This window comes from Eumetopias jubatus, unplaced genomic scaffold (assembly GCF_037043125.1).
Source record: "Eumetopias jubatus isolate StellerSeaLion01/CBP00866 unplaced genomic scaffold, mEumJub1_p1.0 scaffold_3, whole genome shotgun sequence".
In the NCBI taxonomy this organism is placed as follows: Eukaryota; Metazoa; Chordata; class Mammalia; order Carnivora; family Otariidae; genus Eumetopias; species Eumetopias jubatus.
Genome location: NW_028274809.1, coordinates 4,303,607 through 4,447,785, shown reverse-complemented (window position 1 = coordinate 4,447,785; position 144,179 = coordinate 4,303,607). Strand labels below are relative to the sequence as shown.

The window sequence follows — 144,179 nt, the reverse complement described above, 5'->3', positions numbered from 1 at the left end:
AAAATACAGCCATGTGTCTGAGAGGTGAGGAAGTCCTTACCTTTTCCCCAAGATGAGGAGACATAGCGCTCCACCAGCTGCATGGGTTGTTGGCTGGATTAATCATTCTTTACAGTCAGTCACTGTCTCACTGGGGCTTCTTGCATAGATTACGAAATTAATTTCCAACAAATTATACATAAAAGAAACATGGGGAAGACAGTGCAGAACAGTTAGCATACAGAAAAATTATGTACATATAAGCAAATAAAAATATGCTAAATGTACACAAAGTGCCTACAATCCTTATTTCTGTAATTTGTCATGAAGTCATGATGGTCTTTATGGCTTCTTTCTTCCACTGTTTCATGTTTCCCTTGTCCTCAGCCAGAACCTGGGTACTCTGTGTTCTCTATATAGTGGAGGAGCCCATGCCTTCATTCCCAAAGGATCTGAGTTCTTTGTCATCCTGCTTTTTTGGGGGCAGGGGGTGCATTTCTTTAGTTTTCCATTAAACTCTACTATTAGTTAGTTCTTCCATAGAAGTGCTAAGAGGCACTCAGAGAATGCCCTGGGTCCCGGCCCCACAGTCCTCTGTGCCCCCAATGTTTAGCAGCAACCCCATATCCTCTCAGTCATCAGAGGCAATAACGCAGCCAATAGACTTCCTTGATTTTTTGCCTGTGGGTCCAGTGGTGTCAGGCCCTCACAGTGTCCATATGGAAGTGGACATCTCCTCCAGTTTAGTGAAGTCATAGTAATGTTGCTTGATGGAACCATTCTCACCTGGGAATCTAAGACCTCCAAGCCAGGAGGACCCCAAGTGCCAGGATGGCAATGTGATCTTGGACCATGCATTCTGGCTATAAGGTCTCTGATTCAAAGTGTGTGGTGCATCCCGTAAGAAAGAGCCCCGCCTTTAAACAATATTTTATGGAGCTCTTTCAGGATTGCAAGCAGAACAAGATGCCCAGGAACTGAATATAAACCAGCCAAGAATGATTCCAATTCATAACATTGTTTACTCACTGTTGCTTTATTTTCAAACATGCCCCCCTCCCCAAGCACTACTGCCTATAAAAGGAAAATTTGAAAGAAACTCTGTGCCAGGCTACGTTTATTGTCCGTTTTTATCATCACAATCCCACCTGGCAGGTAAGTGTTAACATCCATAGTTTGCAGAAATCCCAAAGGCTTTGAAATTAACTTACTATTTCTGCAAGCATAATTTATGTTACAACCTGAAAAAAATAAGCAAAGGAAAAATGAGGTCAAATTTTAGTATGCAGTTTAACAAGTCCAGACTTCAGGAAGCTTTTTTTTTTTTTTTTTTTAATGATTCATGCAAGTGCTCCTGACAACCACGTCTCTGAGCTGCCTTCCACGGGAGTGGTTTTTCTGGCAAGAATTAGGGTAAAACATATGTGGGCCAGTCTCCCACAGCCACCATGGGCCCTTGAGACATCTGATCTCCAAAGCCTGATAATTCCCTCAGAGAAAAGTGTTTTTCATTCTATTTTCTCCAAGAGGTGAAGGAGGAGGAAGTTGTGAGGGGGGAAGAGAGGAAGAAGGAAGGCGTGTTTGCTCTGTCAGATACATCTGCTCACAGGCCGTTGATACTCTCCTCTCCAGGACACTGGATCACTTCCTAAGAACCGTGGGGCTGTAGAGTCCTAGCCTCGGGCCCGCTGGAGCCCAGAGCCTGCGTGAGTCTGCTGGTCGCTTGCTTGCTTGGTGCTTCCGCTCCACACTCAGCTGTCCGCACCGTACTTTCCATGGACGTGGTATAGAGCTCTGCATGGCTGGGTCTTCCAGGAGGACTTGAAATAAAATGATTAAAAGTGAACATAAGGTGAAGCTGGGGGCCAAGAGAAGTGGCTTACAGGTTAACACGTTAAAAAAAAAATGTGTGGTTTGAGGCGCTGTAGAATTTGAAAGCAAGAAAAAAGGAAAACCACCAATAGTTTGTTCCAAAACCATGTTTGGGGAGACTCAACAGCAGAGGGACAGAGGATAGAACAGATGCAAACCCAACCTGTTAACGGAGCCCACCTTCCTGACAAGCACCCTCCCCATTCTGTCCCACAGTGATAAACTGAGCCCTTATTTTTCACACAATGACCAAATGGGGCACCTGCTCCTACTCTGGGTAAGCATCCTTTGAAGCTGTGGCCACCTGGCGGAGGCAGGGAGAATTCAGGATTGACTTATTGCCCATTGAGTGAACACAGATATATACCACGTGAGGACAGGAAGAGCAGAGGCAGGGGGCACCTTGTGTGGCTGCAGACCACAGAAGTTCAACCGCCTGGGCACAATCTCCCTCCAACCCCGGAAGGGTGAGTAGTGCTGGTGCGAGCAGTGGAACAGGAGGAGCTGCGGAACTCTTCCATGGCCAACAGATTCGATGCCCACCTGCACACACCTGTGTTTCTAAGATGGAAGGTGACAGAGCAACTCATTTTAGAGGTTATTATTATGAAATAAAGGATTGAAGAGAGTTCTTCTTAAATTCCTCCATTACACATGCTTATGGGATTCACTGAACATAGTTTATAACAGTGAAAAATGGAGAAGACTCAACATGTTTAAATGAATTATCATCTCTAGAGTAGAATATTGGACAGAAATTTTAAACCACAGTTTAAAAGCATAACCTTTACACCTGGTACCCAAATCTTGGTTTTTAATATATCTTTCAATAAAAGGAACCAGTGTTCCTTGGAGAAATGGGAGATTCTAGGTCTGGGGCAGGAAATATACAAAATGAGCCTAGATCATCTTGTAGTGACAGGAAATAAAGAAATGCCCAAAAAATAAAAAAGGGGAAAACAAACAAATGAGCAAGAGTCACTTCCTTCCAAAGAGGGTAGTATGCCAGGGGCAGGGGGGGAGTGGGAAAGAGTAACTTTACAGTTACTGACACACACGACCTCGGCCATGTGATCAAGGTCAACTTCAACAATAATCAGTCGTGTTCAGGGTGCACACCCTTGACGTGATACGATGAGACCACACTGTTCCTCTGTCCGCTTCTTCTCAAAAACACAGAACCCCAGTCAAATGAAGAGAAAACATCAGACAAACTCCAAACAAGGGACATCCTACAAAGTACCTGATCAATACTCCTCAAAACTGACAAGGCCCTCAAAAAGAATCAAAAGAAAACAGACAAAGAAAGTCTGAGAACCTACCATAGCTAAGAGGAGCCTAGGGAGACCCGAAGAGCCCATGTTCTGTGGGAACCTGGCAGGGAAAAGGGGCTTTAGGGTGAGACGGAGGAGATCTGAATCAAGTGTGGACCTCCGTTAATACCTGGGTAGTAATATTAGCTCATCAACTATAACAAGTGTCCCAGACTAATGGAAGAGGCCAACCTGAGGAGGAACAGGGCACAGGGTACACAGGACTTAATGTGCTGTCGCCGTGAACTGATCTCCTTAAAATCCTTATGTCAGAGCCCTAACCCCAATGAGACTGTATCACTGTATCTGTAAGAGGTAATAATTAAAGTTAAATGAGGTCACAGAGCTGGGGCCCAAATCCAAAAGGACTGTGGACTTAGAAGAAGAGGGTAAACTCCTGCTCTCTCCCTCTCTGCTACACAACGACACAGCAAGAAGGTGGCCATCTCAAATGCACTTTCTCAAAGTTAGAGAAAGAACTCTCACTAGATCCAACCATGGCACCTTGATCTCAGGCTACAGCCTCCAAAATCGTGAGGAGATCAATGTTTATCATTTAAGACCCCTGGTCTGTGGTGTTTGTTATGGTAGCCTGAACTGACTTATACAACTATCTTCACAACTTCTCTATAAATCTAAGACTGTTCTAAAAATCGAAGTTTATCTTTTAAAAAGTATAAACTAATCAACGCTATTTTTTATATCTGACAGGAGTCCAAGGATGGTCATAATCTTATCTTTCCAATTAGCTGTTTGCCAAACCTTTACCCCTAGTGTCAGAAAATCAGTGATTACCCTTATGAGCCCCACCTCCAAACTGACCAAGATTCTGGAGGTCAGCTCTGTCCTAGCCCTGCTTCCAAACCCCAGGTGGAAAGAGCTGGAAAGTGTGTGAGTATCTGGAATGCACTCACTGTCCTAGGTTTTGCTGTTGGATGTTGGCAGGCATCACTCAATGATGCTTGTCGCTGGTCGGGATGTTCTTGCCCATCCATATCCCTTCCCAGGCCCCTGTGGGTATGCTCACTTGGGCCCTCGGTTTAAACGTGGTTCACACTCATTCCTTCCGCCATGGTTTCCCGAGGCACCACACCAGCCCAGAGCAGCATAGTGGGCTCCTGAGTACACAGCCTGTCTGCTCAGGACCAACCCCTGCCCCCCAACCCCGCCGCCCCGCCACTCCTCCAGGAACTTTCGTACCAGCAGCCACAACCCGCAGTGTCAGGGGCCAGGTGGGAACATAAATAAATAAAGGGACCTGAGAAGAAGGAAGGCCAACTGCAGAGCAAATTGAAACTTTAATGTTACTGCACGACCTCATATAGTAAGGACTTTATTCTAAAGTCGAAACTGACAAAATCCAAATTAAAGAGAGGAACATTCTTTGATCCGATTGTTTATTAGAAATGTATTCCTTTCTTGATTTGGGATAAAAATCTTGAATTTCTTTTGTACTAAAGTGTCTATAACAGTCTTGTGTTTAGCATTGCTTCTGAGCATGGGAGTAACCTATACAGGGTGGTTTTTCTACCAGTATAATGACAGAATTCTGGTACTCCAAAGTTATCCTTTGGGATCTTAGATTTGGTTAGGTTTTCTATGATTTTCTATGCTAAACGGGATGGCAATTCAATAACTTGTATTAACAGCGCTTTCTCCCATGGCCATATAAATGAGCAAGGCAAAACGAGGAAGGGCAGGTCATATTCATAAAGCTTGACAACAGAAAATCTTCTTTTAAATATCAGCTTTCAGCTCTGCAATTTGAGGGCTGTCATTCAGGCTGAGCTAAGGAAAATGGGCCATATCATGCCGAGTTTCCCCAAAGACAATTTTGGACATGAGCTGAATCATGAACTAATGTACCAGCTTGGCAGAGAAAGAAAAAAAAAAAAAAAAAAAAAAACCCAAGCCTGAGAAAGATTGTTGAATTTTTGAGAAAGCTGTCTTGGTTCCAAGTTTGTTACTGGGGAGGGATTTTTCCATGTAAGACCTTTACCTTTTTGGTTTAAAACACCTTTTTTGGCACCACACCCAGGCCAGAGCACCTGACCTTCTCACAGCACAGCCAATAATGACACTTCACATCCAAGTGCACGGGCCCCGGGGGAGCTGCGAGCAGGCTCAGCAAAGGAGAATGGGAGTTTTGCTGAGTTAGCTCTTCATTCACAACACGTCCTGCTTCAGCACAGTACATCCCGCAGAGCGACGCAATGGATAACCCACGTCCTGTGTTGGAGATGTGCTGCCATTTTGGAGCGGACATCTTGGATTGGATAACAGGCCCAGCATTTGAAGCAACTGTCGAAGGAACCTAGCTTGTGGTCACATGTTATTTTGACTAGTCTATGTCAGACCTGATGACTTCACTATTTCAGACCAAGTCACTTCTCAGATACCTGGGCTTTCTTGCACAATAGGGACAGAAGTGTTGTCCTCCCAAAGAGTCTCTCAGACACCTGGAGCATTATTTCTCCCTGGACTCTCATCATTTACAAGGAGATAATGCTGCATACGATTAACTGGTTTTACTTTTCCTTAGAACTTGGCCTGTAAGTTCTTGGCTATGAGAGTTATAGGCTGAAGAACAGTAAGTCCAGTTTGACGTACATTTTTAAAGACCCTTCTCCGTCAGAGCGTATCATTCTCTATGGCTCACAAGCGACGAGCTGTCATGTCTCGTCAATTTTGTCACTTAACTCGTAGATGCATTCTTCACCCACATCAGTTACTGAATTAAAATTTAAAAAGCCTACGGGTATGCTTCTTTTTTATAATTTACTAAACTTCCACCATGCCTCTCTTCCTTATATTGCTCATAGATCTTATTACTCTGTATATTTATGTTTCATAATAATGTCTTAGTTTGAATTCATTTGGAACAGATGTGCTTTGTTTGCGAAGTAACCATATAGCATTTTTTTTCCACCTTTGCGCATCCATCGGTTTGCTGTAATTTTTCCTCTTGGAAACTACAGTCTTGTTTTTATTTTTGCATTTTCAATAGGGCACAGGAAGGATATAAGAAATACCTCACTCCCCCTTTTACTACAAGAGAAGCGGCATATGAATGACAATCAGTGATAGCTGAACACTTTGGGAAGCCGTAGAGCATGGTGGGGACTGTGGCGAAAGAACACCCGTGTCCCACTGACCAAACCCTTGGGGATGTGCTGGAACCTTGGCTCAGTGTCTGTAGGACTTTGCGAGTTTTTAAAGAGAAACATGACATCAAGATTTTTGTGATTTTTAAACCTTGGCAACTAATTTAATGATAAACCAAACCAACAAAACTCCCCATCATGTAGACCAAGTCTAGGCAGAATAAATACAACTTAGATGCAAGATAGGACCTGCAGGCCCCTGTGTGAGACCCTTTCCTGGAAGAATAAGGCCTGGGGTCAAGCAAAGGCTCGGGTCCCTGGAGCGGGGTGGCGCTCCCCTGCAGGACCCACCCAGCTGTCAGCGCATCCTCTGAGCAGACTTTCACACCAGCCTTTTGCAGCTACTGGTTTTGGCGTCCACACCACAGAGCTGACTCACAGGGCAGAGGATCCACCAACTCACTCCTTGGGGCCTGGCACATGCGCAGCCAAGCCCCACCCACCCACACCAGCAGCGCCGCTGTGTCCAGTGCCCAGGGTCTGTAGGGCCCCGGGGAACCTAAGAACTTCGTGGTCTGCGCCTCGCCTTTGTCCATGAGACTGGACTTGAGAAAAGTAGGCAGCTTGCCCAAAGCCACACAGCTTGTCAGAGGTGCAGTGAGAGTCGAATCTCTGCCAGGGTTGGCACGGGCCCCGAATCGGCCTCTGCCTCCCTGCCCTGCACCCCAGAAGAGGTACGTGCAGGGTTGCGGGGACCGTACGTGCAGGGTTGCGGGGACCTCTTGGTTCACACGGGCTCCGTGATTTGGGAGTGAATTCTTTTCCCATATAAACAGAAAAGAGAGAAATGTGGTCCTTGGAACTGACAAGTAAAGGACACTACCAGGAAAACTGTTTGCCAAAAGAAGTGCCACAGTCACACTAGACCTACAAATTAGGTCCTTGCTTCTCTATCCGCCTTAAAATAAATTAAATTAAGTGGATTAAAATACAACCATAAATCACCAAGGAAGAAGAACTCGTTGACTTATAATATGCGAGGGTAGCAAAGACTTTTCTAAGCAAAAACCATCAAGGGAATAATCTGCTACATCAAGTAAAAACGCTTAGTATATCTAGAAACACCATAATCAAGTTTAAAGACAAATAACAAGTGGGAAGAAATTGTCCAAAGTACACCGCAAAGGTTTGATATTCTTAATGTTTTGAAACATTCACAAATCACTAAGAAAATGATAAATATAAAGAAAAGGGGAAATATTTAAGGAATTACAAAGAAGAAATTCAAGGGGCCAGTAAGTATATTAAGAAGTGTTTGAACTTAACTTACCAAAGACTAAATTTAAAATAATTAAGATTAGAATTTCCAAACTACTAGGTGAAACATGAAAAGAAGATTCATGAACCCCCTGGTGGGCAGAGATGTAGAGGAGAAGTATCTCTGTTACTGGGAGAAAGTAACAAGGTTTCAATCTGTAGAAAATCTGATCACATGCCCGCTGGCCTCTCTGAAGGCTTCCAGGAAATTATGGGAAGGGGCAGTCATCACACAGATGAAGTTCTTAATCACCTCCCTGTTATAATAATGAGAAGTTGGAATGCCCCCCAAAGTAAATATATAACTGCAGAGCCAAGCAATGAAAGTGCATGCAACCATTGTATGAGTCATGTTGCAGTGTGCTTCCCACACATCCTTACATGGACACACGCTAGAAGATCTTACACCACATATGGATGCTGGCTGTGGTTGGGTGTTTTGTTTAAACACAGAATGAAGAGTAGTCATAATATTAATATCCAGGGTATCATCCTAAGAGAAGAAAAATGAAGAATAATACAAATAACTACACTTTTTCAAGAACACAGAATGCAGAATGAACGGAGGGATATCACGATGACACCTGGAGTTGAGGATCAGCCGTGGAGTCTGGGCCAGAGTTTATTTTCTCTTTATGCTCCCCTCTATTCTTCCAGAGTTCCTCAGAGAATATTCATTCTTTGTATAGTAAAAACATTGTTAAAAATAGTCTTTGCCTCCACTGTTTTATAAAAGGAATGACTAGCTTGGGCAGGACAGACAGCATTTGCATAATTACGGCAAACAAATTATGCTGTTATCAGATTTGCAGATTTTATTTCCATCAATTATATTGTTTTTCAGCTGATAGATCAGAAATCCTGTTTTTCTTTGATGCTCAGTCGTTGTGCTTCCTCTCCAATAAACAATTAACTTTCTCTGGAAAGGCGTTCAGCTACGTAAGTGCAGTAAGAATTTTACATAATTATCCTCATTCATAAATGCAGAGAGTCTTTCTTATTTTTCTGTCGACTGACAGAAACACCAAGCCCCTTTATCCTGGAGCAAAGAAGGTGAAAACGGTTCTATTTCTGTCCCAAGTGACCTCACACCGTTTCTTTGGTAAAGGGTCTGTTGCCATGGAAACGGCTTTTCCGTGGAAGCCTTGGGCTGCCCAGGTGCAGCGTCATTCCTCCACTGGGTCTGGGCTCTGGTTGGCGCCGTTAGGGCTGGGTGGTGGCGAGTCTGGATCAACTACAGAGGATCGGCTGCCAAAGAAAATAACTCAGAAGCTGTCACACTGGGCAAGACGTTTGCCTCTTCTAGAAGTTTCCAGACCTCAGCTCTTATATATCAAAGACAATTCCTGAAATAGCTTCAACTCTGACCCGGCCATCCAGCTTTGGCCCGACAGCCTGTTGCGTGTGCAGGGAGCACGCGGGCCTTGCATACTACGCAGTTGGCTCCCAGAAGCTCCTGCAGCCGAGCATGGGGGATGCTGTGGACGCCCCAGACTCTTGGGCGCACCTCCCCACCCCTCTCCCCATGCTCCTCAGCCCCTCTGGGACCACGCCACCCCCGGCACCCTCACAGGCAGGCCTGCCTCCCTTTCCGGGCACGGTCTCTAGCCCCACCCTGTCCGTTGCACTTGGCACACTGCGCCCCCCCTCCCCCAGCAGACTGTAGGGGAGAGTCCACAACTCACCAAGACCCCTTGTTTGCATGGGCTCCTCAAGAAGCAAAGAACTCAGATTCTGGGTCCACAGTGCAGGGTCCACGGAGCCCAGCTCAGGCCCCAGTCCCTCCCTGGCCATGGAGTCTTGGGGAAGTCCCGCCACTTCCCTGGATAAGGGGACACTGAGCACAGAGTCTGCACCCATTGAAAGGAACGAAGATGTTGTCATCCACTGAGCACCTACTCACAGACGTTTCACAGACTCCTTCTTAGTTCTCACAAAAATCCTCTGAAATGTGCACGACCGGCATATTACTCACAAGACAAGGCTCAGAGAAGTTGGGCAACATGTCTACGCTTCTGATGATGACAACCAGTGGTGTCCCAGGTAGTCGGCTCCAAAACCACACTCTTCCCTGCTTCTCCCTGCCCCTCAGGTCAAACAATAAAGCCAGCTTCCTGGACTGAGCAGCTGACCCAAGCAGCTGGATATAAATACACAAAAAACCACCAATTGGTTGGGCACAATTACTGTGTGATGAGGTGCTTTGAACTCTAGCATTTATCCACGTGGCTAATAAATATCACATCTATGTAGAAAGAATCCTAGTTAATGCATCTGCACATGCAACCACTGAGGAAACATGGCGTGAGATTATGTTTGAAAGGATTAAGTAAATATTAGTATTTCTCTCTTATGAGCAGAGGCAAAGGGGGCTACTGAGTTCCCAGTGGCTTGTGCATCACCCTTTTGTTTGTAAAAGGCTGGTTGCAAAACTCTAAATTACAGTTTGAATTCTTTTTCCATACTGGGCCCTTGGCTTCCAAGTGGGGGAAGGACTTAGCCTCCTAATGCCAACAAAAGACTCCCCAGAGGCCACAGTGCTGTCTGGGGAGAGCAGAGAGCACTCTCAGCCCTCTACCGGGGCTCTGGCAAGCCTGGGCTTGCGACCCCTGCTTCGCCCGTGTCCGGGAGGAGATGGAGAGGATATGGAAGGCTCCGTGGGAGTAACAGGCTCAGAAAAGAGTGTTCCTTTTTCCTGCAGATTTTACTGCCTGTGAGAGCCAGGGAGACTCTTTTTATCCCTCACAATGTGCGGGGGGAGCGCTGAGCTCACCTCAGAGGCCTGGTGACACACTTGCCGTGATACGGTGAGCTCCAACACAGATTGTGTGGATTTGGGCGAGATGGGACATTTGTTGGACAGGGACCTTTCTCTCACCCTGTCATTTCCTTGGCCCGGTGGTCTAGCCCACCTGCCGCCTGCACCTCCCAACTCCATCCCCCTTTTTAAAAACATAGGTCATAAAGATAAACACCAGACTAAATTAAAAGAAAAACAATAAAATAAGGGGATCCAGGACTGAAGTCAGCACCCGAGACGCAGCCTATGAGGATCCTTATACCTGCCGGAGAAGAGATTCGATGTGGTTCTGGGCTTTCCGGCAGCAGGAGGGGAGACTTGATCAGGTGCATGAGTCCGAAGGCCCCCGAGGAGGCAGGCTAGGGACAAGTCATTTTCACAGAAGTGCAATGACACCTGGCTTTCCTCCTGCAATTGACCCCGGGCTGTCGGTCAATCATCTGCCTGTCTATCATCTATCCATCTGCCTATTATCTTCTATCATCTACTTAGATCTCTTGTTACCTATTCACCACGCTTCCCACTTTCACAGAGAATGTTTGGCTCTGCTCAGTATACAGAAACTCCTCTATTTACATCCTTTCACCTTGGGAACTCTAACATCCCCAGCAGAGCTGTGACCTGAGCAGAAACACCAGCTCCACCTGCACCCGCAATGGTAATGACAGTGACCTGTATTGTGAGGCTCGGGACTGGAATACAGTAGGACTTGGGGAACTGCTCCGGTTTCAAAGACAGGACTCTGCACATTTGCTTCCCTAAGTCACAGCGCAGAATGGGATGACCTAAAAATTGTTCAGAACTTACCTGGCTGTTTCTGGGAGCTGGAATGTTGACCTCCACAAGGTGATTGGGGCATGGTTATAAACACTTATACTTAAATTCAGCTGGATGCATGGAATAAATGTCTATTTTTTTCAGGAACTTATAGTGGAACATGAAAATTCTATAGGTTAAATAGATATCTGAAAATGTACACCTTTGACTCACCCTTCATTTCCTGCAACTATAAAATACAATAAAAAATAGGAAAACTGCCACGTTGTTGCTCCGTATTTAGGGAAACAGTAGCTTGCTACCCGTATTATTTTAATAACTGACTGATGCTATGCGTCTCACCCTCATCAGCCTTAACACTGATTGGAATCTAGAATCTCTTCTCCATGCATTTTTAGTAAGAAGTAGAAGATAATTGTTGCTAAAGGTGATGTTGGGATACTAATACAAATTTGACAAATTCATCATCTCTGCTGAAATGGATTCACTCCCCGCCCCCCCCCCCGCCAGCTTATTCACTGAACTAAATTACAAAGCTTTGCCTTTGATTTTTGATTCCTTCATTTTGTTCTCACAGCTCCTGCTTGACCACCAGGCTCTCTGAGCAACGAGCTGATGGATAGGAGATGGATCTTTTGGCGCTGCATCGCACCTGCTAGCAGGCCCCCCAGTTGTAGCCAAGTTGCCTCTGGTCTCCACAGGAAGCTGCTGCTCCCTGCTGCCCAGCAGTGCGGCTCCTGGTGACCACCCAAATGCTGACCATGATTGATTTTGTCCCCTGCCCTCAAGAGCACAAGTTAAAGGAACAGGAATTGCTGTTGCACCATCTCTTTGACTATAACCTAGTGACATTGCTTTCCGATTGCTTTGCAGTGTATTTAAATACTGAAGGGACCTTTCCTCATAGCATATACTGCATTTGTAATCTGTCTCTGCATACTGAGTCCTGTCCCTCTGCCAGGGCATTTTTTGCTTTGGAGAGACCCCTCTCGTTTTACCTCTTACTGCCTCTCAGCTCTGAAGGCTGGTTCCAGCTCCTCCGTCACTCCTCCCAAGACCCCCCGCACCACAGCAACACTGTGCATGCTGCACCCACGTGTGGGGGTGAGAAGCACAATGGGGACGGCGAGACCGGGCCAGGGACACAGACTCAGGCTGGGTCCGGCAGAAAAAAACCAGGAGGAGTCACGGCAGTGGAAGGAAGAAACGTTTTCAGTGAGGTCAAGGGTATTTAAAACCCGGGACACCTGGGTGGCTCCATCAGTTAAGCTTCTGCCTTCAGCTCAGGTCATGATCTCAGGGTCCTGGGATGGAGCCCCACATCGGGCTCCCTGCTCGGCGGGGAGTCTGCTTCTCCCTCTGCCCCCCCGCCCGGTCCTGCTCTGGCTCTCAGTTTCTCTCTCTCAAATAAATAAATAAAATCTATTCAAAAAAAGGGTATCAAAACCCACCAGCAGTTTAGGTAGGATGACAACAGTCATATCCATGGAATTTGGCAACAGGGCAGGCATTGATGATCTGCGGAAACGCCACTTCAGTGCGTAGAGAAGGCTGGTTAGAGCGGTTCTGAATAGAAGGCAAAGCTTCACCATAACCTAGAGCTGAGAAGTGAGGGGTAGCCGGAGAAGTTCCCGGAATTAAGGGAATTTGTCGCTGTGCCTTTTGTTTTGTTGGTTTGTTTTAGGACAGGAGATATTAGAATTAACATTGCCAAATGGAATGATAGAGAAGAAGAATCTAGTGATACCCGTGAGAGAGACCTGTCAGTTGGAGAGTTTTGAAGGAAGAGAGGAGGGGATTCAGAACCCAGGTGGAGGGTCTGCACCTTTTGGGAGCAGGGGGCTCCTGCCGGGGGGAAGGGGAGCGATGACAAGAGGTCACAGGTCTGTGGGTGGTGGGGTAGCTCACAGCACGGAGGCCAGGGCATCATGGGCCAGCCCCTCTGGGATGGCCTCTTCCTTCAGACACCAGCTTTAGATGCACGGAACTGGCTGTGCCCACACTCATTGTTCTGAGCCAAAAGCTTCACCACATGCTGAAGAAAAAACAAGTGGTTCTTATCCCTGACATTTCTTTGGTCATCACTCACTGGAGGTTCCAGAGGAAGGTCTTTTCCGCATGCTGGTCTGCACTTACATTGCAGCTCATGAGGGGGTAGGACCCCACCACCACGGGACTGGAGACAGTTGGAGCGTGAATGGCTTTTCACCTCCACTCTGACCCTCTCATTTCAGAGTAGGAAACAGGAAGAGTGAGTCCAGACTACTTGGATGGAATTTCAAAGGGATGATACAAATTTCTGCACCTGGAGCGCTGTGAATTGCACAAATAATGCAATATATGTTAAGAAAAAAAAAAGAAGAAGAAGATAGCAGGAGGGGAAGAATGAAGAGGGGGAAATCGGAGGGGGAGACGAACCATGAGAGACGATGGACTCTAAAAAACAAACTGAGGGTTCTAGAGGGGAGGGGGGTGGGGGGATGGGTTAGCCTGGTGATGGGTATTAAAGAGGGCATGTTGTGCATGGAGCACTGGGTGTTTTGCACAATGAATCATGGAACACTATATCAAAAACTAATGATGTAATGTACGGTGATTAACATAACAATAAAAAAATTTAAAGAAAAAAAAATTCTGCACCTGGGTTAAAAAAAAATTTCTGTGCATGTTTGGAATTAGAGCAAACTTGACAACTAGTATTGTATATGTGGGGGCTAATCTAGTTGGGAAGATCCAGTAAATGAAAATTCCAGAAGCCACCCCCACACCCTGTGTCATATTACATCCTCCCAAAGAACTACCCAGAAGGGAAATATCTTCAGTAGCACCCAGTCCACACCATGAGAATCATCCACATCTGTATCTTTCAGGAATTCCTGTGGTCACCCACACCAGTGGTTTGAGATGAAAAATTGGCCACAATGAGCCAGTTGACCTGTAGTCTCTGGATGAGGTCACTCATGCCCTAGTTAAGAAAAACTCCCTCTGGACAATCCACATCCTGTGCACTTGAATTTACTGAGATTTCCTTATTTTAGCAACATAATCTAGGTCACTCTTTCAATAACTAGTCCTCTTAATTTGATTTTTAAGCCAGGAGAACAGGGCTCTACTGCACAGTACATATTCAAACCCATGCTCCTACTCAACTGTAAAATAAGTCCAATACTTTGTATTGTCAACCTCACCAGATAATCAGGAGGACAGAGGAAATACTGCTGAGGATATTTGCAAACATGGAAGTTCTCCAAAAGGTATAGTTAGCCCTTTCTGACTGTCTGTATCACACCTCAATTAACTAGAATAAATTGGGGCTAGGTTTCTGGTTAATTGAATTGGAGGGTTAATCAAATAATCTTTTTGTTTCAACCTATGTTAGTTAAAAAGTTCCTGAATGGTTTGTCCACTTCCAATCTTTAGCTACAGCATCTAGGGGGCAACTCGCAGCCCCCCTTGACTGAGGGGAGGGACACAGGAGTGCAGGGTCAGGCATGAATGCTTGGGGCTGAACAAGAGGGATGTTGGCCCCATTAATAAACGTGTTAGTTTCTGATCCATTTCCCCGCTGAGACAGGCCCCGCGGAGACAGCTGGCATGTCCGTCTGTCCACAGTGGGACCCTGAGGGCAAACAACATCTTACCTTCAGCAGGTGTTCAATTAATACTTGTTCCATGAAGAAGTTTCTGATATTAATCTTGTTTTTACTTCTTTTTCTTCCAAAATAGAGAACAATTCATAATATTGATATTCTAATTGGCTGAAATAATTGAGGGTCTTACCATCTTCAGAAAATCATAATTATTTTCAAATGGAAAATCAGAATATTCCAAGAATGACCGTTGATTGCTCTGTCTACATGAAATCGGCACATAAATTAAGAACTTTTTTAAAGCAACAGTTCCTAACGTCTGGCATCACGGTGGCAAAGCCCAGAGGCTGCTGCTGGCTTGGGACAGGACTCCGCGCGTTGTGGGAAAAAGTTTAAGCAGAGAGATGGACGTCAAAGTTCAGCCAGATGAGACCTGGGTCGGGTTAATGATGAAGAGCAGAAAAGTCCGGGACAAAGAGAGGTTTCTAGGCAAGCAAATGCTAGAGGCCTGAAGAAAATTGTCCACCTCTTCTATTATCGTAAAGTCAAAATCAGAATGAAATTACTATACATTTGAAACAACTCGAAGCAAACAACACAAGTTTTGCCCTACCTTGCCATGTAATAGGGGTCCTGCCTTGGCTTCGGAGTTAAATTTCCTTTTACTAATGAAGGTTCAGTGTAAAATGTAACGTTGTTTCACTTCCAAAATGATCTGACTTGTTGAGAGCATGAGCAATGTTGGAAATCATGAGGCTTTTAGCTGAATCCTTGGCACGTTCCCCAAGGGAGTGGAAGAAATAGAACTGGAGGTCCCTGTGACCACAGCTCAAGCAGAAATTCCATGTCTTGATGGAAGGCTTTCTCAAAGACAGGCTGGTTTGGGGGTGATCCCAAGAAATTCATCTGTAAGTTCTTTGACCTCAATTTGGAAATCACTCCCATCTCATCTCAAAGACAAAGGAGCCCACACACAGGGTACTGGATTATAGGATTTAGGAATCCAACCGCCATTTAAATGCCATGAAGCTTACTAGATCTGCAGTTTTCAGTTATATGTCCATGGATAATAATATATTAACTTGTGGAGCAGTGCATATTTTGTGAGAAAACACTTAATCCTCCCAGGCATTTTGTAAATTGAAGCTCAGAGATGCTAAGTGTCTTAAATCATATAGAAAGTGAACAGAGTAAAGATTCAAACACAGGTCCTCAGGTTCCACTACAAGGCAAAAGACAGCTAAATTTAATCCACTCAGCGGTCATATTGAATTACCTCCCATACTGGAATGCAAATTCCATGAGGACACGAATTTGTGTCTGTTTTTTATACTGGTGTGTCCCTAGTACTGGGGACATAGCCTAGATATTTTGGGGAGGGTGGAAGGGAGGGAGGGAGGGAAGGAAGGAAGGAAGGAAGGAAGGAAGGAAGGAAGGAAGGAGGAAGGAAGGAAGGAAGGAAGGAAGGAAGGAGGGAAGGAAGGATGGATCCCACTTAATCATGAACATCTAAATGGAGGAGCAGAAATACCAGGAGTTGGGGACAGAGAGGGACCACTGGCTGATGAAAGCCGGTGTTATTCAATCAGGAAGCATAGCCTTAAGTCTGAAGCTGTCATGAGTTGTGTAGGTGGAGGGGACAGGGTCCATCTACCCTTGATCAGATTTGGGACAAGCAGTGGAGCCTCTGATGATAACCAGATATTTCCAAGTTTTTCATTTCATCTCAAAGCCCATCCTGTGTGTCTGGATCCAAGATGGAGGGTGCACAAGGGAGGTCCTTCCCTTCACCCCCCCCCCCTTTATAACCATCCTGGTGGAAATGAGAATGATGATCATCGACCCATCCCCCACCCCTTCATGTCACCTCCGTCTTACTCAGTCTTATTGAAACTGGTGTTTACTGTTTGAAGTAATCCAGCAATATTTGTTGTTATGTTAGGAAATTTCACAGAGATCTCAGCAGGAAGTTCGGACAGGTGATCATGCATGTGCCACGCTGTCTTGGCAAGTTCCATCATGAGCCATAATAACTTCATTATGGCCATATTTTGTGCTTCTAGTGAAATCAGACTGCACTTTCATAATTTTCAAATTGAATTGGGTTGTGTAGGATGACTTGTCTGGGGAGACCTGGATGGCTCAGTCGGTAGAGCGTGCAACTCTTTTTTTTTTTTTCTCACCATATATTGCATTATTTGTTTCAGAGGTACAGATCTGTGATTCAACAGTCTTGCACAATTCACAGCGCTCACCATAGCACATACCCTCCCCAATGTCTATCACCCAGCCACCCCCTCCCTCCCACCCCCCACCACTCCAGCAACCCTCAGTTTGTTCCCTGAGATTTAGAATTCCTCATATCAGTGAGGTCCTATGATACATGTCTTTCTCTGATTGACTTATTTCACTCAGTATAACACCCTCCAGTTCCATCCATGTCGTTGCAAATGGCAAGATCTCATTCCTTTTGATGGTTGCATAATATTCCATTGTGTATATATACCACCTCTTCTTTATCCATTCATCTGTCAATGGACATCTTGGTAGAGTATGCGACTCTTGATCTCGGAGTTGTGAGTTTGAGCCCCATGTTGGATATAGAGATTATTTAAAAATAAAATCTTCAAAAAAGAAGATTGTCTGGAAGCATTAATGGCTAGTGCTTTAGCAATTCTGACTGGGGCTTTTACTTGGGAAGACAGAATTTTATAGTAAATCTGCATATCACCAAAGAACTTGCATTCAGTGACAACCCACTTATAATGGTATTAAGATAGCTAATGTTGGGCCCCAGTGGCTGAGGAAAAACATTTAATAATTTTGGATAGCTTTTTATGTGAAATGCATGTAATAGGGATAGATGCAAGATAGTTTTCCAAAAAAGACTTACAGTAGCACCAACTTGTCACATCTGTTACTCAACATCCTTAAAGGAATGACATTTCTACTTTGATGAATTATATCTGGACTGTCACCAATGAGTTGTAATTAATAACCTGTTTCTCTAAGAATAATGCTTACAAGATGGAAATTGAAAATTCTGAACTTCTTGAGGTGTTAGACATCTAACTGCAAGTCTCTCACATGGCCCTGGACGTCACTGCCCACCCTCCCCACGGCCACTGCATCAGCCCCATGCCCTCGCTGCCCGCCTGGATCCACAGCCTCGCCTCCTTTTGCCAGCTGGTCTCTCTATCTCCCATAGCTCACCACAGGGCTGCTCCCATGAGCTACCTAACACGCAAATCGGAACATGCTGCATCCCGGCTTAAAATACTCAAATGAGCACTCAGGTTTCAGAACAGAGTCCACACGGCTGTCAGATGGAACAGAGCACCCTTTAGGGTCTGCCCCCCATCTTGACCTCAGCTTCTGCCCTCATTATCCAGCACTCCATTACCCTATCATCCCTACAATTTGCATTTTCCCATGGAGATTTGCGCTCACTCCTGTCTCTGCTTCCTACCTGCTGCTGTCCCTGCCTAAATCAGGCTTCTTCACTGGGGTAATGTTCTCACTTCCTTAAAAACTCGGGCAATTTTTCCCACACAGCCCCCAGGGGGGGATTAGGGGTCCCCATCACACTGTCTTCTCAGCTTCCTGGCAAGCTCCTTCTCCAGCTCATCTTTTTCTACCCTTAAATGCCAAAGTCCCTCAGGATGGCAGGAGCCCATTCTTCTCAGGTTAAACTCTGCCTGCCATCCCATCTGTGCTGGGATTTCAAGCACCATCTATGGACTGAATACTCTGCAATCTCCAGCAGCAGTCCACTCTGAGCTGCAGACCCACAAACTCTCACCATGTCCTTGACAGCTCCGTGTAGGTGTCTAGCTGGATCCCCAAACTCAACATGCTTGAAACTCCTCCATGCCCACTCCCCAAAAGAACCCTGCTTCTACCCTGTGGTGGCATGTCAGTGGGTGAGGTCATCATTCAGCTTCTTGCTCAAGACTAAAATCTGAAGATGTATTTGACTTCTCTTCACATTGAGTATGGTCAGTTTCATGTACTTCCCCAATGTCGCACATTCTGTCTCTCCCATTACCCATTGTTGTCTCTGCCAAGAAACTTCTATTATTTCTTCCCTACTGGTCTCCATGCAACCACCCCCTTGTCCCCTTATCAATCTGTTCTAACCATCATGTCTATAAAGGTCATTTAAACATGAAAATCGATCCATGGACTCTTTTGTGGGTTACCACCATATCTGATAGAAACCAAAATCCTTAGGAGAAGGCATCAGCTCCTGCCCTAGGCTCATCTTTCTCCACAGCTCCCCCTCGTGGCTGCAAACACTCTAGATGGTTCTCAGTATTTCTTTTGATAGATTTATTTTTTAGAGCAGTTTTAGGTTCACAGCAAAATTGAGAGGAAGGAACAGAGATTTCCCATGTACCCCTTGCCCCCACACCTGTGCAACCTCCTCCCATTGTCAACATCCCTGCCCAGGGTGGTACACTTGTTACGACTGATGTACCCTACACTGACACGTCTTCACCACCCAAAGTCCATAGTGTACATTAGGGTTCACTTGGCGCCATGCATTCCGTGGCTTTGGACAAATGTATAATGACATATATCTACCGTTACGGTGTCATACAGAATGGTCTCACCACCTTAAAAATCCTCCATGCTCTGTTTACTCATCCCTCCCTCCCCCCTAATCTCTGGCAACTACAGATATTTTTCCTGTCTCTATAGTTTTGCCTTTTCCAGAATGTCATAGACTTAGAATCACGTGGTATGTAGCCTTTTCAGATTGGCTTCTTTCACTTAGGAATCTGCATTTAAATTTTTCCACGTCTTCTCATGGCATTTCATAGCTCATTTCTTTTTAGCGCTAAATAATATTCCACTGTTGGATGTTACATGAGTTATTCAATCATTTACCTACTGAGAAACATGCCAGTTACTCCCAAGTCTTGGCAATTATGAATAAAGCTGCTATAAGGATGCACATGCTGGTTTTTGTGTAGATGTAAGTTTTCAACTCCATTGGGTCAATGCCAAGAGTGCGATTGTTGGGTTGTATGGTAAAAGTGTGTTTAGTTCTATAAGAAATGGTAAACTGTCTTTCAACGTGGCTGTACCACTTGTTATTCCCACCAGAAACAAATAAGAGCTCCTACTGCTCCACGTCCTCATCAGCAGAGCTGTTGCCAGTGTTTTGGATTTCGGCCATTCTAACAGATGTCTAGTAGCAGTTAGTCCTTTGAAAGGCCAGTGAGCATTGTCCCACATGACCTTTGAACCGGCTATTCCGGTTATCTTCCCCATTCCCCAACCCCCTCCTATTCACCTGGCTCACCTTTGCCCCCACTTTCAGGTGTTGGCCTTTGTGTTGGTCCATGTCCTCTAAGAAGCAGATGCCAAGCTGGGATTGGATATACACGAGATTTATTAGGGAACTGCCTATGAGGAGGAAAGGGGGAGGGGGCCAGAGGAGGCTGGAGAGCCATCAGACCATGAAGCAGGTCTGACTCTTTGTCAAAGAAACAGGGAAGGATGGGAGGCTGGTGAAAGAGGTTGTAGACTACAGTGCAGCTCAAGAAAATTTAGTAAATCCAAAGTCAATTATCAGAAGAGTCAGACATCTCCCAGAACAGTGAGCCTTAGTGTCCCTGCTGTGCCAGTTATGGGGAAGCAGGGTTCCAGGGTCCACAGAGTGTAGATTTCAGAGCACAACAGCTAGGACATCAGTCCATTAGTGTCCCTGTAGTCGGAGATCTAAGAGGGACATTTTCAGTCTCCACAGCCTCCAGATCCTGGGAGAGACTTCCATGCTAGCTCAGCACCCTACATTAGGATTCACATAGCACCCAACAGTCTTCCTTGATGATGCTTATTAGATGTTTAATTTTTTACTTGTTTTAATATCCATTTGCTCAGTTAGACTAAAAGCTCCATGAAGGTAAGAATGATGTCTGCTTGTTCCCTGGTGAATTCTCAGTGCCCAGTAGAGAACCTGGATCAAGATGCTCTTATTAAGGATGTCCCAAATGAATGAGCAAATGAATGGGTGAACAAAAGTACAAATATGTATGATGATTAACATAACAATAAAAAAGTAAAAAAAAAAGTACAAATATGGTCATAAGAATGCAAGCCAGAACCCTGATGTCCAGGCAGGACTTATAAGTGCCAAGACAGAATTCAGGACCTGGCTGGTTCAGAGGAATTCTAGGGACCAGATCAAGCTGTTCTCTGGCCTCTAATCTGTTTTTTCTTCTCTTTTGTGTGTCTTTTCTTCTCACTGCTAACTTGCCAGTTACAAAAATTTCCCAATTTAAATTCTGACAGAGCTGGGGTGCTGCTTCTTTCTAGGATATAGAAAAGGGGAAAGAATATCAATCTGCCCTAACAGTAAGGAAAAGCCAGATACATGATAGAATCATAACTTTTCTTCAACCAAGCAGGGTGCTGAGGTTGCAAGGCCTCTAGGTAGCCTGAAATCCAAGGACAAACTGGTCCTTGCAAAAGAGAAACAGAACAGGAGCAAGATGGCGGAGGAGTAGGAGACCTGGGTTTTGTCCGGTCTCAGGAATTCAGCTGAATAGGGATCAAACCATTCTGAACACCTACGAACTCAACAGGAGATCGAACAGTAGAGTAGCAACAACTCTCTGAACAGAGAAGCGACCACTTACTGGAAGGTAGGACGTGCGGAGAAGTGAATCCGAGGCGATATTCGGGAGGATAGACGGCGGGGGAGGGGGCCCCCGTCAGCCGCTTCTGGCAAGTGCTAGAGCCGCGGAGCACAAAATCAGAACTTTTAGAAGTCGGCTCCGCTGAGGGACGTCGTTCCAGTGGCTAAGCGGGGGGTGGAACCCTCGCGGGACAGTGTGGTCTCAGGACCTAAGGGGTCACAGAAAGACCGGGGGAGCCTGAGTGCAGCAGAGCTCCCAGGTATCGGAGCAGGGAAGCCGGCTGCAGAGACGGAGCCGAGGCGCGGGCTCTCAGCTCGGGGTGGCCATAAACTGTGATCTGCAGCCCAGTCCGGCCACTGCTCCTCCAGCAGGGACCCAACAAGCGGCAGAGCCGGGGAGACTCCCCTTCCTCCCCCGGGAGGAGCGGCGCGGGAGCGCACGGCAGGGATCTGCTGGGTTTGCAGACTCCACACGGGGTCGGGTGCCAGAGATAGAAACGCTCGGTCACAGGCCAGGTGAGCACGGAGTGCGGCTGGAGACCGGGGACACGGGAGGGACTGCTTTTCTCTGGGGGCGCACTGAGGGGCGAGGCCCCGAGTTCTCAGCTCCTCCGGATGGAGATTGGGAGGCCACCATTTTCACCCTGGTCCGCCAAAGCTGTACCAGAGCTTGCAGGGAACAAAAGCTCCTGAGAGCAAACCCGAGCAGCTTGCTTAGCCGGGACCGACAAGGGCGGGGCAATTCCGCCTCCGGCAAAGACATTTGGGAACCACGGCAACAGGCCCCTCCCCCAGAAGATCGGCGGAACAGCCAGCAAGCCAAGACCAAGTTTACCGATCAAGGAGAACGGGAGAACTCCAGCGCTAGGGGAATACTGCACATAGAATTCATGGCTTTTTTTTACCATGATTCATTAGTTTTTCAAAGTTAATTTTTTAAACTATTTTTTATTTAATTTTTCTTCTTCCCTTTTTCAACCAACATCTTATCAATCCCTTTTAAAAAAAACATTTTTTATTTTTCATTTTTAGAGTCATATTTTATCCCTTCATAGTAGTTACCCTTATTTTTGGCATATATATATGTAAGTTGTTCTCTATTTAAAATTTTGAGATACAGTTTCTCCAAACAGATCAAAATATACCCTAAATCACTAGTGTATGGCTTTGTTCTAGTCTCCTGCCTGATCACATTCTCTCCCTTTTCTTTTTTCATCTTTTTTTAAAAAATCTTCTTTCTTTTTTCAAACAACTTCTTATCTTATCAATTCCTTTTATACAATCTTTTATAATTTTCATCTTTACAATTATCTGCCATCCCTTCATTGTATCAACCCTTATTTTGTACATATATAAGTCTTTCTTTCTTTAAAATTTTAGGAGGCACTTTTTTCTAACAGACCAAAATACGTCCAAAATCTAGTGTGTGGCACTGATCTATGCACTAGCCTGATCATATTTGATCATATTATGTTTTTTTTTTTTTTGGTATTGTTCTGTTTTTGTTTTTATCTTTTTCTTTTTGTTTTTTTTCTCTTTCTTTTTTCTTTCTTTCCCTTTCTTTTCCCCTGGTTTCAGGTCTTTTCTGATTTGTGTAGAGTATATTTCCTGGGGACGTTGTTAACCTGTTAGCATTTTGTTCTTTCATTCATCTGTTCTCCTCTGGACAAAATGACAAGATGAAAAAAATCACCTCAGCAAAAAGAACAAGAGGTAGTACCGTCACCCAGGGACCTACTCAATACAGACATCAGTACGATGTCGGACCTAGAGTTCAGAATCATGACTTTAAAGATACTAGCTGGGCTTGAAAAAAGTGTGGAAGTTATTAGAGAAACCCTTTCTGGAGAACTAAAAGAACTAAAATCTAACCAAGTCGAAATCAAAAAGGCTATTAATAAGGTGCAATCAAAAATGGGGGCACTAACTGCTAGGATAAATGAGGCAGAAGAGAGAATCAGTGATATAGAAGACCAAATGATGGAAAATAAAGAGGCTGAGAAAAAGAGAGAGAAACAACTACAGCACCACGAGGGCAGAATTCGAGAGATAAGCGATATGATAAGACAAAACAATATTAGAATAATTGGGATCCCAGAAGAAAGAGAAAGAGAGAGGGGGCAGAAGGTATATTGGAGCAAATTATAGCAGAGAACTTCCCTAATGTGGGGAAGGAAACAGGCATCAAAATCCAGGAGGCACAGAGAAACCCTCTCAAAATCAATAAAAATAGGTCAACACCCCGACATCTAATAGTAAAACTTACGAGTCCCAGAGACAAAGAGAAAATCCTGAAAGCAGCTCGGGAGAAGAGATATGTAACCTACAATGGTAGAAATATTAGACTGGCAACAGACCTATCCACAGAGACTGGCAGGCCAGAAAGGACTGGCAAGATATCTTCAGAGCACTAACCGAGAAAAATATGCAGCCAAGAATACTATATCCAGCTAGGCTGTCATTGAAAATGGAAGGAGAGATAAAAAGCTTCCAGGACAAACAAAAACTAAAGGAATTTGCAAACCCAAAACCAGCCCTACAAGAAATATTGAAAGGGGTCCTCTAAGCAAAGAGACATCCTAAAAGCAGCATAGATCAGAAAGGAACACAGACAATATACAGTAACAGTCACCTACAGGCAATACAATGGCACTAAATTCATATCTTTCAATAGTTACCCTGAATGTAAATGGACTAAATACCCCAATCAAAAGACACAGGCTATCAGATTGGATTAAAAAACAAGACCCATCGATATGCTGTCTGCAAGAGACTCAATTTAGACCCAAAGACACCCCCACATTGAAAGTGAGGGGGTGGAAAACCATTTACCATGCTAATGGACACCAAAAGAAAGCTGGGGTGGCAATCCTTATATCAGACAAATTAGATTTTAAAACAAAGACTGTAATAAGAGATGAAGAAGGACACTATATCCTACTTAAAGGGTCTATCCAACAAGAAGATCTAACAATTGTAAATATCTATACCCCTAATGTGGGAGCAGCCAATTATATAAGGCAATTAATAACAAAAGCAAAGAAACACATTGACAACAATACAATAATAGCGGGGGACTTTAACACCCCCCTGACTGAAATGGACAGATCATCTAAGCAAAAGATCAACAAGGAAATAAAGACTTTAAATGAAACACTGGACCAAATGGACTTTACAGACATATTCAGAACATTCCATCCCAGAGCAACGGAATACACATTCTTCTCTAGTGCCCATGGAACATTCTCCAGAAGAGATCACATCCTAGGTCACAAATCAGGTCTCAACCGGTACCAAAAGATTGGGATCATTCCCTGCATTTTTTCAGACCACGGTGCTTTGAAACTAGAACTCAACCACAAGAGGAAAGTCGGAAAGAACTCAAATACATGGAGGCTAAAGAGCATCCTACTAAAGAATGAATGGGTCAACCAGGAAATTAAAGAAGAATTAAAAAAATTATTGGAAACCAATGAAAATGAAAACACAACTGTTCAAAATCTTTGGGATGCAGCAAAGGCAGTCCTGAGAGTAAAATATATAGCAATACAAGCCTTTCTCAAGAAACAAGGAATGTCTCAAGTACACAACCTAACCCTACACCTAAAGGAGCTGGAGAAAGAACAGCAAATAAAGCCTGAACCCAGCAGGAGAAGAGAAATAATAAAGATCAGAGCAGAAATCAATGAAATAGAAACCAAAAGAATAGTAGAACAGATCAACGAAACTAGGAGCTTCTTCTTTGAAAGAATTAACAAGATTGATAAACCCCTGGGCAGACTTATCAAAAAGAAAAGAGAAATGACCCAAATCAACAAAATCATGAATGAAAGAGGAGAGATCACAACCAACACCAAGAAATACAAACAATTGTAAGAACGTATTATGAGCAACTCTATTCCAGCAAATTAGATAACCTGGAAGAAATGGGTGCATTCCTAGAGATGTATCAACTACCAAAATTGAACCAGAAAGACATAGAAAACCTGAACAGACCTATAACCACGAAGGAAATTGAAGCAGTCATCAAAAATCTCCCAACAAACAAAAGCCCAGGGCCAGATGGCTTCCCAGGGGAATTCTACCAAACATTTCAAGAAGAATTAATACCCATTCTCCTGAAACTGTTCCAAAAATAGAAATGGGAGGAAAACTTCCAAACTCGTTTTATGAGGCCACCATTACCTTGATCCCCAAACCAGACAAAGACCCCATCCAAAAGGAGAATTACAGACCAATCTCCTTGATGAACATGGATGCAAAAATTCTCACCAAAATACTAGCCAATAGGATCCAACAGTACATTAAAAGGATTATTCACCATGACCAAGTGGGATTTATCCCTGGGCTGCAAGGCTGGTTCAACATCCACAAATCAATCAACGTGATACAATACATTAACAAAAGAAAGAACAAGAATCATATGATCCTCTCAATAGATGCAGAAAAAGCATTTGACAAAGTACAGCATCCTTTCTTGATCAAAACTCTTCAGAGTATAGGGATAGAGGGTACATACCTCAATATCATAAAAACCATCTATGAAAAACCTACAGCGAATATCATTCTCAATGGGGAAAGGCTGAGAGCTTTTCCCCTAAGGTCAGGAACGCGGCAGGGATGTCCACTCTCACCACTGCTATTCAACATAGTATTAGAAGTCCTAGCCACAGCAATCAGACAACAAAAAGAAATCAAAGGCATCCAAATCGGCAAAGAGGAAGTCAAACTCTCCCTCTTTGCAGATGATATGATACTTTATGTGGAAAACCCAAAAGACTCCACCCCAAAACTGCTAGACCTCATACAGGAATTCAGTAAAGTAACAGGATATAAAATCAATGCACAGAAATCAGTGGCATTCCTATAAACCAACAAGACAGAAGAGAGACAAATCAAGGAGTCGATCCCATTTATAATTGCACCCAAAACAATAAGATACCTAGGAATAAATTTAACCAAAGAGGCAAAGGATCTGTACTCAGAAAACTATAAAATACTCATGAAAGAAATTGAAGAAGACACAAAGAAATGGAAAAACGTTCCATGCTCATGGATTGGAAGAACAAACATTGTGAAGATGTCAATGCTACCTAGAGCAATCTACACATTCAATGCATTTCCCATCAAAATACCATCCACTTTTTTCAAAGAAATGGAGCAAATAATCCTAAAATTTGTATGGAACCAGAAGAGACCCCGAATAGCCAGAGGAATGTTGAAAAAGAAAAACAAAACTGGCGGCATCACAATTCCAGACTTCCAGCTCTATTACAAAGCTGTCATCATCAAGACAGTATGGTACTGGCACAAAAACAGACACATAGATCAATGGAACAGAATAGAGAGCCCAGAAATGGACCCTGAACTCTATGGTCAACTCATCTTTGACAAAGCAGGAAAAAATGTCCAATGGAAAAAAGACAGTCTCTTTGGCAAATGGTGTTGGGAAAATTGGACAGCCCCATGCAGAAGAATGAAACTGGACCATTTCCTTACACCACACACAAAAATAGACTCCAAATGATTGAAAGATCTAAACATGAGACAGGAGTCCATTAAAATCCTAAAGGAGAACACAGGCAGCAACCTCTTCGACCTCAGCCGCAGCAACTTCTTCCTAGAAACATCGCCAAAGGCAAGGGAAGCAAGGGTAAAAATGAACTATTGGGATTTCATCAAGATAAAAAGCTTTTGCACAGCCAAAGAAACAGTCCACAAAACCAAAGGACAACTGACAGAATGGGAGAAGATATTTGCAAATGACATATCAGATAAAGGGCTAGTATCCAAAATCTATAAAGAACTTATCAAACTCAACACCCAAAGAACAAATAATCCAATCAAGAAAGGGGAAGAATACATGAGCAGTCATTTTTCCAAAGAAGACATCCACATGGCCAACAGACACATGAAAAAGTGCTCAACATCGCTCGGCATCAGGGAAATCCAAATCAAAACCTCAATGAGATACCACCTCACACCCGTCAGAATGGCTAGAATTAACAAGTCAGGAAACGACAGATGTTGGTGGGGATGCGGAGAAAGGGGAACCCTCCTACACTGTTGGTGGGAATGCAAGCTGGTGCAACCACTCTGGAAAACAGTATGGAGGTTCCTCCAACAGTTGAAAATAGAGCTACCCTACGATCCAGCAATTGCACTACTGGGTATTTACCCCAAAGATACAAATGTAGGGATCCAAAGGGGTACGTGCACCCTGATGTTTATAGCAGCAATGTCCACAATAGCCAAACTGTGGAAAGAGCCAAGATGTCCATCGACAGATGAATGGATAAAGAAGATGTTGTATATATACACAATGGAATAGTATGCAGCCATCGAAAGGAATGAGATCTTGCCATTTGCAACGACATGGATGGAACTGGAGGGTGTTATGCTGAGTGAAATAAGTCAATCAGAGAAAGACATGTATCATAGGACCTCACTGATATGAGGAATTCTTAATCTCAGGAAACAAACTGAGGGTTGCTGGAGTTGAGGGTGGATGGGAGGGATTGGGTGGCTGGGTGATAGACATTGGGGAGGGTGTGTGCTATGGTGAGTACTGTGAATTGTGCAAGACTGTTGAATCACAGATCTGTACCTCTGAAACAAATAATGCAACATATGTTAAGAGAAAAGAAAAAGAAGATAGCAGGAGGGGAAGAATGAAGGGGAGTAAGTCAGAGTGGGAGATGAACCATGAGAGATGATGGACTCTGAGAAACAAACTGAGGGTTCTAGAGGGGAGGGAGGTGGGGGATGGGTTAGCCTAGTGATGGGTATTAAAGAGGGCACATTCTGCGTGGGGCACTGGGTGTTATGCACAAACAATGAATCATGGAACACTACATCAAAAACTAATGATGTAATATATGGTGATTAACATAACAATAAAAAAATTAAAAAAAAAGAAACAGAACACAAACACATGAGGAAGACATTCCAAACACCATACAAACAGATAAGAGGAATTCAGCAGATAAGAGGGATTTTGTAATAACTTTGTAAAGTCAAGTGTGCGGTGTGAAAGTATGGAGGCTCCTGGGATTCCCAGATAGGTTGCAACTATCAAGGGCTTCTCCCCGGGCCCCTGCCAGGTGCTCTCTAGTGAGGCTGGGGGTGGGGTAAGAGTTGAGAGAGTGTCTCCCCAGCTGGTGCATAACTGAGGGAAGGAACTGGCATATGGAACAAAGCTCAAACCACTGTGGAAAAGGCAAAAACCTCTGTCACCTTTGGGGCTTAAGTGAAGACTCATTGCATCTCTGGAAAAAGTGAAAGAAAAATCCCTCTGTCCATGGGATCAAAGATCAAGAAGGAGTCCTGGGTCTAGGATTCTATGCCAATGCCATTAGATAGCTCCTGCCATCGGGGAAGGACTGGGTGCAAGATAATTTGGTTGCCATGAAGAAGAGGGGAAGGACTACTGAGAAAGACTCATCCCTGAGACCCAGACATACAAAGTGTGCCTAAGACAGAAGTTGGACCAGGGCAACAAAGAACCCCCATCATCTTCCCCACTGAGGAACCATAGTCTACAGCTTAGAGAAGGGCAAGACCATGGACAGAGAGCCTGTCTGAGGACTAGTCTCACAGAGAAGGCTGAAAACAGAGTGGGAATATTGAGAAACCCCTCTCGAGCCCACTCTAAGCACAAGGGATCACTGAAGCTGGTGGTGCACTAAAGGTAACTCAGCAACACCAAAATCAAGCTGTAATTCACCTCCTCATACAACTGACTTAACCTCCACAGAGCAATCTATCAAAAGGAAAGGTGTGCCCATTTACCAAGAATGAATATTGTTGACCCCAGGCTTTTCTGTTCCATGCACAATGTCTGGCATTTGATAAAAAATTATGAGATACAGGGGGGAAAAAATACAAGACAAAAGCAATCTACCACCAACAGACAAAATAATCAATGGGTCCAGACTCAGAGATAACTCAAATTTAAACTATCTGAGAATTTAAAATAACTATGATTAATATATTAAAGACTCTAGTGGAAAAGGTGAACAACATGCATGAGCAGATGAACAATCTCAGGGGAGAGAAGCTACTAAAAAGATTCAAATGGAAATGCTGGAAATCAAATTAGTATGGAGAAAGCTTCCACAGGCTCAATCCTAGACTCAACACAGCCAGTTAATTACTGAACATAAAGGTAGCCCAATGGAAATGACCAAACTAAAGCATAAAGAAAAAAAGGAGTGGAAAAAATAGAGCAGAGAACGCAAAGGCTATGAGACAACATCAAAAAGTCTAGCATAATTAATTGGCATCCCAGAAGGAGGGGTTGGAAGAGGGGAGTGGGGACCAGAAGAAATATTTGAAGTGATATCAGTCAAGGATTTATCAAAACAGTCAAAAACATCAGACCACAGACACAAGAAGGTCAGAGAATCTCCAAAACAGGACAAACACTAAAGAAGAATAAACACACCAAGACACATCATATCCTAACTACATAAAAACAAAGATAAAGGAAAAGTCTTGCAAACATCATATTACCAACGTAAGACCAAAGGGAAGAATTTGTAGGAGACTTCTTGTTAAAAACTTCGCTAGCTAGCTGTGAATTGTGCAAGACTGTTGAATCACAGATCTGTACCTCTGAAACAAATAACGCAACATATTTTAAGAAAAAAGAAAAAGAAGAAGATAACAGGAGAGGAAGAAAAGGGGAGTATGTCAGAGGAGGAGACGAACCATGAGAGACGATGGACTCTGAAAAACAAACTGAGGGTTCTAGAGGGGAGGGGGGGAGGGGGATGGGTTAGCCTGGTGATGGGTATTGAGGAGGGCACGTTCTGCATGGAGCACTGGGTGTTATGAACAAACAATGAATCATGGAACACTGCACCAAAAACTAATGATGTAATATATGGTGATTAACATAACAATAAAAAAATTAAAAAAAAAAAAAAAACACTTCGCTAGCTAAATTCTAGAGAGAGATTGATCCTGACCGGCCCCGCTAACCGCTATTTTCCCTATTTGAGCAAAGCTGTGTGTCCCTCTGACTTATGGCTGTGGCCAAGTGACCACATTCACCTCTCCTTGAGCACAGTCTGAATTTCCCATGCCATGCCTCTGCACACTTTTTAGATAAGACACCATCTGGAACCAGTTATGGAAGAAAATGCATATGTTGACAAATGGATTTTATTTTCAAGTACTGTCAAAATAAGATATATCGTATAGTCAGTGAACCTGGGCACCAAGGAACAGACTTTTCAGCAAGAAAAATGGAGCATCAGAGTCTCCTGGAAGGAGAGTATTTGGGTATAGAGTGCTGAGGATGGCCTGACACAGCACATTTCAGACTACGTGGAAAATAAAATCTAGAATGAAACTTTGGGACACCTCAATGCTTATCCGAGGTGTTTTATTACCATGGTTTTTAAAAGAAAATGGGAGAGAAAATATGGATAATAAAGATTTATTTTCAATTCCATTTGCACCCTGCATATTTTTATTTGAACACTTTATATTGAGCCTTTCTATATTTGAGAAGCAATAAAGGTGGGGGTTAAGAATCTGTTCTGCATATTTTTATTTGAACACTTTATATTGAGCCTTTCTATATTTGAGAAGCAATAAAGGTGGGGGTTAAGAATCTGTTCTCAGGCTACGACTTGCCTCTTAACACTATTTGACTTTGGAAATGTTAAGTTACCTCTGAGGCTGTTCCTTCGTCCTCAGAAGGTCATTATGAGAGTTAAATAGAATTCAGGGCAAGTGCTAAGCACAATGCCTGACACGCTATAAACACCCAATAAATTTTAGTTGCTGTGAACTTAATTACTACTGTTCTTCTTCATTCCATTATTTGGTCAGTGTCACTTTTATCTTCGCAAGGACACAATCTGCTAACTGTCTCTCTTTGTGTGCCTTACTCTTTGGACCCCTCCAAAGCCCAAGATACATTTTTCTGTGACTTTTCACACTCGTTGCTCATTTTTCTTTATGAGGTTTAAAAGGTGAGTGCCAGCTCTGAGCTTGGACGCTGACACAACTCTGCACAGACCCAGAACATCATGTGCTTTCCCTATGATGCAGCCAGAGAACCTTTCCATCCCTGCCTGGGCCCAGTGTGCTCTGTTTGATGGCTCCGCTCATCTTGGAGGATGAGGCACAGTGGATTAGCATGACTTGATCAAATGAACTTTAACCCAACCAGCACTCTGTGGGTCTGTAAAAATATTTTTTTTAAGATTTCATTTATTTATTTGACAGAGAGAGACACAGCGAGAGAGGGAACACAAGCAGGGGGAGTGGGGGAAGGAGAAGCAGGCTTCCCGCGGAGCAGGGAGCCCGATGTGGGACTCGATCCCAGGACCCTGGGGTCATGACCTGAACCGAAGGCAGATGCTTAACGACTGAGCCACCCAGGCGCCCCTGTAAAAATATTTCTAAGAATTGTTCCATTTGCAGCGATTGTCATCCAATGGACCTGTGTTGTACACACAGGCATCACTTGCAGTAGGATTGTGTTCTGGATCAGAAGCTAGCAAACTTTTCTGGAAAGGACCAGATAGTAAATATCTGGGGCTTTGTGGGCTACACACAATCCCCTTTCGTCTTCGTATTCTCTTTCTTTTTTTTCCTCCACAACCCTATAAAGATGTAAAAAGTTCTTAGCCTGTAAACTCTATGAAAACAGACTATGGGCAAAAATTGGTCCACAGGCTCTAGTTTGCTGACCCCTCTTAGAGATCTCTGATTTCCTCTCTATTAGACAGTTTGGCAATCAGGAAGAATACACCCTTAAATTTTCTTCTCTTCGCTAGAATCACACTAAAATCTTTTTTTCAGCTTTTAGGGAATTGGACTCTTTCAGAGGTTTACTTGGAAAAAAAGAGGTATTTTGTTGAAATACATTTTGAAATGCATCGTGTATATTCACATACACTCACATGTGGTCTCTGTATCCCAAGTAGTTGAAGTTAATAAAAATGTCTGAACTTTTTCATCTGGCTGCCATGGGAACATAGGTTAAGACAAAATGTATATCCTACACAAGCACCAGGTTTTCTGGCTGATGAAGTATTTCATGTGTTGACTTTGGAAGGGCGTTCTCTTTCCACTAGAGCCTGCCCAGATGGCTCTGCTCTCTGTCCCCTCCTCCTGCTCGCCTCTGTGTCCCTGTGACACACGTCCTCCTCCGTTGTCTCCTTGTCTGCTGGCCTCTCCCCTCCCCCCGCCCCGCCTCTTCACACCGCTTGCTCTGTGGGCCTCCAAGATGAAGGTCAAACATCTGGTTTCCATCTACCCACACTGTTTAACTGAAGCCCAGCCGACCAGATTTCCTGTTCATAAATCATTACTCATCTGGAACACACTCAGGACCACTTTGGGGACTGTTTACTCAGAGTATCTCCTTTTTTAGAAGAACTGCCTCCCTTCCATGTTGTTTCAAGTTGGCCGGCATCTTCCAGGTTGATAATTTACTCAATTTTTATATTTGAAAAGGAGACAACAGGGAAGTGATGAGGCATTTCAACAAATTATGTCAAAATTAGAGTTTGGTAAAACATAAGAGTTTACAATAATAAAAGTAGTGAAAACACTGGAAGTACATACCTGTGATATTAAGGAGGTATGGTGATTGATACTTTAAATAAACTTTTCAGCAGCAGAGGCTGTTAACATACACTCACAGCCATGTGCCAGGCAGCACTGGAAATCCTAACTCACCTAATTCACAACAACCCTGCGAAATAAGGACTTTTAGCTTTATGTTACAGACGAGGAAACCAAGGCACAGAAAAGATAAGTAATGGGCCCATGCAGGTAGAAAGCAGCCGCTCTGTCCTGTGATGGGAACCGAACAGTCTGGCACCAAGTCTATGCCTTTTAGCACCTGATTTGACTGTTTCCAAGCTTCTTCAAATGTACAATCATCCTAGCTTCACAGCTGGAGAAACTGAGGACCAGAGAATAAAGTAAATGAAACCATCATAGCTGTTTTTAAATTTCTCCAAATGCAGTCTCTTTTCTTAGGACTTCTGGTAGGTTTCAGTGCCGCATTTTATGAGTTTATTGTAAGCTTCCAAGAAGCGTTTTAATTCCCCTATGTGGAATCAAAGTTAAAAACCCAATTTCAGGGCACCTGGGTGGCTCAGTTGGTTAAGCGACTGCCTTCGGCTCGGGTCGTAATCCTGGAGTCCTGGGATCGAGTCCCACATCGGGCTCCCTGCTTAGCAGGCAGTCTGCTTCTCCCTCTGACCCTCTTCCCTGTCTCATGCTCTCTCTCTCTCTCAAATAAATGAATAAAATCTTTTTTAAAAAAACCAATTTCGTTTTTACATTTTTCATAGAAGCACATGATGTGTGATATTTCTCTTAACTCAGTTATGTCATAGGAGAAATAAAATGAATATGTCAAAATATCTTAACCTAAAAATTGACCAAATCAATCAGACGTTTTTCCTATGGTCATAATGTCAATGACTTCAGAGGAATTAAGTAAGAAAATGAAAATGTGAATTAAGGTAAATGCCACCGAGTTCTGTTCTAGTTCTTGGGTCCTACTGGGCAATGACCAACATAAAGAACAGGTGATGACCGTTTGTGGTTTAGTAGATGATAAACACGGTGCTAGGTGCTGGGGGAAAAGAGATGGAGTTGATCATTTCTCTCCCTGAAAAGAATGACACTGTCATGGCAGACATAGTATCTGTAGTGAGATTCTTGTCAACTACAGCAATTTGCAGAAATGTAGGTTCTCTAAATGTGAGACATCAGCTAGTCCTTCTCCAGCATTTCTCAAATGGCGCGTTAGTAGGATGGTGCTGGTTGTGGAGGGCAGATCATGTGTAGTAACCAACAACACCAAAATCTCAAGAGCTTCATACAGCAGAAAGTTAGTTTTGACTCACATTACCTGTCCTATATGGTGCAGCAGTGGCCCCCAGCCCACACAGTCACTCAACTTCCCAAGCTAATGATGCCTCCACAAATTTGTAGCTACATCACCAAAAACATGGGGCCAAGTTCATCATGGAGAGATTGAAGAGTGTGGTGTTTTTACTATCTTAACAGGATAGAACACATATCCCTTCTCCTTGGCCAGACTCATTGTCTGGACCCACTACCTGCAAGACAGACGGGATATAAGTGGGAGCTGGTGAGTCCCAATGTGTACTCAGGCCCAGAACAAAGAAAGTGACAAATCTGTTCCCTGGTCTCATTATCTCTTCATACCTTAGGCTCCCAAGAAATAACTTTAGGAATATGGACAGATACCCTATGTTAAGAGACAGATACCCTGTGAGGGATAATTGAATGGAGATATTGATTCTAAGATATATTGCAGCTAAATATATTAATTACTGAACCTTACAAATTCCAAGAACTTGGGCACATATTTTATAATCATTATATTTTTGAATCCTGAAACAACTCTATAAAACTAAACAATTTACCCGAGGATGCACAGGTCATAAGTGGTAAATCTCGTATTGGAACACTAGTCAATTAGACTCAAAAGTCAAATGGCACTCGTGTGCCATTATCCCACATGCAATGCTGTTAATAATCATCTTGTGAAATGCAAAGAAAGTGGTATGCAAGGTTTTGTGCATTTTTTAATTTGATTGGCATAAATATTTCCACTTTCTTCTCTTCTATGTATGCCTTGTAACTTGGTTGTTGCCTCTACCTTGTTCTTTCTTTAGTCTCTCTTATTTTGCAAATATCTTTTTCATGGGTTTGGCTTCTTTAATACAATGTGTGCCACTTCTACTGTGTCCCAAGTGGATGCACACATCATGGCCAAATAAGTACATACAGAAAAAAGCAGAAAAATATTTATTTTTAAAATTTATTTTTATAAAAAGATGGTATCCAGATAGTGCTTAATATATGATTCAAGTCTTCAAATTCCATAAGCCAACTCAATAATCATTAAAATTTCCCCTATTGCTTAGTGGTTTTTGCTATTTATAAGCAAAATATTTATACTAAGAAAAATTGGAAATTGATTTGGGGAACTGATACTGACATATGGAATTGGCTGCTAAACAGAGATGAGGTGATAGTCTTCAAAATCTCTCCAACCTGAGAAGGAAAGCTGACAATTCCTGTTAATCTCCTTGGTTTCAGATCACCTACTGAGACTAGTGCTTTAGAATACTTGATAACAAATATCATGGTACCAAGATGTCTTGACTCCCCCTTACTGCCTTAGTAAGGAGCTGAATGAGAATGCAAACTCCAGTCCAAGGTGATTGCCCAAAAGCAGAAAAATAATAGCAAAAGTTTATCATTTGTTAAGGAAAGTTCTTTCTCCCTGTTCCTGGCAATATAGTGATGCTAAGTTTTAGATAAACATTTCATTTGTGAAACTGCATCATTTCCAAATCTAAAGTTAATGTATCAGTAAGAAAAATGAGAACTCCTCACAACTGGAATGAGGCTATCTGTGAAGAGGCAGAGGAGTTCAAGATGCTAGCTCTTAATATCATTCTCAATGGGGAAAAACTGACAGCTTTCCCCCTGAGGTGAGGAACGCGGCAGGGATGTCCACTCTCACCACTGCTATTCAACATAGTATTAGAAGTCCTAGCCACAGCAATCAGACAACAAAAAGAAATCAAAGGCATCCAAATCGTCAAAGAAGAAGTCAAACTCTCACTCTTTGCAGATGATATGATACTTTATGTGGAAAACCCAAAAGACTCCACCCCAAAACTGCTAGAACTCATACAGGAATTCAGTAAAGTGGCAGGACATAAAATCAATGCACAGAAATCAGTGGCATTCCTATACACCAACAACAAGACAGAAGAGAGAGAAATTAAGGAGTCGACCCCATTTACAATTGCATCCAAAACCATAAGATACCTAGGAATAAATCTAACCAAAGAGGCAAAGGATCTGCACTCAGAAAACTATAAAATACTCATGAAAGAAATTGAGGAAGACACAAAGAAATGGAAAAACGTTCCATGCTCATGGATTGGAAGATCAAATATTGTGAAGATGTCAATGCTACCTAGAGCAATCTAGACATTCAATGCAAATCCCATCAAAATACCATCCACTTTTTTCAAAGAAATGGAACAAATAATCCTAAAATTTGTATGGAACCAGAAAAGACCCCGAATAGCTAGAGGAATGTTGAAAAAGAAAAGCAAAGCTGGCGGCATCACAATTCCAGACTTCCAGCTCTATTACAAAGCTGTCATCATCAAGACAGTATGGTACTGGCACAAAAACTGACACATAGATCAGTGGAACAGAATAGAGAGCCCAGAAATGGACCCTCAACTTTATGGTCAACTCATCTTGGACAAAGCAGGAAAGAATGTCCAATGGAAAAAAGACAGTCTCTTCAACAAATGGTGTTGGGAAAATTGGACAGCCCCATGCAGAAGAATGAAACTGGACCATTTCCTTACACCACACACAAAAATAGACTCCAAATGGTTGAAAGACCTAAACGTGAGACAGGAATCCATCAAAATCCTAAAGGAGAACACAGGCAGCAACCTCTTCGATCTCAGCCGCAGCAACTTCTTCCTAGAAACATCGCCAAAGGCAAAGGAAGCAAGGGCAAAATGAACTATTGGGGTTTCATCAAGATAAAAAGCTTTTGCACAGCCAAAGAAACAGTCCACAAAACTAAAAGATAACCAACAGAATGGGAGAAGATATTTGCAAATGACATATCAGATAAAAGGCTAGTATCCAAAATCTATAAAGAACTTATCAAACTCAACACCCAAAGAACAAATAATCCAATCAAGAAAGGGGAAGAGGGCGCCTGGGTGGCTCAGTTGGTTAAGCGACTGCCTTCAGCTCAGGTCATGATCCCGGAGTCCCGGGATCGAGTCCCACATTGGGCTCCCCGCTGAGCGGGGAGTCTGCTTCTCTCTCTGACCCTCCCCCCTCTCATGCTCTCTCTCTCATTCTCTCTCTCAAATAAATAAATAAAATCTTAGAAAAAAAAAAAGAAAGGGGAAGAATACATGAACAGACATGTTTCCAAAGAAGACATCCACATGGCCAACAGACACATGAAAAAGTGCTCAACATCGCTCGGCATCAGGGAAATCCAAATCAAAACCTCAATGAGATACCACCTCACACTAGTCAGAATGGCTAAAATTAACAAGTCAGGAAACGACAGATGTTGGCGGGGATGCGGAGAAAGGGGAACCCTCCTACACTGTTGGTGGGAATGCAAGCTGGTGCAACCACTGTGGAAAACAGTATGGAGGTTCCTCCAACAGTTGAAAATAGAGCTACCCTACGATCCAGCAATTGCACTACTGGGTATTTACCCCAAAGATACAAATGTAGGGAGCCGAAGGGGTACGTGCACCCCGATGTTTATAGCAACAATGTCCACAATAGCCAAACTGTGGAAAGAGCCAAGATGTCCATCGACAGATGAATGGATAAAGAAGATGTTGTATATATACACAATGGAATAGTATGCAGCCATCGAAAGGAATGAGATCTTGCCATTTGCAACGACATGGATGGAACTGGAGGGTGTTATGCTGAGTGAAATAAGTCAATCAGAGAAAGACATGTATCATAGGACCTCACTGATATGAGGAATTCTTAATCTCAGGAAACAAACTGAGGGTTGCTGGAGTGGGGGTGGGGTGGGAGGGATGGGGTAGCTGAGTGATAGACATTGGGGAGGGTATGTGCTATGGTGAGCGCTCTGAAGTGTGCAAGACTGTTGAATCACAGATCTGTACTTCTGAAACAAATAATGCAATATATGTTAAGAAAAAAAGAAGAAGATAGCAGGAGGGGAAGAATGAAGAGGGGGAAATCAGAGGGGGAGATGAACCATGAGAGATGGTGGACTCTGAAAAACAAACTGAGGGTTCTAGAGGGGAGGGGGGTGGGGGGATGGGTTAGCCTGGTGATGGGTATTAAAGAGGACACGTTCTGCGTGGAGCACTGGGTGTTATGCACAAACAATGAATCATGGAACACTACATCCAAAACTAATGATGTAGTGTATGGTGATTAACATAACAATAAAAAATTTAAAGGGGAAAAAAAAGATGCTAGCTCTTTTGGGCCCCAACCAAACACAGGCCTAGCTCAGAGACTTTGTATTTATGGTTGCTCCTTCCAGGAATGCTCCCTCATTACCACACCCCTGCCTTTCATCATATATTTTCATGGCTGGCTCAAATCTTCACTTCCTTCAGATGTCTGCTCAAATGTGTTCTTTCCAGAAAGGTCTTCCCTCAGCATCATTTATAAAGCATACACACACATCACTCTCAATTCTCCTACTCTGCTATATTTTTTTTGCTCAGCACTTATCATCACCAAACATGCTATGTATTTATTTGCCTATCTTTGTATATTATTTAGTATAGGCTAAACTGATCAACTGATCTAATAACAAATAGACTTGAATATGCAGTGTCTCAATATAATACAAGTTTTATTTCTTGCTAAAGTTGGCAGTTCATCCCTATTCCACAGAGTCACTCAGGCATACATACTCCTTCCATTTTGTGGCTCTGTCAATCATTCCCCAAATCCAGAAAAGAGAAGATAATAAAATATGGGGAGATGTGCATTAGGAGATTTTCATTGTCCTCCAATCAGAATATATCACTTTTACTCATTTGATTGGAAAAGATCCTGTTATATGGCTATACACAGCTTTAAAGGACATTGAGAAATGGAGTTTTGGTGTGCATGCCAAGAAGAGACTGGATTTTGCTGAACAGCTTACAGTTTTGATCTAGTGTTCTTCCACTAAAATGTAAGCTACTTGAAAACGGCAACTTTGTTTTGTTCACGGTTATATTCACAGTTCCTAGAACAATGCCTAGAATATAAACACTATCAGCAAATTCATATTAAATGAAGGAAAAAATGAGCATAAGCAAATTTGGTTTGAAGATTTGAATGTAACCTGAGAAGTCTGAGGCTACAGTCTGTATACAGATGTACACCTCAAAAATAAGAGAAAGGAATCTAAGCAATATTTTAGGTAGTTAGGGCACTAGAAAACTCCCAAGTGGAGCTAAGAGAGTCTTAGATTTTGCCTTCAATCTCCAAGATGCACCTCAGGAACGGGTTAGACTGATGAGTAGCCCACACACTCATCCACACCACAAGAGACTATGTCCTTTTACTCTCTTAAGCTGGTCCAGAAGGGCACTAGAACAAGGAAACATTCAACAGTAGAAGGTGTGGCCTCCAAACAGACTTACCAAGGGCTTCCATCCACATTCAGAGCAACATGTCAACAAAGAGACATACATTACTTTTTCTAGCCAGAAGAAAACAATAGGTGCTCTGAACCTTTGACTAGTAGATGGTGTTTTGCATTTTTCATCTTGTTTTGTCTCCACCGTTCACATCAGATGTGACAGACATTTAGTCATTTAGTGCCTAAATGTTGCAGGTTATCTGCACCATTTCAAGACCATGTATGGGAAGAAATGGTTTTGACCAGAGATCCTATACTTAGCAAGCAGCAACAGCTCTGTGTTATTACCTCTGGATGCACCAACTGTGTGTGTGTGTGTGTGTGTGTGTGTGTGTGTGTGTGTATCTGTGTTCTAGGTAGCCAACCACTGTTCTGCAGACTACACTAGACAATTTGCTTTGTACTTCCTTTCCGGAGATTAGACTTTCCTGTTATCCATATAGGCAACCGTATTAGGAGTGGGTAAGCAGGTACTTGGTCAGTTGGGCCAATTAACCTTTCTCCAAAAGTTGGAATGAGGAAGACAGGTGGCTCTGGATCTAATTTTAGTGATGATGTTTTCTGATACAGGGAAGCAGGGGATGTATTAGGAGGTCCTGCAAAGTGGAGAAGTATATTGATTATTTGGGTTTTTGTGACAGCTAAATGATGTTGGGGGAAAACTCACACATAAAAATGTCTTTCATAATAATGATGATGATGATCTTTTTACTGAACATACACAATATGTCAAGTAGGGTACTAGATACTTTACTTGCAAGAACTCTAAGATTAATTATACCATTAGTTATTAATATCTCTATTTTACACATTAAATAAAACTATCTCAGAGAGCTCAAACTAACCCAAATGTGCTAGTTTTCTATTTCTGCTATAACAAACACCACAAACATAGTAGCTTAAAACAACCCAAATTTATTATTTCCATTTTGGAAATTCTGACTTCCAAAATGGACCTCACTGGGTAAAAATCATGGTGGGCAGGGCTGAATTCCTTCCTGAGGGCTCTGGGAGAGAATCTGTTTCCCTGCCCTTCCCTCCTTTAAAAATGGCCAACATTCCCTGGTTCATGGCTCCTTCCCCCACCTGGAAAGCCAGCCACAAAGCATCTCTCTGGCCTTGAATCCATGATCACGCCTCTCTGACATAGAGTGTATTATTAACTTCAGGAGTAGAGGTCAGTGATTCATCAGTTGCATATAACACCCAGTGCTCATTCCATCATGTTCCCTCCTTAATGCCCATCACCCAGTTGCCCCATCCCCCCACCCACCCCCAGCAACCCTCGGTTTGTTCCCTAGAGTTCTGAGTCTCTTTTGGTTTGCTTCCCTCTGTGATTTTTCTCATTTTATTTTTCCTTCTCTTCCCCTATGTTCATCTGTTTTGTTTCTTAAATTCCACCTATGAGTGAAATCAGGTAGTATATTTCTTTCTCTGCCTGACTTATTTCGCTTAGCATCATACCCTCTAGTTCCATCCACATCGTTGCAAATGGCAAGATCTCATTCTTTTTGATGGCTGAGTAATATTCCATTATATATATACATGCACATTCCATTATACACACACACACACACACACACACACACACACACACACACACACAGCACCTCTTCTTTATCCATTCATCTGTTGATAGACATCTGGGCTTTTTCCATAGTTTAGCTACTGTGGACATTGCTGCTATAAACATTGGGATGCAGGTGCCCCTTCGAATCACTCTGTTTGTATCCTTTGGATAAACTGTTGGTGGGAATGCAAACTGGTGTAGCCACTCTGGAAAACAGTATGGAAGTTCCTCAAAAAGTTAAAAGTAGAGCTACCCTATGACGCAGCAATTGCACTACTAGGTATTTTCCCATTTGGTTTTAAACCTTAGAGCTAAAAAGAACAAGAATAATTTTTCTCTTATAGAAAGCTTTTCATATATATGCAGGAAATGACCGATGACCTCTTACCTCCACATCTTCTCTTTGCCACAGGAAGAGCTCTGGTTCTCTCAACCACCCTCCCAGGCCAGGGACTGACACCACCTCCACACTCTGACCACACTGTCCTGCACATACTACGGTTTACCAGTGTTACTTTTTACCGATGTAATAGTTTACCAATACCAACTTTTCCAGAGTGGCAATTCCTTGAATGTGGCCTAATCAGACCTCCACCTAGATACCATATTTCTATAAATCCTGAGATCAAACTAGCTCTTCAGTGAGTATATCAGTGTCTATTCATATTTAACTGATACTAACACTGACTAGAATTGTTAAGATCTTTGCAATGTGCTACTACTAAATACTACTTCTTTATCTCATGTTGGAAAGTAGTTTATCTGTGGGACTTAAGTAAGCAGACCAAAACAAAAGTATTTCTATTTATGCCGATTGAAGTGGATTTTACAAATCCAGTCCCTTCCATCAAGGGCTCACCTCCCTGGTTTGCGCCACCTATAAGTGTGAAAATAGTGTCTTCTGTGTGTCTGTCCACGGCATGGATAAAAATGCTCAACAGTGTGGAACTGGGGACAGAGTTCTGCAATTCAAAGGCCAAAAATCTTTGGGCTATTGAGTCAACGGTTCCTTGAGACACCATTAGCCACTTAGCAATTCACCTTATTATACCAGCCCCCACCCCACAGGTGTCCAGCATGTCCACAAGCAGATCATAAAAGGCTCATCAAATGACTTGATGAGGAACAGATGATGCGTGAAGTCAACCACATTTCCCAGCTAAACTCCTACAAAAGAAGGAAATGATGTCTGTGGGTAGTGGCAGCTATGAGAGTAGTTCTTAGATCTTAGTTCCTAGATCTTCCACTGAGTGAAATGCAGTGATAGGGAAGATTTCATACTAGCCACCTTGCAAAACATTATAATTATCTTCTTTACTATGGTGAAAACATATACAATCAAAAAGCAGAGTCATATAACCAGGTATGACTTCGTAACTTTGGACATATCCCTGAGTGTCCTCAGTGTCCTATCAATGAAATGAATGCAATATCTATTCTGCCTGTCTCTCTGGGTTGCGATGAGTATCAATTTAGCTGAGATCATGAGCATATGCTGTGAAAACTACAGACACGCCCTCTATCCCTGTGTACTTGAGGCAATCTTAACATCATCTGAGCACACCTTTCATGGCCCCACCTCAATATCAACCAGCTAAGGAATGCCATACGTCTGGGTGCAAACCTCAGGAAAGTTCTAGTTGTAATAACTTCCTTAAAAATGCAGCTACTACATACAGACAGTTTGGAAGTTAAGAACAATTCATACAGCTGAAAACGTTAATAGTACTAATCCCCAAAACAAAGTTAATCATCCTTTGTTTTAATAGAACAAGTTTCATACTTGACAACCCAATTCGTATTTATGAAATGACTCTGGCACCCTTGTGATGGCTCATCCAAAGAAAAGAGTGAGCCAATCTCATTGAAAGGATACCTCTCATGTATGGACAGTCACACCTGCTAGTTGGTACCATTAAAACACCAAAGAAATGATCGACACAGAGAATAAGGGCTCATTTTCTGCACCTCTCATCCAACACATAGAGCACCTGGTCAGAGGTGTGAGAAATGTGGTGAAACAAGGATCACAGGCAAAAAGCCAGTACTCCTGCCAAGTGTGTGATCTTGACTTAGCCACTCCAAGCCTCAGAGCTTAATTTCCTCATCTGTGAAATAGGTTCATTGTACCGTCTTCTTCTCAGTACCTTATTCATCATGGTACCTTCTCCACCATTGTACCTTCTGTTGTGAGGGTTAATTGAAATAATGTATGTGAAATTGCCAACTCCAAAGCCAAGCTAGACCATAGGCTTTTCCATGACTAACGCAGTAACAAATGTTTTCCTTGATATGAATCATGGCTAATTCATACAAGACCAACCTCCACACATGCCTGAGCATCGCCTTTGATCTCAAGTTTAACATTTGTCATGGAGTCAGAGCTTCCATCATTATATCACAATCCCCAACTGATCTTGTAGTTACAAAAAAAAAAAAAAAAAACTTACCTAATGTGTAAGCGCTTCAGAATAACCTTAACTTGATTGTACTTCCAATAATAAAATGATCAAACTTAAGATAAAAAGTAATTTAAAAGTAGAGAGCAGTGAGACCATGCTGAACTAAGATTAAATCGCAGAAATGCAAAGTAGCTTCCAGCTTTAACGGTAATATTTATAATACCTTTTGATAGTGAGGGAAAATCATGTTCTATCATAGCAAAAGGAAATATTCACTGAAGACTTAAAATAAAAAACCTATATTGAACAGTGCAGTTTATGAAGAACATTCCACATACATTAGCTCAGGGAACGCCTTTTGCAGATGTAAAAACTGAAGCTTAGAGAAGCGAAAGAGCTTCCTCACTGCCACACAGATATTCAGCGCCCACGCTGAGGTCCTGTTCTACCCCACACCCCAGAGGCCGTGCCTTTTCCCTCTAACCCCAGGCTCTTCATGGTATAACTACTTGCTTCCAACCTCTACCTCACCACTCTTAGTGAAAATACAAAGAGTGAGCCTGAGCCTGCACCACACTGTCTCCCTTCCTGGTTACTATCCAGAGGACTTGGGCGCAAGGCATGCTGGAGATTAGGATATTAGCCACACAGGTTGTAGAGTCAGGGAAGAATGAGACACGGCTGGAGGAAGTCAGGAAGACCCATGCCTTGTGTCCAAATGGGAGAAGCACATTTAGACATATCCAAGCAGATGAGGCTACCCAAGGAAAAACCACAGGTGGATTCACAAGTGGATCAGCTTGCCTCCCAAACAGAGGAAGCTGGTGCTCCTTGTCCACCTGGCTCAGGTAATCTGCAGACAGGGGTGGGAGCAGAGGAACCAATATCCTGTGCTCCTGGAGGCTGCAGAAGTCAAGCAGGAAGCCAAACTTCAGCCAGAAGACACAGGGTGAATAGCAGCATCAGGCAGGGCATGGGGAGGGGCTTAGTCACACCACTTGGGGCTCACTAGAGGTTAAGGAAGCAGGAATTGGATATCAGACAGAAGAATAATTCAGGACCCTGCCAGGTGATGAGCCAAGGATGCTGACATATCTCCTGCCCTGGTGAAACTGGTCCAGGAAGGATGGGAATGGACTTTCCCAAGTCTAGATAAACATAGCTAGAAAAGGTCGAGGAAGAAGGGGCCCAGTGCTCATTCTGCCCCCATTACCCTCTTCATCTCCACCCTGTGAACACTGTGCTGCTTTATTGTTATTATTATTATTATTATTATTATCATTAAATTATATGTTCATTTATCAACAAAGAGTCATTGAGTTCCTACAATGACGAGGGGTTGTGCCAGGTGGTGTTTATCTGATGGTAAGTGAAGCAGTCTTGGACTCTGCCACCAAGGACAGACAGGCTAAGAGAGCACACTGGTGATGGGCAGAGGGGGAGTGGGACCAGGGTGAGACAGGGTAGTCACTCCCTTTGGTCACAAAATTTAAGGGAGCACCAAAAGCCTCAGCAATCAGGTAAATAAGACAATATTTCAATGCAATATTTTAAAAAGTTGAAATAAATGCAACACAACCCATGATGAATAAAATACAAAAATATCAAAATAAAAAGAGAATCTGGTGACAGAAACATACGGAGAAGAAGCCAAAATCACTCACTCTGCCATAGCTGGGGGTACTACTGTGGTGAGTCCTGCCTGCCTGCCTTTAAATATATATATATTTGCACACATCTGAATGTATGATGGGAGTGATGGTTCTCCCCTTGGTTGGATCCTTCAGGGTTATGTTTCAATCCTTTATCACTCAGAGGTGTTCTCAGGTTTGTATTGTCCTAGGAGGGGTTAAGTAGCAGCTGATGCTTCCAGCAGAGCATATTTACTGCCACCCCTAGTGTGTTCCTCACTTTTGCTGTGTGTCCCCTCCAGGGAGCCTTGCTTGCCCTCGTCCTCAGGAGCTAAGTGATGGAGACCCACAGTGTTATTCACTTCCTGGATTGTAGAGGCAGGAAAGGGGAGTGCGGGCCATGATATCATCTTCAAACTTCTCCCCTCAATACGTGGCGTGCCAATTCCACCCACACTACTGTTGGCCAAAGCAAGTCATGTGGCCGCACCTACCCTACAGGGGAGAGAGGGGGGCAGCTCTGCCATGGCTTGTGATCAGATCATGGCCATCCTTTGGCCAAACCATGACAGTGAGGCATTCTTGCCCCTTTGGCTACTGTGGAGGGAGATGGGCACCAGATCTGCCATCCCAACAGCAAAGAGAGAGGCATGCTGTGTAGAAGAGCAGAGAAGGCTGGGCAGCCAAAAGATGGCAATGGTCCAGGTCACAAACACCTTCAGCTACCCAAGGTTCCCATGCCTTTTACATGGGCGTTCTCTAAATAGCACACTCCCTGTTAATCTTTTCCTATTTGTTTTTTTTAATTTGTTTTTTTATTTTTTTTAATTAGTAAACTTTCTTTTTAGAGCACTTTTAGGTTTGTGGGAATGCCGAGCAGAAAGTACTGAATAGAGCTCCCTTATATCCCCTTTGGACACACACAGAGCTTCCCTACTATAAACATCTTGCATTCATGTGGTACATTTGTGAAAACTGAACTGAATTGGTTGAGGTTCTTAGCCAGGGAGGAGCCCAACCCTTTGTGGCAAAGAATCTGAGTCCTTGGTGGTCCTGCCTCTATGGAATGGCAACCATTTTCAATTAACGTTGCCAGTGTGCTCAGTGGTCCATGGAGGCACAGCAGGGAAACCTGGGGGCTGCATCCCTATTCCCCTCCACCCAATTCGTAGCAAATAGCTTTTTTACCCTGGAGGGTCAGGATCGATCATGCAGGCACTATAATCCACTTCTCTGCCAGTTAGCTCTATAGCATGAGGAACTCTGAATGGCCAAGTAGCAGCATTATTTCCACGGGGTGGATAGAGGAAATAGTCCTTTCTAGGGCACTACAATCTCTAATGCAGAAGATCCCAGCATCGTGGCAACATGAAGAAAAAAAATGCAATCAGTTTATCAGGGATACTTGTGGAAAATTATAAATTCCCTTCCCTTTTATTATTCTTACACCCGTATATATTAGTTATGAAAGAAACAGCACCATACCTTGACCTCTGGCTAAGAGTATATAGGACAGCCTGTAGGACAACACCATAACATCTCATGGTGTTATTCCCTGGCTGGCACAGATCTATGTTTTCAGTAAACCATTTTTATTAGTCATTAGGATGATCACATACATTCTGATTCTCCTCTCCTTCCAGCAAGCTAGTAGGAAAGTCCTTCCTCCTTCCCTGGAATTTAAGTTTGCCTTGTACCTCGATGTGACCAATGACACATGAGTGGAAGTGATAATGCCCATCAGGGTACACATTACCTTATTTTTTTTTCTACCTCAGGAACTGTGGAAACATTAGTGAGGATGAAGCCTTCATCAGCCTGAGTTCAGGCTGGATTGGACCTGAAATGTGAATGAAAAATAACCCATTGTTGTGCTAGGGTTTGTTTATTACTTCACCATAACCTAACCTATCCTAACTGATTCACCTTTCCTTCTACAAAGTCAGTTGCTTTTGGGCCATGGGGTACATGATAACGCCAGCGAAATTCATTTGTTGTGAAGTGATTCCCTTTGGAGACAATGCTGTGGCAGTGAATAAGGCATTCTGTAAGTCCATGGATGGTAGTGCTGGCAGAGCACAGTCCCCAGGAAAAGCAAACCCAAATTCAGAGTGTCTGTTCCAAGTAGGACAGACCACTGCTCCCTCTTGGTGGAATGGGTCCAATGTTATCAACCCACCACATGGAGTTTTTGGTTGGTCCCTCAAGATACCATATTGGGAGATAAAGTTTGCATAATTTGCTGGCGAGTAAACCACACAACAGAGACAGTGACCAGGCTCACCTTGATAAAACAGAGTCCATATCATGGATCTCATACATAGGCTTGATCATCAGATCCAGGGCCCCTTGGGTGTTTTTAGACGTTGATCATTGGAGAAAAGATGCTAACAAAGATCCCCAGGGTGAGTCATCCCATCTGCCTGATGACCGAGAGCATCCCCTGCAGTGGGGATCTTTGGGCAGACTTTCAGGTGAGATGAATATTTTGGGCTCATTTCAAAAGGACCAGGCTTTTATCCCGAATCTCTTTGTCTCTAATCCTCCAGCCTGCTCATTTTGGGTCCTTGACTTTCATGCCATGGTCCATTCATCAGTATGGCTCCTCATCTCTCACTGTTTCTTCACCCCTGGTTGCTACAAAAGCAGTGTGAGGACATGTGCTATTGGTTGTTATTTTCCTCCCAATTAAGGTTACTTCACACCAAGTGATTGTCAAAGATCTGCCTGTAGAAGGTTTTCCCTTCTCTGCTTTCCTTCAGGGTACCCTGAATAAGAGCTTAGCACACCATCAGTCCACATCACATGGCACCAAGGCATTTTGCAATATATGTGTGTGTATATATATATATATGACATTTGTGATAACGGAACTGAGTTGGTTGGGGTTACATATATACATATATATATACATATATGATATATATATCATATAATGTATACGTTAGATATATTATGTATGTTGTGCTCCATCTTTCTTCTCCTCTGTTACTGTCACAGATGTGGGTTGAAGAAGGAATGGCATTGTGAGGGAAGTAGGAACGTCAGCTACTAGCTCACGCCAAGCTCCTGTGTCTACAGACCCTGCTTGTACCAGCCCGGATCTTCCACTAACTGATGGAGTGATGCTGGGTGCACCTGCCTCCATGGCAGTTTGGCAGGGTGTATCTGGCTCATGGCTGGCAACCTCGGTGGCATGACCACCTCATGCTCACTGGCATGACAGAAGCTATCTCCAGAAGAAGAGTCCTTATGTGCTCAAGGGGATGTGGATAAGGTCCAAAATCCACAGGAACTCTGCTGTGACGGTGTCCAGTCAAGGCTCATCACTGGCCTCTCAAAGAGTTTCAGAATGGCTGTCCGTGCTGGATCAAAGGGACACGTAGGGGCCTCACAGCTGGCCCCCATGTGCTGTTCCAAGTGTCTGTCTTATGATAAACTAAAGTCTTTAAAGAAAATAAGCTAATAACAATAAAAATAAATTTAAAAGATGTAAGTCCTGAAGTTTACAAAATTAATTCTCAAAGCAATGAAAAAATAAAAAACTCAAAACGTTTTTAAATTTAGAAAGGCAAAATGAAGTAGCATCCCCTGAGGTTATGAACAATGAAGATGCCGTTAAAAAAGATTAAAGGATATATAAATGAAGGTTTAAAATGATTCAAGAGGAATAAAATAAAAATAATTTAATGATTATGGAAGAAAGCTGGAAATAACAGAGAGACAGTAACGCAACAAGATAGCCATTCTAATTCTAATACTTTTCTAGACGAAGACGCAAAGAATCCTCCAAATGGTCTACACAATCCCTCTGATCTCCAGCTTGGTGGGGAGACCAGGCCATGTTCTCAAGATGGCTTCAAATCAGATAATTGGCTTCCTGCCTTACCCCAGCAAGGATGTGGAAACTGGCAGCCTTCGTAGCTGAGATAAATTGGCCCCCAGCAGGACTTTGGCATGTAACCCCAATGTCCCCAGAGATGTGCCCACACCCTGGTCTGGGCATCCTGCCAAGAGCAAGGCAAGGCCATATGCCAGGGTGTTACTGCTACTGGTCCCCCATCTTCAGAGGCCTTGCTTTTTCTCCACTAGCAGGTAATGGAGAGCTCAGGTCAGCCCACCGGCTCTTGGGCCCAAGGATGACCTAAGATGCTAAGAAACCCGAGGCCTCTGTTCACAACACCTGGGGTTTCTCTGGGCACTGAACCTTGGTGAGCTCCCTCTCCATTTCAGCTGTGGTACCCATGGTGTCTGAGCCACAGCCTGAGGCCTCCAAGCCAACCGCTATTAAACGCTTGCCTGCCTGACGTGACAATTGAAACTCACCTTGCTTCTGTGATTAATAGCTGACCCCGGGGACTCTGCCCCTTGCTGCCGTTCCTTGAGTAAGACATGGCTTCTGATGCGAGGAGGTGGGGCCATGGGGCACTTGCCAGAGAAGGGCCCGGGGCCTGGGCAGATGCCCAGACAACATCTGCTACACGGTGTTCTAAGCTGCAGGTAGAGATGACACTTACACATGGGGGTAGCAGAGATGAGATTTGTAAGGGGAAGAAAAAAAAAAACAATAGATGTGAGTTCATAAAAATTTAAAGCCACAAAATGTAAGGAAATGATGAATACTTTAAAAATGTGCAATTAGTTAAAGTCATTCAATAAGTGAAGAAAGCTTTAAAACAGAACAATAAATAAGCCAAAAGACAAATAGCACAGCTAGCAAGATGGACTCTCAGACTGTGTTGAATCCAAAAGCCAGTTTGCGTCCATTTAGCAGCTGTGTGACTCAGGGCAATTACAAAACCTCTCTGAGCCTCCGTCACCCTGTCTACAAAATGAAGAACTTGCACCTTTGTGGGGAGAACGTGATGTGCTGGGCGCCAGTTACAGAGTACAGTCTTGGGCCTGAAAAAGCCTTCATGTCTGTTACTGTTAGACTTTCTACAACAGTTTAGGATGAATTCTGTTGGTTTAAAATGTTAACTTCCCTGATAATTTAAAAAGTAAAATAATGCCACATAAATTCTCATATATCGAAGGAGCAAAGATTTAAGAAAATCAACATCTTTCCTATCAGACAGATGGGACATTCTAAAGCCCATTAGTAGGAGTAGGAATTGGTGTCACTTTTCTGGTGGGCAACCCGGTGACACACACCAAACACAAGAAGGAGAACAGTCCTGACTATATACTTCCCTTTCTTACTATTTATTCTGCAGGAACAAAAATGTAACCGTGTTAAGGTCTATGCACGAAGTTACCTATCACCACGTTATTCATAATAGTAAAAAAGTGGAAACAATGTGGGTGTTTGAAAAATGAGCTGGTGTGATCGTGGGTCATGCACAAGCGTGAAAGATCTCAAGTGCGTGAAAATGATACTGCAGAAGCATTATCAGTAAGGAGGAGCACCGTGGTGAGATGTTCAGCATTCAACAATTAATATGCTTTCCCCTTGACCTTCTCTCCTCCTTCACCCTTTGTTTGCAGAAGCAGCTCCCCTGTCTCCGGCTTCCCACCTCCCATTCCCTGTGAGCCCCAGCGAAGGTTCCACCTCCAGGTCTATCCTTACCTGCCGAGATCCCCAGCTCCTGCCTTGCTTCCCTTTGCTCTCTACACGTCTCTCTGGACAAGAGCATTGGCATTCAAGGCTTCAACGGTGCAGAGATTCTCCTGAATCTGTCATCCGATTGACTTCCACCTCTGCTTCACTTGTGCAGCTAACTGCTTGCTTGTTAGCTTACACACCGGAAGACCCTCAAAACCAGGATTGGTCATTTTCCTGACCGGTCCATAACTCATCACATGTTCCCCATCTCAAGGAATGGCTCTACCTCGAGCTCCGTTCTATAACCCAGAGCTGGAAGCCGCCAGGGGCTCACCCCTGTCCTCACCAGCCCAGCCAGCCAGCCCCCCAGTCCTCTCATTCTGGCCCTGCACCTCCTCCATCCCTCCGTGGCACACAGCCCTGATGAGGGTCTTTGTCCTCTCCAGCTAGACCACTAATAGCCTCCTTTCCTGCCTCCCTGCTCCCCTTGATGGAAACCAAACAGTTCGTGGGGACCGCAAATGGGGAGTAGACTGTCCTGCTATAATGATGTGTAATCGTGCCATTTGCCCACTTAAATTTTTACTTGCTGTCCCTCCAAAACCTGCAAGCATTGGCTGGTGCCCAGGTGCACACGGAGCAGGGACGCTGCAACCCTCATGGCCACGCGGAGCTGCCCACCCCGCAGTCATGTCTCGCTGGTGCCCGCAGGACGACTCAGACGCACTTCTCTCTTTTTTATTCTCCCCTCCACTGGAACAAATACCACCGTGTGTTCACTCATGGGTGCAGCTGCCTCTGCATGCTACTTAAGAGCAAGGCCGAGATTTTCTATCTTCTTATCCTGCTGCCTTTCCCAGGGCCTGCCTCTCAGGGGCTCTGGGTCGCAGGCGCACCTTTATCCCAGCTCCGCACAGAGCACAGCCGACACTGTGTGCGCATCTGCTTGCCTGACTAGACCGGACAGACGAAGCCTCTGTCGTGTCCAGCGCTATCAACGCCGAGTCCCGCAGAGCACGTGGCACTGAGCACCAACACACACCGATGAAATAGTGAGTTAAAACTCACATGGACCGCCGCCAGCACACACTAGCATGACTGTCCCTAGATCTGCTTGGATTTTATAATTACCAGATATGAGGATGACCAAAGGAGGCCAAAACCCAAGGCCAGTTTGAGAAGGGGGACCTGGTCTGTAGCTTCATTTCCAGAAACTTCTTCCTCTGAGAACTTGGTTTATGAAAATGTCTTCAGCATTCGGCTCACACTGCCCGTGGCCTTCTCTTTCCTCGTGGCCCTGAATGCCCAGCACATCCAGGACACACTCTGTTTATTTATTTTTTTTATTTAATTTAATTTTATCATGTTATGTGAGTCACCATACAGTACATCATTAGTTTTTGATGTGGTGATCCACGATCCATTGTTTTCGTATAACACCCAGTGCTCCATGCAGTACGTGCCCTCCTTAGTACCCATCACCCGGCTAACCCATCCCCCCTCCCCACTCCGCTCTAGAACCCTGTTTGTCTCTCGGAGTCCATGGTCTCTCATGGTTCATCTCTCCCTCCAATTCCGCCCCCCTTCATTTTTCCCTTCCTTCTCCTAATGTCCTCCGTGCTATGCCTTATGTTCCACAAATAAGTGAAACCATATGATAATTGACTTTCTCTGCTTGACTTATTTCACTTAGCATAATCCCCTCCAGTCGCATCCATGTGGATGTAAACGTTGGGTGTTCATCCTTTCTGATGGCTGAGTCATATTCCAGTGTATCTATGGACCACCTCTTCTTTACCCATTCGTCTGTGGAAGGGCACCTCGGCTCTTTCCACAGCGTGGCTATTGCGGACGTGGCTGCTATGAACACTGAGGTTTATTCTTTATGAAGGCAGAGTTGCTGAACATAATCCTCTGACGGCTTTGGCAACTGTCCCAGTCGCACACGGGGCAAAGACCTCTCGGCCTTACCCTGTGTTCTGTCCTTCTGTTGGGGTCACATGCAGGGACCCTGCAGTCAGGAGGACTCCATTTCCAGGCCAGAGCTGCAAAGTTTTGCACAATCTATATAAAACAGACCAGATGCCGCAATCCTGAACTTTAACGCAGTGTCTCTGAACCAGAGATTGCAAACTGGTGGCCCAAGGCCCAGACTTGCCTAGCAGACGTTTCTCTGGCAGCAGTGTGTTAACCTCGTCCAACCGGAATGCCTGTAAGAGAGGCATCTCCCCCCATCGGCCTCAAGCCCCACAGTCCCTCCTCTGGCCTTACTCATCTATGAACCTGCCCTGCCCGGGGCAGACAGCTGTGGGGTCTGTAACCATGCCTAAAGCAAGCAAGTGAGCTCCAGACCCGGGGCCAAGCCTGAGGGTGGCCTCTGAGATCTGTCAGATCCCTCATATCTGGGAATGCATTTCCCCAGCCCGCTCTTCTCTGCCCACCCGGAAACTCCGTAGCGAGAAAGGTGGGGACCTCGGGGCGGGGCCCGGTCACCGAGAAGGTGTCGCTGTCCGCACTGTCGGGGCGGTTACAAGACAGAGTGGTCTGAGGCGCTCCATGCTGGTGCAAGTCCTCTCTTAAAACCAAAAATTAACTTGGGGTGGGCACTGAGGAGCGATTTCTGCTGAACAAACTAGGGAATCAGGGTCCCAGGGACACCCGGGACACGGGTCCTGTATTTTCGCACAGATGAACGGGGGCTGGGGCGGGCAGCAAAGCCTACTGCACCCAGCTATTTTTAGCTCTCCTCTCGGCCACACTGGCAGATGCTTTCCTGCTAAATGGCAGGCAATGGGTTCCATGTGTGCAATCAGGAATGCGGCGCCTGAAATGCTTCCAGAGGCTGAGTGTGTTTCCTTAAAAGGCCTGAGAAAGGGGACAGGAGCACGGACCCCGCGCGGAGGACGCATTTCCATCCTAGGGAGCTCTTCGGGGACAACCAGCAAACCAACGAGGACCTGCACCCGAGTGTCCTCTAAGTGAAAATAAGTTTTTATTTTAAAACTCAAACACAGATGAAGATTTGAGCCCATAGATGTGTTGCCTTCTGATAGTCTGAGGAAAGACAATCCCTGTGTGATTCATCGGTGGCTGAGACTTTAGAGCCGCTCATATAAATCCCCTTCAGACATTTACTTTACACATCAAAGCTGTTTGGCCTGTTGGTTAGAGCTTGATGTTAAACAGACCCCGTCCTCAGCTCACGCCTTTCCCAGGGCCATGTCACAGAAGGAAAGTTTTCAGAATATATCCTAAGAAGAATAATATGCCTAAGGTTTTGTTTCTGGAAATGGTTAACATTTGGTTTTGATATCCCGAAGTTGTGTCTTATCATGAGTAGCTTTCCTTCCCTTGATGAGATAGGAAAGTCAACAAACTCTTTATTGTGTATAAATAAGGCCCAGCCCTCTACTGCTAACTACAGAAAAACAAAGATGGAAATGCATTTGAAGTCTTTTGCACTGAACTAATACCCAACCACTATACTGTTTTCCAAAACCTTGTCATAGGTGCCGAGCATTAAGTCTGGCCCAGGAGTCAGTGAAGGCTGATGGGAAGTTGGGGTGGGGTGGGGGGGGTGGGATTGGGTGCAAGCTGGGGCACCAGGCACAGACCACCAACGTCCAAATCAAGACATGCTGCCAAAGGGCACCTCGCTGAGATGGCTGGGTTGACAGTCTTGGGTTTTCCTGGGCCACCGTGAGGAACAGTCAACTGAATGTCAGTAAGTCCCATTGGCTCAAGCGCTTCCCTTCAACCAAAGGTAAAAAGCTTTGTTTTTGCTGTTTTGTTTTCTCTTTGGAAACTATCCAGAGAATTAATTGAGAAAAGAGTAAATTTTATGCCACTGGACGAACTACACAGTCTCCTAAATGGCACGTACCGTGGCGTGCCATGGATGCACACAAAAACCCACCCAGGAAGGGATATGTTCATGGATCCAGTAGGCCCACATCCTCCTGACCAGAGTCCCAGTGACCTTCAGGATCCCAGGCCTGAAGGGAGGTGGCTTCTTTGCCGCCGCCGTGCCCCCCTCCCCACCCCGCAGTCGTCCTGTCAGTGACTGGCTTGGGAAAGAGGAGTGCCCTGGGGAGGTCTGCTGGGGGCTGTGGGGAGACACTCTCTCACTCCCGAGACAGCCACAGAAAGACTGGTCCTGCTTTTCCCTAAAATAGTGCCATGACTCAATGAGAACATCTTAGTACCAGCCTGGAGCAGAGAGCCCCACCTGAAGATCGCAGACAACGGTGAGAGAACCTGGACCCTCAAAGGCGTCCTCCAGCCACCTGAGTGACCACTCCCACAGCCCAGGCTCCAGATTTCCTGTGCAGCCAAGGTAAAAATGTCTCTAGGGTCCAAGCCAGTTCGAGACAGGGTTTCAATCCCTGGCAGGTGAGAACATCTAATGCACATGTCAGCATCCACACGGGTCTTCTCTAGACCTCCCTGGCCTGGTCTCAGCAGGATTCAACATAATTGAGCGTTCCGTGTCCTTGAAACATTTTGCTTTTGTGCTTCCCATGACCCTTTTCCCTCCTGGATGCCTTTCTCTTGCTCCAGATGCTCCTCGTCAGCCTCCCGGGCTGGCCCTGTTCCCTCTGCTGAGCCCCAGCTGTCCATGTACCAAGAGGCCTCTCCTGACCCCCTCTCCCTTCCTCACCTACACGTGCAGACCAGGCCATCTATCTGGACTCACAGCTCAAAAGACGTTCTATTCCCAAGCCGGGCCCTGCCCAGACTTCAGCTGCCTTCCTGATACCGCCTCTAGAAAGGTCAAGAAGCATTCCAAATTAAAATGCACATGGCAGAGTTCTTGATGACCCCGCCCCACTTCTGAAAATAAGCAAATGGCACATCATCTGAGTGAAAGGCATCATGGACTATTTAGCTTCTCTTCTTACCCATGTGTCTAAGTCATCAGCATGGCCTATGGACTCTACTCCTCCGAGTAAGTCCAAACCTGTCCTCTCTTCTCCATGTCCATGGCCAACACCTGGCTCAAGCCTCCATTTTCTCTAACCAGGGCTGTGGTTCCCACAACCACCTCCTCCCCTGGGTGCCACAGCCACACCAGCCACCCTCCTGCTTCTCCAAAGTGTCAGACTCCACATGCCAGACCCAGAAGAGCCTTTGACCAACCTCTTCTCTCAACCTGGAACCCTCTCCCAGGTCCTCCGAAGGCTGGCTCCCTCCCACCCTTTTGGGATTAGCTCATAAACCAACTTCTAGAAAGGCTTGCCCTAACCACTCCCCCAGGACCCACACAGACCCTCTTGGCACCCGCTGATGTCTCCTTATTTACTGCATGGCCTGACATTTGCTGCCCATCTCCCTTGCCACGTGAGCTCAGTGAGGGCAGGGAGTGTGTATTGCCCATCTGTATCCGGATGCCTCCTTGTAGCACCTGGCACATGACAGGTGCTCAGCAAATGTTTGTTGAGTGAGCGACGGGATGATTTCCTGTGCACCAGTCCAGGTTCTGGGCTTCAAGGGCCAGAAACTCACTCTGCTTAACACAGAGAAAATTACTTTATTAAAAGGATATTGAGTAGCTAACAGCAACTATGGGAATACTAGACAATCATTTCCAAAAATGGACAGGAACCAGGTTGCTGAGCAGCCAAAACCACAGCCAGAATTCACACCACAAGCCCTACGGCTCTCTCTAGGGCCCCTGGACCACTGGACACTGGGTGGTCCTTTACCAAAACAGTTTGCCGTCCCCCACCTGGTGGAGTGCTGGCCATATGTGCGCTTCTGGGAAGAGCCCAGAGGATCCGCTCCATCACTGATCCCACAAGAGTAATCAGGAGCGGAGTGTCTCCTGCCGTTCTCTCTGACAATCCTCTCTCATCAACTCGATCTTGTGTCTCCACTTCAGCTCCTGTGGGTTCATGTCCAAACAGGCTGGTGGCCAGTGCCTTTCACACCATACTCTTCGGCCCACCCATGAGTTCCCCTGGAGCCACGGTGGACAGTTCCAGGTGTGCTGACAGCTCTCCACCTCAGCGGCCTACGTCCCCCTGCTTCTGGGCCTAAGGACTTTCTAGCAACAGTGTGGTCAGGCACCCTAGAAAGTGCCGGACACTTCACAACCCCAAGGCAGCCCCAACCAAAAGACATGAGAGTCAAGAGAGAAGCCCCCATCCTCCCCTTCCTCATCACATCCTCCCCAAGTGGGATGAAGCCTCAGTTGTCCACGGCCACCCTAACTAGAGTGGGAACCTGCTCAAAAATAATGCACCTTCTATTGACTTTTCTGGGTCTTTCTTCTCAATTCCCTCACCTGTGCTTCCTACATACTTTCCCAAACCAGCTACCTGCAACCCAGCAGTCAGCATCCACTCTCAGACGCACCCGAACTAGGCCTGGTTCACAAATGACCAGGAGCTCCTTGAACCCAAATGCTCCTATCAAATGCAACTGCTCTAAATTTAAGTCTTTAAAAATTGAAGTATCCTTTCTCGAGTAGACCGACTCTACCATTTTTTTGTAGTGTGCTAACCATTTCTGTTTCTAACATCTCCTGGAAAAGTAGCGCCAATCCTGGAACCTCAGCATTCCTCTCAAATTCAAACATGCTTGGCAAGATCCCTCTGCAGATGCCCAAGTCCATTCCACGAGATGACATTTTGCAACAGTGGCCTGAGGGTCTTCAGAGACACCTCTGACTTAAGGCAGGAAAATAATATCTACTTTCCAGGTTGAGTATTACTTGGAAGGTGTCCCCATTATGCACAGAGGCCCTTTCTCCCTTGGTTATTTCCCATTCCCCACCACCAAATGTCTCTGGGCTCCAACAACTGGACTCTAAAATACTCCTTCTTTGGTTTTTGCTCTTTGACAATTTTATGCTCACCATGTGGGATCCAGAATCAGGAACAATGGGGAAAGGCATCCCTGAACTGGCTCCACACTGGGCCTCCAAACGTCTGAAAGACTGTCCAACTCTGGAGTCATGATTCCAAAGAAACAGGAAGACCCCCTGGGAATCCAGTGGTGCTTAGAACAGCCCACCACTCACACCTCAGCCCAGAGGGAGGTGGGAGGCACAGTCAACATCAAAGCTCAGCCCAGTAAACTGAGGTCAGAGCAGGAGCAGGCCCCTGGGTAGCAGCCCCTAGCTTCTCTGGAAGCCGCACCCCGATGGGTGGGCCGGGAGAACCTGGCTCCTGAGGACCAACCAAGTCCAGCTGGAAATCTGACAACAAGTAGAATTTGGCTGGGAAATCGGATCCATTCCCTAAAAATGAATCACCACGGGGGAAGAAACTTAAAATTGACCGTCTGGGTTCATGATATTGGCTTCCTACAAAAAGACTGGCTGCCATTCATGCTTGTTGTGATTGATTGATTTTTAGTTCTATAGAAAGTTGTTGGTGAGGGGGGAGTGGAAGGCACTTATAGTCACAAATCCAGCAAAGATGAAGATGATTGGACTGAAATGTGCTAATAGTTGAGTCCAAACAGATGTCCCCGTGACCTGGCCACAGAGGCTCAAGCAGGCCACCTCTACTCAGGCCCTAAACGTGAGCCAAAGATCCAGCTTCTCCGAGTCCTACCCTGAGGAGAGCCACTCTGGATGAGAAAGAGATGAGAGTGGCTGTAACAAAAGGAAAGAGGAAGGATGGAGAGAGATTCTCTATCCATGGAGAGAAACACTATGTCTTGGGTAGGGTGCTGGGTAGAACGTGTTTTTTGCCAGGAGAGTACAGAGCCACAGCTGAAGTCCAGCTCCCAGGGAAACAGTCTGAAGCCCCTGGAGAATGAAAGTGGGGGTCCCGCAAGAATCCATACACCCTTGGATGGTCTGGAGCGCTGCCTGAGATTGTGTGTGTGAAGCATCTAATAGATCAGCTGACACACGTCTGCTACTGGATAGAAGTGAATTTGGTTATTTAAGTTCACACTAGCTGTGAGGACAGGCCAAACCTCAGGGCATCACCCTGAGAGAAGTTTAGGTCTTGCTCACAAAATCCAAAACAGGCATCGCAAGCCACGTTCACAGTACCAGGCTGGAAGTTCTTTAAGGCTACCCCAGAAAGGACTGCATGGACATTTGGGTGAGGGACATGCCAGGGTTCGGGGAAAGACACAGGGTCTGCGGTATGGTCTGGCAATGGATGGGTCTTGAAAAAAAGTCCACAGTTGTCAGGGGTCAGGGTTCCTTCTGCTCAGACCACACTTTGCTGAACGCAAAGTCAGGACAGATGATCTAAAACAGGGGTGTTAGTTCCTCTGTGGGAATCCATGAAAAACTGAACACAAAAATTATATCAATTCTTGAATATTTTAAATTTTTCATTGTTATGTTAGTCGCCATACATTACATCATTAGTTTTGGATGTAGTGTTCCGTGAGTCATTTTTGTGCATAACACCCACTGCTCCATGCAGAACGTGCCCTCTTTAATACCCACCACCAGGCTAACCCATCCCCCCACCCCCCTCCCCTCTAGAACCCTCAGTTTGTTTCTCAGAGTCCATCGTCTCTCATGGTTCGTCTCCCCCTCCGATTTATTCCCCTTCATTCTTCCCCTTCTGCTATCTTTTTTTTTTCTTAACATATATTGCATTATTTGTTTCAGAGGTACAGATCTGTGATTCAACAGTCTTGCACAATTCACAGTGCTCACCATAGCACATACCCTCCCCAGTGTCTATCACCCAGCCACCCCATCCCTCCCACCCCCCACCACTCCAGCAACACTCAGTTTGTTTCCTGAGATTAAGAATTCCTCATATCAGTGAGGTCCTATGATACATGTCTTTCTCTGATTGACTTATTTCACTCAGCATAACACCCTCCAGTTCCATCCACGTCGTTGCAAATGGCAAGATCACATTCCTTTTGGTGGCTGCATAATATTCCATTGTGTATATATACCACTTCTTCTTTATCCATTCATCTGTCGATGGACAACTTCGCCCTTTCCACAATTTGGCTATTGTGGACATTGCTGCTATAAACATTGGGGTGCACGTACCCCTTCAGATCCTTACATTTGTATCTTTGGGGTAAATACCCAGTAGTGCAATTGCTGGATCGTATGGTAGCTCTATTTTCAACTGTTGGAGGAACCTCCATACTGATTTCCAGAGGGGTTGCACCAGCTTGCATTCCCACCAACAGTGTAGGAGGGTTCCCCTTTCTCCGCATCCCCGCCAACATCTGTCGTTTCCTGACTTGTTAATTTTAGCCATTCTGACTGGTATGAAGGGGTATTTCATTGAGGTTTTGATTTGGATTTCCCTGATGCCAAGCGATGTTGAGCACTTTTTCATGTGTCTGTTGGCCATTTGGATGTCTTCTTTGGAAAAATGACTGCTCATGTCTTCTGCCCATTTCTTGATTGGATTATTTGTTCTTTGGGTGTTGAGTTTGATAAGTTCTTTATAGATTTTGGATACTAGCCCTTTATCTGATATGTCATTTGCAAACATTTTCTCCCATTCTATCAGTTGTCTTTTGGTTTTGTGGACTCTTTCTTTTGCTATGCAAAAGCTTTTTATCTTGGTGAAATCCCAATAGTTCATTTTTGCCCCTGCTTCCCTTGCCTTTGGCAATGTTTCTAGGAAGAAGTTGCTGTGGCTGAGGTCGAAGAGGTTGCTGCCTGTGTTCTCCTTTAGGATTTTGATGGACTCCTGTCTCACGTTTAGGTCTTTCAACCATTTGGAGTCTATTTTTGTGTGTGGTGTAAGGAAATGGTGAGTTTCGTTCTTCTGCATATGGCTGTCCAATTTTCCCAACACCATTTGTTGAAGAGACTGTCTTTTTTCCATTGGACATTCTTTCCTGCTTTGTCGAAGATGAGTTGACCATAGAGTTGAGGGTCCATTTCTGGGCTCTCTGTCCTGTTGCATTGATCTATGTGTCTGTTTTTGTGCCAGTACCGTACTGTCTTGATGATGACAGCTTTGTAATAGAGCTGGAAGTCTGGAATTGTGATGCCGCCAGCTTTGCTTTTCTTTTTCAACATTCCTCTGGCTATTCGGGGTCTCTTCTGGTTCCATACAAATTTTAGGATTATTTGTTCCATTTCTTTGAAAAAAGTGGATGGTATTTTGATGGGGATTGCATTGAATGTGTAGATTGCTCTAGGTAGCATTGACATCTTCACAATGTTTGTTCTTCCAATCCATGAGCATGGAACGTTTTTCCATTTCTTTGTGTCTTCCTCAATTTCTTTCATGAGTATTTTATAGTTTTCTGAGTACAGATCCTTTGCCTCTTTGGTTAGATTTATTCCTAGGTATCTTATGGTTTTGGGTGCAATTGTAAATGGGATCGACTCCTTGATTTCTCTCTCTTCTGTCTTGTTGTTGGTGTATAGGAATGCCACTGATTTCTGTGCATTGATTTTATGTCCTGCCACTTTACTGAATTCCTGTATGAGTTCTAGCAATTTTGGGGTGGAGTCTTTTGGGTTTTCCACATACAGTATCATATCATCTGCAAAGAGTGAGAGTTTGACTTCCTCTTTCCCGTTTTGGATGCCTTTGATTTCTTTTTGTTGTCTGATTGCTGTGGCTAGGACTTCTAATACTACGTTGAATAGCAGTGGTGAGAGTGGACATCCCTGCCGCGTTCCTGACCTTAGGGGAAAAGCTGTCAGTTTTTCCCCATTGAGAATGATATTCGCTGTAGGTTTGTCATAGATGGCTTTTATGATATGGAGGTATGCACCCTCTATCCTTATACTCTGAAGAGTTTTGATCAAGAAAGGATGCTGTACTTTGTCAAATGCTTTTTCTGCATCTATTGAGAGGATCATATGATTCTTGTTCTTTCTTTTGTTAATATATTGTATCACGTTGATTGATTTGTGGATGTTGAACCAGCCTTGCAGCCCAGGGATAAATCCCACTTGGTCGTGGTGAATAACCCTTTTAATGTACTGTTGGATCCTATTGGCTAGTATTTTGGTGAGAATTTTTACATCCATGTTCATCAAGGATATTGGTCTGTAATTCTCCTTTTTGATGGGGTCTTTGTCTGGTTTTGGAATCAAGGTAATGGTGGCCTCATAAAAGGAGTTTGGAAGTTTTCCTTCCATTTCTATTTTTTGGAACAGTTTCAGAAGAATAGGTATGAATTCTTCTTTAAATGTCTGGTAGAATCCCCCTGGGAAGCCATCTGGCCCTGGGCTTTTGTTTTTTGGGAGATTTTTGATGACTGCTTCAATTTCCTTAGTGGTTATAGGTCTGTTCACGTTTTCTATTACTTCCTGGTTCAGTTTTCGTAGTTGATACATCCCTAGGAATGCATCCATTTCTTCCAGGTTCAGTTCTTGAATATTTTAGATCAAAACGTCCCCAGAGCCCGCACTTCATTTCCCCTATTTCTTGGTCTTGGTCACTGTCATCTCTCACTGTCATCTGAATTTATGCCACAGTATCCTCACTGGTGTCCCATCTCACTGCTCTGATGTCTTGTCCTCGCTCAGCAGCCAGAGGACCCTTTAAAATTCATGGCAGAGCACCCTGGTCCCTTGAGCATGCTGAGCAACAGCCCCGTGTCACTGAGTGAAAGCAGGAGGTTTGCAGGGCCCCCAGTGCACCCTCCAGGCCTCTGCTCCCTCTCTGCAGCCCAGCTGTGCTCTTCCCCGGCTCTCCTCTTACCCTTGAGGTGCGCTCTGTGCTCTAGGGTCCCCTCTGCCCAGAACCCTTCTCAGTTAGCCACCTGGCCACCTCCATCACCATCCCCAAGTGTTTTTTTCACAGTGGACTCCCCAGCCAGTCCCCCGTGGCCACCCTGCTGGGATTTGGTGGCCTCCGGCCCAGCCAGCTCCCAAAGCAGCCTGGCTTCTTGTCACGTTTCCCACTCTTGTCTGTCTCCCACTGTGAGATTGGGAGGCCCTCGGGGACACATACAATGTGCTCAGGTTCAGTCAAATGAATGAACATAAAACCAACTGTCTCTGTTGAACAAAACAGAATTAGATGGAAATGGGATCTTCGTGCTACAGTTGGAAATCTGGGGTAGCTGAACTCATTGATGACTGCTCAACTCTATTTTGTAACTAATATGGGGGCAAAAAAACAACTTGAAGTTTAGGGTCTAGGTGTAGGGGAAGGGATAGCACTGCAGCTGGCCAGAAGATTTTTGTTGCATTTGCTTTTAATATATTTTCTCTTTGAAAGAAGGAAACATATATTTGTGTGTGTGCGTGTACATATATGCAATTATCATATTAAATACACAGATTTGTATCCTTTTTAACATTCTATGATAAACCACAACTGATTAATGGCATGGGCCATTTATCAACATTATGACATATTTACTGACTCTCTTTTTCTTGTTGTGGACAAAGCAAGCTGAATTTAAGCATCCCCCTCATGTTGGCCATTTTGATGATCTCGAATTAATTTTTGTCATCACAAATAAAGCCACAGAGTATACTTTTGAACAAGAATCTTTATGCATCCCTGATTTTTTCCTGGTAGTCATGGAAACTTGCACACATGGCCAGTTGAGATTATGGAAATGTTGCACATCGTGGGGGGGGGGCGCGGGTAACGTGGGTACATTCATTTGTCAAAGCTCATCAAACAACACACATAAATAGATGCATTTTGTCGCATGTAAGACTGAGGGGTTTTTTTTTAGTGTGATGGGGTGAATAGATATCCCATGAACAGTGCCGAAAGCTTGACACCCATCATTCCCCATCTCTTGGGCTTTTGTTTTCCCACCCAAAGTGCCCACACCAAGGGGAGGGCCAGAACTGCCATAGGCATGGAGCGTTATAAGCGGCTGGGTGAGGAAAGAGGAGGGGGAGACTTGAGGCAGCTGCTGGGGGTGAGGACCTCTGGGGCAGAGGCAGCAGGGCATTTGTATGAAGCATTTGTATGGAATCTGTGAGAAACTTCTCTCCAGAACCCTCAAAGTGTCTTCAGTGAAATGTCCATTTGTCAATAATGAGTTTCACATGCTACTGGGGTGCCTTGGGTGTGAGTGTTCCTTCTAGATGCCCCCTGAGGGCAAGGAGGGGAAGTGCAATGATCAGCCCATCACAAAGGGGGCCACGGCCCAGAGCTCTGTGCTTGTAACGTTCCTTCAAGAGGCTGGTGTTGCCTGCCTGGTAGATCCTACCTTCTCAAGAGTGGATCACCAAGGGCCCAGCTCAGAGCACACTGCCCCGAGGACTCCAGGTCACTGCCTAGGCAGAAGAGGACCACAGCACAGGTCCTGGTGGCCTTTAGAGGGCAAAGCAGTGCTTGCTTCTTTCACTTCCCATGGGGAAAGGAAGGGACTCACTTCCTAGGGTGGGAGGAAGGGGCAGGAAGTGTGGCAGGAAGGGGGAGGAAGTGTGGCAGGAAGGAGCAGGAAGCATGGCAGGAAGGGGCAGGAAGTGTGGCAGGAAGGGGCAGGAAGTGGAACAGGAAGAGGCAGGAAGAGGCAGGAAGGAACAGGCTACTAGCCCCACCCCACCCCCAGTTTCCTCCAGAGAACTGATATGTGTCTCCAGAGAGCCAGCCTGGGGACCCTGCCACAGAGGGAGCCCAGGGCAGGGCAGGGTGAGGTGGCAGGGCAGCAGCAGAGAGCCAGAGTCAGCCTGGCCCCTAGGGGCCATAGGGTGCAACACAGAACTTCACAGGCCTGGAGGGTGAAGAAGAATGGGGGAAGAAACAAGCCATGGACGTCTCCACTCCAACTCCACCAGGCACCGTGAGCCATGAGTCTAGCCTGAACTGGGGTTCACGGCAAAAGGCTGTGAAGACTATCTGGGATTTAAGTTTTAAAGTCAATGGGACCCAGCCTTAAGATCCATTAGGGATGGTTTTCATAACCAAAAGGGACTAGAAAGTGATAGGATTCAGCTGAAAGCCCTCGCAGGCCCTAGCTGCATCATGGCCGAGTGGGGAGCAGGGTATTGGAAATGCTAACACTGTCTTATGGGCTCAATGGTGCACTCCCTCCTCCCCCCAGAAAAAGATAGGTCAGAAGTCCTAAAACCCCAGTATGTCAGGATATTTGGAAATCACATCACCACAGCTGTAAGTAGTAAAGGTGAGGTCACTCTGCACTAGGGTGGGCCCCTAATCCCATACGGCCAGTGTGCTTATGAGAAGACAGCCGTGTGCAGACAGGGGCAGAAGCAGGGGGATGCAGCTGCAAGCCAACGGATCACCAGAAATTGAAGAAACAAGAGAGGATTTCCTACAGATTTCAGGGGTAGCATGGCCCTGCCAACTCCTTGATTTTGGACATCCAGCCTCCAGAGCTGTGAGAGAATAAAGCTCTGTGGTTTTAGCTGCCCAGTTTGTGGTAGCTGGCCAAGGACTATTTCATGGCTTATGGTATGGACTTGGCTTGAACACACACAGCTTGAGGGGACGTACACAGGCATATTTATATGGAAAGAGGGGGGTGTTCCTCTGGGGCTGGGAAACTTTGGGGCAGCCATCCCTGAGAAAGTCACAGAATGCACTTTTCCCACCCAGGTTGAATATCCATTTGAAGGGAATTCATGACCATCACTGAGCTCTTTGTAAACCCCCTGTGTTGGCTTTATCCAAAAAAGGGGTCCTTAAAGATGAGGAGGGGTCAGCATGAACTTGAGGGCAGAGAGGGCCCCTGGGAAGAAGTGTTGGCTTGGTATGTTGCTCGCCCCGAATAGGGATGGGGAGAGGAACCCCACAAGGCTTCTGCACAGGATGTGAGCAAAGGTGCCCTCGCTGTGAGAACGTCTGAGGAGTTCCCGAAGCTTTTTAGTTCCCCGGAAGCTGCCTTGATGTCCAAACAGGTTCTCTCAGTCCCAAAGAAGGCAAGGAAATTCACATCCCCAATGTCCCGTGAAGTCCTGAGTCCTCCCTCAAATTTCTGCAAATTCTCAACAGGGGTCTCCTCTGTCCACCCCATCCTTCTACTTCTCTGTCTCTCCTCCGGCTTGATACGGGCACAGAGCTCAGTGCTTCTACCAGTTTCTAGGCAGATGGGGCCACACTGAGTGCATTTTGAGAATTTAGAAAGTTCACTCAAAGATCTGGGTGGAAGTCATAGGGAGTGGATCACAGGGAGCTCTGCACACCCTCTGACCGCCTCTCTTTCCTCTCTGTAGATCAACTGACAGATTCCTCCCTGATCTGACATAAAGCAGTTCCGCACACACCCAACATCCCTGCCACTGTCAGGAACGTTTGTCAGAGTAGATGTGTAACTAATTCAGTAGATGTGTTTTTTGTCAAACTAATTCAGTTTCAGGTGGGCTTCAGGTGCCACCTACATATGTATTTATTTGTTGCTTGCGTTACTTCTGAAGATGGGAGAAAAAGGTCTTTAAGGGAAAAAAAAAGACTTTAGGCTTTGTCTTTGAGACTCCAGAAGAGGGCTAGGGTGTCCTGACCAACTGTGTCCCATCTCTCAGCCCCTGTGGGGCGGGAGCCAAGCCAATCCTGGGAGACAGTCACCTTAAAGAAGAGGCAGGTAAGGAGGCCAAGGCTCTGGGTCCAACTAGAAGGTAGAGTTCAGGATAAAAGCCAGCCTGACTTTGAAGATCACAAAGACCCAGAAAGGATCCTAAGCAGGGAAGGCGCCACGGAGAGCTGCCATGCCAGTGGGCTGAGCCCGGGTCTCCCCACACTCCGTGATAGAGCAGTCTTCCCCTCCCCTGGAAACAAAAGAGCGGTGGGCTGGGCTGGGCCCCGTTGGTGGGCTGGGCCCTGTTCCCCTGGCCTGGGGTCCTCGTGACAGCAGGTGCTATGGAAACAAGATAGCCAGCAACACCAAACCCATGACACTTTCAATATACTTTATTAAAAAGTTTCTCTGTATAAATTTCCTAAAATTTTTAAAATTAAAATTAAACACCCTCCCCAACCCGGCACACACAAAAAAAAAAAAAACAAAAAAAAAAACACAACATTAGAGGAATGCCAAAAATATTCTCTATTATGACTTTTTTCATCCTTTAATGAAGGCATTGGTCCCACAACAGTGCACAAAGATTAAGGGATTTTGCTTCCTTCTAACTAGATCATTTGTTAGAGGCTTTAGAAAAGGAAAATTAACTTGAAATCTAATCTAGGAAATTGGGCAGGGGGGAGTTAAAAAAAAAAGCTGGACTCTTGTTTCTTCACCTTACAAGGCTTTCCATCTAAAGTCGTGCTTACTGAAGAGGGAAGAAATGAACCAAGCAGAAGTATATAGATAGCGGTGAAATGTGGAGTTCTATCCTAGACCTTACACTTGGCCCAAAATAGGCAGAGTGTGAGACTCCAGGGGGAGTATGAGTTTATAGAAATGTTCACGAAACACCAGCAGTGGATAACTATTACACAACGTTCGAAGTATACGATATAACTGCCCGGAGACAGAGAGCGTTGGGTCCACAGACACATTTAGCACCATATTGATAGATCATGCGGCAGAACGGTTCCTCCCAAGTTCGAGTGTAAATCAAAGCAGGAAATGGAACAGTGTGAGGATGTCTATACCCAGAGCTTCTACAGAGACGACTTGCAATGGCTGACTCCTTCTTCTTCAAGAGGTATGTGCTGCTGGTCAGCCACGCTTAGGTCCCCAGGGCAGCAATGACTCCGGGGTTGACGAGCGCTGAGCATTGATGGAGGGGCGGGCGGGGGAGGGCAGGAAAGAAGTACAGGGGAAAAGTCACGTTACTGACGAAGAAGGACACTGGGTTTCTCATGAAAACTGTCCCATGGACTCTGGTTTTCCTCCCTAATCTCGCTTTTCCGTTGAGTGCCTTTCACGGCTTCCCTAGCAGTCCCTGGCCTGGGTTTGGGGCCCTGTGTGCAATCTGAGCCCTTTCACTGCCTCGCCCGGCCCCAGGGCCTTTGTGCACACCACGCTTGCCCCGTTCTGGCTCTGGCTGGGCTCTCGTATCCGCAGTTGAAATGGCCAACATCATGCAGATAGTGGGTAGCCCCAGTGTCAACACTAGTATGGAGAGGAAGAATAATTATTTAAAGATGAAGAGGGAGGAATAGTTGGGTATGTGTTTCCTCGTTGGCAAGAATCCAAGTATACAAGTATGTTTTTAGGAAATAACAATAATTCAGAAAATGAATTCCCTGTGTTTTATTTGAATTATCTTCCTTATCTAAGATACCACCCACCTCCTCTGTCATAAGCTCTCATAATCATTGTCTTTCAAATATCTTCATGAGGTGAATAACTGGCCTGGATCTCTTCTCTGATTTGCAAAAGCCACAAACCCAAAAGAATCCTCAGTCACTTACCAGGAGCGCAAACCGTTTCACATTCTTTCTGTGAATTAAATCTGTTTTCGTTGCCACTGCAGCCTCCGTACCAGAATCTCATGCAGCTTTTGGTCTCCACATCGTAGTACCATTTTAAGATGAATTTCCTGCAAGTTCCTTCTTCTTTGGGCAACTTGCATATATCTTTAATAACAGGATGAGAAAAGAGCATTCATTAGGACACCCGAGGGACTCTGCCCCCAGCACTTGGGGCTGAAGGTCTCAACACAAGGCTGACAGAGCAAAGAGGAGAGTTTGCAGGAGGGAAACCCTCTTAGCCTCCCCAGGCCCCTGCCCCCACCCCCGGGCTGTGGGATGCACGTGATTCTCACCCACAGCAAGAATACAATGACCTTGATGGAAAGACCTCACCAACTTCCCTGGGATACGAAATGCAAGCCATCATTATTGAATAATTTCAGATGAAATGAACTGTGTTTTCCCTTTCCAGTCATGGGGCCATTTGCCTTCCAGTTCCTTCCATAGTAAAGCCCCACTGAAGAAACTACATCTTAATAAAACTATGTCGTTTTCTACTCCTCTGCAAAATAGCAACTACGTTCTGTCAGAACACAGTTCAAAAATGAGGCCATACATTTCATGACAAAGCCAAACAGATGTGAAATAAAAGTTAAAGTGGAAAAGAAAATTCCTTTTTGAGTGTGTGCATTTGTGTGCAGATTGTGTGTGTGTGTGTGTGTGTGTGTGTGTGTGTGTGTGTAGCTGAGGGCCTTCGAGAGCAGCTAAATTAAACAAGTAAGTAAAAGAAGTGCTACCACTGATCTAAAACCCACAATGGCAAAAATGTCACAGAGCAAAGCTGTTTTGAAGACACAGAAGCATTCTTTTTCCAGTTAAGGAAGTTTATGTTTTAAATACATACTTCTGATGCAGCCCAGCTGCAAAGTAAGAGCTACACTCTCTCCATGATGCCTGGAAAGAAAAGTTTACAGCCCTTCCACAGTAAAATATCTGTTTACAGAGTTTTCTGGCAAACTCCAGACCATGCTGGGAAAGAGACGCATTACTGTCAACCATTATCCGAAAGTTTGAAAACCGTAAACCTTCCTTTGACCAACGTCCCTGGAGTGGACGATGCTACACGTTTATGGGAGTAGCCTACATGCCCGAGTCACAGGGCCCTCCCCCTGCAGGGCTGACATCTCCATGGGCCTCTGTCCCCACCCCCGTGAGTTGCTCACAGCTGCAGAGGTTGGGAGCATCTACAGTTCTGATTGCACCAAGAAGTAAAAGGAAAACCAAAGTCTTGGGTTAGAGAATCAAAGGTTGAGTGAATCGTCATGGACCAGACTCAGAGGTACACAGGACTGAGGCTCAGAATTGGCCTAAAACCCTCTCTGATCACGTGGGGAAGCCATTACCCAGGCACAAAGACTGGGGGCTCCACAGGATCCCCTAATTGCAGACCCTTTCAGAGGCCCAGGTAGCCAGAAAGCCCTAGGAAGAACCAATGAAGCCAGAATAAAATGATGACAATTTACGAAAACAACTTTTTTTTCCTCTCGAATGTGTCAACAACTGAAGGAGAATGCCTGGCTTTCAAGAAATGTCATGCAGGGGACAGAGCAAGGCAAAATGATTCAACCACCAAAACTCTCCCCTCGTTTGCTGGTGGGCTCCCCGTTTAGTGGGAAGCTCAGACCAAATGGTAGCCTCGTCCCCAATCCTTTCTTCCCCCCAACATCCCCCACATGGCTCATGTTCATTCCAACTTTGTTCCAAATGCTCCCAGTGCCCACTCCCCCATGCTCTCTTAAAACGGGCACAGGAAGTCCTCCCAGGGACTTCAGCCTGAGGTGGCCCTGTGGAAGGACACTCTGCTCCCTGACTGGTTGGCTTTTCCGGCTTACTAGGATTTGCGCCCTAACTGTCCAGCCCCAAACTATTGCTCTTGCATCCTACACCCTATATGCCAGTGAGGGTCGCTGCTAAGACCCCACAGTGCTTCTCAAGGTGACACAAGGTGCCGGCACTGTGGGCACCCAGATACTTGGTAGACCAAGAGAAACATATTCACGAGGGCCCCACACTGTTAAAAGACCAAAACGTGGGAGTCTTCATTTTTAAGCATGAAAACGGGAGGTTTGGTCCTTAAGAAGCCTTGTACTTTTAAATTCCCATCATCATCTTGGTTTCTGAGATGCGCCATGCAGACTGGACTCACCCATGCTGTGTCTATGCAGAAATAACCATTTAAAAGACACAAAAATAAAAATGTCTTGTGTCCAGAGAGGTGTGGTTGGAAGGACCTCATTGAGCTTCTCCCCAGAACAAGTCTTTGGACACAACAGTTGCTCATGTGCTCACTCCAAAATGAGTTCACCCCTTCGGGCACAGCCTGGAGAGAGCCTGGGGTCCTCTTCGACCTGAGAGGAGGTTCTGGTTGCCCGTGTGCCCATTTTCTCCTCCTTCCATTGAGAACCCAAGAGGAGCCGAAAGGACAATAGGAGTAAAAGTTATCAATAACCTTTCCTGATTCACTTTTGCCCAGAATAACATCATCAATACATTTCACCTTAAAGGGTAGACTTGAGGGGTTGCCTGATTCCGATCACCATCTGAGTGAAACTTTCTGGTGAAACAGTGACTGGTCCCTGGGCATCAGTGAGCCTCCAAGCACAAGAGGAAACGGACACCAGCACAAAGTCTAGAAAACCCTGCCAGGGAATCCCAGCTGTTCACGGAAGCTACAGGAGCCAACCTAGGAATCCTAAAACAGAATCATGGGGTGCAAGGCGCCCCAAGAAACACTGTCCATTTTTGTAACAACGACGTGTGCATGTTCACACGTGTGCATGCATGCCCATGCATCACATTCGTGGAAAAAATCAGGAGGGATATTCATTGGGTTGTTAATGGTGGCCATCAGTACTGCAACCATGGAGTGACATTTTCTTATGCTTTCCTGTATGTTCTAGATTCTCCACAATGAATACCTATGATATTACTCTCTGAAACAGAACACATTCCATTGGAAAATCTTGCCTTTTCTTTATAGTTTGAGATTTCTATAGTGTCTAAGAGCAGCATTTTAAAAGTTATCAGCTTGGATATTTTCCAAGCCAACACGTGACTGGTATTAAAGTGCTTCCTAGAGCAAATCTGGTGTGTGCGATGGAGGGGTGGGTGTTTATGTTACAGTTGTAAATATGTGTAAACATGCTCCTCATCGATTTAATGGTTTCAAAGACAAGAAGAAGGTTTAATAGCCTTCAGATCCAGCACTGTTGATATGGAATCAGGTGCTTCCAGCCACAGAAGCAGGTATGATTTGCCTGAATGAGTGAATGCCCGAGCCAACATTTTGAGCTTTAATTGGCTCAAAAGGTACCAAGGAAATTTTTTGTATTTTAACTTTATTTTGAATGTAGCTGTGGTTAAGGTTTGGATCCTTTGCTTTTTTACATCTTGACTAATAGATTTTCATTTTTTAGGACTTTTCTATTTCACAACAACAAAAAAAAATGCCAAATGCCCTGTGAGGCTCATCATAACCCAAACATTGCCATCAATATAGGTACATCCTCAGGCAACAACAAACGCACAGCCTTCAAAAGGGCTATTTCTCTTCTACCAAGCAGGGAAAATTTTTATAGCTATTTAATGGACCTCAATCTGTGAGATTAAGTTAGTTCTATAAATGACCATTAACATAAAGTCATCTATTTTCCCCAGTATACCATTTGGTGCTAGCCAGTGTGACAGACTGGGACACAGCCAACCAAATACTGTATTTTGTCAAATCTAAGATATCTTAATTTCATTGTGCACTATTATTTTATATCCCCCTAAATAGGACAAAACACTGTCAACAGCCATGACATGTCATCAATTGTAAGTCACACTTCAATTTCAGAAGTTTTACAAGAGGAAAATAGTGAATCTTAGAATCAATAAAATAAGTAAAACATTGAAGAACTTCCTTCAGAGCTATGTAATTGACTTACTAACACCTGCTCAAAGTGGTTATTCCTACAGATGGTTAATTTCTAGAATAAGTAAAAAAGAATGTTACACACTTGGTGAATATCTGGGCTCTCTTCTGCATTGAAACTTTTCTGCAATTGGTATGGGATAAGCCAATAACTTAGGATTCTCTTTGTAATATTGGAAAAAGTATATTTTCTGAAAAAGAATTGTGTGTTGTTTAGAAACTTCATAGCTTTGCCTTTAGCAGTAATATGCATAGAGAATATCTATCCAAGTCCTCTTAAGCCAAAAATGAGGACGAGAGAGTGCCAAAAACCTAAAGCCAAAATTAGCAACTCTGTAGCAGTCCCAAAGCTAGCCGCAACAAAGTGGGCTACAAACATGCCTGGCCCAGTTTTAAAGGCTGTGAGAATTGCCAAAAGATTGGTTTAAGTGTTGCTAACGGCCCTCCTAGGTAGCAAATGGATCACAGAAAAGTGGATGTGATTCTTCTACATCCTGAGGAAAGCATAAAGTGGGATGGGGTATTTTGGAATGTGGGGATTTGTTTCGTTTTGCTGAAGAAAATACAAGTATTAACCATTTAAAACAGAATCATGCAATATTGCAAAGTCTGGAATCCTGAGTGGTGAGTAATGATGCCTTCAGTCTGCCACTGTAAACAACCTTTCCCTCAAAGTCCAGGCCTTCCTGCTACACCCAAACTCCATGCCGAACAGGGCCAGACCTCATTTGGGGGACAAATAATCCCCTCACTAGCCCCCTCCCAGTATGTGCCTGCATCAAACAAAGGAATGCCTGATAAACATCTGTTAAGCATAATTTCAAAGTGGTCCAACATTAACCTATGCCAACAAAAAGTCAAGCTTTAAAACTGCTCACTCTTCCAAGATGCCCATCGACAGATGAATGGATAAAGAAGAGGTGGTATATATACACAATGGAATATTATGCAGCCATCGAAAGGAATGAGATCTTGCCATTTGCAACGACGTGGACGGAACTGGAGGGTGTTATGCTGAGTGAAATAAGTCAATCAGAGAAAGACATGTATCATATGACCTCACTGATATGAGGAATTCTTAATCTCAGGAAACAAACTGAGGGTTGCTGGAGTGGTGGGGGGTGGGAGGGATGGGGTGGCTGGGTGATCGACATTGGGGAGGGTATGTGCTACGGTGAGCGCTGTGAATTGTGCAAGACTGTTGAATCACGGATCTGTACTTCTGAAACAAATAATGCAATATATGTTAAGAAAAAAGAAAAAGAAGAAGATAGCAGGAGAGGAAGAATGAAGGGGAGTAAGTCAGAGGGGGAGACGAACCATGAGAGATGATGGACTCTGAAAAACAAACTGAGGGTTCTAGAGGGGAGGGGGGTGGGCGGATGGGTTAGCCTGGTGATGGGTATTAAAGAGGGCACGTTCTGCATGGAGCACAGGGTGTTATGCACAAACAATGAATCATGGAACACTGCATCAAAAACTAATGATGTAATATATGGTGATTAACATAACAATAAAAATTTTAAAAAAATAAATTAAAAAAAAACTGCTGGCTCTTCTTGTCCTCCATCCGATGACATGGATGGGGGACTTTTCATTTCATAGGGTTTTGCCCACAAATCCCTGCACAGATTCAAACACTGGTCACCATGTGTTCTAAATCCAAAGTGCTAAACTATAACAAAATGCAGTTCCTTAAGGTAGAATCAAACCCCAGAGAATCTTTTATTCGTGGAGGTAAAAATAGGGCAAAGAAAAGAATCTCACATTTAATCCTGGGACAGGGATACATCTCTGTAACTACAAACCATGTTTCTAATTAACTGGTAATGCAGAAAAGAAGAGAAATTAAACTGCACTCGTGTCTACAGATAAAAACTAGCTTTTAAACTTCATTTGCCTGCATTGTCTAGAAAAGACATCTTTGGAGAAATACTGCATGGTATGGTAATCGCTATCTGGATGCAAAATACGCAAGCAACTACGGAGCATGAATACAGTTAGTATATTTTTAAGTTACTTAATAAAGTGATTCGTTGTCACTCTTTTTCTACCTGCAAAAATATAAATATCATGGAAAAGTCTTTCTCCCTGGGGAAAATTCCTAAGACGACTTAATTATAGCGGGGAGGTGGGGGAGGGGGAGGAGGTTGGGAGAGAGAGAGGAAGCTCTCATCTCCTGATTCTGACTCCTGATTCCATTGTGAGGTTTAAACATTTTTTTAAAAGATTTTATTTATTTATTTGAGAGAGAGAGAGGGAAACAGCATGAGAGGGGAGAGGGTCAGAGGGAGAAGCAGGCTCCCCGCTGAGCCAGGAGCCCGATGTGGGACTCGAATCCCAGGACCCTGGGATCATGACCTGAGCCGAAGGCAGTTGCTTAACCAACTGAGCCACCCAGGCGCCCGTGACGTTTAAACATTTTAAAGTAAATATCAAATTGATTTCCTTCAAAAAGAGTTCTCAAAAATGGCGTGTGGGTGTGTGTGTGCCGTGCATTGAGCAAATGTAGAAGATGAAGTGCCTTCTGCAGCAAAGTGCTGTTTTGTTACTGTGGGACTAGGGGTAGTGATCAATTATGTAGGGTCTTGTTCTTGAGCACTGGGTGTTATATGCAACTGATGAATCACTGAACTCTCCATCTGAAACTAATGATGTACTTACTATATGTTGGCTGACTGAATTTAAATTTTAAAAAAGCAAGTTATATCTTCGCACTGACTTGAATCACTAGCTGGGAAATACACAGCTATGCACGGGCACACACAGGGAAGAGTTAAAGAACCTCTAAGTTCTGGGCTTGAGGTTATGTAGTAACCACAATGAAGGAGAAAGGTTAGAATCATCTGTATCTAACTACTTGTAGCCATAGAAGACTCACAAGCCCGGACAAAAACCCTTTTCTCTGCCACATGGTGAGAGGAGACATAAGCGGGAAAGGTCTGGATTCAAAGGGCTTTCCTAACTCTGAGCCTATGACTCAGTCTTAAACAACAAACGTAAGAGGCCAACCAGATTCTTGTTTAAAGATTATGTTGTTTATATTAACTAAATACCCTTTATATATTTGTGTCCCTTCTGGACCACACGTAAGAAAACCAGAAACATGCCCAAATCTCACCATGGAACTTACTCTTAGTCATTTTATTTCAGTGAAGAACTGGATTTGCTGGAATTTTGTATTTCCTACACTCTGTGAGGGGTAACGTTCCCAGCGAGTGGGAAACAAGAGACAGAGTTCAGTGACTTTGAAGTTAGAGTTTCATCTGTCCTGACCATATCTTTGGGAGCTCTGTCTGAGCTCAAGCACCATGTTGGGAACCCATTCACCATGCAGGTGACTGAGGCAGGAAGCCGGAGTGGCTTAGAGCTACAGGTGCCCCAGTGCAGGGCACAAAGGCTCATCCGTGGTCTCCTGATGCAGGTCTCAGAAGATTGTTTCTGTGCAGAAATCGAGGAGGCAGAAGAGGTCTGGGTATCTTCTCCATCCCAAACCCTACTTCCCATTGTGTTAATTTAAGTTGAAAATTAGAACATTAAAGGTTTGTATAAAATCTTTTTAAGCAATTCCTAACAAGTTCAAGTTTAATTACCCAGTCTACCTTGAATTCCTGAATCGTTCCCATAAATTTAGACCAAGAGAAGAGAATGTCTTGCTTTTCTGTCAATCTTCCCAATGGGAAGGCTGCAAGAGTTTGAAAAACACATGGCTGTCTCTACCACAGACCAATTCCTAAACTTGTGTCCAAAAGCGAATTATTTTAAACCTTTTTCAGTTCTCTAAGTAATTCATTGGCTTAGAGTAATTGCACATCTATGTTTGTAATTCCACAATTCCTGCATTGACTTAGTTTCTTTCCAGTAACTCCTGACGCTGCATGTCAGGATGGTTGCAGCTGAACTAAGGGATGATAGATAGACAGACAGATGGACACAGACATAGAGATACAGTATAAGACACGCATACAGACACAGAAAATAAATACAGATGTGCACACAGACATGGCTATAGGGGAAGTCCATTGATGGAACAGAATATTCTAGCAACAGAGAAGATTGTCTTAGAAACAACTAAAAGAATCAAGAGGTCTCTCCCCCCAAGTGGCCGCGAGGAGATGGGTGTGTGGAGTCAGAAATCATCCAATTTTATGTAAACACAGATGGGATAGGATGCAGTCTCTACAGAAAGGGTAAGATGGAGAAACAGACATCATTTTCAAAACTTACAGAGGAAAGAGCAAAATGAGGAATCCTCCAGAAAGGCTCAGAAAGCAGTGTGTCGGAGCTTCTGACAATGCAGTGCATACTGAGAAAGCACAGGGCTTTTAAATCCAGCACCAAAGCAGTGAGCCTCAGCAAATGCCTTTTATCAGAGTCAATTACAGAAATAAACATTGTAAAGAGAAATGCCTTCGTCCTCCGGACAGTGGCCAATACATCAAAGAATAAGGACATGTCCCCAGTGAGTGGAAACCTTTTGCTTTGGGGTCCATAAAACAATACCATATGTAAATGCCCACGGAATTTTGACTTTGGATATTACTGCCAACATCTTTTGCAGAACACCCATAAGCCGAGCGTATCAACTGTATCGATAATCAGTTTCTCATGAGCGAACAATCTAAGCTCACGTTCCACTGAATGAGGGTTGAGGTCACACAGAGCCGCAGGGTCCCATTGCCCAGCAACAAAAGCATATAAACAGTTGTCAGTTTCAGAAACAGGTGTAACTCATCACTGATTGAAATGTGCACACCTCGGGCTCAGGCACGCAGACGGGGGGACGACAGACTAAGGCAGGTCGTGTGCTTAGGGAATTAGGACCAGAACGTCCATCCCAGGGGTCACTTCCAAACCCATGTATTTCATGCATTCTAATCTGTGTTGCTTTGTGCCCTTTTAAGCAGTTGTTATTAGATTAAGTCACTGAGGGAACGAGTCCTATGCTTCCAGCATCACAAGCCACAAATCAACTCTAACCCCATCAGGAGATACAGGAGAATCCGATCAACAGACACATGAATTCCCGGCTCTAGCCCCAAAGCACCTTTGAAGAGTCTGGTGACAGGAAAGGAAAGTGGCCATTTACGACTTGGACTATGCAGAAGAAGACCACATTGGGCCACAGAATGCCCATTGGGAACTTCCCCATAGAAGTCGGGCTTGCCTGAGAATTAGAACCCCAGTGGACAACCCAGAATCCAGGCTTTAAAGGCTTGAGAGTGTCTGGAAGGATGCTCTCTCAGTGCTGTAAATGGACCTAATACTCTCACAACTCACCTGTCTCACCACCAGCCACTGGTTCCGTGCTCACCATGAGATTGATGGTTGAACTAGAAGCCGATCTTGCTTGTGGAGGTGGAGGCTGAGCTTTCTCTATAAAAGAAAAACACAGGCAACTATTTGGAAACACGGAAGCTAAAGGGCTTAGGAATTCTCGGGGACCGACGGCTCACTTGAGGGCGAGACCTGCAAAGTCTCTCCAGACACTACCAATGTCTGTCGTCTGCAGGTTCCGCTCATCTCAACAAGCAAATGGAGGAAATCTCTGAACATTTCCCACATAAGCGCTTCTGCTTCCATCCATGAAAATGGAGCCCTGGGGTTGAAGGGTCTTTGCACTCATATCTTCCTGGATTGCATGGTGACTGCCAGGATTTCCCTTTCCTCAGGCAGAATTCCTTGATCCGAGTTACACTGGTCCACAGAGAAAGGAATGTGGGCCCCCTCCGCATCCCAGGAGCAACACGGGTCAAGAAGAAGGTGAGGTGGGGGAATCTGGGAGAACTTTAGAAGATCAGGGGTGTGAGTAATTAACAGGGACTGGAATGCATGCAAGAGTAGGTCTCGGGCCTCAGGGCCACGGAGGAGCGAGGGGGACAATGGGCCACAGAGGGCAGAGCCACGGAGGGCAGAATACCAGCATGGCGGACCAGGGAGGGGAGCCCTGCGGCCCTTCGCACGGTGGCTGTGGACGTCCCCTGGCCTTGGGCTGGTAAGACTCCCAGGGCTTGGTTACCCTCTGAGGAGCCAGTGAGTCTTGGTGGTGTTTTCTGCTCACCGAACGTGGAGACACACTTGGTCGTGGTGGGCAGTCAAGACTCCGGCCAGGTTCCGTGGACCTATTTCTTTCTCTCAGAGCAAGGGCTGCCCTCGGGCCAGATGGATCTGGCTTCCTCCATGAAGTATCTCAGGACCCCAGGGGCAGGGCAAGAGCTCCCAAGGAATCCAGCCTTCTGCTGCATCAATTTCTGAGACTGGCCATCACCCAAACACACAAACCTAACCTTGTTGTTTCAGATTCAATGAATCGGGATCGTTCCCTTTATGGCCTGTTTGAGGCTGCACGTGGAAATCGGGGACCGACTGTTCGGGGCTGACCGTGTACTCACTTGTGCTGAAACTTCCTTGGTAGGCAGCTCTGACCTGTGACTTCAAGTAGCAGACCACGGCCACGTGGTACGTGTGCCCGGCGAGCAGGCCCCCGACGGTGCGCTCCGTCACCGACAGGTTCTGCCGCAGCACCAGGGACTGGTCATGGGCCGAGGTGACGGTGAGGTCATAAAAGTAAGGGCTGGGGGGCTCGGGCCTCTCCCAGCGGAGTTTGGCGCTGTTCTCAGTGATGTCGGACACCTGGACCTCTCGGGATGCCTTCACTGGAAGACAGGTGGAGCAGAGTGCAGAGATAAAGCTTAAAACCCTACATGACTGTGACCCACAGGTGACAGACAGCAACAGAAAGAGATGAATCAGCAGGCAGGGGAGCGGAAATTTAGGTGAGCAGGGCATGAATTTCTTGTTCGAGCTCCTGAGGAATATTAGTCTTGGAAGCTACCAACGTCCGTGAAATGTGGAATGCATCATCTCATTATTTCTCAGCAAGGTACAAAACGATTTTTTTTCTACTGAGAATCACTCCTGTTCAGGAGAGACTTTGAAAATACACGGGAAAGCATTCAAGACGGAATGAGCTCCATCATTTAAAATGCATGAAGTCAGGAAACTTTAGGACGTGACAGGAAATTCTTTTAAAGGAATCCCTGCTCTGGGTCTCAGGAAGCCCACCTACCCTCATATCGAATTCCGTCTGGAAGGTGTTTTCCCCACGGACAGTATTAGCACATATTCAGTCTGGGGGGATGGGGGGGAAGCCTGACTGTCCAGGCTCTGACCTGCCAGTCGGCTCACGGAACACCCCACTATCACCACAGCGCAGCCTGGGGCCTCTTTCCTATGGGAATATGCTTCCCGAACGCTGAGGCAGGGTTCGGGGCTTGGCCTGAGCAGTGGAGGAAAGAGGCAGCAGAGCGTGGGAGACTCACTCCATCTGCTCTTTCTGTGGAGCTCACGAGCCTCAAAGAGGAAAGAGAAAAACTGCTTTTAACAGAAAAAAAAAAAAAAAGCAATGTTTTGACAATCACATGCTCTGACCAGCACCTTCTCAAATGCATCATCTAGAGGTACCATTCCTGGAACAATGACTGCATTTCATTCGCTTTATAAACAGGCTTCAGGGGGCATGCTCTGAACACAGGAAATGAGGATGTCCCAAGCTGGCAGCCCTGAGCATGCTTTCTTACCCGCCGGCTTAGCAGTGGCCGGCTTGGTGGCAGCCGGTTTGGCTGCCTGGGGCTTGGGGGCCTCGGGCTTGGTGGCCACTGGTCTGGCTGCAGCGGGGGGTCTTACAGCTGCTGGTTTCGCGGCCACCGGCTTTGCGGCCACTGCAGGTCTGACTGTGGCTGTCTTGGTGGCCTCAGGCTTGGCAGCCACGGGCCTCACGGCCACGGGTCTCGAAGCGGCTGGTTTGGGCGGGGCTGGCTTTGCTGCGGCTGGCTTTGAGGCTGGCAGATTTACCACAGTCACTGGTTTGGTCGTGGTGATCACTGGTTTGGTCGTGGTGGTCACTGGTTTGGTCGTGGTGGTCACTGGTTCTGTGGTGGTCACTGGTTTGGATGTAGGACTTGAAGTAACATTATTTGGGATATTTCTGTTAAAACAAATTAAATATTGTTTCAATCCATACATATTTTCGCCTGCCCTCTAAAATTTACAAAAACATAGTCCCCATGAGCTATGTGAACTTTGCTACTTTATCAAAATGCATGCAATAGTTTTTATATTTTACATACAGTATTGCATACATTAAATTCCTTTCTTTTAGAATCTGTGCCAGAGAAAAGATACTGAAATGCTATATATAAAGTAATAGAATCATTAAAAATGAAGTCTGTATTGTACTATGAATACATCTGACATCTTATTTTTTAATTTATAAAATATAATAACTATTTTAATTGTTATTATCATTAGCAATAATGAAATAATACTAGAACAATGTCCTAATTTTTAAAAATTAACCAACTGAAACATATACACCAAAAATTAAATAAAACCAGTTAATAGCTACTCCCATTCTAAGAAAGTATCCACTCAAAAAATGCTATGATGAGCTCAAAATGATTAAGTCAGCATGTACTTTCCCTCCCAGAGCTTACTGTGTATATTTATTTGCCTTAATTTTGGGATGTGGGTGGGGTTTTTTTTTCACAATTTATTGATTTATTATGGATTCCTAAAAAACACAACCACATAATCAGACGCAACAGCCCAGAGCTGGGCGTCCTCTGCTCGTTGCCCGGAGACGGACACTCACTGATTCATCGGTCTGCCCCTGCTCTAAGACACAAGCGTCATAGGTTCAAGGCGATGTCCTACAACTTCAAACACTAGGTTACAGCGTTCATTCTGTTTTCCTAAAGATAAGGTGGAGGATGGTTCAGGGAATGTTTGAGAGAAAGCACAGAGATAACTAAGGCCAGGAAAAGAGCAGCCCTGCACCCGGACGAAGCAGGACACAGCTCACAGCAGCCTCAGCAGCGACGGCCAGTCTGCTCGGCTGAGCGTGGAGCCCGCCCTCCAAGGACAAGGACAAGAGCTGGAGAACTTCAGGGCTGAGAGAGGGAGGCGGGCTCTCTGTCCCCACCGTGGAGGTCAGCCAGGAGTAAGGCACATACTCGTTTGTCAAGGATAATTCAAGTCCAAGTCCCCTCTGGGTGTTACGGTCGGAACCCTCTCCTACCCAGAAAGCATGACAGTCTGTGGCACTCCCTGGAGGGGCACAGGTTGCTGGCACGTTGCCCGGGCTCAGTTCTAGCCACCATGTCCCCGTCACCTCGCCCTCTATCACACGGCCACACAGCCCACCTCTCCATGCCTGGAGCTGGTACCACAGATAGAGCTGGGCCAGCATCCCTGGGGGTACAAGCCCCCCAACCCCCACCCTCTCGTTAGCCTTCCTAGTGGAACACGCACGTTGCCTCCTAGTGTCACCACCATAATCTGTGCTATCATAGCACTAATCATTTTAAGATTTGGGGCCCATGTTTTGCTTAATGTAGTCAATCCTTCTGTAGGAGATCACTTCATACCAGGTGCAGTAGACTGTTTCAACACATGGCCCCAATTTCCCACCCTCTCCCTTCCTGTGCCCTTCGAAATGTGATGTGATAGGGCCTCCCGTTGAGTCGAGCCCCCAACTCTTGAAGCTAGGCTGGCTGGCCATTGGACATCCGTTGGACATCCATCGGCCAATGGAATGTGGCTGAAGTACCAGTGTGCTGGTTCCAACCCAGGCCTCAAGAGGCCTCATGCCCTCTGACTTCTCTCTTGGAACCCTGCCCATTGCCCTGGGAACAAACCCCCAACCTTGCCTCCTGGAGAAGGAGAGGCCATGCAGAGCAATGGGGAGCCAACCGGCTGAGACCATCCTGACCCCCAAGCACAATGGATGGGCAACTGACCACAGACAAAGAAGTGAGCCCAGCCAAGGCCAGAGGACTGCCCAGCTGAGCCCAAGCAAAACTTGCTAACCCATAGAACTGCGGATTAAATAAATAGCTGCTTTCAACCACTAAGTTTCAAGAATTTGCTCTGCAACAAAAGCAAATGGATACAGCAGATTGAAAAGAATGCCCCACATGACATTTTGGAAGTCACATTTTCTGGATTTCAATGTCTTTACCCAAAAAGTTAGGCATTGTCTGGAGGACCTCTGCATTCTTTCTATACTTTTTGTACTTTTGAAGACAATTATTACAATACTTACAATTGTTTGTGACCAAACTTCACAGGATTCGTAATTGACAATTGGTCCCCTTGGAACCAATCACACTGTTTCCTGATATCTGGGGACAAGTAAAAAGCATTTTCACCTGAGAAAGAGAAAAAAAAATTTTTTTGAAGATTGTATTTATTTATCTGGCAGAGAGAGAGAGAGAGAGAGAGAGCACAAGCAGGGGGAGGGGCAGAAGGAGAGGGAGAAGCAGACTCCCCACGAGCAGGGAGCCCAATGCAGGGTTCGATCCCAGGACTCCGGGATCATGACCCATGATGAAGGCAGATGCTTAACCGACCGAGCCACCCAGGTGCCCCAGAAAAAATAAATAAATAAGTGCACGTTAATCCCATGCAAACTAAAATTAATCTGCTAATGAGTTAAAAGGATTACACAGCAGGTAGTCAGTCCATAAATATTTGTTAAATTAATTCATTCCTCCAGACAAGCTATGTCTGGTAAATTTAAACATTAAGCACCATGGTACTTGACCCATAAAATATCTCAAGCCAAAATCTTCTGTTTGGCAATATTTGGGTGATTGGGTTGAAGAAAATATTTACTCAGTGTAAGGGGGAGAGAGGACTAGAAGAAAAATCGAGCACAGAGTTGAACAAGTTCCAAGCTCTTGAACATCAAATTGTAACCAAATTACTTTTAAAGTTTTCTCAATGTCGTGCTTAATAAAACTTTTGTTTTTAGTCTTTGGAAGTAGTGACGGTGGCCCCGGGGTGAACTTGCTGCCTCACCTTTGCTTCATGTTTTTTCTCTAACACTTGCGAGGGACAGGCCTTTGCAAATGTGAACACGGTTTTCATGGACCTTGCCTTTCCCTTGAATAGTAAACTCTCTGTACATGCATGTTTGTTCCTACTTTCTACAGCTCCCTCAGTAGTTAGATACTCTCCTGTGCTGACCTGGGGCTGGCTCTGTACTGTACCAAGCCCAAGAGCATAGGGTCAACGATGCACCTCCTCACGGATCATCCAGTCTACCAGGACCGCAGGCCACAAAGGAATAACCAGCAGGCCACAGAAAAGATACAATAAGTAGTGTCCAGATTGAGGATGACAGAGCCTTGGGAGTGGGGAGCATTCACACTGAGTAGGGGCAGCTGGGGATATGCTTTGAAGATGAATATGGGTTTGCCACTAAAGCAGGGAGGAGATTCACATCAGCAAAGACCCAGAAGTTTCCAAGTGTGGGGTTGGTGGCTAAGCCCAGATCAACACAACTCCTTCGAGGAGATTCCCCACTTACTGTGTCATGCATAATCAATGTGCACTCGATCCACTGTGCCCTCTCAGGGACACGGGGTCTATGGCTGGGAGATGCGAGTCAAATTTGGTTGAATGAGTGAGTGAACAAGGACAGGATTTCCTTCTGTGTGTGTTCACTGCCATCCCTGGCTCCTAAAGGGTGTCTGGGACATGGCAGGTGCCAATACATATGTGTTGAATGAGTGAACAAGTCAACATCAGCACACTAGATGTCTTTTCTGCAGCCCCATGTCCCAGAGAGCCCAAGGTGACGGGCTGTCAGAAACCCTCGGCCCAGCCCACACTGTCCGATGTAGGACTTACTGCTCACGAAGGATGGTAACAACCTCCCAAAGCGCATCATGGGCTCTTCGTTGAGCTCAGTCGACTTATCCAATAGTTTGAAGAAGACGTCGTTGGGCTCACTGGCGAAGCCATATACCTCCTTGATGTTGACCTTCCTGCCAATGCCCAGAATCACGAAGAAGTAACCCTTGCATTTGGCCTGCAAGATGACTCTCTGGGCCTCTTCCAGCTGTTCCTTTTCCACCTCACCTGTCAGCATCAGAACCATGATTTTCAGGTCCCGTGGGCTGGGGGCACTTTCAAAGACGTTCTCTATGGTGTATTCAATGGCGCTGCCCAGGTCCCTGGTCCCCTGAAGCTGTGTCATTCTGTTGAGAAAGTCCACCAGCTTCTCCTTGGAGCTGTAGTCAGTCAGGGAGACTTCCACCTTCACGGGCGGCACGCTGGCGTTCCCTACGGACTCGTAGGGTGCATGCTGCACAACGGCCACCCTGGTAAAGTGCTGGGAGGCCTTGGGGTCTGGGCTCAGGTCCAGCTGTCTGACCAGGTACCCTATGTACTTCCTCATCTCGTTGAACTGGAACAGAGTGGTGGACTCAGCACTATCTAAGATGAAAGCCATGTCGATGTCCACATCGCTGCCCGCCGCTCGCCTGTCCCTGAAGGAAGGCCTCCAGGTGCCAAATCCACAGGATGGGTCAATGTTGCAGATGTCTAGAAAGAAGCATGGGAGCCTATTTATTCTGTGACTCCCACAGCAAGATAATTGTACGGCAGTGTGTCGGGAGTCAGGAGCAATTAAAATCATCACATAATATAGGAGACTCTTTATAGTTTGCTGCCATTTTGTGGCCAGATTTCAGTTCTCATCGCCTAACACTAAATGAAATAAACCAGGAAGTTAAAGTCCTTGTTAGTATACTATGGCATTGGCATTAGAAGAAGAGGAAGAGGAGGAAGAAGGAAAAGGAGGAGGAGGAGGAGGAGGAGAAGAAGAAGAAGGAGGAGAAGGAGAAGAAGGAAGAAGAAGAAGAAGAAGAAGAAGAAGAAGAAGAAGGAGGAGGAGGAGGAGGAGGAGGAGGAGGAGGAGGAGGGGGAGGAGGGGGAGGACAGAGAGGAAGAAAGGGGAGGGGAGGTGGGGGGAAGAAGAAAGAGAAAAAGAAAGAAGAGGAAAGAGAAGAAGGAAAGGAGAGGAGAAGAGAGGAAAGGAAAGGCAATTATTTCTTTGCTGCTGTTTAAAGAAATGTGTTCCAGAAAGTCACAAAGATAAATAATTGAAATCTGGATTCCAAGGTCAAAATGTAAGCAAAGCCTCCTTTCTCCTTTATCTCCTATGAAATAAATCCTTCCCTATCAAAGAGAAGCTCTGTTTGAGGGGTTCCACTTTAAATATGGAAGCTACTTATATAGGAACTGCACTGATAAATGTGAGGCTCTTTGAGTCTTCCTTTAACTCAAGCCCTTTCTATGGACGGAGACCATTGATTCAAATGTCGCTTTACAGAGAGTACCATATGTATTGTAACAGATATTCCTGTTAGAGAAGCACCTTACCCAGGCAAACATGACACGTCAGGACGTTCTGCAGGAAGTCCGTGAGGTCCCTCCTTGCGGGCAGGACGAGCGCATGCCCCACTGCTGTGTTATTGATCTGGTTGAAATGAAAGGAAATGCTCGGTAGGAGTGTCCATGGTAAGTAACTACTTGAAAATGTAGCGGAAGAAGAGTCACATCAGAAAAATAAACACCCAACAGATCAGTACCCTCTCGGGGGTTTTCTTGGTAGGGTTGGGGAGGGTGCACTGAGCTTAATAGGACAACACAGGTTTTCTCCTGTGGAGATGAGCTGCAGATCAAATCCCACTCCTGCACTTTCTGCTGGGCCTGGAGGAAAATTATTTAACCTGCCTGGGGTCCAGTTTCCTCAGCTGCAAAACAGGGATAGTGGTAAACTCCCCATGTCTAATTTGATAAGGCGTGCGAAGTGCCTGGGCTAGCCTCTAGGAAAGAGTGGGCACTTCGGCAGTCTGGTCATTGTCAGCAACAATTCCAGCCCCTGACAAACGTTAGCTCCATCCTCCCCCGCTCTCCCGGGTCCAGAAAGGGATTTAAAGGCAAAGCAAGTAATAAAATCACTTCTAGAAGACTCAAGAAGCCCTGCTCATCATCATGGCACTTAGCACACCATCACTAAGGAGTCATTTAGTGAATAATTAAATTTAATTAATGGATGATTAATTGACTTCTCCAACTTGCTGAAAGAGTGCTGTCAAGAGCCACGTGGTTCTGGGTCCCTCAGCCCCTGTGAGGGAAAATGTACATAAATGGGGCCCTTACAAGGGTAGACAGCTAGCAGCCCCAGCTGGCTTCCCAAGCTCAGGGCTCTGGGCTCAAATTGGCCTGCGGTTTAGCAGAAGAAGCCCCGAGAGATGGCACCAATGACCAGACTGCCTTTTGCTGACATAGGCAGTGGTAAGACCATAGAATGCGCAGTCTGGAAGGGAAGATGCTAGAGACCAACCTGCCCCACCCCGCCTTTCACAGGGGAGAAATCTAAGATCCAGACAGGTTAAGTGACGTGACCATATTACTTGCAGGGACTTGAAGCCAGAAAGTGAGGGTCGGGGGGGGGACTGGAACTAGGGCTCTTTCCCATCATGCCCACCGCCCACTCGTCTTGAGCAATGCCACTGGAGTTGGCACCGAATAAATATTAAGTAGCCAGTTAGTATAATTATTATATGTGTCATTATAACAATTAAACAAGCTATGTAAGCAACTGATAAGGGAGCAGTTCGCAGCTTCACAGCGAAGGCTGAGCCTTGGCTGCCATCTTGGCTGAGGAAAGGTTTGAAGAGGGGTGTAGGTAGGGGTGCTGGGGTCACTGACACTGGGGGAGGGGGGACTTCACTAGGAGACTGTAGGCCTCAGGGTCAGCCCTGGGAGATTCTCCTCCAGCAGGTGAGGATGGACCCAGTGGGAATAAATCACAAGCATTTGGCTGTCACCCTGGAGCCAGTCACCCGGCTGTCCTGGAAATCTCGCTCGAGTAATTGCCAATCACAACAGCCTCACCCTGGGGCTTTAGGAAACTCTGGCATGAACTCATCAAGGAGGCATGACGGGCCTGGGAATCCTCCCAGAGCCCAAGAAGAACAGAGCGAGGTGCCAACGACACCCACAGGGCACAGACCTGCAAGGCGTTGATGAGCTGCCGGTCCTCCTGGCTCGTGAGGAACAAGGGTGTGATCCCTGCATCCGAAAGCTTCAGCACAGCCTCCCTGAGCTGCGGGGACGCCCTCGTGGGCTTATTGCTGAAGAAAACAGCCACTTTCCTCATCAGGAATCCATTCCTCACACGCTTAAACGTGTTTCTGGCCACGAAGGACATGGCTGTTTCCAGACTCTGTTGCTTGGATGTCAGAGCCACCTGGAGGTTCTTGATCTTGTCCAGGAGGACCGACTTCTTCTTGGAATCGGCAAACCGGATCTCCGTGGTCACCTCGTTGTTGTAGGTGACCACGGCCACGCGCGCCCCGCGCGGGCAGTTGCTCTCAGCAATGGTCAGGTCGCCCACAATCTTCAGGAGCACGTCCCTCATCCGGCTAAATGTGTCTTGGGTGACCCCCTCTGAGGTGTCTAAAGCAAAGGCCAGCTCCGTCGGGAAGACAGGGCATTCCAGGGGTCCTGCGGGAAGTGGCGGGTTTTCAAAGACAAATTTTACTTACTGGAAGAGGGGCTCTTCTTTCCGCAGGAGGAAGTCAAAGGGCTGAAATCAACTTACCATAGCAGCAAGCTATGAAAGAAACAAAGAGAGGCGTGAAACATGTTTACTATGTGAGAATGTCAAACGTAAAAACAGAAGAGTGTCAGGGACAGGAGAGAATCGTGTACTTACGACATTTATCTTTGATGCTCTGCACAAGTGCACATTGCTTTAAAAGAAAAGGAAAGAAGTGTGAAGGGTGGGTGGACAAAAGGCTTACAGCGCAATGACTGGAGCTGTACGCATGCAACTTACATCCATGGAGTCCCCTCTGTTGCCTTTGGGACCCTGCAGAACAAGGAAAGAGAGAATGAGAAGCTGGACAGACAGGCAGAACCACCAACGCGAAGGAACCATCCTCAGCCCCCAGAAACACAACAGAGGAAGCAAAGGTGGTCCTCAGATGACCTTGATCATTTTCAGGCTCTCCCTATAAATTTGACTTTCCTGCTCAAGGAACAAAAGAGAGACAATTTTGAGGGCAAAAATGTTTCCCTCGTGGGCGCCTGGGTGACTCAGTTGGTTGAGTGACTGCCTTCGGCTCACGTCGTGATCCCAGGGTCCTGGGATCAAGTCCCACATTGGGCCCCCCCTGCTCTGCGGGAAGCCTGCTTCTCCCTCTGCCCCTTCCTGCTATTCCCTGTTTGTGCCCCCTCTCTCTCTTTTGCTCTCTCTGTGTCAAATAAATAAAATCTTTTTTTTTTTAAGATTTTATTTATTTCACAGAGAGAGACAGCAAGAGCAGGAACACAAGCAGGGGGAGTGGGAGAGGGAGAAGCAGGCTTCCCGCAGAGCAGGGAGCCCAACGCGGGGCTCGATCCCAGGACCCTGGGATCATGACCTGAGCCGAAGGCAGACGCTTAACGACTGAGCCACCCAGGCGCCCCAATAAATAAAATCTTTAAAAAAAATGTTCCCCTTGCAAGATAAGTAGCTCCACACTTTGGAAACCTGGGAGCTCATGACTAATCAAAGGGATCACACATTTGGGCTTGAGTATCAACACTGCTTCTCCCGAGAGAAGAGCTTCCTTTCCACCTGCTAGCCTAGTACCTCCTGTTCACATTAGGGACAGTGAGGATTCCCTTAGCTAACCCTCCGCTCTAGGTGCGAAGCACACCAGCTGGATTCCACCCCAGAGGAGCTCCGAGGACAGACCCATGGCCACCATGGCCTCTCATCCCAATGCGTGGCTGCTCTGATGGTCAAGCAGTCATCTTGTGGGCCAGTCAGGTGTCTTTCCACAAGACTAGTGACTGGCTTACTTTCTCCCATTAAATGCTTCACTTTTTAAAGGCAGCAATCATCTGACTCAACCTTCACCCAAGCTCAACCCATCTAATCCCTCAAGTTTTCCTTGTAGGAGTGACTGTCCGTCATTCTCTGAACCTCATCAAATTTCGTATCGGGTGATAATAGAGGGAGAGCTTCAAATAAGGAAACGAAGACATTCACAGTGGAGAGACATACTGGAAAGGCTGCAGAAGGTCGCCCTCCTGGCCCCAGGGGGCCGGGCACTCATGGGTTTTAAACCACAGATCAGAAGCTCTCTTGGGAATTTTATAAACCAAGGGAAGTAGTTCGCAAGCCGACATCTGACATAAATTATACTGTCTACAAGACGCAACCAAGAGGTATTAAAACTTGTACTTTTTTTTTTTTTTTGGTCCTGTACACAAACCTCAAACAAACCTACACCAGGAAGTTATAAAGGCAAATTACAATATATCCTAGACGACAAGGTTCCACAAGAAACTTCTTTTTAAAGTTTCTCGTTGCTCTAAAACTCAAAAGCTCTTTTCTCCGTTGTGGTATCAAAAAAAAAGCGGTTTATTTAAAAAGGGGGGGGCAGTAACAACCAAAGTGCAGCAGCCCGCCCTGTGAGGAGATGAGACAGCAGAAAGTTTATAAAGAGGCGTGTGTAAAGCATCCCGTCCCCGTGGCTTGATCAGAATTGGGTGGGTACTCACAGATGGTCCTGGGTACCCAGGGTCTCCCTTCTGCCCAACTGCCCCTGGAGGTCCTGAATTTCCCTAGAAAGGGCAGAACAAACACTGCTCAGCATGGCAGAAGATTGCAGGGGTGGTGAAGGTGATCTAATCCAACGTTCCCCGTCCCCACCAGAAATCTCTCACTGTAAGATGCTTGCCCCAGAACCATTAATGAGACTATCGATGGATGCACAAGAAACCAAGAAATGACAATCAGATCACTGTTCCGTGGAGACAACCAATCCAATGTTTTAAAACTTGAAGAGTAAAGGATGTAGTTTGACTGTCTTCACTGAGCAAATGAACAGGATAATACGATGGTTTTCACTATATTTTAAGCTAAAAATAACGGTTTCCCACAACTAGACCACCATTCGCTAAGTCAGGACTCATTGCAATCTTAAGAGGATGAGTAAACATTCACTGAAGAGAGTTATTCAGCGCTAAAAGTCGCATAAGGAAGAGGACTCTTACGGTAGGAAGGAGGGGAACGTGCGGTCTGGTGATCTTTGAGATGCATTAGAGGAAGGGGCTCTCTGGGCCTCCCCGTGAGGACGGCATGGCTGAAGGAGGGCAGCACAGACAACCACAGAGGGTTGGTCTGGTCTGGGGCTTAGGATTCCTCTTCTTCTACCTTCTACTACCCCTAGCCAGGCTGCGAGTGAAGAAGGATAATTTTCACCCCGCATGTTCTCATTCCCCACCTGCATCCAGGTGCAGGCAGACTCACCCTTCGGCCTCTGATGCCTTTGGGTCCTGGGGCTCCGCCTGTCCCCAGCTCACCAGGGGCACCCTGGGAAGAGAGCCAGAAAGAGACGCATTAAGCTCTGAAACGGAGGGTCTAGCTGAGGGTCCCTGGGTCATCTGGACCATACTTCCCAGGGCAGCCAAGTGGCTCACTCTGATTTATGTTCCACTAGGTTCCTAGTATATCTGTGTTCTTTGCACAGTCAGCCTTAGCTTATTGAACCCATAATGACAATATCATACAGATCACAATATTTTTAAGTTTGCAAAGTATGTTACTGCCGTGTCATTTCCTTTAACCCTCATTCACCTCCACATAACAGGTGAGGGAGTACCTCAGAGAGGCGGGGCCTTCCACGGGTCCCTGGTCAGTAAGCGGCTGACCCAACGCTAGCACCACGATATTCTGATTTTCAAACCAGACTCAGCCCCAAACAACGGTGACGTTTCACCACTAAGGGAGTATTTATTTACCTTTGAACCTGGGTATCCAGGGAATCCTCTTTCTCCCTATAAGAGATAAATAAATAACTCAATATTTGGTCCCAATTTAAAGGCATCTAAAATAAATTATTCTTAAGCAGAAAAAAATACATCCCTGGAGTCATCAAGAGAAAAAAATTCACAATATTACAATAAAATTTTGGGAAGTAATTCTTTAAAAATACAAGCTGTCTGCATGAAAGAGTGCTCAACATCACTCGGCATCAGGGAAATCCAAATCAAAACCTCAATGAGATACCACCTCACACCCGTCAGAATGGCTAAAATTAACAAGTCAGGAAACGACAGATGTTGGCGGGGATGCGGAGAAAGGGGAACCCTCCTACACTGTTGGTGGGAATGCAAGCTGGTGCAACCCCTCTGGAAAACAGTATGGAGGTTCCTCCAACAGTTGAAAATAGAGCTACCCTACGATCCAGCAATTGCACTACTGGGTATTTACCCCAAAGATACAAATGTAGGGATCCGAAGGGGTACGTGCACCCCAATGTTTATAGCAGCAATGTGCACAATAGCCAAACTGTGGAAAGAGCCAAGATGTCCATCGACAGATGAATGGATAAAGAAGATGTGGTATATATACACAATGGAATATTATGCAGCCATCAAAAGGAATGAGATCTTGCCATTTGCAACGACGTGGACGGAACTGGAGGGTGTTATGCTGAGTGAAATAAGTCAGTCAGAGAAAGACATGTATCATAGGACCTCACTGATATGAGGAATTCTTAATCTCAGGAAACAAACTGAGGGCTGCTGGAGTGGTGGGGGGTGGGAGGGACGGGGTGGCTGGGTGATAGACATTGGGGAGGGTATGTGCTATGGTGAGCGCTGTGAATTGTGTAAGACTGTTGAATCACAGATCTGTATCTCTGAAACAAATAATGCAACATATGTTAAGAAAAAAGAAAAAGAAGAAGAAGATAGCAGGAGGGGAAGAATGAAGGGAGTAAGTCGGAGGGGGAGACGAAGCATGAGAGACGATGGACTCTGAAAAACACACTGAGGGTTCTAGAGGGGAGGGGGGTGGGGGGATGGGTTAGCCTGGTGATGGGTATTAAAGAGGGCACGTTCTGCGTGGAGCACTGGGTGTTATGCACAAACAATGAATCATGGAACACTACATCAAAAACTAATGATGTAATTATGGTGATTAACATAACAATAAAAAAATTAAAAAAATATACAAGCTGTCTGAAGCTCAAGAAATCTAGCAGATACGCACTTTTTTGCCTCTGCGTCCTTCACTGCCAACCCCGTCTCTGCCATCATCACCCTGGGGGCGGAAAGAGAGCATTACTTTGGGCCTCCATGTTGGGCACGGCACAACCACCTCTGTCCAGAGCCCTGAGCACAGGGTGCTTGGGTCCCTGAGGTGTTCCCAGATCAAGGAAGTGTTCCTGCGCCCACCCCATCCTCCAGGTGCGAACAAGACCGCATCTGTAAGTGGGCAGGCCTAATGGATTCCTTTGGCAAAATGGTGCCGGTGTGCCTCCCATATAAAGAACAACGGACAGCCACTGGGAAAGACAGGGCTTGGGCGTAGAATCAAAGCCCCACTGAACCTGAGACTCTTAGAGCTGAAGGGACTTCCAAAGGCCATCCTGACTCTGTGCATCTAGGAATCTTTGATTGTCCTTCAAAGCAAGAATGCGGGACTCAGTTTTTCATGCCTGCCCGGGTCTCCTGTGCTCAGACCTTGCCCCCCCTGCAGCCCTCCCCTCCTTCCGGTCGTGCCACTAGACTATCTTCTTTCCAAACACCCCCCTCCTGTGCTCTCAGATCTGCCCCATCACACTCCCATGGGAGACTTTCAGAACTGGACTCCATCAACTCTTTCAAAAGAATCAGAAGAATGCATGTAAACTATACATTAATATCCCCAAACATACGTGGAACATGCTACCTAGTTCATTGACAGCTTTAAGTAAACGTAACAGCTTAAGAGGTATTGCCCAAAAATATATGGACACAGAATCAAGAAGAGATTTCCTTCAGTGGTCTGAATAGATTTTAAAGTCTGATTTTCACCCTTCTGCTCCTGAAACTAACAATAACAGAAATGGATCTTTTAAACTTCAGTTTCCTCTAGAGAAGTTGCATACATGCAAAAAACATTTTAAAGTTCAGGATTATAAATCAGATGAATCTGGTCCAATTACAGTGTTCAGGTATACTGCCTCATTTTTTAAAAATTCTCAATGTTCTGTTGACTTCTTTCCCCTGTATAGGAAATGTATATTACAAAATTATCATTAGTGAGCAGATTATTATTATAGATTATTTTTAAATAACATTTTTTCAAATGAGTTATCGAGGTAATAACTTCTATCCCCAGGATGTCTCATTCAAAGGAAATGGTTTCAATCTGGATGGAGACCTGATCAGATCCAATTCCATTTTAGCCAAAGGACATTTATTTTTTTGCAGGGAAGCCCCACCCAGTCATGGTCACAAAACACTTGCAGGACCGAAAATGAAGGTGCTTCAAGCTTCATTGAGTCCCTGAATTCTTAGGAGAGAAAGTGTCTTTACCCACTCTTCCTGGTGAATTGAAACTTATTTTGAAATTGATTTGCTGTTTATAAGCAGAAGGTTTCACTGTCTTCAATCGGATCCCCAAGGATACAAGAAGCCACTATCGAGTTACCTTTATTTGGAACCAACCCAATTTGTAAGGATGAAGCCTAGCCCAAAGCAAGGCCCCGGCCTCCCCGCCTCCCACCTTTCCGCGAAGGGTGAGCCACAGCACGTCGTGACCTTACCGTCTCCCCTCGGGGGCCCCGGCTCCCGATGCCTCCCTTTGGTCCTGGCTCTCCAGGCTCACCCTACACACAAGAAACAAGACTGAGACAGCTGTGGGTCCAAGGCCAACTTAAAATGTGATTCCAAACCATTTGTGCTCTGAGCGATGCCAGTGGTAAGGCTGCTGCAAGCTGCTAACTTCACCTTTTAGATTCTGATAAAAATGATTTTTTAAATTCCAGTGTTCATGTGTGGACTCCTGGAAAAGAATCCAGGAAGGTCTGTGTTTGTTCCTTGCCTTAGCCTGGCATGGGGACATGCTGATGGGGCAATGAGAAGGGGAAAAGAAGCCAGGAAAATCGGTGGGCGTTGAATTCAGCAGGGACACCCAACAACGCCAGCAAGAGGCACAGAGACAACTGTGAATTCCCATGAACACATTTCCTTGACTGAGAAAATGCCGCCCTTTCAGACTGTTTCTGATAAATTGTGGTTTCTCTTCAGGCTTATGGAAAGTCTGTTCTCAGACAGCCTTCATAGAACAAGCTGCCGTTATCCAAAGTAGCCGGGGATCTGGGGCTCTTAGATTAGCTAAATATGGCCAGCAGCGCTCCGCGCGCACACCACCACAGTTTAAAGAATGTGTGTTCAGCACGGCTCCGACGCTGTGCTTGAGCGCCTCCAATCTGCTCTAGGGCTCTAAGGAGCCCCGTGCCGCCACACGGACAGATGAGGGAACCCCCAGCTGCTGGCAGGTTCTGGCCCCACGAGAGCCAGCCCGCTGAGCACAGCCCGTGTGTTCCCTTGAGGTGGGATGGGACAGGGATCCCACTGGCCAAGCCGGCTGGCGACGGGAGAAGCTGGGTATGCGTGAGGCAGGGGGGCACACAGACGGATGACACAGAGGCTCAGGGGGTTCTGGCTGGGGCTCGACCTCAGGACATGAGCTTGACGTTTGTCAAGACAAACCTTTCTTCCCAGGGGACCGGTCCTGCCACGTTCTCCAGGAACACCTGCGGTCCCTCCGCTTCCCTGGAGCATGAGGAGAGGAGCATGTCAGTGAAATATTCACCCCCGACTCCGCAAGCCAAAGGGCCTGAGCCCTGCCCCGCACCGCGCTACGCTCAGCTCCACGCACGGTGCCAGAGACCCAAATGCAAGCCCGCACGGACAGGGCTTGTGCAAGTCTAAAACATCAGGGTGACCGCGTGGCACCAGTGTCCGTAAAGGGACACATACCCCGAGTCCCTGACTAGAGGGACCAGCACCCAGGTTTCATGTGCCTCTGTTTCCCTTTGCACACCTCCACACAGACACCTGCATGTGCAGGTGTGGAATCCTGTGTATGTGTACCCATTGAGGGAGCAAATAAATAACGACGAAACATAGCTCTTAAAATGGAGTGCAGCCTCCAGAGCCCAGAAATGACCAGAACGGACGTGCCAACAGGGGGTACCAGCTATTTGTCATCAGTGACCATTCGAAGAGCTTCACCTCACCCCCACTCCACCCTAAACTCTTGACTAATCACAGCTTAAATAATGTGACCAAAACCACAGAAGCTCGGAAAGTAGGTATTTCTCAGATTGCAAACTGGGGAAGGACCGTCTACGCAAACAATGGCTCGCACAAAGTTCCTGCTTCGCTATCCGACATTTCGTGCATTTATGTCGCGACAGGTCAGGCCTTTGCCAGTTTTTGGTCACTCTGACTTTCCATAGCAAATGACAGGGTAGCTCCCTCGATATCCCATCAGGCGGGAGGGATGCCAGGGCTGGGCGCCTGGTCCCCGCTCAGCTCTGACACGTTCTGCGCATGGTCACCAACCGCCGAGATGGACGCTCATGCCTGTGGTCGTACAAGTTAAAGGAGCAGCTTGTGTGTTGAACCTGCGGGTGGGGGACACCTTACACGAAATACCGAACCACAAGGCAATCTCCAGGGGCCACCTATGAAACAATTTGGCGTTCGCAGAGAATCGGGGCAGATTTAGTTAGACCTTAGGCAGTTCTGCCCTCAGACTTTGGAGATGCAGGACGGCCTCCCTGTGCTTACCACCCAGCTGGCGCATGTTGCCAGGGAGGAGGGGAAGGGAAGTCCGTCTACAGCAACACCATCCCCGGGACCTCAGCCTGTGCAGCCCTGTGCTCTCCACTTGGCTAAAGACGGGGGTGAGATCAAGCCGACTTACCCGAGGCCCAGAAATGCCTTGTTCGCCGATCAGGCCTGGAGGGCCGGTGGGACCAGGTGGGCCCTGAAAAGTAAAAGGCCAACGTAAGTGCTGTGTGAAGGTGGCACTCCAGGAGGAACCTCAGGAGCCAGAAGCCCGAGCCTCACTTCTGCCAGCCAAAAAGCCTGCTAGAGACCACGCTTCTGTCTCCGCTTTAACAGCCCCAACCCAGGACACAAATGGGGAAGTTAGTTTAAAAAAAAATACAAGGAGCAAGGGGCGCTTGGGTGACTCAGTTGGTTAAGCAACTGACTCTTGATTTCAGCTCAGGTCATGACCTCAGGGTCGTGAGATCGAGCCGCACGTGAGGCGCTGCGCTCAGTGGGGAGTCTGCTTGAGCTTCTCTCCTTCTCCCTCTTCCTCTGACCCTCCCCCCCCGCCATCTCTCTCTCTCTTTCTCTCTTTAAAATAAATAAATTGAATTTTTCTAAAAAAATTACAAGGAACAGGAATTCAAACAAAAGCTTGTCCGCAGATGTCCACAGTAGCACTATTCACAGTTTCCAAAAGGTGGAAAGAGCCCAAGTGTCCACCAGCTGATGCCTGGGTAAACAAATTGTTGTCTGTCCACACCGTGGAATGTGACTCAGCCACAAAGAAGAAGGAAGCATAGACACCTGCTACTACATAGAGGAACGTCAAAAACATGATGCCCAGTGAGAGAAGCCAGACACAAAAGGCCACATAGGGTATGATTCCCTTCCCGTCAAATTTCCGGAACACACAAACCCACAGAGACAGAAGGGAAATGAGTGGTTTCCAGGAGCTAGGGGAGGGGAGATGGGAGTGACGGCTTAACGGGGAGGGGGCTGCTCTGGGGACGGTGAAACTCTTTTCTAACTACATAGAGCTGATGCTTGTACAACACTGCAAATGTACTATCTGCCACGGAATTGTTCACCTTACAATGATTAGTCTCGCGTTCAACTCTGTAAAACTGACGGCCACCTCAATGAAATTAAAAAAAAAAAAAAAATACCAGGGCATCTGGGAAAGCATCACAAGGCACGCAACCTTGCCAGGGGTACTGACCTGTGTGCCTCGGGTCCCCTGCTCTCCCACGGAGCCTGGCTGGCCGGGGCCGCCCTTGTTGCCCTTGGAAACAGAAGAAGATGGAGGGGGAGGGTCAAGGTAGTTCATGCCAATGTCAGCTGTGTGTTCCACAGTCACATCTGGACAGGGAGACAGGGGAACAGCCCTACGCGAGGGGCGGGGGCCACTGGCGCCATGCCTCCAGACTGAGACATGACCCCGCGCCGCTGGGGTCACTCTGCACTCTTATGATGGTTTCTCAGTCTTTTCACACCTTCTGCTCAGGACTGCTTTGTGAGGTGGGGAGTTTTTAATCCAAACCTGCCTTGTGCAGGTGAGTAGACACTGAGATGGGCCAAGGCCCAGATAAGCAAGCACATCGGGGCTGAGGGATGCCCGGACACCGCCTCCCCCATCTCTCGCCTCTGCTTCTGCTCCTCGTCCCCATGGCCACTCAGTTTCACAAGCCCTTTAGAAGAGGCTTGAGTTAAGGAGCTGGTGGAGAAGGTGGGGCCAGCTGTTTGAGCTTCACGCCTTGCTGGCCGAGGGACAGTGCTTTTGGCTCCTGGGCGGGATTGCATCCCTGCCCTCTGACAGCACACGGTGAGTCCCGACGTGACAGCAGAAAAGAGGCACCAAGGGAGAGACCTACCTTAGCTCCCGCAGGTCCCCTCCGGCCGAAGCCACCCTGTGGAGAAGTCACAAACTCAGAGGGAGCCTGGGGACGGAGCCCAGGGCTCTCTGCGACGGGAGCCGCCGAGCACCAGACGCCACGCCTAGCGGGCCCCGAGCAGACGCGCGCGAGACACCCTTCCTCCTGCTCTCATCTCTTCGAGCTCTTGCTTCCATGCTGCCCTGTTAACCACCCAAATGCAAGCTTTCAGAGTTAACTTCAGACCTGCCAAGCAAAATAATGACTCGCTCTTGCTGCACAATCCCAGCCAGTTTCAAACAAGGATGTGAAATGGTCATGTCGACCCGTCCGCTTTACGACCATTTTCCTAACTGCGGGGAGAGGTAATGAAATATGTTCATTCTAATGGAAGGGAGTCCCAAACTCTCCAGATGTTTCTGGCCAAATATAACACATACTCCATTAAGTAAAGCATCGGGAGTGCACGTATATGTGAACCTAAAAGCCCAACTGTACTTAGTCTGGGCTCATGACTTGGCAACAACTTCCTTGATGTTCCAGAAGTGACCCTCAGTTCAAATACATGTGGGCCCGCTGCGCTAAGTAATCCTTTAATCCCAATTTTGTGATGCTTCTTCTCCAGTGCAAATGTATAAGATGGGAATGCATGAAGGTCCTGGGTGTATCTCTGCGAGGTTAAGGGTTAGTATTCTGGATTCTGTAACACGCCAGCTCTGTTAGAGGGCTTAGTGCATCTGCCGCATCAACCAAAGAAAGGCATCCTCCACTCCCAGCGGACCAGCCCAGAGATTTTCTGGGGTGATTGTTTTGCCATTATTCACTGTGGTGGCAGCATCTGTAGTGCAAGATTTTGGCCTCCTTCCATGGACGACACGTTGACCAGTGGAGGAGGAGGAAGAGACAGGCCAGACTCCTTGAGATTAACAATCTGGCTGGCCTCCCCCAAAGGGGACATCCTGGAGCATGACCAGAGGCCACCAGTGCTCAAAGATGCACGGCTCATGCCAGAGGTGGCCTGCAGAAGCCTGCAGTGGTGGCATGAGGCGTGAGGTGACCCAGGGGGAAGGACACATCTCACCGTGGCATGAGCCTGGTGCAGCGAGGTCGTAAGGGAAGGAGGAGACCAACAGCCAGGCTTCGCCCAGCTTCAAGGGTGAGGTAAGAGCCCTCGACCATATCAAATTCAAACCCAAGGTTCTACCTTGCCCACAGAAATCAAACAAATGGTACGCATGGCTCTGTTTTAAGTCCTTTCATGAAAACAAGTTTTGGCTCTGCTCGCCCACGGAGCCAACAGCCCATGTGACAAGAGAGTATTTCCCCAGTCGCTGTTCATTATACAGCTCCTCAGCATTATCCAACTCTAATCCTCAGAACTTTGAAGGTGGCATTTTCAAGTTTTGTTTTCTTCTGAATCTTAAAAGCATAACTGAAAAAATGATGCCCGAGGCCGATCGTCTGATCACGGGTGAGAGTCATTCCTTCCAAAAGCCCTCAGCGCAGGGCATGTCTCAGACGGTCCAGCCGCCAATCGATCCCCCGGCACGTGCGGCTGGTGGAGGTGACATTCTTGCCGAGCCTGCTGCGGCTGGGCTGCCTCCACTGGTGAGCAGAGCCATCCCCTGCCCGCCCCCTGAAGATTTATCAACTTTCAGACCACTCCTCCCCATGCAGGGACTCTTTCCTACTTCCAGGGCCCCGAGCTCTGGGTTCCCAGGAAACCTCCTACAGATTGTATACATTGACTTCGGCTTTAGCAACCCTTTAACAAGACTCAAAGAGCTGGCACGCAACGAGCTATCCTGCAACAGACATTTGTGAAATGTCTTGAAAAGGCAGCTGCAAGATACCATTCAGGAGAAGCCAGAATCTGGTTGCATCCTTGAGTTACAGCAGTACAGACAATCATTTAACCAACCAGTTTACAACCGTCAGCTTTCCCGCCCCTCATGCCCTCACCCCCCCTGTATTCCTGCTTCCGTCTGGATTTTTAAAATATTTAGCCGGATAAGACGAAGAGAAATATTTGAAAGCAGCAAAGATATTACTTTTAAAAGTATCTGTTGGATGTGGGTTTTTTTGGACGGGCAGGAGGCAGAACCAGGGGGGTGGGGGAAGAGATGGAGCACGGAGCAAATTGGAAGAATGAAAAATTTCTATAAGCCGCAAGGTCTGGGTGACAACAGTTTCAGAAATCCCCTTAAAGTCCCTAAGTATAAAGTTGCTGAGTAGCTCTGCCCCAAGTCGTGTTGGCAACTCCGGCGGCACTTGCTAAATCTTCCCAGGGAGCCCCCCAAGCCCCAAGAGGCACTCACGTCTTTCCCGGGTTCTCCAGGGCTTCCAGATACCCCGTCTCTCCCAGGGAGACCCTGACGTAGAGAAAACATTGGCGTAAGATTCTCACCTGCAAAGAAGACTGTCTAACTCTGGCACACTGTGCCAGACACCACAGGAAAAGGGGCACACACCCAGGGTGGTGCGCTGCTTGGTGGGGTCCCTTAGACGTGGGCCGGGCCCATCTCCACAAGCCTCTGGCTTGACAAGCATTTTCCATTAATATCTAAGGGGCACAAATCTGCAGGAAAGAAGCCCCTCTTGGTGGCAGTGGCTATTGCTCCCTGTTGGGGAGACCCCTTCACCTGCACACACAGTCCGCTCCCGGCTTCGTGTGCCCCACGGCCCCGAAGACCACTTCCGTGGCCTCTGTGGCTGGGGCAAGCTGTTGGCAAACGGGACCTGGGAATGCAGAGTGCCGTACCATGGGGCCGATGTCTCCAGCTTCTCCTTTGGGTCCTCTCTGCTGACTGTCCTGCCCTGAGTCACCCTGTGAACAACACGGGTCAGGGACATGAGCCGCGCGTGCAAGAAAGGGACGCCTGAAATTCACATGAGGGAAAGAGACGGGGGAAGAAAGGGTTTGCAGCTTCTCTGGTTCTATGGCCCTAAAAAAGCCCTGCCAGGCCGGCCCCCTCTCCTCCTGGCCAGAACAAGGCAAGAGGGACCCCGGCCACTGCCCTTCCCAGAGCCAAGAGCGGTCCGTGACCCCACAGTCAGGCTGTCCGAGTGGGGTGGGTGGGCTCTGCAGGACGTGGCCGGGGGGGGGGGGTGGCTCAGGGCCTTAAGGTTTTGGCCGCCTCTAATAGCTTTCTGACCACCCGATCCTGCTGGATTAAAGTGCCTGAGACCCGCTTTTAGGGAAATTTCTGAGGTCTTCGTATGCTAGGCCTTGCAGACGCTTGTCTTTGCAGGGGAGAGAGCAAATGCATCTCCGAAATTGTAGGAAAAAGACAAACCACCTATGTTATTGACACATTTTAAGGCAATTTCAAAATTCTGGTTTAAAATTCTTCCTTTCAACCCACTTTCCCGCAACCCTCTTGCCCAAATGTGGGTCTCAAACTGTGGATGAGGAAGCTCCCTCACCGGGTCACCTCGAATTCCGGTGTCTCCTCTCTCTCCTTTGTCCCCTTTAGGTCCTTTGTCACCCTAAATAAAAAGCACAAGCAGAAACAAAGATTAGATAGGGTTTTTGTATCTCACCCTTAAAGTCACGTTCTTTAAACAGAACAGCCTTTCCCATTTGCTCATTTACATGAAGGTAAAATGACTCCCAGATGTTTCTGATCTGTTCAGGTAATCCCAAATATTTACTGGGACCTATTCTGTACCAGGCACCAGGGAGTTGTTTAAACAGAACACACTCAGTCCCTGCCCTATGAGACATAACTCTTCAAGCAAACAAACAAACAAACAAACAAAAAATCTGATGTAATTGTCCCAGCTGACAGAGGACAGAGGTGATGCCAAGGATGCACCCCTAGAGGACATCAGGGAAGGCTGCCTGGAGGAAGCAGTCTTCACATACGTGAACAAAAGAATATATTCCTTAAGGAAAATGTTTTTTGTTTTTCCACAATGGCAACACTATGGAAACATACTGACCCTTCTACCGGGATTCCCTTTTTCTCCAGAAGAACCAGGCAATCCTTTGTCTCCCTGTCAAAGACAATAAGAAAACGTCACTCCTGGCGCAATTTCCAGATCTGAGGGATGAGCGGCCAGGATGTCCAGGACTGGACGCAGTGTGGACTCAGAGTGTGAAATCGCTTACATCTTCACCGTCGAGACCATCTAGCCCGATTTCTCCTAATTCACCCTGCGAGGGAACAAGACACAGCCGTGAGGATAGGAAGCCATTCTGGCAGAGGAGAAATGACAGATACTGGGAATGCTTTAAATTTAAAAAACGGAAACAAGCGTAGGTACCTTCTCTCCTGGGAATCCGCGAGAGCCCTGGAAGGTAGGGGAAAGGGGAGACATTAGCTCCTCCCTGGAGGCCAAAGAGAAGAGGCTAGAACAGGCAGGGGGAGCCCCACCCCACCCGAGCACCCCGAATCCGAAATTCAGTGTGGGGGACTCATCCGTCTGTGCCGCCCTCTCTCCATCACATGGAGGATCCTAAGGCTAATTTGCCGGGACCTTGGCTCCCTGAGCAGAAGGGGACCAGGCTCCAAGATCCCTTTGTGACTTTGCCCCTCGTTGGCCCCTTCCCCTCAGCAGCTGCTTTCAAACTTCAGCACACGGAGGAGAAAACGCATCCAAGTATTTCACACAAGGAATCTTCTAGCACTTGCCATCCACTCTGCCCCAACACTTCCCTGGCTTTTCTCAGGGTCCGGGGCTGGAGCTGCTGGCCCCCAGCCCTCCCTCCGCCCTGGCCCGTGCGTTCTCTGTCCTTGTGACTGCCTCCTGGCTTGCCCATAGGAAACTATTCCACTATTCTCAGGCTCCCTTCCCACGGCTGCCAGGGCTGCTGAGCCCGCCAGACTTTGGAGCCACCCTCCAATGAGAGGCTGCTGGCCGCTGGAGCCCCCGGGGGCCTTCCTCCCCAAGGAGGCATTTGGGGAAACTCTCTCACTTCTGCAGGTGCCACGGAATGCCCTCTACCTACCAGGGCCCTGGGGCTGTGGGTCCCCCCACACTCTCAGGGGCCAACACACTGTACCTTTACTCCTCTCTGCCCGGGGCAGCCCTGGAAACCTTGAGTGCCGTTCACGCCCGGAGGACCGCGCTCACCCTGCCCGGAGAGACAAAGTCATTTACAGGTTGGAGCCCCTCCTTGTCACATGCCTCCACTGAGTTTGCTTTGCAAGGAAAGGCGTGTCCTAGAAAGTGGGTTTTGCTGGCAGAGATGCTGTTTGATCCCAGTGAAGCCTCCGGCACCCTGAACCCCCAGCCCTGGGCAGTTCCTGCCCCTGAAGGGAGTGGGGCCTGGAAGGGGCTGCAGCTCAGAGGGTACCTCCCTGGAGGACCAAGGGTGGGCAGGCTTCTGGGTACTGGGTGCTAGGAGAATCCTCGGCCTGACATCTCCTCCTCTGCACCATCCCTGGTTCCCAGCTCTCCAAAGGGTCTTGGGGTCAGCGCTGACACCCAGCACTTCCAGCTGGGAGCCCGTGACTTCACCTACTCCCCACCGGGCCCTTTCTCCCCAACCCAGGGCTGGGCTTCCTGCTAGTGTCTCAAAGCCTCTCAGACCTCACTGGTCCCAGGAACTGCTTCCTGAGCCCCCAGCTGGACCTTCCAGTGGCCCCAAGTCTCAGAGGCCATCAAGTGTCTCCCTCAGAAACAGGACCAGGAAAAGCCCGCACCGCATGCCCACATGGGTCAGTGTCCGGGGGCACCCCACTGGGCTCCACGGTGTAGAGGTCTGAGGGCAGTCGTGGAGGAGGTCAGAAGTTAATGTTTTCCCAGTAGGAACGTCACTGGAAATGGGACAGACTATGAAGCCCACAATCCAACCCCAACGTGTGAGGAACAAGGAGGGGACGAAAGCTTCAAGAACAAACTGTCTTGTACTTACGGGTCCACCCTCGTCACCGGGGTAACCTCGGTAGCCATCTTCCCCGGGGACGCCCTAGAACAGAGCAAATCAGTTCCTCAGCCAAGACCCATGGTTTCCTTCGCTCCACATTCAAGTGTCTCCCCGACCCCCTCCCTTTGATAGAGCAGTGCCACCGATCAGCATGGCTTTAGCTGTCCCCTTGAACTTGGGCTTCCGCTCATTATTCCAGCATAACTAATCTATCAGAATCTTAAAGACTCTGATCTACTGAGAAATCCTGTCCGTTTCCTGTCACTTAGATGCATTTGCTAAGAATCCCTGTTGTCCATCCACAGCAAGGTTGCTAGTGATGCCCACCGATTTTAACAGCATTTTATAAAATGAAGAACCAGTGCATTAGAGAACAGATGCCCTCACCCCGAGGAAAGAGAGAAGGTGGTGGGCATCCAGCTCCCCTCGGGCCTCCTGTTGAGCTCCTGGGACTCTGCTGAGATCTAGCTCCAGGTGTAAGGGAAGGGCAAAGCCCCCTTACCTTTGGCCCGATGCTGCCAATGGGCCCACGGTCTCCCCTTTGTCCGGAGCATTTGCAGGGAACTCCACAGCAAGCTTTCTCGGCAATGTTGTCCTACCAAAAGGAAAAGAAAGTTCAGGTCTCAACAATGTCTAGGAAAAAAAAAAAAAAAAGCATAAATATGCCGTGAAGGTCAAAATCCGATGTGCATGGATTTCACAGTGAGAGATGAAGTTCTGCTCGCGTGGCATTCCCTCCGAGGCTGAGCAGTCAGGATGGCGGTGGGAAGTCACCAATGGGAGCGTGAAGATCGATCAAAGTCAAACAGATCTTATTCACAGTGTCACCTCAGGCTGGGCCTTATTTCTACAAGTTTCCAACATACATCTTCAAATTTCAAAGGTTAAGCATAACTTACATAGTCTTAAACTCCAAAGAGCAAGACCTAAGAAACAAATTGCATATGGCCCGGACAGAAGGATCTCCAAAATTGAGATCCATACATCCTTCCTCACAGCCATGGTCAGAGCACAGATTATGGGGCCCGCCCGCAGGAGGCCTCGGGCACAGCTGCCGTGTGGGGGACAGACACAGGTGGCCTGCGTCTTAGCCACCAGCATCACACTCTGGGTCACCAGTGGGGTCTACACTCAGCAGACACCCTCGACGTTCCCTTCCCATCCTAGCCCCTGGCTTGACGGGGAAAGCGCACGCCCAAGAAACATTTCCAACTGCTAAACTCCTGGTGGTCCGATACTTTTCTTGCGCCGGGCTTCTTAAGAGTTTTCGCTTTCTACCATGTCATCAACTAACACAACCTCCTTCCACCCAATAGCAAAATAAAGTCTTAATTCCAGCCCCGGGAAGAAGGAAGAGTCAATTTGTCCCACCGCCCACTCTTGCCTCCAACAAACAGTCCCTAAACTGACCACTCAGCCCCACACCCCCCGAAGGCCCGCCTCACTCCAGGAACTAGCACCTCCAGCCAAGAGAGGCTGAACCCAAGCATTGGGAAGCCTCGGGGGTCACCTTTATCTGCTCCAGAGGAAACTAGGAGAGAAGGCAATGGAGATGCATCTTGGCCCAGAAATGGTCTTTCTTTTCCTGCATAGCCTTGTTCTCGCATGCAAGCTTTCTGATACTTACAACACTGTTTCCTGTTTGGGGACAGTCTGGTATTTTGCCTTCGTGGCAATCTTATGAAGGGCAAGACACTCACGAAAGGGAGCAGAGGAAACCAGCAGCTGACACCACCAGCAGCCTGCGTGGGGACCCGCCGTCCCCTTGGCTGTTTTCCCAGCTCTTGGATACCTCTGTTTCCAGGACTCACGCTGGGGGTGGCAAAAAGGCAGGTCCCTCCCAAGTGAATTAAATGAATTGAATTTTGAATTACCCACCCAAAGAGCCCCTCTGTCACTCATCTGGCAAACAAACAAACAAAAAAAATGCCTTCATTATCTTAAGATGACAAAGAATTTGGTATCTGGACCGGTTTGTGGGTAGAGACATAAAAACTCACCAGCTGCTCTGCTAGCTCATAATCGAGGTCCAGCAAGTTGAGCCTCAGCGGCCGGTTGTACAGGAAGCCTCGCCCGAACTCCAGCTGCATCAGCTGCTCCAGGTTGGCTACGCGTTCAAGGCCCACCAGGATCAGAGCCTGGACCCCTGCAAGGAGAGACATCTATTGTGGCTCGCCCAGCACTCCAAACCACAACCTCATCATCCTCCTGACTTTTTATTTTAAAAGAAAACTTCAGTGTAAAATGTGGCTTTTACCTGAAACGAATGGAATAAAACTAGTTAGCTACCCTGGAGAGTTAACATACTGGAACCTTGGACACCTCTGGGCAACTATTCCAGCTGTAGAACTAAGCTGATCAGGAGAAACACAGGAAGTGACAACAGGAAACATATTCATACATAAATTCGTAAACTCTGGCCTGACCTGACAGAACACAGGGATGCTGTGGAAAGAGCTGCAAGGCCTCACCCCCAAAACTAGATTAACAAGTCTTGTCTTTTTGCTCAGGAAAAGCCAGCTAAGAAATAGAACGTCCTGATGGTAAATATTGCTTCTCTAAGCCTCTGGTGTTGGCATTCACTTTCTGATAGTCAGTGCTACAAATTCCAAAGCAAACAGATATATCGGAAAATAGGCATCCCTGTTTATCTAATCACCTTAAATTTGGAAAATGTGTTCGTTATTTGTTCGTCTAATGAGCGTCTTTTTGCTTAAAATGGTGGTATTTTTGAGCTGTGATCAAAGTGTCATGTTCTTTTGCAAAAGCATCATGCTCTCTAGATGTTCTACCACCTGAATGAGTCTGAGAACCTGAGGGGCCTCTGTCAGGAGTTGGTGATAAAGCCATCTGTGGTATGAGAGGAACCCTGACAGCCCCAGGCAGGTGACAGAGGGCCAGACTGTGGGGAGGAATCCCCGAGGGTTCCCCAGAGCACTCCTGGCTCTCACCCAGGCCAACTTCTCATGTTTAGAAAACCCACAACCCACCTTCTTGTCGGAGTTCCTCCGACGCCTTTTGTAAATCAGCCAGACTTCCATCCACTCCATCCGTAAAATGAATGACCACCTGAAAATAAAGGATCGGTCAAACCCCAGCCACAATTAGAAAGAAACATTACAGACTTCCAGAGAGGAGACTGGACTGTTCAAACCCTCCATCTAACAGTTGAGGACACTGGGGCCAACGCTGAGGAATGATCATCCCCCGGGCATAGCTCCTTGATACTGTGCAATAAATGAGGGATAAAATAAATGAGTCTATTGTGGTGCTTGATTAACTAAAAAAATCACAATAAAAATAAAGACAGTTTATCTCATTTTCCTATTTATGTGATATAGTTTCTAGAAATTGTGTGTGTGTGTGTGTGTGTATGTTTGTTATGGGCTGAACTATGTCCCTCCAAATATCATATGATGATGCCTTAGCCTTCAGTACCTCAGAATATGACTGTATTTGGTGACAGGGCTTTTAAAGTGTCCTTAAATTTAGTGAGATCATTGGGGCGAGCTCTCATCCACTGTGACTCGTCTCCTTCTAAGAAGAGGAGATTGGGACACAGACACACAGAGGAAAGCCCGTATGGAGACCGAAGGAGAAGGTGGCCTTCTGGAGGCCAAGGACAGAGGCCTCCGAAGACCAACCCAGCAGACACTCTGATCTCAGACTTGCAGCGTCTCCTGGATTGTGAGAATAAATTTCTGTTGTTTCAACCATCCAGTCTGTGTAATCTGTTACGGCATCTGAGCAGACTAGTGGTGGGTGGGTGTGTGGGGGTGGGTGTGTGTGGGTGTGTGTGCACACTATATCTATGTATACATGTATGTATCTATACATCACACTGAGAGAAAGAGAGAGAAACAGAGCATGATGTCCTTAATGGATAGGACTACAATTAAACATGAATTAGTCATCACCTCAACTCAGTCAAGCTTAATTACTGATTTCCAGGAATTTTTTTTTAGAGTATTAGTAAAACTACTGAAATGAAGAAGATAATACATTTCAGACTATTATGATCAGTTGACGATAAAGCACTTTCATGTTCAGGCACTGCCAACCCCATCAAACATGAAGAGTATTTATAGATGAAGAACACTTTGGGGAAAGGGGCATCTGGACATAGAGGTGTTCCTCCTGACCAAGAGAAGTCCAGAAACCGCACAGGAAGCTGAAAGAAGCGGGGGCCCATGCTCACCTTTACATTGTCTGGTGAGGACTGTCTGAACTTGTTCTGATAGACCTTCAGTGTGTCTGCAGTGAGGACATAGGGGTGCTGGCTACGCATGTTCCGGAACTTCTCAAACAGCTCCGGCTGGTACTCGGCAAAGTCAAAGGCCTCCACAGGACCTGAGGGCGTGTTGGCCACCACCGACACTCGCACGGTGGGCATCTGGCTGCCACTGCAGCTGATTCTTTGCATCTGGCTGATTCTATTCAAGACGGCGTCCACCTTGGACTCAAGGCCCTTTTGGGTCACAAATACATTCTGATCTCTTGATCCATCAAACCCCAGAATCACATCCAGGTTACAGGCTGCAAAAGCAACGTAGGCAATGAGCTCTAAGTCAAGGTGGCCGAAATGAGTCCAATACACAGGCACAGCCCCAGGACAGGGACCGGGCCTCAAGCTCAAGGGCAAAATGAGATCCTCTATGTAGGAGCTTTGAGAAGCAATCCGTCTGCCTCTCAGGGAACACCAGTGCTGACTCTTAGGAACTGAGAGTGTAGGGCATTTTAATGGGTTTGCTTTTCTGGGGTGTTAGTCAATTTTGGCCTGCTATCCAGTCGGTGTTCACGTACATCCCCAGATTGTGCTTTAAATTAAATGCATTTGAGAACTCAGATACTCTGATCTCAAATAGTTGATCTAATAAAACCTATAAACACAAACAGGTATCAATAAGTCTGAATTATTTGGGAGATCCAGGAATAGAGGGAAAAAGTAAATCTTAGAAGAACAACAAAATACAGACTTCCACCCTTACCCTGAAAGATAACGTATCTTTGTTGATAACAGGGGCCAGGTGGTTGCCAGGACCCAACCCACCTGGATATAAGGAAAATGCCTAAAGAAGCCAAAGGTTCAAGGAAGCCATGGGCCAGCACCAGGCACCTAAATAACTCAACAAGTCCTAAACATCGGCATGACAGGATGAAAATGTACACATAAAGGGGATCGGTTACCTTTGGAAATATCAGTCACACCCGGACATAAGGTCTCATGCATTGCATCATGCAGAGTTTCCAGAACTTGCTCGCTCAATTCAGACAGCTCCTGGACATTCCCCACTCGGAATGCTGTAGCACTGTTGGATGCTATTTTCCCAACCTCCTCTGAGTCGATGTTCTTCACGCCGACGGCAAACACTTTGACACCTTTCTGGGTGAGTGCCAGGCTGGCCTCCTGGGCATCCTCCACTGATTTTCCACCCGTGATCACAAATGCTATCTGAGGGACCCTCTGATCCAGGCGGCTGCCCGCCTCCGGCACAAAGTGATTCTGCCGCAGGTGCTCGATGCCCACCTTGGTGTTTGCATGTCTCCCCCCTTTGTAGACCACTTTGTTGATGGCGTCAATAATCTGCTGCTTGGTGGAAAAGTCCTTCAGGAAGAACTCATCAGTGGGGTCAGAGTTGTACTGGACCAGCCCCACTTGGATGGAGTCACCCCCCTCATACAGCGTGTCCACAATTTCAGACACGAAACGGAGCACTTCCTGGAAACTGTCCCTCCTGAAATTGATGGAGCCATCCAACAGGAACACAATATCTGCTTTCTTTTTCTCTAAAAATGATTAAAATGGAAATGAGGAGAACTTTTGTTTCCATATCCATACCAAATATACAAAGTGTAAAGTAAATGGAATAAGACATTCCTGGAACTTATTCACAGCGAACACCTTTGCTTTATTCCATGCCTCTATAGTTCCCAAATTCATAGCCACCATTATGCTAAAAACAAGAAGATAAATAAGTCATCTGAATAAAAGGATAGGAGGCAGAAGGACTCAGGGAAACTGAGAACTGAGTCTGCTTATCCCATGCAAAATGGTATCCTGTCACAGATTCCACAGTCCATAAACTCAGATGTTTTAGGAAATGCCACTAACCACTTTCCTTCTGGCCAAAAATAAACAATGATGCCTGACAGGAGTCGAGGGAGATGTACTAGAGGCAGATCAAAAAAGGGCTGGAAGAAACCGATTGGAAAATGGGAAGCAGACCCCATAACACCTGTGGAGGCTTGCCTGCCAACATGCTAAGAGCTTCAGGGAAGCCTGCCAAAAATCAATGGCATTTGGGGGTAATTTCCTAATTATAATCAAGCCATCAAGACTGGAATAAAAGAGGGGTATCAATTAGCCAACCTCAAAGATTCTGTACTATTCTTAGAGCCAATGAATCTATGGCTAACCCTCAATACACCTTCATAGAACATTTCAATGGGTCTCTGACTAGCCTTAGAGAAGCCTCATGGAAGAATCATTGGCCACGTTTTCTGGGATATGTTTCCTTCTGTTTCAACTGAATCATTTTTCCAGTATTTGGTTTCTACTTTTATGTGCAGCAACAACTCTAACAGATGAAAATTATTAAAATAAATGCTAATTATATTTTTCAAGTAAAAGATAATTGATGACACGCTCTGTAGTTACAGGTCCTACGGGTCGTACCTGGCCGTGAGGGAGAAGGTGTGTCCACTGCTGGAGGTGCAGGTGTGACCCCAGAGGGTCCAAAGGCATGCATGACCCTGTCTTCTATGCTGGGGAGCTCTCTGAACTCTCGCACCGTGAAGATCAGCCTGGGGTCGTTGGTGATGGTCTGTAGCTCTGTTCTGTCTATATTTCGGTCTCCCACTCCTAAACTCACAATCCCTGAGGAGCTAATCACCTGCGAAAACCTGGAAATATCATCCTGGGATTTTCCACCCAGAAAGAGAACCAGGTGTTGGGGCACCCCGTCTTCTATCCGGCTCCCAGCAGACTTGACAAAGAAGTTTCTTGCCACAAATTCCAGAGCTTTGCCAGTGTTCAGTGGGGATCCCCCTCTGAACCTCAGGCGACGTAAGGCATCAAGCACAGCAGCCTGGGATTTATGGGTCTTCAGGAAGAATTCTGGGAAGACCTCATTGCTGAACTGTACAACCCCAATCCTCACTTTATTGGGGCCAATGTTGAGTCTGCGAACGATCTTGATAACAAAGTCCCGAATATGTGCAACGTCATCAGGCTTGATGCTGTCAGAGGTATCAATTAGGAAGACAATGTCTGCAGCATCGCTCTCAATAGCTGTAGACAGAAAGAAAAGAAAAGGAAAACTCAGTACATGACTGGTCGTTTATCTGGTTTTGTTTCTGCTTTAGTTTCTGAACTCTGCCTTATATTGCACCACAATACTAATTAACATTAAAATTATAAGCTGATGTACATGTGTTTATCTCTTGAGCTTTTTAAAATTAATCTCTAAAAATTGAGCCTTTTTCACCGAAACAATTTCTGCTTTTTGAATTATTGAAAGTTCTCCAAAACTTTCTCTAAGTTTACTCTATTTTAATTTTGGCTTTGCGGTCTGGGTTACAACTAGTTTTAAAAAATGTAAACAGCATTTAGGAACTGGATTATCAGAATCTACAGACTCACAAGCTGTTACTACCTGAAGGGATCAAGATCACCCGGAACAACATCTTTGGTATACAAGAAGAGAGAGACAAATGAGGTCAAATGTCCTCTCTGTTTGAGGCCACCACTTAGGCAGTGATGGGTGAAGAATGCCAACTCTCTCCCAGTGTGCCACAATAGGTCCCCAGGTGTTTGACTCATGGGATTTCCTCCTGCCACATACCCCTAGCATTTATACAAATTTTTTTTGTTTTCATTGTTCTTTTCCCTATTTTCTTTATATAAATCCATTTTTAAATACAAAGTTAATCAAAAAGTCCTGGGAAAGATGAACCATATTTTCCTTTTAGTTCGAATTCTAGGTCCTTCTTGGATGCCGTTTTATTGAGCTACTCATACATTGCCACTCAGCAAATTCAGCCTCTTTTGCCTCATAAATCAGTAGGCTACTTATAATGGAAACACAGCACAGCAAAAGCTGAGCAAGTCATGGAATTGAGCCATTAATATTGAGAAACAGAAAAGCTGGCCCAGTACACACAGTCAGGCTCTGGGTTCTCCTGTAGAACACAAAGATTTCACAGAACACAAACATCAGAATCCTACGTACACAGTGACAAAAAGAAGACAAAAATAACCAAACACCTGCCATCCTGGCTAATAGGAATGCCTGCTGCTTCTTTGCCAATTACAGCTTTAGCCCTAAGACATAGAAAGATACCTAATCACAGAATTACTTTCATTTCTTGACAATATCCAATCCAGGCCAAACTGCCATTTGGCAGCCTTCCACAAAGTTGCTTACCATGAGCTCAAATCCTATCCTGAGTCCTTTCTAACGCCCTCTTACTGAGATGCTCCATGGTTCCCCAACATGTGTATCCTCCCTCCTTGCAATGAGCAACAGACATAACTAGTTCAATATCAGGTGTCCCTTTATTTTATTTTAACTTATCACGAATACCATGGATCTATGAACTTTTTATTTTTTTATATTAAAAAAAATACTCAGAGAACAACAACAAATACCCCATCTTACCGGGAGAAGGATAGCGAGTGCTGGCCAGGATCTTCTGTATCTGCTCTGAAGTTAGGGTTGTGATGGGGGTCAGCAGTTTCTGCTCCAGGCTGGGCAGCTCCCGGAATGTGCTCACTGAGAACACATATTCAGGGCTCAGAGAGATCTTAACCAACTCTTCCCGGTCCACATTCCTTGCGATGGTAAATGGTGCCACGCCAGACTGCTTGAGCTCGGCTGCAGAATCATCTACCTCATCATCAGACTTCCCAGATGAAACGAGGACCAGGAACTGAGGGACTCCCTCTTCAATCCGGCTCCCCAGTGGCCTCTTGAAGATATTCCTTGACACATACTCCAGGGCACCACCAATGTTGATCTGCCTACCACCTTTGGGCCTCAGCCGCCTCACTGCATTCTGCACTTCATCCTTACTAGAATGGGCATTCAGCAGGAATTCCACCCTGGGGTCATCGCTGAACTGGATGACTGCCACCCGAGTCGTGTCGAAGCCCACGTCCAGGTAGTCAACCAGCCTCTCAATGAGGGTGCGGATGTACTGAAATTCAGGACCAGCACTTTGGGACCCATCAATGAGAAAGACCACATCCTTCTTGCTTCCAACACCTGCGAATCACATGTTATCAGGGGCTTCACCTTTGCTGGCACCAATTTCTTAGTGTTAATGAACCACCTCCCGGTTTGTCTTGGAATCACCACCTGACAGGCAAAATATCCTCATTCTGACTCTTCTAGTTAAAATACCAGTCCCAGGAGTGAATTCTGGCATTACAGTGATTACAAGTCAGGGGGAAGAGAAGGAACCAGCAAAAGACAAAGAGTAACTCTGAGGGAGGCAGAGAGTAGACACACAAGAGCCATGTCTAGACCACATAGGGATGGTGTTTCAGGAAGGAAATGATCTCAACTGTGACATGCATCAGCTTCTTATGGACCAAGCAAGATGGCATCTGAGAATTGTTCATGGAGGGACCTTGACAAGAGCTATTTCTGTGGAGTGGTGAGAGTGAAAGACAGATTGGGGTGGATTTAGAAGGGAATTGTAAAGATTTAGAGAACTCTTTAAAAGAGAGACAGAAGCATGACTGGAGGGGGAAGCAGGCATCGAGAGTCTTTAAGAAAGAAGAAAAAGTGATGTGTTTGTATTGTGAAGGGAATCATCCTTCTTTTCCTTGGTGGAGAAGCAAGGAAAGAGAGAGAGAGAATGGTGAATGGCACCCTTGCATAGGGTGAGAGGGGCAGGTGCCCAGGAGGCAGAGACAGCTCACCTGGGAACAGGTGGGGGATGAGATATGGACAGCGGTGCTGGGAAGAAGGAGAGTGTAAAAGAAACAAAATAGGAAGAAGGCAAAGGTAGAAAATAGTTATTTTGAAGAGTGAGACAGCAAATATGTTGTAGAAACATATGCTTGTATTTAAAGTAAAGAAGTTGCATGTGCACTATGACAAGATTTCCAAAGTGTATTCTTGAGAACCCTGGTACCTCAGGATGCACCATATAAAAGGACCCTGCAAGTCAAATAAATTTTGGAAATGTGGCTTTCTCTTATTGAATTGGAGATGTGCAATACACATCAATTGGGGTGGGGGACTTCTTTTGCTTTGTTTATCCCACTGTTTCCCAGATTTATTTGATCACAAACCCTTTAGAACATTCCGTAGAAGTCTGTGGGGCATGCCATACTCTGTCTTGGACACCAGCAAGGAAAAGCCAGTCCTTCTCAACTGTACCATGTCAGTCACCCTCACCTCCTTCATTCACCCAAAGGGTACCATATCCAGCATCTGACTTTTTCTCATTTGTTTCTACTTTTCCCTTCCTTTTGTTCCCCTCTGCATTTCCTTTTTTTCCCCTCTCCACCCCGTGAGGCTTCAGAGGGCAATCTGTAGAGTGTAAGCCACAAGGGAGCAAGGATGCTGCTGCCTCCTCACTACTGTGACCCTCCCCACCGGAGTGCCCAGGGCAGGCAGGCCCTCGTGGTACTGTGAAGGGGGTGGATATATCTCAGCCCCCTTCATTCTCAGCAGCCAGGCTCCCACTGTTTCTAGCTTATCATAACCAGGCCCACAAAAGGGAAACAGGAAAGATGAAATAGAATGAACTACAGTTATAAGAGCAAGGTGGACTCCTGCCAATTAAGACATTTACTTCTCAGCACCAGCCACATTCAAAAACAATCATCACACTTTAGCTCTGGGAATACCAATATTTCAGAAACTGTGCCCCAGCTTGGGGGACCCTGTGGTCATTTTCCCTCCCTGATCACAGAAGGCCGCCAGCTGGACCTGCCAGGGGCAGCTTAGAATTGATATTGAGCTGGTGCCACCAATGAGATGGCCCCAGCCCTTCCAATATTATGCAGAAGCCTCTACACACTCAGGGGATCGGCATTAAAGCCGATAAAGCACATGCACCTCTTTGAAAATTTAATTTGGCCCAAAACATGAATCATAGCATGTTCCCAGGGTTCCGCCACTGCTGGCCACTGAGACCAAAGGCACATGGCCCCTAATTCTTCATGAAAGGCCAGTTTTTACCCCATATGGTGGAGAAAACCAACAGAGAACACTTCTGAGCCCACAGTCCAAACAAGTAGCCCCTTTTGGAAACAATGACCCAAGGACTCCCTTCCTTACCTGGGCTCGTTGGGGGGAGCAAAACTGGCTGCAACCTGCTTAGCTCTTCCCGGCTGAGCTGGATGACTCTGTCGGAGATCACCTGCTGGACAGTCCCCAGCTGCCGGAAAGTGGGAATGGCCACGGCAAAGTCGGGGATGAAGGAGATGGTCTGCATCTCCGTGATGTCAGCATTCCCGATGCCGATGCCAATGGGCACTGCCCCTCCCCTCTTCAGGACCACTGAGGGGCCTCTCACGTCATCCCCAGACCTGTCCGCCGTCAGGACGATCAGGAGCTGGGGGACACCTTCTGTTATCCTGCTTCCGGCCGAGCTGATCAGAATATTCCTCAGGACAAAGTCCAGGGCAGCCCCAGTATTGGGGGTTGGCCCTCCCAGTAGGGTCAGCCTGCGTACAGCATTGACCACACTCTGCTGGTCCATGTAGGAATTCAGGTAGAACTCGGGTCTGGTCCGGTCGCTGTACTGCACCACGGCCACGCGAACCCGGTCCGGGCCCACATCCAGGCTCTCCACCACTCTCTGGACAAATTCTTTCAACAGAAGGAAGCCACTCCTGACGCCCTCAGAGCCATCAATCAGAAACACCACATCCTTTTCACCTGAAACTGGGAGGGAGACAGCCTCAATGACACACGTGACCCAAAGGGACCATCTGCTATGGGTCGAGGTTGGGCGGAATAGTGGCCCCACACAGGTATCCAATTCGGAATCCCCAGAACTTGTGGAGGGGACTTTGCAGGTACAATTACATGAAGTGTTTGGGGGATGAGGAAATTATCCTGGATTATCCAGGTAGGCCCAGTATAATCAATCATTTGTCCTTTTAAGAGGGAGATAAAACAATGAGAGTCCAAGGAAGAGCTCTAAGGGAGGAGGCAGAGGCCAGAGGAGAAGATGCTCTGTTGCTGCTTTGCAGATGCAGGAAGGGGCCCCAAGCCAAGGAGTGCAGGCCGCACAAGGCAAGGGAATGCATAACCCACAAGAACCTCCAAAAGGAATGCAATCTGGTTGATACCTTGCTTTCAGCCCAGTGAAACTGGTTTGGGATTGCTGACCTCTAAAACTGGAATCCATTTTGTTTTAAGCCACTAAATTTATGGCAATTTGTTACAGAAATCGAAAATGAATGCAGCAATATAAATGATAGACAGATAGACAGACCTTTATTTTAGAACTTCTCAATGCTTGAGGAGCATTGTCAACTTTCAGAGGTGTACTCAGGAAACAGTGCTGGGTGGAGGAGAGACAGGATGGCAGAACCTGCATAACCATCAGCACGTTACATAGATGGGAGCTTTCAAATGATTTGTTGCAAGTCACAGTGGATCAACAGGGGAAAACAGAGACCAGATGTCAGGGTTACAATCCAAAACCGACAGTGTACGGCTGAAGAGTCAATGCAGAAGTTCTAAATTCTCAGTTTTTAATCAAAAGGGTTATACTTGAAATTAATTACTCTTTTAACTGCATTTTTACCAACAAATGGAAAGCGGTTAAACGCAAAGTCATGATAATAAAGATCAGCAGTTGGAAATTCCAACTTTTATGGAATGGTGGGAATGCACCTGCCTCTCGTCACGCCTTCTGTTCTTGATGAATAAATTGTGGATGAATTACAGCAGAGTGAGACCCACTTAAAGTAAGACATTAGAGGACAATGAAGCTAAAGACTGTTTTAGCTATAATGTACCCATGGTGTGTGGCTTTTATTAGGCATATAGTAAAAATAGGGTTTTTGAAAGGATTTTTAACTATTGATGTGTCTAAATCTTTATCATCTAATTATGAAATATCTATCTAATTATGAAACATTCTAATGTCACCCTGATTCTCCTGATTTGCCCTGAGAGCAGTTGGACAATTAAAGTGGGAAAATAAAGAGCCAGCAGCCCTACCTTACTCATGCATTGCAGAACTGGGCTGCAGAAGCAACCAGAATCTCTATGCCATACCTGGTGTCGGTGCCCCATTTTGCACTGATTTTAAGAGATTGACGATCTGTGGCTGAAGTTCGCCAATCTTGGGAAGTGACTCGGTGGCCAGGATGAAGACGGGGGATGGCACCATCAGCTCCAACTCAGCAGGATCTGCGTTCTTGGCCTGCAATATGAAAGTCACCACCCCGCTCTGTTTCAGGTTGAGTGCAGGTGTGTCCAAACGATCCGATGACCTTCCTGCAACCAGCAGCACCAGGAACTGAAGCACTCCATCCTCGATCCGGCTTCCAGCAGACTTCACGAAAATGTACCTCTGTGCATAGTCCAGGGCATAGCCCAGATTGAGGGCTTTGCCGGTCTTTATCTTCATTCTCTTCACAAGACTCAAGATTTCGGGCTTATTCTGGTGCTCATCAAAACGGGACTCCACCCTGACATCATCGCTGTACTGAGCCACTGCAATCCGGGTCCCCTCCGGTTTCACATCAAGCTCGTCGATAACCTTGTAGAGAAAGTCGCGGACGGCAGAGAACTGGCCCACGAGATTGGCTGAGCCATCAAAGAGGAATAGAATATCTCGCTTGCTTTCTACAACAAAAGTAGGTTGGGACACAGTGAGGGAGGAGAACGTAATAGGCACCGAGGTGACTTCAGCCCAGCACCACTAGCATTTGGTAATGGGAGGTCACATAATTTGCCTGATGATCACTGTACCAGCAAGGAAGGAGAAAACCCACTGTCAAAATTTGAAGCACCAGCTGTCATTAAAATGTCCCATTTCAAAGCAGTGCATATTTGCAAAGGACTAGATAGAACTGGATGGGTCTACCCAATCTAAGCATCATGCTTCTTCAACAAAGCAAGACAGTGGAAGCCCGAGAGGGTCCTATCCTTGCATCAGGAGGTAATCACCCTAGGAGAACAGTGTTTTCCAATTGTTATAAGTTAAACTATTTAAAATGTGGTCCTTACAGTCCTTTTGCTTAAGAATTGACCCATCTCTAGCAACAAAGGCTGACATGGGTTAACCACCCAAGGATAAATGAGTTGACACCTATCTGCTCTAACTGGATTATCTTCTCCTAACTCTGAGGTTATGGGCTAGGACCCCAAAGAGGGCCCATCATTACTCTGTGGGTCATTCTGTCTATCAGTGCATCCCAGCCTGCTGTACTTAGCCAACAGAAAACCGGGAGGACAGCCCACAGGGGGCTCTGAAATGTCACGTGAGCATTATTTTCAGCTCAAAGAGTTCTTAGAGGCATTTTGATTAGGTTTCAGTTGTCTCAGTCTCGCTCCCCATCGGTGTGATGTCAGCAAGCTGGCAGATCCAATGCATCCGAATCTCACCACCGTACTAATTTGCAGTGATAGCAATAGTCCAAGCTTCCTTTGGAAATCATTTTGTCATCACATAAAGATGCAGCCCTTGTTGGATTTATTAAAAAATAATAATTTTGGGGGCGCCTGGGTGGCTCAGTCAGTTGGGCATCTGCCTTCAGCTCAGGTCATGATCCCAGGGTCCTGGAATGGAGCCCCACATCCAGCTCCCTGCTCAGCGGGAGGCCTGCTTCTCCCTCCCCCACTCCCCCTGCTTGTGTTCCCTCTCTCGCTGTGTCTCTGTCAAATAAATAAATCTTAAAAAAAATAATAATTTTCTACCTTCAGCGGATTTTGAACATAAAAAAAGATCATATAAATAAAATAATTTCCATCTGTAACTGACCCCGATGCATTCTCCTGTATGAAAGGGACTCAATCCCTCTTGCTCTCACCTCCATTCTGGATCTGTGCTCCAGAACCTTCACAGGCACTGGGGCAAAAAAGAGGGGGGTTGGGGATAAGATGGGAGGAACAGAAGCTGGATCTTCTAGACTTTCTTTTATGAACGAACACTCTTTAGACAGAGGATCTAAGCTTGCTGGTACAGTGTCTCAAAGTCCCCAACCAAAATACTTCAACCCCAGATGCCCAGTCTTGGTTCTACATCTCAGCAGGCTCTCATGTTCAGACTGGGGCACCTGCCCCCACCCCGGGGGGAGGTGTTGGGGGAAGGGAGCCCCACGCAGTCGGGGAGCTTTACCTGGCTGGGCGAGGGGCACTTCCTCCACACCTCCGCTAACATAAGTGGTTAGGGGCTGAATCAGCTGCTGAGGCAAAGCTGGCAGGGAGCTGAACTCATCCATGAGATACACCAGGCTTGGGTTAAAAGCAATCTGCTCAAGCTCTGCCTTATTCGCCTGGCCAGCGCCCACGCAGAAGGTGAGGACGCCTGCGCGCGCTAGGGCATTGGCGGCCGGCAGGTAGGCGTCGTCAGACCGCCCGGCTGTGAGCAGCAGCAAGAGCTGCGGCACGTGGTCGCGGATCCTGCTGCCGCCAGCTTCCGCGAAGTGCTTGGCATGGACATAGCCCAGGGCCGCGCCCGTGTTCAGGCCCGACCCCCCCTTGAGCTGCAGCTGCCTCAGGTGGGCCAGCAACTCTGACTTTGTCTGGTATGTGTTTAGGGAGAACTCTGTTACTGGAGTGTCACTAAATTGCACTAAACCGACACGGATATTGTCGCTTCCGACATCAAGGCTGTTAACTACGTTCATGACAAAGTCCCGCACATAAGGGAAATTGGTCTTTCCAACGTTGAACGATCCATCCAAAAGAAAGATGATATCCCTTTTGTTTACGTGAACTGCAGTGGAGCACAGAAAACAAAGTGAGACGTACACAACCCCGAGGGGCACACATGCCAACATCGAGAGCACACAGACAGTCGGTGAGGCAAAGCACATCCGGCTCGCAAAATATGGCGGGAGGCTGCATATTTTCCTCTAGTGGTGGCTGGTGTTTGTGAGGCGAATCAATAGCCAAGTTGACGAAACCAAGTGGGCTCGTGGAGAGAGAGAGAGTGCCAAAGTGAGAGGGTTTGCAACCAACAAAAATGATCAGAATCCTTGGAGCAGAACCTTCCTTCCCTGGAAGTGAAGCGACCAGCATGCCCTGCCTTTCTGCCTCACTCAGGTTTATGACCGTGGTCATGGCCAGGCTTACATGGATGAGACCGGGTCCCCCGGGCTCACCTCTACACATTTGCAGAGAGATTTCCGCTTACAGATAGATTAGAAGGGTTAGCCCAAGGCACCTGAGAACACGAAGTCCTGAAGACTGGACAAAAAATTAATAAAACTGTGCTATTCTCACCCTGACGTATTCCTAGGACGACCCCTTTGTCCTTCTCTCTTGGTTCTCTTCTGTTGGGAGTCACGGCATTGCCTGGCAATAATCCCACGGGGTGCCCGTGGGAATTCCTCCAGAGTGAGATAATAGGGTCATGGAAATGTGTTAAAATGCAAAAAGGCTATTTGCCATGCTTGGTTGAGGATAGGCACATGAAGATTCAAAAGAACAGTTCTCAAATTAGAGAATTTGTAGCAGCACACTTAACTATCTGCCTTTAAAAATATATATATATATCTCCCATCCCTTCCCTGGTGTCTCACTAGAATTTCAACCTGACGACTAATTTTATCCTGTGTCCTATCAAATGACTTTGGCTATGAGAGTGTGGAATGGAAGTCTGAAGGAAGGAAGAGAGAGAGAGGCTTTCAGAAGAGCAGAGAGCCTGAAGAGAAAGCATGCATCATGCAATATGGGTCATGCAGCCAACAGTCTTCCAGTGGTGAGGTTGTGAGGCGGAAAAGCTTGTTTCCGTGATATTCATCTTCGTTAAGGACGGCGAACCGTACTCATCCCGTGTGTGAGCTCACAGACTGTTACCGTGTCTTTGAAAATAACTTTTCACTGATAATCATATTAAGTGAAAGATTTTAGAAACCACTGGGTTTTTAATCTCCACGCCCATTCAAGGACTGAAGGGAAATCCCTCAGAGAAAAGAGAGAGGGTTAACATTCTGCACTACTGGGGGCTGGGCCACCGAGTGGGGACTATGGGCCCAGGAAAGCCAGAGCCAAGCCACATCTTGGTGGTGGCAGAAACAGGCTGACCGGGAGTCACCAGTAGAGACAGACCTGGGATCTGACAAGAGGTAAAACTAGAAGTGACCCCCCCTAGGCCAGAAGCTAGAAGGACAGGTGGCCCCTGGCCCTATAGTTTCCGTCACATGATTTCTATCTGATGACATGTCAAGTCATACAATTCTTATCATATGACATTTTAAGACCTACAGTTGTATCACATGGCATTCAAGTCACACAATCCCCAACTCAGGGTAAAAGGAAGCCTGAAATAAATCTTGTTTATGGCTCTTGTTTCCACCATTTAAGTTGTTTCCATCATTTAAGACCTGTCTCTCAGCTGAGCACAAATAAAACTTGGTTTTGTTTTGCTTTTTTTTTTTTTTTTTCTCAAAGGCTCTGCCTGCAGACCCACCCTGCCGTGAGTCTGACTTCCTCCCCACCATACCTTCAGAGGTTCCGGAGAGGGTCCTGAGAGGCGCCAGCAAGCCGGGCAGCACGCCCTGCAAAGGGGCGGCTCGGAACTCGGTGGGGATGAACACCAGGGAGGAATCAAAAGCAATCTCTTCCAGCTCAGCCTGGTCGGCAGCCTTGCTCCCAACGGCAAAGGACATGATGCTGCTTCTCTTCAGCTCCTGGGCAGGCTGGCTGATTTCATCTAAGGACTTACCGCCTGTAATCAGCACCAGAAGCTTAGGGACCCCCTCGGCGGCCCGGTAGCCAGCCGAACTAGTGAACAGGTTGTTCCGAACAAAGTCCAGAGCGGAGCCCGTGTACAGGACTGAGCCTTCCATGGGTTTCATTCTCCGCACGGCAGTAATAACTTCCCTTTTACTGGGGTAGCTATTGAAATAAAACTCTGGCCTCACAGTGTCTGCATACTGAGCCACTGCCACTTGGATAAGATCCTGTCCGATTTCCAGCCTCTGGATGACTTTGGCAATGAAGTCGCGGATTGCATTGAAGTTGGCCAGTCCCAGTGCGGATGAGCCATCCACCAGGAAAACTATGTCTCTCTTGTTGACTTCAATGACTGTAGGTAGCAACATTATAAGGTGAGTAGAATGGCCTTACCTAGCACATTCAACTATGACTCTCTATACAGCTAATTCGACTCAGAGGGCACTCCCGTTTGCTCTGGCCAGTGTGAAGTCAGTGGGAGCCCCAGGAGAATCTGTCAGAACACACACATTACTACCAGCTGCATCCTCCCTATGGGGTGGCAGGTTGGGCTCCTGACCCACCCACCCCCACCTGCTCCTAGTACTTTTTACGAAACAGTCGCAAAAAAACAAATTGAGTTTTAGTAACCACCTGTTTAGCACATTGTCAGTTAAAAAAAGCCAGGAAGCTCTTTTCTGCCCAAAGTCTACAGGTTAGATTTGAGAGTCCAGAATGAAGCCATAGCTTAAATGAGTAAAGGAGCATCACTGTCTACCCAGAGGGCCTTTTGTTTCACACCCGTGACATCATGAATATCTAGCACCAAGATGACAGAGCGTGAACATCCCCATTCCCTTCCGTTCTATTCTCCATGCCTGGGTTTTTCAGGCAAAGGAAAAAAAAAATTGCTTGACATCATAAAACTTACAGAAAGGAAATCGATGTCAAAGCCAGCAAGTGGCACAGAAGGATTTCCACGTAAGAGACCTGCTTTGGGAAGGGGCTAAGTTCCGTGTTAGGGCTGTGATAAACCGCACAGCAAAAGCATCTGGATGAGGTCACTGCCTCATGACTATAAACTTGGGTCCACCTGCTGCATGGACACACAGGCAGCCCGCCTGAGCTGCGGGCACAAAGAATTGGGTCAGACACGTACCCAGTCCAAACCCCTGCTAGGGCTTCCAAGACTTAGAAGGATGTCAATGGTTAAAGCGGAGGCAGAAGTGCTTGCCGTTTATTAAATAATTACCTGGACATAAAAAGGCCTCCATGACTCCACCCTCTCAGGTGGATTATATGTCTTGACATTGGACCATATTATTACCGGTCCAAACTCTCCTCTTTCAGAGAAAACATGTAAATGCATACATGAATACAAAGCATCCAGGGACAGGCATGCGGAGACATTGCTTTGTCAGCAGTCTGTGGTGTAGACGATGAGTTCCAAGTCCTTAAACGCTCCATAGAGACGTGCAGACACATGAATTTTTTACTATGTGTATGTGCGAAAGACACTGAGTGTGACACAGCCCTGCCTTCCCCTCCCCTGCACACATACATAAAAGACACACATACCTACAAATATACAGACAGTTAACCACACACGCACATTTCATGCACACACGGATCGTCAGCCTGCCTGGATGCATACACTCTCACACACACAGTCCTCCTCCACCCCTGAGGTAGAAGTTGATCCTGAGACCATAAATGCAGAGATTCTTTCATCCCATGTATGTGCAGGCGTATACGTATATAACACACACCGTAGATGAATAGAAAGACAGGTCAACTGTCATCCCTGATAACCCAGGCTGACTCCCTCAGCTGGTTGAGTGGCAGCCTCCCCTCCCCCTCCAGTAAGTGACATCCTCGTTCTGGGCATGTGATACCAACCCAAACAGAGCTGTCTTCTGCTGGAACTGGGTTTGAAATACCCTTGTTGGGAGGTGAACCTAAGGTCCCGCTACTCAGCGGGCTTCTGCCCTCACCTCCCGTGGTGATAGTCACCAGCGCACCCCCCAGGACACCACATCCCCCCAGACCTCACGAGCCCAGGACCGGGGGTAACTGCCCTGGCTCTGCCACGTTGCTGTCTACAAACGTCCAGACCCCACCTGTCGCTTCTCGGTGCTGTCTTGTCTCCACCCTCCTGCCCCCATCCTCAGCGACTCGGGACCTCGGGCCCCAGTAAAGCCCGTCCTCCTGCGCCACCCCTGACCCCGCACCTGCTTCTCAGGCCCCACCTGCCCTTACTGTCTCTGGAGATTGCTACCCCCCACCTCAGCCTGGTCTCCGCCTGGCGCTCACTCATCCTCCCCCTGCCTCCACCACGCCAGGCCCCAGATCTGCTCCTCCTGCTCCGCAGCCCACCCTTGGGGTAACACGCACCAGCCCACGAGGGCCAGCGCTCTCCTGCAAGCTCTCCTCTCCCAGCCTCCAGAATGACCACTTCATCCTCTGCTCTCGGCTCAAACCTGGCCCATGCCCACGCCCGATCTCACCGCACAGGTAGGTCCCTGAGAAACCAGAGCCACTAGAGGGTAGTCCCTCAGCTCCAGCCTTCTGTGCATCAAGTGAGCTCCAGCCCCTTTGCCTTCTAACTGTTCTGGAAAGAGGCCAGGCTCCTTGGTGTTGCAGGGACACTGCACCCGGAGCATCGTCCCTTTGCTGTCCCCTTTCTATCCTGCAGCTTCTCTAACCCGCCTTCCCTGGCCATCCCATCCAAAGCTCCCTCCCCCTGTTCTTCCCCTCACAGCCCCAGGCTGCCCTCATCTACCTTCTCACACTCGGAATACTGCGTCTGGTCATTGGCTTATGTTTCCACCATCTCCCCATTATCCTGTAACAGGTCAGTGGCCAAGTCCCTCTCATCCACCAGCATTGTGTCTCCGGTGCTTGGCAAACTGTCCAGCTCACACCAAAGAGCCAAGGATCTTTGTTGAATTGTCACAAATAGTCACAATGATCAAAGAGGCTGTCTGTGAGTGAGGAGCTAACACTCTAGCTTGGGAGAACTGAAATGAAAGCAGTATGCAACCCATGAAGAAGAAGAACATGAAGCTTCTCCTGGAACAAAAATGTCTTCATCCAGTGTAGCTCCTTTGTCACAAATTCTAGAAATTGGAGCCCGGAAAGTTTGTGCAGCCTGCCCAGGATCACCTGGTTACCATAAGACCCAGGACCGAAGGCCGGGTCTCCTAGCTACAGCTTTGGTGTTTCCTCAACGTGGACAGAACCTATGGAAACCATATGTTTGTTTCCAGAACTGTTCAAGTCCAGAGAAACCTCCGTAGGTTGTATTCCAATCAGAGGGATGTCCAGAAACATCAAGGGGATTTTCAGGATGGAACTGGGCATCAACTCCGGTTTTCCCTACCCAGTAATAATGCAGAATACCACGGGTAATCTCTGGCAAGCAGATGAGATCACCAGTTAAGGTAACTTGGTACCACTGGGTCTGCCTGAATCTTAAAAGTCACAACCTCAAGCACAGCTGGACTCTTCTTTACATTTTGAAAACACATTCTCACCTCCCACACTTGTTACATGTATATTTGTTAGGTAATGGGATTTGTTTTATGTTTATAAATTATTCCAGTTGGGCTCTTTTGCCAAAAGCCCTCTGTTTGAAGGTATGTCATGATTTCACCACTCAAAAGAACAAGTCAGAAATTTGACAAGCGCAGGCAAACAGCATCTCCTAAATATTCCAAGTGAGTGCTGTGTTGTTGCTTACCTTCAGAAGTGTGGCTCTTGAAACCCACCACAGAGAGGACCCTGCGGGGCAGCCCGCACCTACTTAGGAGCACACCTCTTAACAGGCTGGCTTCGAGGCAGTACCATTGTCCGGGACCAATTTTCGCAGAATTGCCATGAGACCCTGAGCTCCGTTTTTCAGATGACTGGACCGTAAGTAAACAATACAATGATGCTCGACAACCTCAGAGTAACAGCTCTCCTGAATTCACCTTCAAAGCACACTTCCTTGGCAATGCATGCATTAACATGAGCTTTCCGCTCACGCCCAGATCTTGCGTCCTCTTCCAACACCACAACAAACACAGACATCACAACCAAGAGCTAGCACACGTCAGAAGGACTCCACCATTGGTACTTACAGGTTCTCCTGAGGCGAATCATTCTGTAGGAGCCTGCCTTACTTCTATGAAAACCAACACACAAAACCCCCCACTCCCCCACAGATGGCGAGAAGAACATACGTACCTTCTGTGACAATGGTTGGCGGTTGTAAGACAATGTGCCTTTGGGCCACGCCAACAATGTACGGCAGTAATTGCTCCTGGAGGTCCCCAAAGCTACGGAATTCCGGGACAGTAAACACCAAGTTGTCATTGGTAGCTATGTGCTGAAGCTCGGCCCTGGAGGCGGCCTGGGCTCCGAGGCCAAATGAGAATACGCTAGCCTGCTTCAGTGCTACCACCCCGTCGCGGATCTCATCACTAGAAGGCCCAGCACTTATGAGGACCAGCACCTGGGGAACCCCTTCCTCCACTCGGCTGCCCCCTGCCCGGGTGAAGTGGTTCTCCACCACGAAATCAAGGGCAAGGCCGACATTGGCCAGCTCCCCACCAGTGAATGCAAGGGCTTTCACTGCATCCAGAACCTGGGCCTTGGTGGAGTAGGTATCCAAGGAGAACACGGTTCTGGGCTCATCGCTATACTGGACCACCCCCACTCGGATCTGCTGAGCTCCGACTGAGAGTCTCTCAAGGAGATTTACAAGGAAGTCGCGAATGACTGCAAAATGGACACTTCCGGTGTTGTTTGATCCGTCAATAAGGAAAATAATGTCAGCAGAGTCTTGTGCTTTAAAAGAAAGAAATGCAAAAAATGTGAAAGCGTTAGAACAAGTGACCACATGCATCGTTCAGTGTTCTGACATGTTTCTTTGGAAACCAATAAGAAACACGAAATATGGACACACAAAACACATGTTGATTAAGGAATGTGAAATTCTCTTTTAGTTCTGCATTCTGAATGGATAAGAGGCAACTTCTTAGGAACCATGGTGTAAAATGGGGCATTTATATCAAATTTTCATTTGCACCATCTCTGTAGTTACACATTAAAACATCATATTCACTTGTCTGAGAAATCATGGGTACGTATTCTAGAAACTTCTAGGAAATTTGGAGGGAGATGTTGTTGCTTGGAATTGTGCGTTATCATACCCACAGGAGAAGATAAGGGAGTGTGTACTATTCACAGAGGTCCAAACAAGATTTGTAATTTTTGGACATTTCTCTTATAATCCCCAAGTGAGTATAGGAATTTTCTTTGTCCAAATCCACAGCTAGGAAATAGAATCTCAGATTCAGCATTTGATGACTTATCATCCCAGCATGTTAGGCAATTCTTTGAGCAACAGTTTCTTCTCTTTTCTTTAAAAACCCAAATGGCGCAGGCACGCAACTCTGTGAATTAGAAAGGAAGAACTCAAGCTACACTTAAAGTTCTCATCTTAAAAATACTCTCATAGATGTTTGGTTTGATCTTTTCTTTTTTTAATCACCTATTTTATTTGAATTCAATTAGTTAACATATAGTGTATCATCAGTTTCAGATGTAGAGTCCAGTAAATCATCAGTTGTATATAACACCCAGTGCTCTTTACATTAAGGTCTTTTCCTTTCTCATATGATGTTTAGTTGCGTGGAACTCACATGTGGGTCTGGGATTAGGCTAAATGTTTTGTTGTGTGTTTTTGCTATTGCCTCTGTATTCAATCACATAATGCAGAACAATGTTAAACAGAGTGATATGAAACCAGTCATGACATAATTATCCAACCTTATTTTTATGACACCCTAAACTGACTGCCTAGTGAGCCCATGGGCCTCTAATAAACGCTGAATCAGGATTAGCTCTGGAGTTTTACAGATGGACATAAAAATAGAGACCTAGGCCTCTATTCTCCCTGCAATGGCAAGCTAGACACTCCCACCCCGTTAGGAAGAATGGGGGGTTTCACAGAAGCACTCTGTAAGGAATAGCAATCAATAATTTAGAAACCTGAGTAGAATATTTCAAAGGCTCAGCTAGAACACTTGTATCAGACTGATTTAAAACTAGAGGAAAAGCCAAGTTAGTCCGGTGAATGTTTTTTGATAACTTAAGTGCATGTCAGGAACAGGAAAAGATTCTATGGGAGCACACGTGATATTTACATTCTGAGATTTTAGGAAGCTGTATTTAGGATATAAATTACAACACTATATATATATGACTATTCATTCTGACCTTTTTAACGACAGTGAATATTTTATGTTTAAAATGAATTTTTCCTTGTGCCAGCAAAATTGCTTTCATTTTCACTATGGACGTAGGATACAAATCTGATCTCATAAAATGAGAGAATTTTGCTATAGTGCCATTATGTTCTTCCCCAAGTTCCCTCACAGGGTAAGCCAAAGCCAGGGATTTCTAGAATCAGGGCAGCTCTTTCTTTCACTTCCACAAAATTCCTGACACTTTTGCAGGTGAATTCCTTGCATAGTGGAAGATATTAACTTGGAAATATGAGATCTAATGAGAGGGATAATTTGCTGCAGTAATTAAGATCTCGTATTTTTAATAAACGTCACACCCAAGTACTAAATAAGAGTGGGCCTTTGCAGGGGCACCTGGGCGGCTCAGTCGCTAAGCGTCTGCCTTCGGCTCGGGTCATGGTCCCGGGGTCCTGGGATCGAGCCCCGCGTCGGGCTCCCTGCTGGGCGGGAGGCCTGCTTCTCCCTCTCCCACTGCCCCTGTTTGTGTTCCCTCTCTCGCTATCTCTCTCTCGGTCAAATAAATAAATATTTTTAAAAATTATTAAAAAAAAAGAGTGGGCCTTTGCTAAGAACGCCAAAGCATTTGCTAGTCTTTAGCCAAAACTTAAGATTCCTGAGGGATCTTCGGGAGGATGCGGTGCCACAGAAATGGTGCACAGCGTCACTGGGGCCAGACGCTATGCCAATCACACCACCATATTCCTCAACATTTCCCAGGCCTGAACAAATGCCCCAGAGAGACAGTGGAAGATTGGCCACTGACTCCACATACCAGGTCATTTAAAAGAAGCATTAGCTATGAGCCTAGGGTCAAGAAGAGGAAAACGATACCTAAAACACAGGATGACGCAGTCCTTATTCGTTGATTACTTTTTAATTAATTTATCACATTATTATTTTTTTGGTTGCAGTTCACAGGAGTACATAAAGAAGAGAAGCCCTGTGGGAAAATCCTTGAACTTTTCTCTTCCTAAAGGCTGGACGGCAGCAGGTCATAGAAACATGTTGGATAATTTGTCATCACTGAAAAAACAACATTGTCCTCTGATGCACACAATGATGGGACGAACAAGGGCATGCTATGTTATCCAGGAGAACCAAAGCCTCAGACAAACACAAAGCTATGGGTTCTTGTGTACAGCAAGCCAAACCAATGACCAGTATCAACTCTAAGGATAACCAGGTGTAACTAAACTTAAAAACAGGAGGTTGTCTGGTTTTCTGCTTTAACAGCTCGTGTATCACACCCTCTGTGGCATTTTCTATAGAGAAGTTTCACAATGTCCATGGAAACATCAGGCTCCTTTAACACTATTGGAAACACTCTTTCCCTGAGCACATTTGTGTGGGCACAATGCCTTCCTGAGCTCGTGGGATGCTTCCTCTTTTTAAGAAAAATAAAAAAGATCACATATGTATTTCCTATGCAAATCTACAAAATTGTAGATGGATTTTGTGAGTTCTTTACACCTACATTTTGTAAAGAAAATAAGGTTGACACTGAAATCCTCACTGAATACAGACCACTTTTAGCTTTTGCTTCAGTGCAAAGAAAGGTTTTCTATCTTAGTGATATGCATTTATAAAAGATTTATAAAAGAATGACAAAGAGATTTTTAAAAACACAACCTTTGGAGACTGATGACTTGAGTAGAGTTCATTTAGAACAGTGGGGACCATTAACATTTCATACACATACAGGTAATGGGAAGAAATGGCCCTAACTTACTAGCAATCTCTCTACTGTCCTCTGACTACCTTTCCCAAAAACTGTAAGCAGAGAATGACTATTATTTTACTTTTGGCTGTGGAACATGCAATGGGCTGTGATACTGGAGGAATTGCAGAGTGAAGTTAATCAGAAAAGACAACATAAACAGATTAATATTCCACCCTGGAGCTGCTAGTGGCTTGGACACTAGAAGACAGAGATGCTTCCTTGGCATAAAAACAAAGGTTTTATCATCTGTGTGGAAACAGACTATATCGACAGGCTCCTTGTTCATTGGTAGAATGGTTAAACATAAAGGCAAACTCATCCCCTCTTTTTCCTGAGTCGGCCAAACTGGCACTCGAGAAAAGATGTCCCGTTTCTCTACTGATCCCTTCACTGTATGGACAGTGGATTAGTTCTTATCCCTCCATTCAGAAATGTGATTGTTGGTGAATTACTGACACTGAGAATATTGTAGAGACTGGGATAGGTCATCATAAATACCCTCGTGTCATTTCCTTGTGGCCCAGAGTTTTTGGTTTGGGATGCTCTGGGGGGTCCCAGCTCCTTCTATAATCTGGCAGGATTGACACATCCATCAAAAAACATAAATGAGGCATGTCACGCATAGCAGAGGACGCCTTCCGGCGTTAAATGTAAATGATCGAGGCGCTTACTCACTCCTCTGTCAGAGATAAGACCTGCTGGCAGGGGTGTTAGCCTTCCCACCCCTGTCACAGCTGAGATCATGGGTGACCACTGGGGAGACCACTCTCTGAAACAACTTGGGGTTGGTTAGTTCTGGAACCTTCTCTCCTCCAAGCTCTGTCCAAGATGGCCGGTTCCTTCTCCTGACAACTAGTCAACTTCTTCCCCAGCCTTTGCTTTCTGAATCTGTTATGGGAACCCGACATCCATACTGTGTCCCTACAACTCCCCTATTATCCTGACCACAATCCAGAAAGCTCTACCTTTCTCCAGACTCCTTATGCCCCTCCTGTCTTTCCACCAGGCCCTCCCACGTGGCCCTTTAGATTGGTCAATTTATGCCTCAAAATCTCAACTCCTCCTTCTCCCTGCTCCACCCCATGTGTTGAATTAACAAGAGATGGACTCTCCACTGGCCACCCGGCCTCCTGCCTCCTATCTCTGAGCCCCTGCATGGCAACAACTTTGGAAAGCTTAGGAGAAGCCACGGTCATGGATCTTGCTCCTGTGGTCACTTCCTGGGTGCAGTGTGGAGCCTGCCTGCCCAGGCTGCTCCCCACTCCCTCCTCCTTCGAAGAATCATCCACCTCCTCCTCCTCCTTAGGGCAGCTATGTGCCCTACAGGGATCGTCGACCTTCCTAAGGGATTCCTTTCCATCACGCTCAGCCTGGGTCCACACTGCACACCCTGTGTTCATCTCTGGAGACTTTAACATCTCTGTGGCTAACCCTCCTGAGCGCCAGCCTCCCAGGTCTCCAGCTGCCCCCTCCCCAGCAGCCCTCTGTCCACTGCACCCTAGGCACATGAAGGCCACGTGGGCCTGTGAGCGTCACTGGACACTAACGACTGCATGCCCACGGTCTGCCCTCGGTCTCCCTCTGCACACAGTGGTGGCATTCGCCGGGTCACACGCCTGGCTGCCTCTAGGGCTCCTCCCCCTCCTGCTCCACCCCGCTGTCCCCGTCTTCCCCCCTCCTCCCCAAGGCAGGACCCCGCGTGGGCTGTTGCAGGAACTGACTCACTACCGTTCTGGGTTTCCTTCCCGAGAAGATCCTCTTGCCTCTCTATCACTCTCTCTTTGTGAGCTCCACATGCCCTTCCAGCAGGGAGCCTTCTTTCCAGGAAATGGGCTCTCTGTTCAGGTAACAGGTGCGAGGGCTCTTTGCTAGACGCCTGCCTCGCTACGTGGAGGCTTCCTTTGCTAGGGATCGTAGAAGTACCTCGTGGGGGGTCATAATAGCAGATGGGGGTATTTTTAGAGTTCAAATTTAAGCGTTCGAAAAAACCCCCTCTTGGAGGTAGGTGAGAGCTCTATTTCAGAAGGAGCTCCAGGGCACGGTCAAACCTTTGTTTTTAGACCCGTGAACAGCCATCTCTTCCCGCTTGCACCCGCCCGCGGCTAGCTACAGTGTTGCTCGTACACCAGCGGTGGCCAAGCTTATCACCAAAGAACAGCGAGGCGGGCAGCAGCTTGGCCATGTTGCCATTACCTGTGATGTCTTTAAGGGTGTCTGTGCCTCCAGCCCCTTCTGGAGCCACGGATGACTGCACACAGGACACTAAGTTTCCTACTATGTCATGAAGTGAGGTAAAATTCTCTAGGTTGAAAACATGCATATTGAGCGGTTCGCTTGCTATTTCTTTTAACGCTCCTTCATCTGCATCCTCAACTCCAATTGCAAACACGTTAACATCAGCAGACTTAAGTTCCGCTGAAGGCAGAGCAAGGCCGTCGTCCGAGTGTCCATCAGTTAACACTACGATAACCTGAGGGACTCCATCACTGGCCCGGCTTCCAGCAGCCTCAGTGAGGTGGTTCTGCATTACGTATTCTAATCCTTTTCCGGTCTCATTGCTTCCCCCAATATAGGACATGTTGGAAATGTGGGAGAGGACTTCTTGCTTAGTACGGTACGTATTTAACAGGAACTCGGTATGTGGGTTGCCGTTGAACTGGACCAGAGCAAAACGGAAATCACTGTCTCCCACAGCTAAAGATTCTATAACATCATACAGAAACTCTCGAACAAGTTGGAAATGTTCCTTTCCAATGCTCCAAGAGGAATCCACTAGAAATATTATATCGGCAGCAGCACCACTTTTGACATCTTTAAAAAAAGACATTGGTTTAGATTTTTCTCCTGTTCAGGCAATGACTTCCTATCGGCACAAAACCTTCCTTCCTACGCTGTCTGGGCTTGAACCAGGCTGTCACTTGAGGGAGCCGTGCCTCACTCACGCTACGGGCAGGGAGGCTGACTTACCTGAGCTGCGGGAACCTGAGCTCGAGGACTCGACGGCTGCATATGGCCCAAGTTTCATATGCCATGAACCCCATACGTGAGCCAGTGGCAGGCTCCAGAATGGAGGGGGAGCTTTCCCTGGAGTGTCTTTTAACTCAGGCGTGATTCTCTGTGACAGTTTGAGCCCCAAGACCCACCTGATGAGACCAGAAGGCTATCCCATCAGAGATCACCAACCAGCATTTTATGAGTTCATCCTTCAGTCTGGGCTCTGAGACTGGGCCTTGAGAAGAAGGAACCGCAAAAACTTCTACCACTTTACATCAACTAGCCTCCACCGCTTTGGGTAATTTGCGAGAAAAATAAATGTAGTAAAGAGGTCTTCCTTAAGGGAAGACTGATGTAACTGTAGTGAAAGGCAGTGTCTCATTTTTCTGTCTTCTTAGCATGAAGAAGGTACTCTAACTAATTACTATATATAGAAATACTATATATTTCTCAGGTCCAGAAAAGCCTTTGCAGATGTTATTTATCTTTTTCAAAGATGAATCCAGTCCTCTCTCGAAAGTGGAAGCGGGGGCTCAGGGTGCCAGGCTATGGGGGCCGAGTGCCCTTCTGCACTGTGAGCCAGGCTGGCCGCACACAGCTGGCTCCTGGACTCTACTTACCTCAGGCTGCCCGGATGCCCCAAGTAATGCCCCCCTTTCCGTGAGGTGGAGCTCAGCTCCCTGCCATCTAAGGACCCGAGAGCCCCGTGGGGGGATCCTTGCCCGAGGCCCAACTCTCCAGGCAAAGGAGAAGAGGACCCAAGGCCATCCCTCTGAGCTCATAATGCATGAAGCATTTCTCAGTTTTCTCAAACTCTGCAAGTAAATTCTTGAGAGGGTTAATTCACATCTATTTTTTAAAAACAGTTTTGAGAAACTAATTTTTTTTAAGATGGGGTGATTCTAGATGAAAATGTCTTTTTGTGCCCAGAGTTATAGAGGGAGGGTGATCTATGTGCTCCATTTTCAAGAAAAATGTTTATTCTCAATATTTGTCTTGTCCTGGTTTTATATGCTATGAGATCAAACCAGTGCCAGAAATGTGGAAAAGCCCTTCATTGGGTAAAATATTTGTGAAACAAACTTTCTGCTCATACCCAGTGTAAAAACAAACCACCTGCAAACCAACTTCAAGATATCAAACCCAAGTTATAGTAAAAATGAGCCGTCTCTCCCTGGATACAGAGCATCTGGAAAAGCCTGTATGCTGAATGAACATCCTGTAACAAAGGGCTTCACCATCCTTTCGAAGTATGTCTAAGTTCTATCTCAAGCTCATGAGGTCTAAGATCTACGATCAGAGAACATATTCCTCTGAATAAAAGTAAGAAGTGTTTCTGGATCTTACCTGCTTGCTGCTGTTGGGCACGAGTAAGAGAAAAGCCTGAGAGAAAAAGACAAAACATGGCCACCAAGGGCAAATGTCGATGTTTCCTCATTTTGAATGTGTCTAAGCACCAAGTGGGAACCTGAACGAGAAAATAGGGCAAAGTAAAATGATCAGTTTTGACAGATTACAAACTATACATCAAGGACTTATCCCTTTTATGAAATGTAGTTTTGACTAAACAATACATGAGAATCTTTGAATCTAGTGATTATATACCTTTGGCCGTAGCTTAAAAGGGACGGGGCGGGGGGGGTGGGGGTGGCAATTAAACCTTGCTTCCTCTCAGATTGAGGCAGGCAGCAAGTCACCAAACAAATGGCAGAAGGAGTCAAGAGTAAAGGTGTTTGTGGACACAAACAGTAGCAGGTCTGTGACACCCAGCTTAATTGTGTAGATGAGGTTTGAAAGAATCCCATAGGAAATCTTCAGTTTATGGAGAAAATGGGCTTTGCCCAAATTAGAGTGGGTGCAAACACAACCATGGCCTCCGGACCACTTCAAATCTTGCCCTTACTCTCTATTTTGCACTCTTTTCCCAACAAAAACCTGCTGTATGCCAACTACCAATCTCAGAATGGAACACGTCCAAGGACATTGAATTGGCAAGCCTATGAAGCCAGACCTGAGGGTTGACCGTGTTGCTACGTGATCTCCCATAGCCATGTACCAGCTGGTGGCTGCACGTGTGACTTCCAACCAGCCAAGCTCATGCTCAGATGGGCTTGGTAGTCTGTGTCACCAGACCTTTGCCCTACAAACAACACCCTCCCCTTACCCCAAATCAGAAAGCACCCCTACTCTATCAAAATTCCAATGGCATTTTTTTCATAGAAATAGGGGGGAAAATCCTAAAATCATATGGAAGTTTAAAAGACCCAGAAGAGCCACAGCGATCTTGAGAAAGAAAAACATAGCTGGAGGTGTCACATTTCCTGGTTTCAAAACATATTACAAAGCTACAGTCATCAAAACAAGATAGCACTAGAATAAAGACAGACATATGGACCAATGGAAGGACACAGAGATCCCAGAAATAACTCTCACCTCATGTATATGGTCAAATGATCTTTCATAAGAGGGCCAAGGCTGCACAATAAGGAAAGGGCAGTCGTCAACAAATGATGCAAGGAAAACTGCATATCCACATGCAAAAGAACAAAATTAGACACTTACCTTACAACATTTACAAAAACTAACTCAAAATAGATTAAAGATCTAAATGTAAGACCTGAGACTCTAAAATTCCTAGAAGAAAACATAAAGGTCTTCATAACATTGGATTTGGCAAGGATTTCTTTGATACGACACCAAAAGCAAATGGGACTTGACCAAACAAAAATTTCTTGTAGCGAAGGAAACCATCAATAGAGTGAAAGGCAACTTACAGAAAGGGAGAAAACATTCACAAACCATGGATCTGACGAATGGTTCAAATCCGGAATGTATAAAGAACTCCCACAACTCAACAACAGCAACAACAGCAAATAATCCAACTTAAAAATGGAAAAAGAGCTTGAATAGATATTGCTCCAAAGAAGATACACCAATGGCTATTAAACACATGAAAAGATGCACAACATCACCCGACCTCATCATCAGAGAAATGCAAATCAAAACCACAATGAGATATCACCTCACACCCATCAGAATGACTACTATCAAAAAAATATTAAACAACTATTATCAGTGAGGATGCAGGAAAATTAGAACCTTGGTGCCCTGTTGGTGGGAATATAAAACGGTGCAGCCTCTATATAAAACTCTAGGGAGGGTCCTCAAAAACTTAAAAATAGAATTACCATATAACCCAGCAATGCCACTTCTGGGCATACATCCAAAATAACTGAAACAGGATTGCAAAGAAATATCCGCACCCCCAAATTTATTGCAGCATTAGTCACAACAGCCAAGAAGTAGAAACAACATAAATGCCCATCGATGGACGAACAGGTAAAAATAAATGTGGGAGGCACATAGAGCGGAGTACTACTCAGCCTTAAAAAAGAAGGGAATCCTATCGTATGTGACGTTGTGGACGAACCTTGCGGACACCGTGAGAAGGGAAATGAGCCTTTTACAAAAAGACACATACTGCAAGGTTCCACTTAGAGGAGGTATCTGAAGTAGTCCAACTGCTAGAAACAGAAAATAGAACGGTGGTCGCCAGAGGGCGGGGGAGGGGGAGGGGGAGATGCTCAACAAACGAAGAGTTCCAGTTTTGCAAGATGAGAAAATTCTAGAAATTCACTGCACAGCAAGGTGCATACAGTTAACATTACTGCACTGTTCACTTAAAAATGGTCAGGATGGAGGGCGCCTGGGTGGCTCAGTGGGTTAAGCATCTGACTCTTGCTTTCAGTTTGGATCATGATCTCACGGTCATGAGATTGGGCCTCGCGTCAGGATCCACAGGGCAGTCTGGGATTCTCTCTCCCTCACCTCCCCCCACAACACTCTCTCTCTCTAAAAAATAGATAAATACTTTTAAAGATATGGCTAAGATGGTAAATTTCATGTCATGTTTGTTTTACCACAATTTTTTAAAAAGGACAGGAAAAATCACCTGTTTTCAAAAGTAAGGGTAACAATGTACCCCTTAAATGTAACCATCGATTTAACAGGTATAATATAAACCTTTTTGAGGTGTGATCATGGCGAAGAGCTAAAATGGGAACAAAATACAAGTAAACATTTTCTTAAAGCATGTGTCCGTGCCCCTGGAAAGAAACAGCACAATGTTTGTCCTTGCCCATAAATAATACCTGGAAAGGAAGAAGAAAAGACGTATTGGGCAGCAAAATATTAAGTTTTGGGAACAAGACTTGAGTCTTATGAAAGCAAAAGAGAATCTGATGTAATATTGAGACCTGGTGCAAAAATTATTTCTGCCCTCAGTACCACCTGAGCTCTGAAATCGGCTCCACGGAAGGCCTAAGCTTTTGCACCTGTTGACCTTACCAGCTAGACCTTCCCCTCGCCCTAGGCACTCCATGGGCCCAGTGATTCTGCTCACAGCTGTCCACCGTACAATGCAGGAACTCCATCTTCCCCACATTGCTAATGAAGTCAGGGTTAAGGATGGTCTGATATCGTCAGTGTTGTCATAGAGATCAACACAAGTCATGACAGCAGAGGAAAGTCTGTCCGACTATCTAGTGAGGTGGCCTTGGTGGGAGACCAGTGTTCGGTTGGACTACTCAGCAAGACAGCATTGAGGGCCAAGGAGAACCAAGAGGCAGCCCCTATGAGGCTGCTACCTAAGGACACGGGTACAGTGAACACAAAGAAAACCTAAGCTCAGGCCCATGGTTTTGCTCACCAGGGGTCAGGCCCAGAGGGAGAAGCTGGGATTCAGATCTCATGGCCCAGCTCTGAGGAACAGCGAGACACAGAGTGTGGGCCCTCCGCCCAGTCGGCCAAAATTTGGTGGACTAGACAGAGAAAGGTAAAACCATAAACAAGAGAGTGGATTCCAAGATCCACTGCACCTTTGGATTTCCAAGGAAAGTCAACAAAGTCTCATCCAGGCTAAGACAAATCTACCCTGCGATTCCAATTCTGAGAGCTTGGAAAGAGAACCACCTGTCAATACAACTTTCTCCTGGAAATGTATCAACACCACAAAGAAAAGGTTGTTCTCATGATGATCAGGAGGCCAGTCAACAAGAGGACATCCTTCTTTCTTACAGTAAGACGACAGCTGGTGGTCGTAAGGGCAGTATTTCAAAGGCACAGCCCAATCATCTTGACTTGAAATGGTGAACACGCATTAGATACGGATCAATACGATAGAAAGGGGCAGCCCCCAATGCTCGGTGCTTTGCTGCCACAGCGCCTGCAAGTCCTAGTTGAGTCCTGGCTGGTGCTCGGGGCACTCCCTACAGGCACCACTTAGCTGGTTGGTCTGCTTTCTCTACTGAGGATGACCTTCCAACCAGCCCCACGATTGCCCCCTTCACTCCCTAGAAATCCCTCAAGCCAATGCTCCACCCTGGGAATCTTCCAGATCTTTCCATCCAGCCGTACCTCCCTTCCCCCACACACTGTTAAACCTATTCCCGAATTTTTCTTCTGGGGAAAATAAAAAAGTAAATGCAAGGTCTATAATTTGTGTGTGTGTGTGTGTGTGTGTGTGTGTGTGTGTGTTCTCAATGAGGATATACACTTCTTTTAGAGGCGGGAAGAGGGGCAGAGGGAAAAGGAGAGAGAATCTCAAGCAGACTCTACACCCAGCATGGAGCCCAACACAGGGCTCAATCTCATGACCCAGAGATCATGACCCGAGCCAATATCAAGAGCCTCTTAACCAACTAAGCCACTCAGACACCCTTAGGATATACACTTTAGAACAATGTAAAAGGACATTGTACATGTGCTATTATTGATTCTTTCTATTAAAATTAAACACTGGATTTTTCTATCACCAATAAGCATCCTACTAGAAAACTGTTTTATGGGAAAATTGTCCATGTTATTTGAATTCTACTGGATTCTTTCCAGCCCTTTCTAAAACAACCTGTAATATTGTAATTGGTCAAAACCTTTTTTAAATATGGGACCCACAAATTTCAAAGGATTTGTCGAACTCCCACAAACGTGTGCACACCTGTATCTGTGTATACGGGGTTTTCTGGGGATAGGGTCCATGTTTGCATGTGATTCTAAAAGCATCTCGTCTACCTCCCCACTAAAGTTTAAGCACCATATACCACCGCTTCAATGGAAAATTTTAATGTGAATCTTTCAGGGAGTCCAGCTACTTTTTTTAAGTATTTGATCCACGCACAAGATGCAAGATTCTAAGTAGTGCTTTTGTTTAAGAATAAGAACAAGAGAATATCATAGGACGTCATCAGAAATCACTGGACTGTGCAATCCATGTGGAGAAAAGATCTGCTTACCCACTGTTGGGTGTGGGACGGCAGGGCCCCAGGCCCCTGCAGGCAGCTTTCACAAATGGGGTGCACTGTGTTCAGCAGCTTACTAACGGCTTTGTAACTGTCCCTGCATCCCACACGGCATCACATCTGACTTCTGAGAATCCGCGAATCCTCTCCAATATTAAACACTGAGTAGGCTCTCTATTGAGAAACTCCAAAATAATTTTCTCCTCTTTGATGAAGCTCAAAAAAAAATCTAAACTGTAATGAGATGAAATCTCTAACACCTTCCTGAGGCATTACTTACTTCAACCCTTCTCTAAGGAAAATGAATCTTAAATCGGTTGAAAATGACATGTAAAAACTTTTATTTCTGAGATATTCGTCTTTAGAAGAGTAACCCCATAAATGAAGTGCTGCCCATTGAGACACAAAATAACGAAATGAGGGTACAGTGCACAGGAATTATCTCTTCTAAAATCTACCCAGATATTAGGGGAAAAGGAAGGGAGGGGAGGGGAAGCCTGGAGGGGAGGGGAGGGGAGGGGAGGGGAGGGGAGAGGAGGGCAGGGCAGGGCAGGGGAGGGGAGGGGAGGGGAGGGGACCAAGGACAGAGGGGGGGGAAAGCTCTTCCCGTTCTGGAGACCATGCTTGTGTTATCCAAGCCCCACTCATGACTGATGAGCTCACGTGGTTTGGCTGAGCTGAATTCCCAGGTGGGAAAACTGCCTTCGGTCCCACACACTTTTCTTGCCATCATGCTTAGGAGCCAGTCATGTGGCCCAAGTGTTCCTAGCCCAGCTGCTGGATATTTGTTAATGTTTCTGTTTGCAATTAAGTCTATTCTATTTATCATGTCACAGAGTCCCAATTTTTAAAACTGAAGTTTTTGAAAGATGTCAAACATCATCTTCCCAAATGATCACCAGCCTTGCTCATTTTAATGAGGGAGGACACAGACACTCCCTCATTACCCTCCCCCCACCCCTCCCCACCACCCCAGGAAATAGAGACAAGAGAGCACAAGTAGAATTTACCGGCACTTCTATCTCACCCATGGGATTTCATGCCCTCCGCCCAACAAACCAATGGCTGCTTCCCCCCCGCCCCCATTTTATATATAGCTGAGAAACTGAAACCAGGGCAGGTAAGGCCACATGCATAAAACAAGATAGAACCAGAATCCTAACCAAAGTCTGCGTTTGCAAAGCCCATGGGAAGAGCCCCAGGAAACCCTGAGAGATGGTGCCAGGTCTGGCCCGGATCCCGAGGAAACTCCCCATCTCTTCTGGGGAAAAAATAGACTTCTCTGGGGACAGATTCCGTGTCAATAGGATCCATTTGTCTGCTGCTCTTCTTTTAAATATGAAAGCAAAGTCAGAAGTGGCTGCTAGAGGCCCTAGGGTTGGGTGTGGTGAGGTGCTTCTTTGTGTGATAGATTCTGGGTCCAGAAGTCAACAGATCCAATCATAGAACTTCATTAAATTCTCATTCTTATCTTTCTATGTGGCATTAGTAATTCCTTTCTTCACTCTGCCTCGTTCTGAAAAGGGCTTGAGGTGCCTTTTTCCTTTTTGTAGCTGCCCATCTGAAGCTCACAAAGACATCTCTCATTCCAAAGATGGCTTTCCATGGACCTCCGACTCGCCATCCTACTGGGTTGAATTCCAAAGACTTCCCCAAGCTATTCTGCAATTCCACGAAATTAGTTTTCATAAAGTCTATTCAAAAGCTTTTTCATTTTCCATGTCTGGAAATCTTTTTTAAGAAAGAGACACACACAGGCACACAAGGAAATCATTTTGAAACAAAGGCTTAAATATATCCAGAGGCCCCATTTTGAGAGCATTTATTTGCTCTTCTGCAAGCACTGCTTTTTTTAAAATCAGGCTGGTCCTCCTATCAAGTTCTAGGACTTCTGTTAACTCCTGATGTCCCGTTTAAAGCAGGAGCGACAGAAATCCTTGAAGACCAGGCGGGTGAGTGGGCTATCTGCTGCGAGACCGGGAGTCACACCTCAGGAAACCCCAGGGGCCCCAAGCTGGCAGCCCACCCTACTTCTCCCTCCTTCTCTCACTCCCCTTCCCTTCTGGCCAGAATCCTGGGAAAGGAGTCCCCATTCTCACCCCCAAGGGAGGAAGCGAAAAAAGGATTTATTAGGTCCTCGGTTAGGGAGGGAAGAGGGTGGAATTTACTATATTCCTGCCATTTGAAAGAGCGTTGGGGGAATCCTCAAAAGCAAATGCTTTGGAACATTCCAGAGAAGACCCCCACCTAAATCGGAAGGTGGTCTTTTAACTGTTTATTTTACAACTTGAACCTCATCTTTCCATTTTATGAAAATGCACAAGGGAAAAGAATATCAGCCACACACACACATCTGTAAACCATTATCTGTTTGACCCAAGCTCTGAACGTGTTTCCTGTGATATTGAAACTTTAACTCTTCTGATGATGTATGTTCACTTAGCCTGTAACCCACAGTGTCCTTTGTAGACACTCAGTAGCCAACTCAAGATCTTTCATCTTTGGTAAAATCGAGTAAAACAATACCCATTCAGCAGCTCATGTATTTAAACAGAGCAAATCTGGAAGAGAAGATTATTTAAAATAGACTTTTTTTTTAATTAACTTGAAACATCTAATATAATATTACCAACACCTGATTTAGTGTAACAGCCTGGAAAAATTCTACTTCCTTACTTCTGCATCATCAATGGTCAGTTAATCTCCCCAGGCTCACTTATTTTATGTGCAAAATAAGGCTAATGGCTGATGCTCTCACTGGTGGGGTTCTGCTAAGATTTCCTTCCATCTGTTTCCCTGGGCCTGACCAGGGATGGGTCTCCTGCTGCCCCCACGAGAGACAGAGAGCTCCCCGGGGGCACATCGGGCAATCTGTGAGCCTCAGCTGAGCTGGCTCTAACTCTGGGTGCTGGCCCGGGTCTGCTGAATCAACTGATGAAGATTCCAGAAGAGAAAAACCAGTTTCCTGGAATGGCTTCCCTGGAGACCTGAGTCATCTCCAGCTGCTGTTCAATTTTTAATTTTCAAATTAAATTGGCCCATGAGCTCTTTCTTCCAGTGGCCAATGCTCAATGCTCTGGGTCCATGAAAACTAAATGTATGGCGCACACCAGAGAAATCTTACAGAGCTAGTTCGCACCATGCGTTCCCCTGGCCGGTCCTAGCTCGTGAATGTTTCTCGGTATTTTGTGAGTCTTAGAATTCAGGAAGGAGAACAGCAGGATCATGCTCTGCTAGATGCAGCCAGACCCCTACAAAAGACTAACCATTTGCCTTTGGGAAAGGGTTTGGCAGAACTTTTCCTGTTTGTCTTATTTTTCTCCTCTTTCCGATTTTTTTTTTTTAAACAATTACCTCTCTGCTAAGGAAACTTACACACAACTCCACAGAAGACTGGCCAATGGAAAGAAGTGCCTTTCTTCACAGGATACCCTAAAATATTCTCTAACAACTTTTCCTCCTTTGATATTCCTGGTCCCGGGTTCTCTGCTTACGACGGGCTCACATTAATAAGGGTAGGAGCGCCCAGAAATGCTGACTTGGCTTTTCTACTAGCACTGTGACCTCAGACAGGTCATTCACCTCTCTGTGCTCCATTCTCTCGTCTGAAATGTCAAGGGTGTGGAGAAGGCATCCACCCAGGTAGTAATTTTTTGATATTTAAAATAGCCAAATGGAAATGGCATATTTGCCAAGCATAAGGTGGGGTCTATGTCTCAGTCATTCCGGAACCCTCCCTCAATCCCAAAGCTCCCGGGCCCATGGAGCAGAGCAGGACTCATCGAGCTTGAACGAATATGAGAACACATGGAGCGCGTAGAGGGTTACGTACCTTCTCTCTGGGCTAGAACTCTGTCCTTTAGGACCCTGGCAGCGGGTCGCTCAGGCTAACAATCTCAGTCAACGATAAATCTGAACAAAGATTTAAAATGGGACGTTCGTAATGATAGTCTGTGTGAATTTTTTTAAAACATGTTCAGGTAAGTTGCCTCTCAGGAGAAAGTAGCAAAGGGCTGGTAATGCAAAGTTTGGGAGTTATTGGATCAGTTCACCTTCACATTATTCCTGCCAGTTTTAAAGTTCAAAAATCCTACGTGGAGACAGGATGACCTGAACATGCAAATTCACTTTGGTTCTGAAACAACTTACTGTTAATTTAAACTTTTCTTAGGGGATGTGGGCAAAATGTTTCTTTCATAAGTTCTTATTTGGCTCGTGTCCTTGCAATGAAATTATTTGAGAGTGCAAAATGCCTCGTTTCAAGGCATAATTTCACCTCGGTACCTGAGCACAGAAAAAATAAAATTCTAAATTTATATCCACTTCAGATATTACAGTCACATTTTAAAATATGTGCTTAAACAGTCTAACGTTACCCATGAGCCCTGCTGAGATGTCTATCAACCTACTCCCTGCAAACCCAGAAACCACACCCTGAAGGACCCCCACCACTTGGGGATTTTTCCGGAGCTCGGAGGGATACACACACCGCCCTCTAGCGGACAGAAAACCAGCCTGCGCTTTCAGGATAGGCTACACCGGGATGAATGTGCTAACTCGAACTTTCATCTCCCTCCCAGAATAGACCTATGAGACCAGAAGGCGTTCAAAATTATGCTTTCAAAAATCAACATAATGTGGAGAGCCCCCTTTTGTAAATCAGGACCCTGTGTGTTATGAGTGGGGTGGGTGGGCGTCACCCGTGCTTTAGAAGGAGCAAGCAGCATCTTTTCCTTAAAGTGGAGGATATAACCTTCCAGAATTTTTACACTGCAAAGACAGACACCGTATCTGGAAATGCAGGGAGCGAAGAGAAGTGTCCTTGTCTAGTTCCAAGCTGTCTGAGTTAGCAGGAACTTTTTAAAGCTTCCCTGCTTTAAAATTTGAATTATGTCAGGCTTCCATTTCCTCAGCTAGAGCTACTAACAAGATTTTTTTAAATGTCAGGTCCCTCCTGAAACGTCAGCTCTTGGTGCCACAGTGGAGTGGTTCTTACTGCGTGCTTTCCACGGCGAAGACACCATGAGAGCCCAGGGCTCGCCGTGGAAAGGCTGCCTGGTACACAATGTCCCACTGAGACGGGGAAGCCGCCTGTGATTCCTCTCCAAGACATAACAGATCCTCTCGGGTTCCTCCAAACAGAACAGTGACAAAAACGAATTGTCAAATAAAACTTCTGGCTGAGGTCATTAGCATGCCTGCAAGACAGTCTTGTAGGACAGACTCTGTGGCTTGTTGCTGGCTTTTAAACCCTAAATGTGGAATTTCACATAAAAGCGGGTGGTGATGCAGGCTGCTGGTGAGGACCACACTTTATCTGGTTGTCTAAACACACTGAGCAACCTCCCCGGGCAGCAAGCTCCCGGGGCAGGAACTCTCGAACCAGCTTCCAAAAGGGCCGGAGGGCTGATTTCAAGCTGGCTTACAGCAGTGGCCTCTGCAGCCGCCTGACCCAAAACCACGGTCAGATGGGGAACCTCATTTGAGCCACGAATCCATCATTGATTATCAGTTGGGGGGGGGGTTCTTCCTACTTTATCATCAGTGATGTGTTAGGTTCTAAGCTATGAAAATGACAAAAGGCACTCATGTGGACAGAATAAAGGGAGATGCAGAAACAAAGACATTTCTATTCAGAAAGATCTTATATCAAAAATGCCCTTAAGACCCCTTGTTTGGACACTGGCCGTATAATCCATCAGCTGAGAGCCACACGCATGGTGGGGTGGGGCACACATCCTCCCAGGAGCTGGAGCCAAGGGCTAACCTTCTAGAGGCTTCCCCCCGGCCACCTCCCAGGAAGGTGGGGTGGCCACACCCTCCAATTCCCCCATAGGAAAAAGGC

The 144,179-nt window shown here is 46.2% G+C and overlaps 1 protein-coding gene across 2 annotated transcripts; it reads right to left on the bottom strand.

Annotated features, from left to right (window-relative positions):
* Positions 1 to 66,500: 66,500 nt before the first annotated feature.
* Positions 66,501 to 133,476, bottom strand: COL6A3 (collagen type VI alpha 3 chain). Of its 2 annotated transcripts, XM_028105294.2 has the most exons (43): positions 133,386 to 133,476; positions 131,238 to 131,855; positions 125,259 to 125,861; positions 120,817 to 121,401; positions 118,486 to 119,085; positions 116,418 to 116,990; positions 114,462 to 115,070; positions 111,825 to 112,430; positions 109,841 to 110,455; positions 108,352 to 108,951; positions 107,363 to 107,700; positions 106,155 to 106,233; positions 105,165 to 105,310; positions 103,667 to 103,759; positions 103,153 to 103,206; positions 102,298 to 102,369; positions 101,559 to 101,585; positions 101,404 to 101,448; positions 101,235 to 101,288; positions 100,716 to 100,778; positions 100,051 to 100,116; positions 99,608 to 99,661; positions 97,290 to 97,325; positions 96,638 to 96,700; positions 95,567 to 95,629; positions 94,345 to 94,407; positions 93,396 to 93,458; positions 91,856 to 91,906; positions 90,601 to 90,636; positions 90,110 to 90,172; positions 89,359 to 89,421; positions 87,644 to 87,676; positions 87,521 to 87,557; positions 87,407 to 87,418; positions 86,816 to 87,309; positions 85,177 to 85,273; positions 83,641 to 84,336; positions 82,049 to 82,154; positions 79,524 to 79,930; positions 78,336 to 78,599; positions 77,224 to 77,319; positions 67,968 to 68,132; positions 66,501 to 67,320 (listed from the first exon to the last, which is right to left on the bottom strand). In XM_028105294.2, exons 1-43 carry the CDS (start codon positions 133,474 to 133,476, stop codon positions 67,280 to 67,282), a joined length of 9,540 nt encoding a protein of 3,179 aa, XP_027961095.2. In that variant the 3' UTR covers positions 66,501 to 67,279. The 2 variants fall into 2 exon arrangements, with proteins under 2 accessions (XP_027961095.2, XP_087877602.1); XM_088021476.1 differs by lacking the exon at positions 87,407 to 87,418 and having other exon boundaries at positions 77,233 to 77,319; positions 79,524 to 79,903.
* Positions 133,477 to 144,179: the final 10,703 nt, after the last annotated feature.

Coding starts and splice junctions, on each gene's coding strand:
- COL6A3 (XM_028105294.2), bottom strand. CDS start 133,476: ATGAGGAAACATCGACATTTGCCCTTGGTGGCCATGTTTTGTCTTTTT. Junction 82,155..83,640: donor GTTACCATCCTTCGTGAGCA/GTAAGTCCTACA, acceptor TCTCTTTCTCAG/GTGAAAATGCTTTTTACTTG. Junction 78,600..79,523: donor GGCCACTGCTAAGCCGGCGG/GTAAGAAAGCAT, acceptor CCTGTCTTCCAG/TGAAGGCATCCCGAGAGGTC.